The 144,179-nt window shown below is 38.1% G+C and overlaps 4 protein-coding genes across 4 annotated transcripts; 2 read left to right on the top strand and 2 right to left on the bottom strand.

Annotated features, from left to right (window-relative positions):
• The first annotated feature begins 26,820 nt into the window (after positions 1-26,820).
• Positions 26,821-60,613, top strand: LOC139147045 (uncharacterized). Its single transcript, XM_070717897.1, has 18 exons — positions 26,821-26,963; positions 28,820-28,930; positions 30,226-30,468; positions 32,497-32,635; positions 33,516-33,735; positions 36,773-36,974; positions 37,566-37,741; positions 40,770-41,015; positions 47,827-48,038; positions 48,357-48,477; positions 53,736-53,927; positions 56,269-56,430; positions 56,637-56,687; positions 57,359-57,626; positions 58,664-58,780; positions 58,936-59,168; positions 59,865-59,984; positions 60,449-60,613. The coding sequence occupies exons 3-18, from the start codon at positions 30,447-30,449 to the stop codon at positions 60,611-60,613; spliced, it is 2,646 nt and encodes an 881-aa protein (XP_070573998.1). The 5' UTR covers positions 26,821-26,963; positions 28,820-28,930; positions 30,226-30,446.
• Positions 60,614-61,454: 841 nt separating this feature from the next.
• Positions 61,455-64,371, top strand: LOC139148712 (tyrosine-protein kinase receptor Tie-1-like). The gene is made up of 3 exons (XM_070720188.1): positions 61,455-61,546; positions 62,016-62,115; positions 63,675-64,371. Exons 1-3 carry the CDS (start codon positions 61,470-61,472, stop codon positions 63,729-63,731), a joined length of 234 nt encoding a protein of 77 aa, XP_070576289.1. The 5' UTR covers positions 61,455-61,469; the 3' UTR covers positions 63,732-64,371.
• A 3,959-nt stretch (positions 64,372-68,330) lies between these two features.
• On the bottom strand, positions 68,331-96,265 carry LOC139147767 (hemocytin-like). The gene is made up of 31 exons (XM_070718961.1): positions 95,251-96,265; positions 93,960-94,844; positions 92,974-93,236; positions 91,941-92,400; positions 91,431-91,556; positions 90,701-91,041; positions 89,981-90,128; positions 89,526-89,639; positions 88,621-88,905; positions 87,619-88,173; positions 86,816-87,058; positions 85,601-86,090; positions 85,049-85,257; positions 84,446-84,628; positions 83,662-83,888; positions 83,276-83,474; positions 82,482-82,835; positions 81,814-81,990; positions 81,075-81,109; positions 80,709-80,874; positions 80,396-80,509; positions 79,931-80,035; positions 78,534-78,641; positions 77,962-78,002; positions 77,586-77,646; positions 77,088-77,146; positions 76,371-76,511; positions 75,913-75,999; positions 75,218-75,358; positions 70,944-70,992; positions 68,331-70,441 (listed from the first exon to the last, which is right to left on the bottom strand). Exons 1-31 carry the CDS (start codon positions 95,507-95,509, stop codon positions 70,161-70,163), a joined length of 6,906 nt encoding a protein of 2,301 aa, XP_070575062.1. The 5' UTR covers positions 95,510-96,265; the 3' UTR covers positions 68,331-70,160.
• LOC139147766 (mucin-5AC-like) lies at positions 96,262-130,609 on the bottom strand. Its single transcript, XM_070718960.1, has 37 exons — positions 130,290-130,609; positions 129,786-129,820; positions 129,458-129,529; positions 126,864-126,951; positions 125,752-125,876; positions 125,473-125,571; positions 124,360-124,444; positions 123,262-123,383; positions 122,884-122,965; positions 122,432-122,553; positions 121,573-121,668; positions 120,704-120,826; positions 119,529-119,714; positions 118,758-118,832; positions 118,020-118,374; positions 117,568-117,647; positions 116,418-116,981; positions 115,465-115,592; positions 114,644-114,800; positions 113,890-114,127; positions 112,782-112,828; positions 111,982-112,141; positions 110,753-110,900; positions 109,835-109,957; positions 109,518-109,701; positions 108,567-108,758; positions 107,899-108,136; positions 107,081-107,289; positions 106,222-106,315; positions 105,163-105,592; positions 104,100-104,493; positions 103,264-103,528; positions 102,120-102,775; positions 101,002-101,418; positions 98,552-99,019; positions 97,442-98,041; positions 96,262-96,941 (listed from the first exon to the last, which is right to left on the bottom strand). Exons 1-37 carry the CDS (start codon positions 130,388-130,390, stop codon positions 96,262-96,264), a joined length of 8,238 nt encoding a protein of 2,745 aa, XP_070575061.1. The 5' UTR covers positions 130,391-130,609.
• Between the last annotated feature and the right edge of the window lie 13,570 nt (positions 130,610-144,179).

The raw sequence follows: 144,179 nt of genomic DNA, 5'->3' as shown, positions 1-144,179 counted from the left end.
TTTTATTGCTACCCCCTATACAGTTACTAAAAAGCTATGCAATGTTGTAAATGTTCATGACTTCATATCTTAAATTTTTGTAACACGATTCATACGCCCCCTAAAAGAACACAAAACTACTACTTAGTAAAAATCTTTAAGGTAACATTGCTTTACTCTCTTGTTTGTTAGATTTAAGTTCAACTAAGATGTGGTAACATTTATGACTTTCTCTTCAGCTGGAGAGCTGCAGTCTGATTGGCGTACAGTGATGACATATTTTTCCCACCGTGATCACTTCGTGATATCTGGCTTACGTCTACAGTATGATTGGTTTAGAACGTTGCCGCTTTGAACACTTCTGCGTGGTTTTTACTCCACACACCTATGTTAATGACCTTTGACTGACAGAATACTTCATATAACTTTGGAATGATTTCAGTTTGATTTGATTGCATGTTTGTACAATAACACATTCATCTCTTTTGCCAAATATTTCTAGTTTTGGTAAAAAGGCGTTCTTGCCCGTAATAAAATCCCTGTGTACGATAATTTGCTCTTATCGGTTTAGCGAACAGTCGTTTTTAAAGTCAAACGTGAAGCCAACAGCTTTACGTCCCAGGAAAATTTTGTGCACACGAACGCAATTCCACTTTTCGAGGTTGCCAAGTAGAAAGCTTGCAATTGGCTAAACGACATGCAAGTCATCATCGTTTAGCAAAATTATTAGACTGCATAATGTTGATCGGCTAGAAACGTAGTGCAAAATGTCAGCAATATAACTATGATTGTCGCCTCTTCCGTATCCTCAGACAACACAATTTAAATGCTTTCCCGCGGCCCAAAGAAATACAAACTTCCAACAGCATCTAAGTCTAGCAGTGACGCAGACCGATGAGTAGTATGTGATCGAAAGTAGTAACGCTCACTGTAAACCTTTTTATTTATCCAGGTAAACTTGACCGTGGCCAAATCGTCTTAGTATAACATATTTAACAGCAGTTGATGGTGATATTTTGTTAGTATTGTTAAGTCAAGACACTCCAGATCCACAGTTTTGGCAATCAGTAAAGCAGTAAAGAAATTGCAAGTAGCTCTTCGCTTTTGGTAGCATTTTCATATGTCGGCAGAGAAGAAAACGTTTCTCACTCCCCTCCCAGAGTCGCATGGTTCTCTTCAGATTATGATCTTTTTTTGATATTTCCTTAACCTCATAAGAGCTCTTTTAGCAAACTTGCATTGGCAGAGTGTTAATAATAATTATAATTATTATTATTATCATAATAATAATAACAATAATAAGGCAGTATTGCTGAAGGCAATGAGTACTTGGGCCGTGATAGAGTAATTTTGAGGACAATATATACTACTATTCAAATATGGTCTTGGATTTCCTCCTGTCAATTAGGCATTTGATTAACTGGTTATTAAACGAAGCATGGCATGACAATGGCAAAATATGTCTAGCAACTTTTGTGGAGTTTGAGGCAGGGGTTCTTTATTTATAGTGAAATTGCTTAGACTCCTTAAATATTCAAATTACAGCAAATTTCTTTTGTTCTCGATGGTAGATGTCTAATATTTAGATGGGCATATTAGATTTCTACCCTATAGTTATCCCTTTATACAAAAATCGGACATCCAGCTCTATTGGCTTGCTCAGCATTAGATATGCGCATAATTAATGAGGTACAATATGTGGTGTCATGAGGTGTCCCATCATACCAAATATGAAGGGTGTAGCACTTATGGTTACTGAGTTGTGGACAAATATATACATTTGAGGTCAAAGGTCATTGAGGTCACGTCACATTTTGTCATAATAATTGTATTGCTAAGTTATTCCTATATACCAAAAATCAGACCTCTAGTTCTATTGGCTCGCTCAAAATAAGATATGCGCATAATTAATGAGGTACAATATATGGTGTCATAAGGTGTCCTATCATACCAAATATGAAGGGTGTAGCACTTGTGGTTACTGAGTTGTGGACAAATATGCATATTTGAGTTCAAAGGTCATTGAGGTCACGTGACGTTTTGTCAAACAAATTATATTGTTAACTTATCCCTTTATACCAAAAATCAGACCTCTAGCTCTATTGGCTCCCTCAAAATTAGATATGCGCATAATTAATGGAGTACAATATGTGATGTCATAAGGTGTCCAATCATACCAAATATGAAAGGTTTAGCACTTGTGGTTACTGAGTTATGGACAATAATGTATATTTGAGGTCAAAGGTCACCAAGGTCACATGATATTTTGTCAAAATGTCTGAGATATCTGCGTGAACCGATGGACTCACTGATGGACTCACGGACGGATATGACCCAATCTATAAGCCCCCTGGACTTTATCCGTGGGGACAAAAAACTGTGTCACTGCATCCTTTTATAGGCAATATGAATACGATGAGAAACTAAATTTTTATTTTTCTTGGCCTTATACATGGGAGCTCAGGATTATTTGTCGATCAAATTTCAGTAAATTTACCTTACCTAGATGAAATTTTGTCTATAGGCTGAAATTTCGCCGAAGTTTGACAAAATTGCATCGATTTTTCAGGTTCATATCCGACATTTTTGAGTTTTGAGTGCAGACAGAAATAAGTTTTGAGGCAACATGGCTGCGACCCCATGTTGACCCCTAGCCCTGCGTACGATGCTATGTGCTACAGCTAACACACAGCATCGTACGCAGGGCTAGCGAGAGAGTTGACGACATCGACGGTTATTTACGAGAAGCGAATAAAAGACTGTCATTTTTGGAAGCGATCGAGTAGCTGAGGTAGGCTGGGATACGACTTGGGCCCAAGAACGCTGAATTTCGGCAGTAATTTGGCTTTTTACGTCAAGTCCCAAAATGGATTTGAAGTCACCGACCCTACGCGTACGCGTACGGGTCTTTGCAGGGATGTGGTGAGCGGGGCGATTAGCTGTAGCGGAACACACAGCATCGTTCGCAGGGCTAGTTGACCCCAAGTGAAAATGTGTTCGCGATCAAATCTTCCTATATTTTCTTCAGAATTTTCGACAAAATCATTGCTTCTTAAATCTTTTGTAAATATAAAATACTAAAATAAAAATGCGATGTGCCATGTCTCCAGATTTCTAAAATATCGTTCGTTGACCGTTCGACGGAATACTCATTTCGCAAACTTGTGACGCAGTTGAAATTCAATACTGACCGTCAAATAATCTTAATGAGACGAGATCATTCTAGACATCCTCCAAATTATCCAACCATTCGCGTTAGAGTTCAGCTCGCTTAGAGTATCATAACATTCTTCGGCCTTCGTTTAGATCGACCCTAATCTCTCCCATTTAGGAAATAAATACACAAGCTACCTTGACAAAACTTCGTTCACCATCCAGGACCAAACGCACTACAAATCTGTCTTGACGTCATCATCTCCTTACATGGTAATCGGCATACCGCATTTTTTAGCAAAGCGGACACAATGCGTCGGAGTATTCAGTTTCAAAACGTATTACATTGTGTGATGTTGTCAAAAAAAGGTAATGATACTGCAGTGGTATAAATTACAAAACACAAAAGTTCAAACCAGTTTATTTTGGACTGGCTTTACCCAACATTTCATATTGTTTTCTATGCCAGATTTGACCACGTGCTTACTGGCGACCCCTTTACATGCAAATTTTGTGTCAAATGGTGTGTTCTCCTGGAAAAACAAACGTACGATTTCTAAATGAAGGAGGCGAAATTTGCCCTCAAAACTCGAAACCACCCTTTATGGGGTGTACCTAGCTATTTTGAACGAGCTTTCGAATCTGCAGCTCTATTTCGAAATGATGGTCTGGTTTTCTCAGCTCAAGGATAAGTGTTCTCCATCGCTGTGGGCATTACTATTCTCAACTGGGGGTACAGTTTCCAGTCGTAATGTTTTTCATTGTGTACGGGATATAAAACCTTTCCTTTTCACAATTTTACTTCGATTAACACTAGTCCACATCTTGTCAGCGATTAAACATGTTTCAAGTTTAAATGTTAAAGTCTGGTCTCGAGCCCTCCTGTTCGACCAAACTGAAATTACCCCTCCCACTTTGGCTCGTCCAGTGGGTGTAGCAAGGGTCGTGCCATCGTCTATGAAACGGAGGGTGCATTAATTGTTGCATTTCGATGCACATTTTGATTATATTCAGAAGATTTTGTGGCAAAAACTCAGATAGAGAAGCATTAATATTCACATCTCACTTATTCAAGACTGGCTGAGAGCAGCACTTCCATTCAGTTAACATTATTACGCCATTTATTATGCCAAGAAAGATGAAGCCAAGACATTTTGCCCTCCCTGGTCTCAGCCAGAAATGGTTATACCTTATAGTTTTTTTCCCACGGAATGAAAACAAATGTACTTGGGCTGAGGCCCAAGTACAATAATAAAAAGAATATTTATTTCTTTAAAAACGCCTACGATAAATGGAAAATCTCAAGGCGCCTCACAAAACACAATCAAAGAACGAAAATCACAAGAGTAAAAAAAAAATAACTGAAAATCACAATTAAATTAAATGTAAAGATAGTCACTGATTAAAAACTACAGAATGTCATTCTTAAAAAGATAGGTCTTGAGATTTGACTTAAAAACATTAAAATTAGGAGACGTTCTGACCCTAAAAGGCAGTTTGTTCCACAAACGTGGGGCACAGACAGCAAAAGATGGCTCACCATATTATACTGTGTTACAAATCGGTTGATTCAAAGTTATTACGCCCTCACTAGTTGAACGCAGCAAACGGCCAGGAGTGCGGACATTTAGTAAATCCGTTAAAGAGACAGGTGCCATACCATTAACAACTTTATATGTCAAACATAGAATTTTGAATTCTGTCCTCTTATATACAGGAAGCCAGTGCAAACTAGACAGTATTGGCGTAATGTGCTCTGTCTTTTTGGTTCTAGTGACAAGCTGTGCCGCAGAGTTCTGAATTAGTTGAAGTTTTTTCATTTGATGACAAGGGAGACCATACAATAAACTGTTACAATAGTCAATTCTCGATGTGATGAAAGCAAGTACCAATTTTTCAGTTAAACTCTTATCAAGAAAATTACGAATTTTACCAATTGTCCACCATGCAAATTATGCTGATTTGCAAAGACTGGTTACACGAAAAAATACAAACAAAACTACCATTTAGTAAAATTTGGAAGTAACATTGCTTATCTCGCCTGTTCGTCAGATTAAAGTTCAACTGAGACGTGGTAATATCTATGACTTTCCCTTCAGCGGGAGAGCAGCAGTCTGATTGGCGTAGAGTGATGACAATGTAAATACTTTTCTACCGTGATCAATTCGTGATATCTTCTTTATGGCTACAGTCTGATTGGTTAAGAACAATGAAGCTTTGAGCACTTCTGCGTGATCACTACATGATGTTTTGTGTTCACATAAATGTGAATTTCCTTGAACAGGTTTGCGTGAAAAAAAAAGAAACTTGTTTTCGTGACTTTCGTGAATGGTTTATGACTATGTCGTGATTAAAGTCACACTTAGAAATGACATGCTAAAGGATACTCACAAAAGAAAAATTTACCGCAATTCAATGAGGTGTGTGAAATTAGTTCACACTTCCCACTTCCCAGTTCCTTATGATCAAACATGAATAAGCAACTTGTCTGATAGCGTCCCTATTCTTGTGTGTTAAAGATACTTCTATTGTCGTCAACCGGGCCACTGTCAATATTGACTCTACATTGTAGCTATTGCGTGGACGCCATCTTTTGATGTCAAATCTATTGCAGAGCAGTATAATAACCCCTTCTTTAAAATTGCTAGCTCAAAAAGGAATGGCTGCTATTCATGTATGTAGCCTCATTACAATAGGAATTAAATTTCAAACGAAAAGGGCCAATGAAGAGCCGCTGTAGGAACAAACGTTAATACGCCTCGTGCCAAATATTGTGCACCAAAATCTCGTGTTTATCGCAGCATATAAATAAAATTAAACAAACACCCCCGCACCACTTCCGCTGCCATGACTCCATCAAATACCGATGACAAGCACCATGGATTTGTTCTAGCACCCAGGCTATTTACTAGCTAGAAGACTTCCGGCTGAGATATCACTCATATTTGTTTGCCATCGTCATTTTATTCAGAAGTTTTAACTGAATTTTGGCAGAGATCACCAATATTTTAAGCGACATAAGAGTAGGTCCAGGCTTCAATGAAGAGAGCCGCTGTAATATGAGCTGGGTGTTGTTCAAAGCTGTTCATTGTACAGTGTTGAATATCGTTAATATCGTGTTAGTTGTCTGCAATTTGACCTTAGACCCAGAGTAAGAAATACGGAAGTTCGGCACCATGCCGTATTCAAAGGGCGCAGAATGTCTTTTTGTGGTACTTTAGGTACGCAATTTTTCTAGGGGTAAGTTTGGAGACCTGGAGATCTGATATTTTATTAACCTGGCATTTGTCAATGCATTGGCCACAAATTGAATATACAATTTTGTACGATTATTTTGCTCATATTCAACATCTGAAGCATTGATGGAAGACATTTGGTTCGACTTTTAAATTGAAATCATCGATTTTCTTGTCCTTCTATGAGTAAGATTTTGTGGATTTTGCTTACTTGTTATAAGCTCGTTTGCGTATTTCACAATTTATTGTAATTTGGTCAAACTTCAATTTTGATGCAGAGAGTTTGATCGGACTTAGGTTTTCTTCTGCTATAGGTTAGATGAGCATAGCGTACAGATTACTACTTCATCTTCCTATCGAATGGTGTCTGCAATGACGCCATACATCACAACCTAATGTTCAAATTTTCATTGGACTTCTGACAGAGGTATATTGGTGAAAGTTAGATTTCATTATGCTGAAAGTAAGATGTACGTCAGATAATGATATTTAATTAATTTCTTTAATAAGGCAATAAATCTAAGTTGCGACACTGATTTGGATTGGACTTCTTAGGTAGATTGTACATACTTCGTTTCGGTTAACACAGATATGCACTGATCATTAGTGTATTTGCATATTCATGACTTTGTGTAATTAAGCCATGTACCAAAACTGAATTTTGATAGACTTCTGAGGCACATCGATGACAGTGAGATTTAGTTAAGCTGAAGGTTTAATGGCGTAACAGATTACGATTAGCTCATTTGCATATTTAATAGATTGATATGATGGGGCCATACTTCAAAGCTAAATAAACCGAATTCGATCGGATTGCTGGGGCACTTCGACTATACTGATTGTTAATTGTGTTGGAAAGTTAAATTATGCCAAATAGTAAAACTGTGTAAATAATATACGATTGAAATTTGTCATACATATTATAAGTTTTGAAGCCAAACAAGTATTGTTAGCTCTACCGTTATGATCCCGAATATAATGCTTTAAGGGTAGTTGACATACATATGTATGGCTGTCGATGTTCTTCTGGCACGTCAGTGCGTTACCTTCGAAGGAATGGAAAAAAATTCGTCTTGCGAGTGATGCTCTAAAAAGAATGCGCATTCAATCGCCTGCCTTTAAAAGACCATTTTGAAATCGAATCGGCATATAAAGTTAATTTTACCCTCTTCCCCTTGCTTCTCACCTAATAAAAGAAACAACGTTGTGTGACTTTATTAATACAGACAAGTAAAATTGCTTTGATCTGGCATCTAAGCTAGAGACCAGTTAATCATGCATACTTGCTTGCCACCGTCATTCTATTCAAGAAACGTTTCACTAACTTTGGAAAGGCATTGTACATAAACTTTGTCTGCTGTTGAAAAGTTTCGAGGCTTCAAGGAAGAGACTCTTGACTCAGTGTCAGAGAGGTATTATAATCCACTGATAAACATACGTGTCTATAGAAACGGTTCACCAGTACAATTAATAATGTTATGTTTGTGTTTTCATTGTTACTCGCTATTTTGATTTAGGCCAAGCATAAGAAAACACAATAGTTTGTTTGACACCATGCCATATCACAGGGTGTTGGCTGCTTTGTATTGTTGTAATTTTGGTATTAATTTTCTGAGGGTAATTTTGCAGAGCTACATCCGGAAATTTTACTTCCCTGGACACTCGGTGTACGTACATTAACCGCGCCTTCATTTTGTAAGCACTGTGGGCGTAGCCAACTAAACAAGTATGTGTCGTGACTACGTCTTTGTCCATGTGCAAGTGTATGTATGTATACTGTCTGGCTCCTTGCCTATAAGTTTTTAATCCACTCACAAAGCAAAGTTCACAACTTAGGGAATTTTATAGCTTTTATTTAATGGATCGATGTAGGGCTGATTAATTTCTTGAGACTACAACGTGTAAAAATAAGACAAAGTTGCATTAATCATGAGTTTTTGTTGCAATATCTGAAGAATAAGTGAAAGAAATTGAATATGATTTTCAAATTAAGTCAATGTCTTTTAATATGGTAAAATTATACGTCAGGTTTGATTGGCTCTGGTTTGTAGATATATAGGCTAACGTTCACTTTAACAAATCATTGGACTTTACACTTAAACTTAAATACTAGTATAAAACCAGATGTGAACTGAATGTGCTCACGTGGTAGTAGGCTTCACAGAACAATCAGATATCTCTCGAATCATATGTAGTAGGCTTCATCAACTTGAGCAAAGTACTCTCGGAGTTAAATCACCAATTACAAAACTTCATTAATATGCAAATGAGCTATTTAATAACTTGACACTGCCCAATGCTTCATTGGACAATAAGATATCTACCAGATCAACATCTGTACCACGTTTCATCAAATTTAATGATGTAATTTAGGAGTAATATCACGAACTACAAAGTTCATTAAATACACAAATGAACGCTTAATTAACTTGACATTCCTCAGTGCTTCATGCGACAACTAAGTATTTATCAGATCACTATCTGGAAAGCAGGTTTCAATAACTTTTGTGCCATAATTTCAGAGTTATATAACTAATTACAAAGTTCATTAAATATACAAATGAACCCTTAATTAATTTTACGCTACTAAATGCTTCACAACACAGTAAAATACCTGTCGGATCAGCGTCTGCAGAAGATTTCATCAAATTTGGTGCAGTTATTTCGATGTTACATGACTTATTACAAAACTTCATTAATATGCAAATTAGCTATGCATTAAGTTGACACTATCCAATGCCTCCAAGTACAATTGTCAGATCAACATTTGTTGCAGATATCATAAAATTTGGCGTGGGATATCAGAGTTATATCAACAATTACAAAAGTTCATTAAATATGCAAATGTGCAGATAATTGACATGAAACTAACATTATAATTTTAATGTTCTGAGATTGTCATGTGTAAAAAGTTTCATGAGATCTTGTGCAGTATTTCTTGATATATGTCGACACTGTTGTTACTGTCTCCATAGGAAACCATTATGAAAAATGATATTTCTTTATTTCATCAATATGCAAGCCAAACCGAACAAAATCTAAACAGTTCTTTCAATTAGTATATGGTACCTGTCTACCAAATCTGACTTGATTCCGTTCGGGCATTTTTGAGTTCTTGTGTAAACAGACAGACAGACAGACAGACAAAAAGACACACACAGACACACACAAACACACGGACAGAGAGAGATTCGCTATGACATTAGCTCACGTGTGTGAACACGTTAGCTAATGAGGCACTCTGGTTACATTAATGCTTCAAATTTGATGCGCCTGGAAATTGATTATTTGTAAATTTGACAATGATTTAAAATGAAGTTATATATCAATTTTGAGCACACCGATATTAGTGTGATAATTATACTATTTGCCACTTGTCTTACCTTGATTTGCGGTGGCCGAAGATAAATAATCAACTCCATTGCATTGCAGCAATACCAAATGAATTAGCAACTCTATGAGAAGGAATAAATGATATTTATATGTCACGTATTCTCGTCGGCAATATAAGTTTGCACCCCGGACAATCTTAATTGTTTTCGTTTTAAGGTAGTATGTAAGGTAGTATGCACCTCGAAAGTGCAAACTTCAACTTTGACTCCAACTTTCCTCACTGAAGATTTCAACAAATTTCTTTCCAAATCAACAATAAAAACCAACTCTGAACTTAAAATGCTCAGGTGCTTCAGTATATGTTGCAGTTGTCTGTAAATTAAAACTTTTGCGTCTTTGAGTAATACTTTATCATTTTATCTTCAATAAAAATTGCAATTTTCGTCAACTTTGATCAAAACTTTTTATCATTTATATCCCTAATCATGAAAGTTCATTAAATATGCAAAATAGTTATTAGTTAATCAAAAATGCTGACACAAATTTCATGAACGTTATATCTTAGCATCTCCAATGGAAACATCAACTTCCGTGACTTTTTATCAAGTACATCTAAATATATTACTTATTAGATAAATTCATTAAATAAGCAAACTAGTAATCAGTTGATTTAAAAATGCTTCATCACTTTCAAAAATGTTATATCAGATTATGTTCATCGTACTTAGCAAGATTTGTCAATTTTGATGCAGTCAATTCAAATATATCACTATTTAGAAAAGTTTGCTAAATATGCAAATTTGTGATCTGCTGATCTGTAAAAAATTAACAACTTTTATTATTGTCATACCATAGTATCTCTAATTTACAAGGAAAATTTCGTCAACTTTGATCAAGTAAATCCAGATACTTATCCCTAATCAGGAAACTTGTTGAATTATAAAAAATGGCCTAAGTACAAATCGGCCTCAGTAAAATACTTCATGACTTTCAATGTTATATCATAGTATCTTTTCATGTACATTGCAAGTTTCGTCACTTTTGGTCAAGTCAATCCAGATATAAAACCCAAATTAGGTAAGTTTATTAAATATGCAAATTAGAAATAGGCTGAAGTAAAATTGCGTTTGACTTTCAGTAATGTTAAATCCTGGTCTCTTCAATATACATACCAAGTTTCATCAATTTTGATCCAGTCGAATGAGAGATATTTCTCTTACTATGGAAGTTCATCAAATATGCTAACTTGCAATTAACTTTTATATCGCACCTTACGTTTCTTATGGCGGATAAATCCTCGTGCGATCAACGTTCATAGCAAATCTCGTCCAGCTTCGTGCAGCCGTTCTCATTGTATGTCTGCTTTTTCTAAAATCATGAAAAGTATGCAAATGAGCATGAAATATGCAAGCTACATTTACCTAAAACAAATTATCTCTTGCCAATGGGATATGGTACCTGTTTTTTAAATCAGACTTGAATCTGTTCAGGCGTTCTTGAAATATCGCGTAAACAGACAGATAGACTGACAGACAGACAGACAGACAGACGCTTGCATACACAGAGAGACAGACAGACATCGGTACGACATTAGTTCACGTGTGTGCACACGTAAGGTAATGCTCAATTTCTTTGACTGCGGTCATTGTATCACGATATAGCAAGTGTAATTGCCTTTTTTCAGGTCCTTCAAGATATATATACTAAACTTTGAAAGTTCCTTAGATATGCAAATTATAAATTAGCTGAGATTAAAATGAAAATATCTTACAATCAGGCATATAAGACTGGAAGGACTCTAAATAAGTAAATGAAATTTGATATGTATATCGATGAAATATGCAAATTAGTAACTCACTGATGTAAAAATGCTGAACAATTTCCATTAATATTTTATCATATTTCTTCAATATACACATAGGGTTTAATTGACTTTGATGAAGTCAATCAAGATATCCCTAACTAAAAAAGTCCGCAACATATGCAAATCAGTAATAGGATGTTTAACAAAATCAAAATTGATTTTTGATAATATTGAGTCATAGTATCTACTATATACCTATCAAGTTCCGTCAGTTTTGGTCAAGTCAATCCAGATATACATTCCTAATTAGGAAAGCTCATTGAAAACAAAAATTAGCCATTATCTAAAAACATGATTGGAACTAAATTGGGGTAATTAGGTAGTGCAGTAGTGTTGGTTTAATCCGCAAATGTAATCTCATCTTCTTTTCTTGTAAGACACATGTTTTTATGGGTAATGTAATATTGCAACTTTCAGCAATAGGGCACCTAACTCTTTTGATAAATTTTAGAAAGTAAAAGATTCAATTCTCCCAAATTATTTCCCATTGTGTTTAAAATAAATACGCTAAATGTCTTAAATTTGTTATATCATAGTATCTCATTCTACAAGCACGTTTTGTTAACTTTCATTAAGCCAATCCAGATATATATGTCTCGAATTCGATAAGTTCGTTGGATATGTAAATTAGTAATTATTTGTTCTTAATATCTATACCGACTTTTGGTCATTATAGTTTCTTGAATGTACAGAGCAAATTTTGTAAATTTTGATCAGATATACATATCCCTTGATTGGAATTGTTGGTAAACATGTGAATTGATAATGGCTAAAGTACCAATGCTGCATAACTTTCAGTAATGTTGTATCATAGTATCCGTAACGTATATAGCGAGTTTCGTCACTTTTGGTCACGTCAATCAAGATATGTAACCGTAATTAGGAAAATTTCATTAAATATGCAAATTAGGAACAGGCTGAAGTAAGAATGCTCAATGACTTTCAATAAAGTTGTATCATCGTATAATCTATGTACATAGCAAGTTTTGTCAATTTTGGTCAAGTCTATCCAAGTAAACATACCTAATTATGAAAGTTTGTTATGAAGGCAAATAAGTAATTAGCTAAACTAAAAATGCTAAATGACTTCAATATTGTTATATCGTGGTATTTTCAATGTAAATAGCAAGTTTTGTCGGCATTATCTCATTTCAATAGAATTCGTTTGAGAAAAACCTTATCCAATTTTCTATATTGCTTTACTATATTTTCACCTGTGATCATAACTCCCTCATGAGCTGCATTATTTTCCCATCTGTCACCAGCTTAATTTTTTTAGAAAGCCAATATGGAATATCCTTGACAGGAAATAAGAATTGTTTTCAGCATAACCCAAGCCTATGCTGGAAGGAGTATGACATTGAAAACATCACCACAAAACATATTTAAAAAAAATATTGAAGCTAAAATACCTTGAAAATGTGTTTTATTAATTTTAACTCACGTGTTCACACACGTGGGCTTATGTCGTAGCGATGTCTATTTGTCTGTGTATCTGTCTGTCTGTGTATCCATCCTTCTGACTGTGTGCTCGATATCTCAAAAATGGCTCATCAAATCTGAGTCAAATGTAATACATAGATTCAGTTTGCAAATGGCAAAAACTGCTTAGTTTTGGGTTGGTATGGCTTGCTTACTTTTGCTCATTTGCATAATTAATGATTTTAGAAAAAACGGATATACATTGTGAACGACTGCACACAATTTGATGAGATTTGCTACAGATGTTGGTTACACCATGATGAATCAGCCGTGAAAGATATTAAGAGGGTATAATGAAAGATAATTGCTAACTTTCATATTTAATGAACTTTCATAGTTAGGGATATATATCTGAATAGAGTCAATTAAAATTGACGAAACTTGGTATGTATAATGAAGATACTATGGTTTAACATTTTTGAAAGTCATTAAGTATTTTTCATTCAGCCAATTTATAATTTGCGTATTAAATAATCTTTCCTAATTGATATATATATATATATATATATATATATATATATATATATATATATATATATATATATATATATATATTGATCGATTGACTTCAAAGGAGACCATTGAGAAGGACCTAACAAGGCAGATTGCCAGAGTATCAACCATCAGTAATAAGGTGGAGATCCAGTGATTTAAACAGTAGGAGCGATTAACACAGGAAGTGTTCATAAACACTGCTAATGCCGTTACGATAACAACTTTTTAACAATGGTCCATAACACCCGCTAATGTATTTTGGGTTTCACTCATCTAGTTTTGCTAAGTCACCGCGGTCTAAATTCGATTAAAAGAGAAAAGGAATGAAGAATATATTGCAGCATGGGTATACGTATCAATAATATGCTGTTAAAACGTTATTTGACATAATTTTTTTTTTTTTTGTAATCAAACTTAATGTTAAATGACTCAGTGAAAAGTAAATTGGCGAAACCCAACATGCGCCGTGAGCGGATGTTCCATTCACTTCGATTGGTTGTAAAATACCTAATCAGGCATTTAATCTCCAGAATAAAACTGCGTTTCTTAAATAACGTGCAATAAGACCGCCTTTATTAGCGTTATAAACGAGAGTACTTAGTTTACTCCGCTCCAACTGAAATTAAGTATTAAATGTATTAATTTGTTTGATATACGTGTTAGGCACAGTGGTGAGGGACACTATGATGCAATATAAAAATTTTAAACAATTGATTTTTTTCCCATACTAGTAAGATTTTTTTCATAATCCTGAGATTGAGACACAGTTTTGCAGACTTCAGACTTCCACTTCTCCATATAGTTCATTTCATCTGATTTTCCATCTCGTTCGATTAGTTAGTCCCCACGGACACCGTCCGGGGGACTTATAGGTTTGGTCATGTCCGTGCGTCCGTCCATCCGTGCGTGCATCCGTCCGTTCACGCAGATATCTCAGAGATGCCTGGAGTGATTTCATTCAAACTTGATACAAGGATTACTTCATATGTCATACAGATGCACGTCGATTTGTTTTCCGATACGATCCTATATGGCCGCCAGGCGGCCATTTTATTACTCAAATGATGAGTGACAGCATACCAAATTTTGACTCACAAAAGTAATTTGGTGAAGTCACCAAATAACAATGGATTTGTCGCTTCGGGCCAATCTTGACGGGTGCGGCTAGCTGGCAGGGTACGCTTACCCATTGCGGACACCTGGTACCACCACTATTTTGTGGTTCAAGATGACCCCATTGCCTTTGTCATTTTCAATATGTTCCTTGGACCTGGTAACTTTCTTAGTTACCTTGAATGATAACGATTATTGGACCTGATTTGATGTCTATTTCATGTACAGAGCCATAACTCAGGCATGTTTCAACCGATTTTATTCACAGTTGGTACAAGGACATTGACCTATGTCATATTTATGCATGTTGATTTGTTTTGTGATATGATCCAATATGGCCGCCAGACGGCCATTTTGTAACGATTTTTTCATGTACAGAGCCATAACTCAGACATCCACAAGCAAATTTATTCAAAGTTGGTACAAGGACATTGACTTATAGTATACATATGTACGACGATTTGTTTCTCGATATGGTCTGATATGGCCACATGGTGGCAAATTTGTTATGGTTTTTTTCATGTCGAGAGCCATAACTCTGGCAAGTCTCAACTGATTTTATTCAAGTTCGTACAAGGACATTGACTTATAGTATACATATGTACGACGATTTGTTTCTCGATATGGTCTGATATGGCCACATGGTGGCAAATTGTTATGGTTTTTTTCATGTCGAGAGCCATAACTCTGGCAAGTCTCAACTGATTTTATTCAAAGTTTGTACCTGGACATTGACTTATGTCATACATATTCGTGTTGATTTTGTAAACAGTAAGATCAAATTGGAGGCATCATGGCATGTGGCAAGAGCAGTGGACTCACGATCACAGAATGGTGAGTTCGAGCCCCGGCATCGCTGTGGTGTTGTGTCCTTGGGCAAGGCACTTTATTCCTCACTGCTCCTCCCCACCCAGGAGTAATGGGTACCTGGTAGGACAGTGGTTGTAATGTGTGTGTTTAGCTCTGCTGCGCTTATTGGCTGCACATGTGAGCTGTAGTTTGCTCCCCAGGGAGTTGAGTGGTATCATATTAGGTCCAGTGACCAGGAGTAATAATAATTGTAAAAGCGCTTGAGCACATTGTTATGTAGGTCATTTACCCCACACTCATCATGACCTGAGTTCAATTAGTCTAGAACATTCTCAAGGTCACTGCCCTTAATGACCTCACAACCTTGAATTCAATTAGTCATGTTTGGAATGTTCTGGAAAGTTGATTAGTTGTGTAAGAGAGATAATTTTAGAACAGTAATTAGCATGTCAATAAAAGTTCTAGATTGTTCTTATATGCCTTTATAAAAGGGACGTGCACAGCTTCCAGTCAGACTTTTGGGATCGTGTCTCTTGTGTGTTACTAAACTCCAGCAGTAGTCATTCTCAAGACTTTTCAAGACCTTCACTGTCAACGCTGGATTTATACTGTGGACTTTGTGCAGCTTCAAGCCTGCAAGCCAAAGGACTGTTCATTCATCCGACTGACTGTTACAACTCTGAGACTGGAGCTTTGCCGTCCCAGCTGAGATAAGTAGTCTGTACACTTTTAAAGCTTGTACTCTATCCCTGACTTAGCATTAGTTTTATTTTTGTAATAAATTTTGTTTAAACGTTAACTGCTGAGTTCACCCTTTTGTTCGTTTTCTCTGCACGTAACAAATTGGGGGCTTGTCCGGGAAACGAATATTTTGAGCCGTTTGACAACATTCTGCCAGCCTTTTTAAAACTACTGTATACTGTGAACTCAGCGAAATTTAATCATGGCGGAATTTAAACCAGAGGAAATGGATGACCTTGATCAGGACACATTTGATTCCCTCAGAAAAGACGACCTCATAACACTGGCCAATTTCCTTAAAGTAGAAGTCAAAAGATCTATGCGCAAGAGGGAAATACAGTACCGTATTGCCAAACATCTAGTTGATTTAGGCCAATTTGAGGAATCCACCCTGAAAGATTATGAGCCCGAGTCTACCTCTGAACTCAGAAAATTAGAATTAGAAATGCAGACAAATTTGGAGATCAAGAAACTAGAATTACAAATAGAAAAAGAAAAAATACAAATGCAGTTAGAAATGGAAGAAAGACAGAGAGAGAAAGATAGGCAGGAAAGATTAGAAATGAAACGTTTAGAGCTTGGACAGTCAGGAAAATGCTTCCCTTCAGACAATTTTGACATCACTAAGCATTTCAGGTTAGTCCCCCTTTCAAGAAAAGGATGTTGATAAATATTTCCTTCATTTTGAGAAAATTGCTCAGAGTCTGAATTGGCCTAGGGAGTCCTGGTCTATGCTTTTGCAGAGTGCTTTGGTGGGTAAAGCCAGAGAAATTTATATTCAGTTGTCAGTAGAGCAGGCTTCAGATTATGATTCTGTGAAGGAATTAATACTCAAGGGCTATGAGTTGGTGCCTGAAGCTTACCGTCAGAAATTTAGAGATTGTGAGAAGGTGAAGGATCAAACTTATGTTGAATTTGCTCGAACAAAAGAACAACTGTTTGATCGTTGGTGTTCTTCTGAAAAGGTCAGTCAGAATTATGACAAATTACGACAACTTGTTTTGATTGAGGAATTTAAAAGGTGCATCCGGAGTGACATCAAGACGTTTATCAATGAACAAAAGGCAGATACATTGGAGGTTGCTGCACGTTTGGCCGATGATTATTCATTGACCCACAAATCTTCATTTCTCAGCAAACCATCCCAGTCCTTTTCATACAGAAACAATGCAGGTAAATTTAACTCCTCCTTTTCATCCAAGAATTTCTCAAAGGAGAGTAGGAAATCAAATGGTAACAGTTCACACAGTTCAAGTAACACTCCCACATCATCAGATCCCAAGTCTCAATCTCCTTCTGACAAACAGTTGGTACACTTTCTTGTAATTATTGTAAGAAAGACGGCATTTAATGTCAGATTGTTTCAAATTGAAAAGAAAACGTGAAGGTCAAAGTGGTCAAAGTGGATCTAAGCCCACCGGCTTATTTCTTCATCAACTCAATTAGAGTCTAATAATGTGTGCAACACATTTTCTGAGGTTAAACCCTCTTATCCCCAATTAATGAGGTCAAGGTCAATTCTTCTCAAGATAGCATTATGGGTATTTTCGAACCATTTATTCATGATGGTTTTATATCACTTTCTAGTGATTTCTCTTCCGCTACCCCTGTCAAAATTTTAAGAGATACCGGGGCTTCCCAGTCTCTTTGTTGGCAGATACCCTGCCGTTTTCTGAAAAGTCATTTTCAGGTTCTAAAGTTCTTATTAAGGGGGTAGATTGTAATGACTACATTCCTGTTCCTCTCCATAATGTCTATTTGTCTTCGGACTTTGTTTCTGGACCTGTGGCTTTAGGTATTAGGCCTTTTTTGCCTTTTGAAGGGATTCACCTTCTTCTTGGAACGACCTTGCTGGGGACAAGGTCATTACTAATCCACTTGTGACTGATAATCCTAGTTTAGATCAGGATCCAGAGCCAATTGAACAAGAGATACCCGATTTATTTCCTTCATGTGCCATTACTCGAGCCATGTCAAAGAAACTTCCGAGAATCAAAATACTCTCAAAAATAATGTCACAGATGTTGACTTAAATGACACCTTTCTCAGTCAGGTGTTTGACACGGATCATTCCGTTATCCCTCGTGGATTTGAAACTTCCAGTAAAACTTCTGCTGACCAAAGTCAGACATTTTCTAGATCAAATCTCATTGCAGAACAACACAAAGACCCAGATATTTTGTCTTTGTTTGACAGGGTAGATGATGAAGGTAAAACTTCAGATAGCTCTGTTTCCTATTATACAAAAGTCTGGTATTCTCATGCGTAAATGGAGACCTCCAGATGTTTTGGTTGATGACGATTGGGCTATAAAACATCAAATTGTGGTTCCAAAGCCCTACCGTGCTGAAATATTGCGCCTGGCCCATGAAACGCCCTGGGCTGTGGTCACTTAGGAGTCAGGAAAACTTATCATAAAATTCTCAGTCACTTTTATTGGCCTAATCTCAGGCAGGATGTAGCACATTTCTGTAAAACTTGTCACACATGTCAAATGGTAGGAAAGCCAAATCAGACCATTCCAAAGGCCCTTTACAGCCAATTCCTGCATTTCAAGAACCATTTAGTAGGATACTAATAGACTGTGTTGGGCCCTACCAAAAACAAGATCAGGAAATGAGTACATGTTGACAATTATGTGTACATCAACTCGGTTCCCCGAAGCCATACCACTGAGAAATATAAAGACAAAGACTATAGTGAGAGCTTTAGTCAAATTTTTCACTTTATTGGCCTCCCTAAATGTGTCCAGTCCGATCAAGGCTCCAACTTTATGTCTGGAATTTTTCAACAAGTAATGGATCAGCTAGGCATTAAACAGTATAGGTCATCCGCCTATCATCCAGAAAGTCAGGGTGCTCTTGAGCGATTTCATCAAACTTTGAAAAACATGATTAGGACCTACTGTTTTGACACAGAGAAGCAGTGGGATGAAGGAATTCATTTTCTGCTCTTTGCTGTTAGAGAGTCAATTCAGGAGTCTCTTGGTTTTAGCCCATTTGAGCTTGTATTTGGACATACAGTCCGTGGCCCACTTAAGCTCGTTAAAGAGAAATTCCTATCAGACGATGATGATTGTCTGAATATTTTGCAATATGTGTCAGATTTTCGTACGAAACTCTCTAAAGCATGTGAATTAGCCAGAGAAAATCTTGAGTCATCTCAGCAGTCAATGAAAACCAAATATGATAAAAGCACCTCAAAACGGAAGTTTGAACCAGGTCAAAAAGTTCTTGTTCTACTTCCAATTCCTGGCAAACCACTCCATGCTCGTTACTTTGGGCCATATCTAATCGATAAGAAATTGAGTGATTTAAATTACATCATAATAACACCTGACAGGCGAAAACAAAAACAGCTATGTCACATAAATATGCTTAAGCCATATTTGGATAGGGATAATCCTACTAAAACAAAGCCTGTCAGTACAGTCAGTTCTGGCCATTATGAAGATAGTGATACTGAAACTGACTTGAGTGAAAATACTCTAAACTCAAAGCTGGGCTCGGTCAAGCTTCAGAACTCAGAAATCCTGGAGAAGCTGGAGTCTACAAAGTTGGCACACCTCCAGCCAGAACAAACAACAACAGGTGAAAGAACTGCTCCATGAATATAAACACCTGTTTCAAGATGTTCCAACGAGGACAAACGTCATCTATCACGACGTTGATGTTGGGGACAGTAAGCCTGTAAAACAACATCCATACAGACTGAACCCAACAAAAGCGAAATATCTCCAGGAAGAAGTCAAATACCTGCTGGACAATGACTTTATTGAACCCAGTAAAAGTAACTGGAGTTCGCCGTGCATACTTGTTCCAAACAGATCACAGTTATCGTATGTGCACGGACTTTAGGAAGGTCAACACTTTAACAAAGACAGACACTTTCCCAATCCCGAGGATTGATGACTGCATCGACCGAGTGGGAAAAGCCAAATATGTGACGAAATTTGACCTACTGAAGGGATTTTGGCAAGTCCCTCTGACGGATCGTGCTCGTGAAATATCCGCCTTTGTTACACCAGACGGATTGTTCCAGTACAAGTGATGCCATTCGGAATGAAGAACTCTCCGGCAACGTTCCAACGGATGATCAACGACGTCATATCCGGGCTAGACGGATGTGCAGCTTACGTTGACGACGTCGTCCTGTATAGTGACACCTGGGAGGAACACATCAAGCTCATGCGGAAGTTCTTTGAGAGACTGAGCAAAGCAATGTTGACTGTCAACCTTGCCAAATCTGAGTTTGGTTGGGCTAGGGTAACTTACCTCGGACATACTGTAGGACAGGGTGAGGTAAAACCTGTTGATGCCAAAATCAGTGCCATTTCAAGTTTTCCATACCAAACTGCAAACGACAACTGATGCGCTTTCTCGGTATGGCTGGTTACTACAGAAAATTCTGTCCAAATTTCTCCACAATTACTGAGCCTTTGACTAACTTACTTAAAAAGAAAGTAAAGTTTGTCTGGTCAGAGCAATGCCAACAGGCATTTGATACACTTAAAGCCATACTGCAAAGTGCCCCAGTGTTGTCTGCACCAGATTTCACTTTGCCATTCAAATTAGCTGTAGATGCTAGTGATACAGCTGCTGGTGCTGTTTTATTGCAAGAGGATAGTCATGGTGTAGATCATCCTGTTTGCTATTTTTCACGCAAATTTAACAAATCCCAGAGAAACTACTCTACAATTGAAAAAGAGTGTTTATCTTTGATATTAGCTTTACAGCATTTTGAAGTTTATGTTACTTCTTCATATCAGCCAATAGTGGTTTATATTGATCACAACCCTCTTGTTTTTCTGCAGAAATTTAAAGGCAAAAATCAGAGATTGCTAAGATGGAGTTTAATGTTACAGGAGTTTAATCTTGATATTAGACATATCAAAGGCAGAGACAATTTAATTGCAGACTGTCTCTCTCGTATCTAGAGTTTATTGTTGTTCATTTTCAAGAAATTTTACTTTAGAAAAAAAAAAAAAATTTTGTACTTAAATCCTTTTCAAGATTACATTTGTAAAAGAAAGATTTTTCTTTGAAAAATTTTCTTTTTTTGAAGAGGGGGTGTGTTATGTAGGTCATTTACCCCACACTCATCATGCCTGAGTTCAATTAGTCTAGAACATTCTCAAGGTCACTGCCCTTAATGACCTCACAACCTTGAATTCAATTAGTCATGTTTGGAATGTTCTGGAAAGTTGATTAGTTGTGTAAGAGAGATAATTTTAGAACAGTAATTAGCATGTCAATAAAAGTTCTAGATTGTTCTTATATGCCTTTATAAAAGGGACGTGCACAGCTCCAGTCAGACTTTTGGGATCGTGTCTCTTGTGTGTTACTAAACTCCAGCAGTAGTCATTCTCAAGACTTTTCAAGACCTTCACTGTCAACGCTGGATTTATACTGTGGACTTTGTGCAGCTTCAAGCCTGCAAGCCAAAGGACTGTTCATTCATCCGACTGACTGTTACAACTCTGAGACTGGAGCTTTGCCGTCCAGCTGAGATAAGTAGTCTGTACACTTTTAAAGCTTGTACTCTATCCCTGACTTAGCAATTAGTTTTATTTTCGTAATAAATTTTGTTTAAACGTTAACTGCTGAGTTCACCCTTTTGTTCGTCTTCTCTGCACGTAACAACATGTACTTGTGGATATGTGCGCTATTTAAGAACCCAATATTTATTAAGAAGAACCCATATTATCAAATATCGCTATGTGGCGGCGATTTTGTTACGATTTTCTCATTTACTGAGCCATAACTCAGACATATTTCCACCAGTATCATTCAAAGTTGGTTCAAGGACATTGACCTATTTCATACATGCTCGTCAATTTGTTTCACGTCATGTAGCAGTATCATGTCAATTATTGAAGTTTCATAATTAGGCTGATATGTCAAATACTGCATCACATTTCATGAAACTTTGTACAGATGTTAAGCTCACATTGCTTTAACAGTAAAAAAGGCATTTATCAGTGCCATTTTAGTTAATTTGTAATTGCATATGTAATGAACTTTCCTAATTAGTGTGATATATCCACAAATACAACGTCAAATTTGACGATTAGATGTTGATCTCATTGGGTTGTAAATACTGCATTAAACTTTATGAAATATGGTACCGGTGATAATCTATTAGTGTTAGGATAGTATGAAAAAATGTTTTACAACATCCTGTCAACTAATTCCGAGTTGACTCATTTAGTGACCTTTAGGATAGTGGCCTAAATCGGTTTTATGTTTTCATCACCATGGAACTCATTCTTGGCCATTGAGTGCCATCTTTATCACAGTATTTTTATCACAGACCTAATAAAGAGGACTCTATCCTCTCTGAGGACTTGTAATCAAAGTACCCATTAACAAGTGGGGACTGTGTCATCAACGATGACTTGTTAATTCATAGGACACGGAATTTGTCGATTGAGTCATGAGTCATGGCTTGCTCTTTCAATGTCAGTTACTGCCTGATCATAGTGCTTCGGCCTTTTCGCTGATGATTTCAGGCCAAAGATGTTGCCAAGTGGATCTCCTATTTTGAGAAATTCTTTGGCAGATTGCCCATCTGATAAGACTTGAAATTATAAAGCTGTAATCTGCATGCGCATTGTGCAAGATCTAATTCGTTTTGTCGAACTTGCATTATTCCTTAATTTTTGTTTATGTTGAGATGAATGGCAAAGGATAAAATTTCGAAAACAACTGGAAGCAGATTAGGAGAAAGAAGATCCCCTGGTCTGTCAAATTGACAGCGTTATATATTCTTATATATCAAATACCTTATTACTTATGAAGACTCGAATTTCTATTAGGTTACAAGACGTAAGATATGATGCCGACAGGAAAGTGTCTTCAATTCATCTTGCTCAACATCATAGTTGCCGTGCACTGTGACTGGTAAGTTCACATCAGACACAGGCTTGTAATATTGCAAGAATAATTATTCAATATATGCAAATACGTTTTATTGCGAATGGGGTCAAAGAAGGAGATGAAAAGTTTACATGTAACAGGTAAAAAAGTTGAATAATCATCAGATGAGATCATACAGGAATAACCATTAAAATGGAAATGTGAGCCAAAAGGTAAGTCTAATGTGAGCCAAAAGGTAAGTCCGGACTTTATATCTCTTGAATTACAAATAAATCACTTATGGCGTACATGGAGTAAGACTAATAGAGAACGTCACATGTGGTTGGGCCACAAAGCAACATCGGAGCGACATCGGGAAATGACTATTTTCTTTTCTTCCTGTTCAGTCTGTAATATATCAAAAATAGACATGTAGGGTCCCAACTTAAACTCTCATTTGAATCCGTGATACTTGACCGTATGCTAGTATTTTCAATCCAAAAACAATGCGTAATGGCCTAAAGTGTCGACCTAATGAGGGATTAAATGTTAATATATATATATATATATATATATATATATATATATATATATATATATATTGTTAGTATCGGTCAACATCCCGCGATTTCACTTCATTCGTATATTTAAAAACCTTGACTGGTTATTTAATGTCATATATGATGGACACGTTGGGTCATACGGCAGTATGTTGTGGCTGATTATATTGTATGTGGTCAAGGATTGCAATTAAAGCGTTAATGAAAGTAAGAAGAGAAGTTTTCAGTAAATGAATACACAAAAACTGCGAATATCACTTATTGAAGAGCATGTTTATTTCCACTGTCATGCCTACGATTCCTGTCATTGAACTATAGTAGCAAGAACGAAATGAAGAATTGCATGCAATCATTTTCTATACAATAGACATAAATGCAGGTTAGTACTTATAAAATATCTGTAAATGAAAACATTTGTAAAAACCCTATTCAACGATACTAGTGTGAAAAGTTAACTAATGGCAGTTGCGAATCAAATTTGATCAGGTTCTTGGATACTTCAGAGAATGTATGAACAAATCTTGGTAAATTTTTGATCATACGTTGATTTTTGTTTATTTCTTTGTTTGTTGGTTGTTTGTTTGTTCATCAATACAATCATCACACAGTACATTTTGCTAATTGCATATGTGTTGATCAGATCTATGACACTGTTTGCTAGCAGATTGCCGAATTTCTGATCGAGAATTAAAATTATCCTTGAAACGAATCTTCGAGCGTGTAAAAACTAAAGGAGAAGCTCTCAACTGTGTTTACTTTATCTTGATAATAAAATAATAGACGTAGAAGCTGATATCAGTGACCTTCCAGTTTGTGCTCTCTACGATGTACTTGCATTTCCACTTGTTTTCATATTCAGGCCAAACAGTTGCACCTTTCGGCGCCAGGTGACACAACGGGTAACCGCTTACATACAAGTATCATATAAACACCGCACATTATCATGCTGCGCACCTTTTTGTTTGATCAAATGTTCGTCTACCAGGTAATAACTCATTCTAAACTAGTAACATAATACTGCCATCAGCATTTAATATAGTCGAAGGCATCATAAGATATGTTCGAATGTCTAAGTGACTAATATATTTTCGGATATTAAAGACGACAACCTATTTAAAACGAAGTGTAATTTTTGAACCATGTTTCTTACTTGACTCAGATGCTAAAATTTTCTGATCGCTTATATCAGTTCTGTGGATGACGGGATCTGCTAGAGCCACTGATATACTTTATCAAATTTGACCAGAGATAAAATATTTAAGTGGCATTTGAGTACTTGGACTGACATATTTTTCGTCGATTATGGCTAATGTTTTGACAAATTATAATAAATGTGACTTCTCAAACAGAGTTCAAGTGGATCAAACTGTAAAATTTCCACGAACTTTAATCCCATTGGCAATAATAAACACCTATTACCTGATCACGAAAGCAATAGCAATCGCTTATTACCCCGAGAGGTCGTGCGATGTGTTTCTGGTAACGCAAGGCAACAAGGGGAAATAAAAAGGTTGTTATCGCCTGAATACCCCTGTATGTTATTTTCAAATGTTTTTTGATGTATAGGTACTGAAACAGTACACAAAGAGAAGTTCACTTGGCTGATTCTCCAAAGAGGAACAGTAGTCAACTGTGCCAATTTCTTTACGAAAAGCAGCAAAAATGTTCCTAGTATACCGTGTGACGTCCTTCGTTGCACTTGAATCTTTTTTGTCAATGAGCGTCCAAGTTCCAACGCTGTTGAAATAGAAAATCTTGCTGTTTAAGTCGCAGACTCTTCGCTCATCCCGGGCACTCATCATACTCTAATCACTCGTCATTGTTTCAAAGATGCAGACGACACTACTAGGCGTATGGTCACGTGACCGGTCAATTTTCCAAAAAACTATTGATGTAAATAGTGATTGGAAAAATACTCTCTGACGTCGTTTTTTCGATTCATCAGGGACGAGTCGTATGTATGTTCTCGTCACGTGACGTTTTCTGACAAATTGCAACACGGAATATTGAGCATGTGGCGTACTAATATGTTCGCTATACTAGTAGTACAAGTGAGAGACTTGCAGCCCAGTAAAAACTTTCCTAAATTACGTTAGCCTTTTTGTTCGGAAAAAGTTGTCAAGAGTGTGACATTTAAATGTCCACTAATTTCCTTCTGTTCTGTAGTTTCAAATGTTGTTATAGAGCAAAATCTTATCACTTCAATGACGGTAACTTTTGGCAATTTTTTCAGTATCTGTGTTCCACCCAACGAGTATATTGCATTTGTTTTTGCAATACTTGTACTCATGTATAAGATGCATTGTTATTGGCGACAACTTAATCCAAGTCACGACAGAAACTCAAATGTCAGCAGGTAACGGTGCACCAAACAAAACTTCAATCATTATTAATAGAGGGAATACTCAAGCTCGGTTTTCTTCGAGGCCTCATATTATGCTTCAGTGAGTACAGAAAAGAAATGGCATAAAATCATGATAAACAGATTTAGAGTTACATCTGCCAAAGACATATGTTTTTCGGAAGATTTATATGATTAATGTAACTCCAGTGATGTTTGACTTTTTCAGTTTCAACATTTCAATGTTTCTTATTCAGAACGCGATATCGACAACAAGTAGTTTACCGTACAGGATATAGATACGAACCCTACAGTGGACTGTGCCATGGATATTGTTTCTCCTATCAATGCAGAGGTAACATACGTACATAATCCACTTAAACATATCACTTTTCATGATGGCATCGACTTAGCCGAGTTGTAAAACCTGAAGCTTATACTTTTTGTAGAAACACTGTTTGTAATAGCCAGGAAAGTCAGAGCAAATTTTTTATCCGCCCTATGGCAACATATAATTCAACATCTACACGGCACGTTAGATTGGAGCATCAGCTACAAAATGAGAACCAATTTGCAGTATTCACATCTGTAATGCTATACTAATTGCCATATAAAATTTCTCTCTTTCTACACCTAAGTCTATAGAATACATGACAATAATACAACCTCGTGGACATTAAAGTATCCATCGGAAATGCTTTTAATGCGACATTATTTATTTATTAATCCATTGATGTATTTATCTATTTTTATTTATTTATTTAGTTATTTATTTATTTAATTCTTATTTATTTATTTAATTATTATTTATTTATTTATTTTCTTTTATTCATTCATTTATCAACCATGTAGTGTGTGCTTCAATTCCTAACTGTGATAATATAAGATGTTCAAGTTCAACGAACCAACAGTGCTACAAATGTGAATATGACAGAGGTGGAGAAATACAAGCATATTCGCTTGTTGACAGAAATGGTATTGTAAATAGGGCCTGTGAACGTAAGTCCTTATAATATTCTAATTTTTACACTTGAAAGTTTTCATCAATGTAACTGGAAAAAAAGCCTTCGTACATATGGTTTGTAAGATATTCACTATGTCACTTTCATCAACTGTTGCTATGTTGTGGCGATAATGATGATAATGATGATGATTATTATTATAAGTGGGCTATTCTCGGAGATTGCATTTGAGGTTTTTAAGCCGAATATACTCTTTTTGTTGATTTTTGGGGCAATAAAAGCTGTTTCTGGCGCGGTCAGGAAAAATAATATCTATAGCCACAAAATAGTTGCCATGGAAACTTGTTGGACATAAAGATCAACTTTTTTATTCATTTAGGTCCATCATACTCCTATTGTGATTTATTTCAGCATTATAAGCCATTTCCATTGGCACTTGATATTTCCAGCCACAAGGTTGCCATGGAAACACTAAGAATCCAAGCGGATATCACATTTGTTCTTTTAGACCAAAAATAGCCATAATATACTGAAATTTTCGTGAAAATCAGGTCTATTATTTTTCGGATTATGAACATATAATTCTTTATTGTTACATATTTTACAAAATAACAAAAACATGTACAATTCAATCCACACATTTGATTTTGTTCGTGAAAATCAGGTCTATTATTTTTCGGATTATGAACATATAATTCTTTATTGTTACATATTTTACAAAAGAACAAAAACATGTACAATTCAATCCACACATTTGATTTTTCAACGTTGTACACAACCATCCCACATAACAAACTAAAAGACAGGCTATCATCTCTCGAGAAGAAAGCGTTCTTTTACAAGAATGGTAGTCGCAGGTATGAATACATTGCCATCAAGCGCAACTTGGGCTTTTTCACCAACAACAGCGATGCCAAACTCAAATACAGTGATGTTGAGGTGATTCAAATGCTATATTTCCTAATTGACAACATATTTATCAAGTTTGCTGGCATGACATTCAGGCAAACCATAGGCATTCCCATGGGCACAAACTGCGCCCCACTTCTTGCAGATCTATTTTTGTATTCGTATGAAGCAGAGTTCATAGAATCACTTCAGAAATCTGTGTGTAAAAGGATTGTTTAGCGATTTAACACCACCCACAGATATATCGATGATCTCATCAGTTTAAACAATCCTTGTATATCCAATTTTCTACACCACATCTACCCAGATGATTTAGAAATAAAAGAAACAACTGAAAGTGTGGACTCGGCTTCATACCTAGACGTATTGTTTGAAATTAGACAAAATACACAATATACTAAGCTGTATGACAAAAGAGACGATTTTAATTTTGAAATCATAAACTTTCCCTTTTTGTCGAACAATATACCATCATCTCCAGCTTATCGTGTGTATATTTCACAACTTCTTAGATAGAGTAGAGCATGCAATTCATATGAAGACTTTCGAGTTAGGCACAGCCTATTAGCTCAAAAGTTAGTGAGGCAAGGATTCTCAGAAAGTAGATTAGTGAAATCATTTAAGAAGTTCTAAGGTAGATATGGAGATGTGGTATCAAAATATGACCTGTCTGTTACTCAAATGATGAGTGACAGCATACCAAATTTTGACTCACAAAAGTAATTTGGTGAATTCACCAAATAACAATGGATTTGTCGCTTTGGGTCAATCTTGACGGGTGCGGCTAGCTGGCAGGGTACGCTTACCCATTCCGGACACCTGGTACCACCACTATTTTGTGGTTCAAGATGACCCCATTGGCTTTATCGTTTTCAATATGTTCCTTGGACCTTTTAAATTTCTTAGTTACCTTGAATGATAACGATTATTGGACCTGATTTGATATCTATTTATTCAATTATTTAAAATATTTTCCTTGCAAAGAACGCTGTTCCTGGAGACCTGACAGCAAGTTTTGTTATCCAGGATACTGTCCAACCACGCCGTCATCCTGCTCCTGTGCTAATGGATTTGCTGGACCGAATTGCTTGGAAAGTATGTATGCATAACTATACGGACCTTACAACAGCAACTCAAAAGGACAACAAAATTAGTACCTAGGTTATGGGTAGCTCAAAACATAAGTATCTCAGTATCCCAATCATTTAGAAGTAAATTGCAATGGGATTGTTCAAACCCATACAGATTTATCAGATATTGTAGAGGATTTCAACAATTGTTTTGTTGCAACTGTCAAAAATCTGGCCAAAGATCTCCCAAACTCTGTTCACTCTAGTTTTCATGATTTTCTAGGCAATAAAGCCAAACATTCTTTTTTACTCAGACTAGTCACAGAGTTTGAAATTGAACTAATAATCAGTAAGATTGACGTGTCAAAAGCTGCTGGGTGGGATACTGTTCCTCCTAAATTTATTTATGATGCCAGGGCTGAAATATCTTACCCTCTTAGTTATCTTATCAATCTGTCTTTTCGTGTTGGATGCTCCCCAAAGACCTAAAAATAGCAAGAGTCCTGCCTTTGCATAAAAAGGGCGACATAAATGCTTTAAGGAACTTAAGATCGATTTATATTCTCCCTGTTATTAGTAAAGCTTTTGAAAGAGTTGTAAATAATAGTTTGATTGATTACTTGGAAATAAATGTTGTTGTTTTTTACAAAAGTCAGTATAGATTAAAAAAAATGTAGTTGTAAAGTGTAGATTATCAGCTTGATCCAATCTTTGTTGGAAGAGATAGACAAAGGGGAATAAATTATTGGTTAAGTTATTGATTTCTCAAAAGCGTTTGATAGAGTGAATCATGACATTCTTAATTCAAAACTAGAACATTGTGGGGTATGGGGCTTTCCACTTAAATGGTTTACTAGTTATCTTCAATCAGACAATATGTCAGTATAGCTAATGTACATTCTAAGAAGGCAAACATTACATGTGGTTTTCCACAAGGCTCAATATTAGGTCCAACGTTATTCCTAATTTACATAAATGACATCCCAAATTCTTCAGATGCCCTAAGTTTTAGACTTTAAGATGACTCAGCTTTTGTTGACGTTAGTTATTGTGCCTCGATGTTGTCTCCCTTCTTTGTGCTTTTTTGTTTTCTATGTTAATGTAGATTTACAATCATATTGTAATGAAATAATATTGTAAAGGAAGGCTGTGTTTGGCCTTTTAATTTGGTAATAAAATTTACATTAAAAAAAAGATGACTCAAATGTAATCACCCTTGTCGCACTTCATCTCTTAGCACTGTCAACAGAATTTCAGAAAGTTTGCTATTGGTGTGATGTCAATATATATTTTTTCATTTTGCTGCGATGTTCTCCACAGTTACAGATGAGCCGACATTTGAAGAATGTAGTGCTACGTTTCTAGCAGCAACTGAGGGTGTAGCATGTGAACTCGACTGCAGTGGTGACAACTTTGTATATTGTGGCGTTAACACAAACTCCTTTACAGTTGACTGGGCAGTGAGCTACGTTCCATCTGTTGAAGACATAAACCGACCATATTACGTGAACGAAACAGGGTTTGGCATTGTAGCGGCAGTAATGCGTTGGCAATTGATGCGAGGTAATGAAATTCATCGCTCCCATTTTCCACAGTTCATCTCCAAATATATTTATATTGCTGCACTCAATGAAGGGATCTATTCACACAGTTTGAATTTCATACTGCCCTGCCGATAAAAATGGACATACAAACGTTACAATTCTGCACTGCCAATAACTTGGTCAAATTCATTTTAAAAGACTGAGAGAAACTCACGTTTTCCCTCAACGACTTAAAAAGACTATTTCCAGAAAAAAAGCCGGTAAATGCAGAACGGAGGGCATTTGAAAATGTCAAACCGGTAAATTTGATGTAATATTCATCAGGGTCCAAATTTTTTCGCTGCGACTCCTAATATATACCATATTTTACGAACGACAACTGTCTAGCATTTCGTGTTGAAACGTGAAAATATGTAGACTTGGGCTCCGGGGAGTGTTGGTGAAAGCAAAAGTTTAAAACTCCCCAAGGGATAGCCTATATCTTAAAGTACTATTACTACTCAGATTTGGAAAGGAGGGAAATTCTAATTTTTTTCTCGGGGATACTAGTTTGACCAAGGGCACTCTGTTGTTCTGAATTGATAGTCTGAATAAACTAAGCAGCTTATATGTAAATACGAACTTTGATGATAACTTTGATGATAACTGTGTATGAAATTTATAACAGAATGTCGTTCAGATTGAAATGCCTACTTAGCTACAATACTAGATCAAGGTCGGACCGTGTCTACGTGAACGTCACAAGCGACCACATCGCTCCGAATTCTTTCGATGCTAAACGCCGCGGCGGATATATACGCGTACGTACGCTCGCACGACCTGCGCTGTGTCGTTTCACATAATGATATAATAAGGGGTTTATAAATCATTTCTGGACGATATTATTTACCGATGAAGTGAGTCAAATTCCGTTGCGAAAACGACGTATGAAATTTGAAATGGCATCTTAGCACATATCAAGTCATGAAAATGATAGAGATGTAGTAGATATTCGAAATGTGACCGAGAATAAATGCGTCGCTAATCCTGACTGTGTGCGTTACAAATTGCCGTTGTGCGGTAGCGACTTTGGATGTTGGAACGTCGCAAGATACGCTAATATAGCAAATGCCATTCTATGGTTTCGTCGTGCGCAGAAGAAAGGACATATTTTTTTAAAGTTTTATTTCTCTTCGTAGAAAAAACCTTCCAATATATTATTCCAAATAAGAACATTTAAGTTTTTTTCAGTTTTAGTGAAAGCCTTTCAATAGAACCCGTATCTGTAATGTATATTCTGTTGTATGAATATATACTTCAAACCACTCCTTTGGTGTATCGCCAACAATACAGCCTCTTCCATATCTTTGCGCGTCTCCTTATAAAGACGAGAGAGAGCACGCTGGCTGTAGAGCTAGCGATATTGAAAAGGGTATTTTAACGATACACCAAAGGAGTGGTTTGAAGTATATATTCATACAAGAGAATATACATTACAGATAAATGAGTTAATCCAATCATGAATATGAATGCTGCAGCTCCAGAAATAATCATACAAGCTATAATTTACATGTTACATATAGTTACAAAGCCATCAACGTGAGATGTGAGATTCTCATGTTCAAAAGGTGTATACTACCTTCATGTTTGTCAGTAAAACTTAAAATATATATTTTTTTCCGCTTTCAAGCTCGTAAAACACAGTCACATATAGCGTCATGAATTATGGGTGTCGCCGCTAATTAGGTGTGTGTCTGCTTTGTATGCAAATCAACTTACAGCTAAGATCCTGTAACGTTGTTTTGATTGATGAAGTTGCAGTTGCTGTTGTGTGAATGGTAGCTCTTCTTGTTAGATTTTTCGAAAACCTTGAAGGAATTAGCTACGTAACAATACCATCATTAGAATCGATACTGGAAATTTGCATTCACACAGTGAAATATTCAGTAGATCATAGTTTGAGAAATAGAAACTTACTTCCTGAGGGCATTGGGCGCATATGACTGTAATATACTTGTAGGAAATTGTACCCGTTTTTATCACCCGGAGTACATCACTGTCTACACAGATCAAACTGAAGCAGAAAGTGGTGAGGGTATTTGCTTGGGAGAAGAGTCACATATTTTGAACATACCACGTGGAGAATTGCCTAGGAGGATTTGCCGTCACTCCGTCGATATATCTACTAAGTTCAAACACAATGACAAGTAAGCAATACAATGCTAAGCTAACGATGGGCCATTTCCAGAACTATCTCGTTTTATTGAGACACAAGCTGTGAGAATTCCAGTGGATTTGGGTGAATCTGATGGGGCGTAGTTTCAGGGTTATTTTTCGGTCAGTGTAGAAAATAAAAAGTACAAAGGTATCCTCGGTCAGTACCGATACAATTTGAATTTCCTTTCGAATGGCAAGACTGTAAAGGTAGTATGAGCCTCGAAATCGAAAGAATTGACACTTGGAAAACTTTCCTCCGGAGGACTTATAGACATACCCTTCCGAAATCACGAATAAAGATTTAGAGGTCATCGTGCAAAATTTGGTACCATAGTAACAACTTGCCAAATTCTTCATGTTATAGACGCTTCGGAAATTTAAAATGGCCGCCACCACTGTGGGGAAAAGTAGCATTTTCGAATTTTACAAACTAAACTGACGAAAACTTGATTTGCTCCTGGAGCTTCAAAATGAACTCCCTCGAGTGGTAGATCAAAACAGTTGTGTAAAAGTTTGAGGGTCCGAACATTAGTCCCCGAGGCGCATTCTACATTAACCTAAATTGATTGTACTTTATTTCTGTGTGCCGTGCTTAGAGTCATGTTAGATATTACAACAAATCAAACAAGGAGAGACGTTAAATGCATGGCCACACCTGATATGGATACCAAGATCCAGTTGACTGTTTTCGGTTCTGAATTTCCAAATAAACGGGTTTTCGTGGTGGCAATGAAAGGACAAACTAAACAACAACTACATCTTTTAAATTATCATTGAATTCTTAAGCATTTATTGCTTAACTTTTACATCTCAGATCATTTCAATTTATTTCGATACTAGAATATGTCTCTCTTATTTTGTGTCTGGAAGGGTATCTCTGACATTCACAGCAAAGAATGGCGGGTACATAAAGATAAACAACTATGATTTGCCGAATGTCACGGTCGACGACGCACAATTTTACGGCGAAGTGGTAACTGAAAGGACGGTAGCGGTTTTGTTTGATTTCGTGCCACCACAACACTGTTCTGTTACGTCATCCGATTGCAAGGCGAGAATCTTGGACGTCGGAAACCCTTACAAAAGACAGGTGAGTACAAAAATTAAACAGTTTATGAAAAATTCTCAATTTTTTTGTATCAGATGTAGGTTTTGATCCAGGTTTTGCAATCTCCAGCAGGAATAAGGAGAATTTATCGATCTTAAACACGACAACTTTGAGAATTAACAAACAAAACGTAAGTCTTGCACATCTCTTGGAGTATTGGCTGCGAACTTGGTTTCAAAGTTTGAAGGCAATCGTCATTTCCGGCTGACGTGTTAACTCACGGAAGCTAATATAGTACTGCTGCCTGTTTGTGAACATGATTTCTCAAAAACTGCAAAAAAAACTGGAAAAAAAACCTGAAATTTTGTTGACGGGTGCATTGTTACTATGAGATCGACCCTTTCATGGGTCATTGTTTACCAACATGCCTTGGAGGTTACATTTTACATTTGCTAAAATTTTGCTAATGTTAAGATAAACACATCAAATCCTAAATTACTGTCAACTGAACTTTTGATCTCAAAAAAATAGATTTTAGTCACTGAAATAGGGACACCTTAGAGGTCTTAACACATGGGACATCAAAATCGGGTCATAGACTTTTGGTAATTTATACCTTCCACTGTCTCTATTAAGAGATGGCTGGTTAACATCGCCTCCTTGACAACCTTTTCGCGGTATCGGGGATCCCTATCAAGAATTTGTCAATTTTCCATGTCCACAAAGTGGTCCAGTGATTCAATATGGATACGTTGGGAAACCACAGATGTCGTTGAACTGGGAGGTCGGTGTTCAAGAAAGCTATTTTGTAGAGAGATCTCCGTTTCACCGATATAAAATTCTGTGCATGGGCCCTTGTCGGTCTGACCCTGACACGGAATCGTGTAAACAGGACCAGTGATGTCTTTCTTGGCAGTTTTGTGTTTGAGTGGGTTTTTAAAAAAACATTCTGCCGCAGGAGTTGATTGTCCGTTTCGGGGCCTCAGAAATGCCCTCCATCATCGTCCGCTCGCACGGGTCCGTTACTTCACGCTAACTACCCCATACGGCAGAACTATCTACCTATCTTTGTGAACAAAGTCTTTGCGTGTTCTTGAAATGGTCGCTTTTGGTTTACTGACCCGATTGAACGTCCATGATGGATAATCACATTTCTCGAGAGCCTGCGCGATGTGTTGCTTTTCTTTTACACAATCAGTCACATCGGTAATAACGGACTCGGCCCAATTAAAGTGGCTTTGTAACACTCCATGTTTATGTTGTAACGGGTGATCTGTATGAGTAGGTTTGCACTAGATTTTTTCCACAATGGGGACGAGGTTCAGTAGCGATACTACATGTATCTAGTCCAGATGTTCCATATACAAATTGCAAACATAGGCGACACAGGTGAATCCACTGCTGCTCCATGACTTTGTAAGTTATATACTCCGTTTTATACAAAACGGCAAAATGTTGAGAGTTGGCAAATTAATGTTCTATTTGTCCGACTAAGGGAGATAAAACGTCCGCTACAAGTTTGGCACAGTTGTGTGTTATGGTACCAACACTGCTCAAAATTAGCCGAAGTGGAGTATTTTGTTTACTCACCTTAGGCAAACCATAGAATTCTGGTGGGGTCACAGTGGTGGGGTATAATTTCCTGAATTCTTCTCTGTTAATCCCTCCTTCTTTTTCTACCTCCTGTAGAGGAGGTAGAAAAAGTTCTATCTTGTATTTAGATGTAGGGTCTTTGGTACTTAGGGTCTTTGGTGCTTAGTTTTCTGTAAGTATCTGTGTCACTGAGCAACTGTTCGCATTTCTGCCGTGTGTAACACAACAACCATTCACCCTTTATCCGCCGGTAAAATGCGAATGTTCAAAGGGAGGGGGCTGACTTCTATTATTTATATTGTTGTAGGTAAGTTTGTTCAATAATGTTAGTTTCACTGTCAAATTGTTTACACGTTGTCTTGCCCTTGAATGGTTGCTAAACTATGAAAATCAAGTGAAGTATTAAGGGAGCTTTCAGTAATTACAGGGGGTGGGCCGGGGGAATTTTGCGCACACCTGTGCCGTAAAATGTGACCCTCCCCTAACCTCCTGTCTTAAATGTGACCCTTCCCCCTGTCCGACATTCTAAAACTTGACCCCCCCCCCCCAAACCACTGCGGTATTCTCCCCAGGAATAACTGAAACAGTATCACCTAATTTACATAACAATTGGTTCAATTGCTATGTTAAGGACAAATTACAGAGGGGACGGCTGGTGTTTTTGGAGGGACAGTTGCAATTTATCATGCAAGAATTTTTGAAGAAATATGGTATTTCATACATTTGAGGGGGGGGGTCACCATATTTTGTGCAACTATAAGAAGGCAAGATGTGGCTGATTTAGTGCTTCATCCGAAAATATCAAATCATAATACATGGAGTCTATCAGGCAAATTATTGACAATTTTCCCCCACAAAACATGCTATATCTGTATATTTTATATGTTTGATAATTTATTTAAATGTACTTTGCTTGAATTGGGAAGTAAAATGTGCATTCGTGTAGAAGAAATTGATTTCTGAATTTCATCTAAAAAGTTGGTTTACTGTCCATGGTGTCTATGATGAAACTATGAATAGATTTTTCCAACACAAAAACAGGTAAATATTTGCTTTGTGTACTCCTGACTATTGATATTAATGTTCTTGATTAGACTAGAGTGGTTACAAGTCTATGGTTGTGTAAGAAATTTGATTTTAGAATTTCACCAAAATGTCAATTCACTATGCATGGGGGTCTATGATGAAACTATGAATAATTTTTTTAGTGCAAAATTAGATAAATCTATGCATTTATGTATGCTGGATTATTTACATTACTGTTCTTGATCAGACAAGAGTGGTTACAAGTCTATGGTTGTGCAAGAAATTTGATTTTGGAATTTCACCGAAATGTTGATTCACTGTGCATTGGGGTCTATGATGAAACTAAGAATATTTTTTTCAGTATATAATTAGATAAATCTGTGCATTTGTGTAATTTGACCCAGAGGTCGACTCACCTCGTGTCGATGTCGCCTCGACTGTATAATTTTTCTTATCAAAGCGTGACGTCACCGTCACTTGGGAACCGTCTGACTGGACTGATGTCCCTGCTGGTGTTCATCACTATGATTGTGAAGCATTTCGACTGAGTGCTGATCAAACTGGACAAAGTCTCCTCGGCATCAGAACAACTACCTCTCACGCCGCGGAGCGAAATATCAACGCTTCTGTCTCCAGTGTAGAGCTTAGATTGACTGATACAGGTATACGTTTTATCGTATGTACTTGGGAATCACACCAATGCCAACTCTCAAGCCGTTAGCATTACAATATACTCATATCGTAAACTCACACAGGCCAATCGACAAAACATGCAAGCTTCACTTGATCATATGAAAGGAACAAAGTGTAGTCCATAAAAAGAGATCTGTGTTTACTCGAGGTAAAACTACGCAGCGTGGATCTCACTCCGAAGGTTATAATAAAACCAAAAGAAAGAAAGCTTGCAGGTGTTGCTAGACAATATCTGGCATATTCGATTCCCATGTGATGTTAGTACTGACTTAGAGAGATATGTCATGGTCCACGTTCACTACAAATGGAAATCTTTACACTCTGGAATGATCTCGTCTCCGATAGGGCATGATTTTCCCTCAGGACAATACACCACGTTTTACAAATCCAACATGTGTGATGAAAGGTTCGCCAGAAATGAAGAGATTATATTGAATTTGTTCATCTACCGTAGTTTGCCATAATGTTCACAATGACTGACCTCTGGGGTAAACGATTGTACATTCTGAATGGGTAAAATAGTGCATTACCTTACTAAAAAGATTTCTATTCCGTTACAGGCGTCTTCGCTATCATTTTGAGTGTGCACGATGCTGTTGGTAACGTTGCCAGAGCGAGACGATTTCTCATATTTGACGAAAGCAGCGTCATCCAAGTGGATGAAAACAATCCCATAGCAGCACTGGAGGCACATCAACACTCTGGTATTGTTTGGCTGAATAAATCAAAAGGCAAGGTATGGAAGTAAAGAGAAGTTTTACAGTGCATGTCACACCGGTGCCACAACTGCATATGAGATGGACTCGTGGCATGTACAAAACACGGTTAGCTTGGGTATTACGACACATTGGGGCAGCGGATAATTATACGTAAAGCAACCAATTGCGTTGCCCCCCCCCCCCCCAACCGAAAGTTTGGAAGTGCGAAAAATCAAACCAAGCCTCATTCTGTATCAGCATACCTCACGCATACGCTCCCACCAACCACCCCCGGCATAAAGGACTAATATCCCTTTTAAATCAGTATTTTTGTTCACCGCCAACTGGACAATAGTCCGGGTCATTTCCAAAATTTGCGACGCTATACGCGCTATACCATAATATTTTTTCCTATCATTAGCTAATCAGCGGCCAGCCCACCATCAGTAAAATTGTATTTCCTCGCAACCTCCACATGCGTACATAGTTAGGGACGGACCATTAGATCTTGGGAGGGGGTGGTCAAAAACAGAAAAAAAAATTTCAGAGCAGAAAGTTAGGAAAAAAAAATCTTCAACCTAGTTTGCAAAATAAAAAAAAACATAAATAAGAAGACAAAGGCGTTAAAAAAAATTTGCAAAAGTTTTTAAAATTTTGAATTTTTTTTAGATTTTACCGACAGAAAGCAACTTTCTGTATTTTTTAGTACATCCTCCAGGCACATTTTTATTTTAATTTATACATTTAGAGTGACTGTATCCCTTATACTGGAAGTTGTGATTATCTTATCTTTTCAGGACTTTTGTATTGTGATCACTTGGAAATTATGAAATTATAGAGCCTGTTTTCTACTTGTTTCCTGCGTACAAACCAAGCAGGTACACTAGGTAAAACATTGAAACTATGGTATGGTTGTCAAGACAGAAAGTTGTATTTGCCTTTTGAGATCAAGGTAAACAGATGCAGGCCACATCAGTTTCATTTTTTTCACAGCATTTTATTGCAATGATGAATGCAAGAATGGGTGAACAAGTAGAAACACGTCAATAGTGATAAAACAACATATTAAGTCATTATGTATTATTTGCTTTTAAAAAGACATTTTCAATTCTTTTTTCTCAAAAAAACAGCCTCAAAAAACAACAGCAACACATGTTTTAACATTCAACAATACACTACGTAGAATGCCATCTATTCCAACAAATCCCAACACAAAAACACACAAAAGGGTTGAACTTTGAAAGTTTCTCGATAGCAAATACTGAATAAATCTGCATGAACAATCGTTTTTGTGTAGCAAATTTCAAAGAAATTGGACAAGCCCTTTCAGAGAATACAGATTTTTTGACCATGAATGGCATAAATTGCCCTAAAAAGACAAATATTGAAATTTCAACACATCTATACACATCCAATCAATTTAGACATGCTGCTACAGAGAAATAGATGTTTTGATCAAAAAAGGGCAACAATCGCTCTAAAAACAGAAATATGCAAATTTAACTATATTATTTAGCTTATTTTAGCTTCTCAGCTTGTCAAAATCAATTGTAAATCATGAGATATGCATGATGTTTGGTGGGGTGAATGTAGGCATTTCACCACACAGTAGAAAGGGAAGCCAGGAAACCTAAATAGTCAAATTTCAAAACTATAGGAAGCTACTGAGGAGCAAGAAGACCATGTTTCAGAGGAAGATGTGTAATCCAAAAAAAATGCTCCCCAAGTGCCACCAAATAACACCATTTTTATCTCTATTTTTCAAAAGCTCCAACAGCAGGAGGGGGAAACCCCCTCCTGACCACCCCCCTCCCCCCGCAAAAATTCAGACAGCGACGAACTAAAAAAGATTATAAATCTGAAAATTTACTCTGAAAAAAATATTTGCACAGCTAATCTCAATTGGAAAAAAAAAATTTCAGAAATTTACAATAGTAAAAAAAAATATTTTCACAATTTCATTGTGACCACCCCCCCCCTCCCAAGGTGTAATGGTCCTACTGTGTTGAACTCTATTTTGCTATATGCTCCCCTGCTGCACCATTCACATAACTGTTTCGTGCATTATCGTAGATCCGTGTTGTGAAAGAGGGGTTTTGCAAAAACACTTTGCGTTGCACATTTCATGTATATGGATGTCGTTTGTGAAATAACAATTAATTGCGCCGTATGATGTCGAACGGTTGTGTGGCCATATTTAGTCAGGCTCAGACAACCAAACCCCACTGTATATTGCTGTGATCCCCGGACTCTGGCCTAACGTCTTGCGAAATACCTGTACGGTAATCGAAGTACAGCCAACCCCAAACCCCCCGCGGAAGTTGTATTTGCCGTTCGGGTGTTTTAATTATCCACGCCCCCATTACAAATTTAAAGTAATGGCGACTCATTGATTTATTACAGTAAACCAACATGGAACCGCTTTGTCTGGACTGAGAAATGAACGGTTGATACATTTGATCTACAATGTAACTGTTTTTTTACAATTTCAGCTGGGAGTTGAAAAGCTAAAGATGTTTTCTCAGCTGAAACCAAGTAAAAAGACATATTTTCTTTTTTAGCTTTCAACTGAAACTGTGAATACAGCTACATTGTAGATAAAGTGTTATCAACTAATCAGCTACTTGCCCAGAAACAGAGCTGTCCTATGTGTATAATCAATGAGTCGGGGACTTTGGAATGTGTCATGAAATGTGTCATGATACCCAAGCTTCTGTGTTGGTGCAATGTGTTCGGCTCATACGCTGAGTTGTGGGACCGATGTGAAACGCACTGTATCTTTCAGAAATGCAGAATACAATTTCGTCCAGAAAGAGGAAAATTATCCTGTATGTACTCTATATGTGTTAGAACTTTTACTCCATAACAGTACAGTTTAGTTTTAATACACAGGGCTGCTCATTGAATTCAAATCGATTCGAAACATGTGAAAAGGCGTTCATATTTTGCCTTTAATACCTTTAGTGGCTCGATCGCATATGTTCCTCAACTCCCAAAGTTTTATCACACTGGAAACATAGGAAACATGCGCTTTCGTATAATATATAATAACGTTTCCTTTATCAGATGACAGTGTTGTGGGAAGGGCACTTTTACAACTCATTTTATCGCGATGGGCAATTCTTGAACGGCATCGAAGAAGGCCAGCCTTCCCGTTGGCTCTACGACGAAGAAACGGGGCAACCACCATCGTCGCGGTCACGTGAACCAATACGGAATGACAACGGCGTCATACGGTACAAGCTTGGCTTTGTTGAGTCTACCTCCGGAAGTACTGACCCCGAAGACTGGACTGATCTCGGACAGGCAAGTGTAGGTATCACAATGAATTATAATATGCTGAAATCACTGACGTGTTCAAAACGTCAAAACCAAAGGCCTTGCAGCTAATAGTACTAGGCGTCAAATTAAAAAAAAAATTAACACAATCACACTTTTTAAGAGATAAAAAAGATGGAAAACATACATTGAAAATTCCTCTCTGTATACATTTTCCATCTTTTCTATCTCTTAAATAAGTGTGAATGTGTAAATTATTTTACATTTGGCGCCTCGTACATTGGACTTACCGCGAAGTTATCCCTATGCCCTAGTTGTCACTCAACTTGTCAAGTGAAAACATCAAACCGCCACACTGAAAATATCGTGGCGCGAAATAGAAAAATTCGCCAGCCAAAGCGAAACTGTGTTCAACTGCGCCTCCATCAGTTAAACCGTTCCTCCAATTTAAACCTTATATTTCACTACCAACGTGCCTCCTTAACGCTAGATATGAAATTTCGCGAACAACCATTTTCTCAGACGTTGCTCAGATATTCAATCCTGTCGAACGGTGGCCAATTGTACCGTCCACCTTTGTAAAATTGTGAAATAATGAACAGGATTTATGTACAATCGCTTATGGTTCTATATACATGGCGAAGGCTGCAGTACCTCAGTTAGGCCTACTGGTTGGCTGCAATTCCGCTCTGCGCCTACGCGACCCATAAACGTGTGACTCTGGGGCATTCGCTTTTTGTAGGAGAGGGGATCAGTGGAATCGGGGGATTGACTTTTACGAAACCGTTTTTAGGGGGTGTCAAGTTTTACAATCAATGATTGGAAGGGGGTCAAATTTTACAAAGGATTGTATGGTGTTATGGAAAAAATTTGACATTGGAATTTCACCGAAATATTGCTTGAGCCTCTCCATACATAATCTATGAGTAATTTCTTTTAAATACAAAACTAGCTAAATCTGTGTCTTTATAGACTCTTGATCATTGATATAAATGTACTTGATCATACTAGGGTAGTTACCGGTGCATGTGTGAACAAGAAATTTAATTTTGGAATTTCACCAAAATGTTGATTCACTATCTTGTCTATGAGGAAACTATGAATGATTATTTTACAATAAAAAACTAGCTAAATCTGTGTATGTATGTACGCTTGATCATTGATATTAGTGTACTTGATTAGACTAGGGTGGTTACAAGTGGATGTTTGTGCAAGAAATTGTATTTTCACCGAGATGTTGATTCACTGTACATGTTGGTCTATGAGGAAACTATGAATGATTTTTTCCAAATACAAAACTAGGTAAATCTGTGTATTTATGTACTCTTGATTATTAGTGTACTTGATTAGACTAGGGTGATTACAAGTTCATGTGTGTGCAAGAAATATGATTTTGGAATTTCACCAAAAATGTTGATTTTCTCTCTTTACATAGTGGTCTTTGAGGAAACGTTGAATATTTTTACAACACAAAACTAGCTATTAAAATCTGTACTTTAAACAGTTTGACAATTTATAGAAATGTACGTGACGAGATTATTATATTTAAAAGAGCAGATTTGAAAAAAAAAATAATGTGATATTGGAATTTCACCCAGTGATTATTTGTAAAGTTAAAAAGGATTCTTTGAAAGTTCAAAGGTCAAATGGGAAATTATTAGTCAATTAAAATATTATTGATACGGATTGTGACATCTGAGAGAGGGTCGCTGTTTTTTGTGCATGAAAATTGGGTTGAGTAGGCCCTAATTCTTTTTCTTGTAAACACTTTCGAAGGGCCTAATTTTTCAGCCTAGGGCCATAGGGTGCGAAGGGTTAATGAATCAAATCTGATGATTTTTTTTTCGGGGAGGGGTCACATTTTACAATTGATGATTTTTGGGGAGGGTCAAATTTTAGAAATTTGATTTGGAGGCGGGTCGCTTTTTACATTTCATTTGTCGCTCAAGTTCCACCGACCCCCTCCCCGTAAAAAACGAATGCTCCCTAATATACGTCTATTTGTTTGACGTGCATTTATTTGAGTGCAAATTAGTGCATTGATTGGAATAGGAAGATCAGGGGAGTTAACGGGCCGTGTGAAACGATATACTGACCGGTTTCCATAGTTACACGGTCTGGTGAAGCCTTCGACGTTTTCGACTTAAAAGTAGACCGCTTAACACTAGGTATGAAATATCAATGCGCGCACTACTATATTGACTTTCGTTAAAATCTGAGTCTTTGATGCTGGTCGATAATGCTAGTATTATTTAAGAATTCCCTACATTTAACTAAATGTCATATAACCTTAACTGTGAAGAGGCATGGAATAAATTCTTCACATTCTAATAAGGTTCTGTTTTATTGCTTTCGATGTGGTACAGTGTATGCACTGCAAAAATACAGGCATCAACCGGGTTCTCCCTAACTGCCATGGGAATGCCAACATTTTCACAAAAGGATCGAAAACGGCCATAGCATTCCGTTGCATTTGAATCTCTTTGTGGTTGAATTCTTCTTGTTCCCGCGCTGTTAGAACACCCTTTTGTCAGAGACTTATTGCTCATTGCACTGGCCATCGTTCCTGAGCTGCAAACAAAACTCCGCGATGATCGCGGGACTGGGCACTGGTTACTTCCCTCTGGAAATATACTTCATTTTAACCCTCTGACATTATTTTTCCAAGCTAGTGGGCACTAGCCTTACTTATTTTCTCGTCATGTGACCTCTTCTGGCGAATCATCACGCACAGTGGATATGAGTCGTGTTGTAATACTAGAATACGCATATTGACTGACAATTAGAGTAACAGCATTTATTTTCCTGGTGACCTTTGAGTCGCCTCAGTGGAGAATCCGGTTACATTAATCATGAGGGGAACGCTCCATTAACTTGGACGTACCCGAGTAACCCGAGTTGGTTATCAGAGGATTAATCTCTATGTCAACAGATGCGAACAGATTATCTTTAGTGTAAACAAAACATTAGCACTGCCGGAACTACTTTTAGCATGGCCAATACCAGTCGGCGCCTGACTTGATGATGGCCCCCTGTCCGGCACTCAGGATTTCCAACCAGCGTTAAAAGTGCCGTCCAGCACTTGCTGTTACTCTGAGGTCATCATTTAGTTCATAAACTTGCATGAAGAGTTTACAAAAACGAGTGTACTATAGAATCCCTTTCAAATAAAATGATGTTTAAAACAATACTAGCAGTTAATTAACGTACGCTGATTTTGCATACGAAAAGCTATTTTTGTATGAATGTTTATACCCCTATAAAAGAAAGTTAGTACGGTAGCGAAAATCAGCTCAAGAAAACAGGACTTCAGCACAACAAAACAGGACTTTTACTAAAGCGTACTCTTTCAATTTCAGTTCAGACTCACATTGCGGAAAGGTGCATGCAATGCAATGAAAGTCACGAGCAAACTTTGGTGTCAACGGATCCAGTCTTTGAATTATCAATGAACACTCACTTATTTTTCTGGTCAAAAGCCAAAGGCTACTTGTCCATCGCAACAAGCCTCTCTGTTTGAATCCGCTTGTTCATTTTTAGCCGGATGCCGGCCAAATGACCGGCTACTTCCGTATTTTGGCCGGCTACTTTTCAGCAAGGTTTCGCTCTCTAGCCCGAAATTCTGGTTTGATAATAATATTTTGATATTTGTTGTCTTGCAAGCCGGAGATAACATTTCAGAAGTGCCTATGTGGCTATATGTAATCTAGCAATTTACGCGGTGAACTATCTACTACCAGCCTGTAGTACCGCGATCTGCGAACGTGTACTGTACTGGGAATCGCTCTCGAGGTCATCTTTGCTTTCCCGACTACAGCCCGAATTATTCCGACGTTCACATCGGGTGCAGCTTACGATTGGACTGACTTACGCCCACCAATAGCCGGCCATTTTCGAATAAAGCCGACGTTTGTTTCTCTCGAACGCGAAAGAGAAGAAAGTCTCAAACGCGGAAGAGAAAGTCGACGCTTCAGAGCTTTTGTTTTCTGCGTAAGAGTTGGGCCTTGTCTGATGGGTAGGTTTTTGATCAAATGTAAAGCAACCAAAAGTTACTGAGTCTCATTTTTCATAGTTTTGAAACGCCACGTCAATCCATCCATAGTCGATCATAGATCTACATCGCGTTTTGTGGAGGGGCCGTGGTTTAAGCGGAAGGGAAAGTCTACGCGGGAGTCTACGCTTGAAAACGTTGATTTTCTGCGTAAGAGTAGGACTGTTGGTTGCCGGAGGTTTTAGATCAACATCTAAATAAACAAACAATTACTTGGTCTCATTTCTCGTCCTTTTGAAACGCTACGTCGATCACAGCGTCAAATTTCAGGTCGACCACAGTTGAATCTATCCACGGTCTGGAAACGCCTATTGTAAAAGGTGTCAATCACCTGGACCGCACAGCCAAACCGCGATACGAGGGGCAGTCACGTGATAATGCGTAGCTTGGGTTTGTCCTGCATGCCACAGTCCCCGATTGTGTGTACGCTTTTCTCGAATTTTCGCTGTTTTTGGCTCTATTAAGTGTTCTCTCCGTCTATCTACGACACGAAGACAGAAATCATCATATCGTGAAACCGGTGTTTGTTTTCGTGATCCTTCTCCCATCGTAAATGATGATAGTGTGCGATAATTTCTGGGGTTGATCGCTGCAAGTGTGTGACGTAGCACAAGCAACGGCTGGGATCGAACCGGAAAATTTGTCGTCGCTTTCTCTTGCAATGCTTTTATTCAGTGCCTCCAAATATGATAAAACATGTTTTCTGTGTAATATTCTGTGAAATCATGTCTGTTAACTGAGCAGAATAGGAAAGACAACTGCAGAAATGCATGGATAGAGGGACTGTGGGTCGACCGATATTGCATTATGTGTAAGCTTTACTGTGTCACAATCGACTAATCGACTGCAGGTGTGTTGTACACATACGGTGTCGTACAGGTTGACGTTGGGTGTCGTCAATTTGGAATTTTATCAAACATGAACACTGGAATTTAGTTCTCTTTTCAATTATATTCAACATCACCAAAAATCAATGGTAAGCTCGCGAATTCGTTTATTGTGAAATTAATACCGTGAATTAAATCACTGAAAATTGTGCGCCCCGCAGACCGGCCTCGTTAACTGCCTCTACTATTTCTCCTTTCTATAATATGTACGAATGGCCATACTGTTTATAGACGGATACGGCTAGCAATTCATTGACTTAAATTCGCTCTATAGGAGATGTAATGTCACAGGATACGCGAAGCTCTTGGAGTCCTTACTCACTCGTTACATTGTTTGCAAGTGCAAGAAAAATCTCGCCACGTGGAAAGAACGTTCCATACTGTTCTGATCACATTTGCACATATGATCAATGCGCGTTACTGAAGTGAAGCGTCCGAAAATAGGAAACTTGAATGAAATGAACGAAGAACGATATTTTGTTTCACCATATTTCTAAAACTTAGTTTAGAGCCTAAATTAAAGAATAAGCTAGATTACTTGCATTGAAAAAAGGGCAGGTCACTTTTTCTTGTCAACATAGTTCCATGTGCAAGCATATGTGTGTGCCGTGGTATTGAGTGAGTCGTTACAGCCCTGACGTTCCTATCATAGCACCAGCTCGATAAGATAATCGCAACAATGGAAAATTAACACCTTGGGGATTAAAAGTCTTCTGTTTGTCACCCGAGTTGGCAGGCAGCAACTCGGGTTTCAGGTACCATCAAAGTTAATGGAGCCTTCCCCTAATGATCACTGGGCAGAGCGTAGTCTAGAAAGATATGCGAAAACTAAACACCTGTCTATTTTCGTTCCACTGAAAATTGTTAAGATTCGCGAGATGCTGCCTGTTGTTCAACTATTATTATTTTACTCATGTAAAAATCCTAACACTATTGGAACTAACTTGGGATAATTGGATGGTGGAGTTATGTCGGTTTAATCTGCAAATGTAAGCTCATCTGTATTTCTTTCTAAGTTACACACTTCTTTTATGAGTAATTTTATTATTGCAACATTCAGTTACAGGGCACCTAATACTTTTGAGAAATTTGAACAACATGAAGATCCAATTCTCCCAAATTAGTTCCAATCGTATTACCTTTTGTTTGAAAATCTGTGAAAGGAAGAAATACAGTTGCATCAGCTAGCAGTGAGAATGAAAAATATCTTGTCATTTTTCTCTTTCTGATTTAAAATATGTCACTGCATCAATGTACTGTGAAATAGTACTGTGAAACATTAGTGTATGTTGCTTGCTTACACTGGGTCTCTCATAGAGCAACAGAAAAGGATCAGGATTTTGTCATGCTTTTCATATGAACTGCTGATTTCAGAATTATCTGTACACTTTGCAAAACATACTTCATAATTCGCAAACATCCAGATGTCTCTGATATATTAAAGTTATGCGCCCGAAGGGCACGCAGAAAAATGCAACTAAATGATGCAATGTGTGGCTGGTAAGTTGTATTTTAGGCAAGTATGAGTGATTCAAAAACACATTAACACCTCCTCTATTGAGCATTTAAAAAACATAGTGATCCTCATCATCAACGTCAAAAGCAGGGTGACCCTGATGGATCCACCCCCTCCCCCCGCGACTGAAGAAACTAACCAGTCTCTAATATAGAAGAGAAAAACAACGAGTTGATTCAGACGAATACCCGCGTAAGGATAAGTTCTACTTTACCATTTCATGTCTCGTTTAGCAATGAAGAAAACATTACATTTGCCTAACATTGGCTCTTCATTCTGCCATACATTGCGTCAAATTATTTTACCTATACGAGGGTTTTATAAAGCCCTAGATGTATACTCGTAGTTTATGTCAGTGATGTAAAATTCTACTTCTCTTTGCATCCTCAGACAAGTCACGTAATCACGATATCTGATGATAATAACAAATTCATCACCGTGTGGTTGAAAGCCTTTGATGTGATGAATAACACCATAGAGGACAAAGCAACGTTCTACATTGACAAAACACAGCCAACTATCAGTAGTATGACAGTTGTTGACGACTCAAGCACCAGAAACACGACATCGCGAAGAAAGAAGATGGCGCCTTCTGGATCAGGGTGAGTTTGTCTGTCTCATCAGAAAATGTTAAATTGACTCTGTTGTATATGAGTATAAATTTTGAGCCTGTAAAACACACTACAACTTCCGTACACTTGTGGTTCATTTTGATGTTATCAGTTTCACACTTAGAGATTGACTCTTCGCTAATTGAAAAGTACGAACAATCATGGCCTTTAATTGCGAGGAATTTTGTATTTACAAAAATCTATAAACCTATTCTGATAATTAGAGAGACACAATCCTTCTGATAATTACACAAAGGAGTTATGTAACAGAGGGAGAAGTTACTGTACTTGACACTATTCGTTTTCTAGGGTGTTAGTGAAGACACATGATGATGACAGTGGTATCCTTGAAGTCAAATGGCAGATATTTGACAAAATTGAAACAACTCGTCTGTACGGTCAAGGAAAGATAGGAGAGACAACACCCATAGTGAGTTGATATCCCTCTGGCTTCTAGTAATTACCTGGCAAATAATATATATATATATATATATATATATATATATATATATATATATATATATATATATATATATATATATATATATTAGCACAAAATTACTTCAAGTACAAAGTAATGATATCTGTTACTTACGTTTCATGCATTCTGCAATCTTCAGACAGAACTAAAATCTAAAATATCCTTAGCCAAACACTCTCTTTTATATGGTTGGGACCGACCATTGTATTGTGTTTCTAGGTCATGTTGAAATTTGATGAATAAGATTTGTTTTGGTGGCGACATTTTGAAACTAACTCAGGGCGTTTGTTTAAAGGGAACATTATCGCTATCTTTTGACCCTTTTTCACCAAAATTGTTGTTTGTGTAGAAAAACCTGTCTAGCAAATCCTCGGGTCAGGGGTTTTAGGTTGTCTACCTTAAACCCCTGACCCAAGGTTTTTATGCACAGTGTAGGCAAGATGGGATGGAAGTTATCTATGGTCGACCATTTCATAGGCATCTTTCAATAAGTCGAACAACATCAGCAACTGCTCATTTGCAACAATATTGGTGAAAAAGTCAAAAGACAGCGATAGTGTAGATTTGTCGGCACTGATAATGTGTAGCTTTTCTGATATACAAACATTACATCGTTTGCTTATGTTAGAGTAACTCGGTGCTTTATCAATAATTCACCATGATACATCAAAGACCTGGTCCTTGTTCTAAGTTAAAAGACCAAATAAACGTTGATAGTTTAGTGCTGCTCTCATACTTTTTGTTATGGAACGATTGCATGTGATTAGCGAAGCGTGTCTTGAAGGTGTTTTCAGTGAGACTGATATAAACCTCGTAGATTTAAAGAGAAAGTATGTCGCAATGGGGAGCTTCGACGGTGCAGATATATGCGATTTGATGGGTCTGTAAATCCTGAGCACACTTGCCAAGAAATATGATAGAGAGATCAAATCTGATTATACCGGGATGACGGGCTTGGTATACTTAGGAATACCGCCGGCATCAACGACAGATTAGACGAAAAAACAACTCACAATGTATTCCGTGACATTGCTCTCAAGATCACAATTGAGACGAACCAGAAAACAAACTTCTTGGATGAGACATTTGATCTGGATGTCGGCAAGTTCTACCCGTATCGTAAACCAAACGATCAGCAGTCTAATCACCCACCAACTATAGTTAATCATATACCTGGCGCAAAGCAAACACACCTCAACAATATCCAGTGATCCAGGGCCCAACAATCTATGTGCAATGTGTCACCAGTGCAAAAAATATCGTTTCCGTAACATGTCCGTCAGCAATAGGGTAGGTAGGAATGGGAATTTTTTGCCCATTTTTGAAATTGGAAAATGAGATATTTTCAACTTTTCTCATGATTTTGAGCTAACTCCCCCTTATTTCTCGGGATTTTCTTTCAAGTGCGGTAATAATTTGTGGTTTATGGTCAGGGTGAACTCGGGTAGGTCGAGATACTTGAAACAACCTTTTTAGGTCTCGGTGTAACTATGAAACAAAGTCATTACTTTCACAACCGCTACATGCCCTTAAATCCTAGAATTTTCATTTTCAATCAAACTATGTGAATCTACGTGTGATTTAGTAGTTTTGGAAGTTCAGTTATCTGTAGCGGGTGAGACTACGGACGTCTCTGCGGGTCATTAAACGGTCAACCCGTCACAACCTTTTGATGACCTGCATAGACGAAGCCTATCCTATGCTCTTTCGCAGTCACCTATTTTAAAGCAAAGCCATCAAAACTCAATTAAATATTGTACAAAACTGCCGCTTCAAGGTAAATATTACAAAGTCTTAAAGCAAGTGTCCAACCATCACTTTCCCCCGAAACAATAAAAAGACAGACTGAGTGGAGCGTACTCACCCGATTCCGTGCGGACTCCAAACGGAGACGCGTCGCGCCTTTTCTCAACATAAATTCTAAAAGTCAGGAATCTCAGGGGAAAGACTTTGACATGCAACATGCAGCATTAGACCTACCATGCAGGCTAAAAAAACAGAAGTTGCCGAAGGAAGTGCTTCAGATCTCGTAGTCGTGATCGCATAAACCATTCAATTTGAAGAACTTCAAAATTAAGAACAAATTAAAGCTTGTCGGCAACACGCCGTTTCAAAACAATGGAGACATTTTATTGCAACCATGTAGGTTACCTCTATAGAGTAAGTTTAGGGACTTGACAAAAATTACAGAGGGGCCGTGTTTTTCAAAATGATGCTGCGCGAAAAATAGTGACCCTTCAAAAGTTTTTGCAGGAAAAAAGAGTGACCCTTCCTAAGTTTCATGAGCGAAAAACAGTAATTCTCCCCCTGCGTGTCACACATTGACATATAATTTCTCACTTGACCTGTGAACTAATCACTTTTATGCGAGATTTCAATTAATTCAATGAAATATATATCACAAATCACAATAAATAATTTTGAAAACTACAATTGGCTAAATGAACAAAAGCTGTAATGTTTACCTTCATTTATAGTTTGGCTTGTAATTGTACAAAGAGCACTATTATTGTTTGTCAAGAAACTTATTACCGCCAAAACATCAATATTTGACAACATATACAGGTAAATTCACATATATAGTAAGTTTCATAGAGGGAAAATATTTAAGTTACCTCTAGACTACATGCATGAGAATTAAGTTAATTAATATTTTTGGGTGAAATTCTAATATATTTGTAGTTCAAAGTTGCTCTTAGACTTTCAAACATCCTGTTTTTATCACGTACATTTATATCAATTGTCGAACATTTATAAATACACAGATTAAGCTAGTTTTGTATTAGAAAAAATATTAACCTTTACGGCCCTGATACGGCTTTTGCGGCCCGAGATCGTACGGCGGAAGGGCCCATACGCCGTACGACCAAGGGCCGCAAAAGCCGTATCAGGCCGTAAGGTTTTATCATATACTTTATGGAATGATAAATATGTAGTTTACATAATATTCATTATGTCTAGTAGATAAAAATGCGTGCGATATCAAAATTCATCGCCATTTGTGTCAGTTTTTCAGAAATACGATGGCCGCTTCCCGTCGCGGATTGACATACATAATGACGTCATTTGTTTACCTGCAGAATTCTAGAACGCGCAAAGCAACATCCGTACTATAACGTGACCAACGGAGATCAAGGTTGAAATCGAGGTGTAAGAGGGACAAAAGCGTGATGTCAGTTTTCTTGTAATTTACACTGAACAGGCACGAACTTAGTATACACAGGATTTCACCAGAATTTAGATATAAAAGCCGATGTTACCGGCGCGCCTCCACTGTCGCCACGCGCAACTACGATCTGAGCGAGCAGACGTTTTCCCAATCTCGCGCTGGCTTTGTGTACGAATGGAACGTTTGCCGATAGCAACGTGTGTAGTAACCAGAATAGAGGTAGTTCAGAAATGCACACGATTGCTCATATTTGGGCACCGGGCCAAGGCGTGATACGTAAAAAAAATGCACGGATCTGAGGGCGCTTTCTCCCATAGCTTTACACAGGCACGTGAATGTAGGTATATGATAATCATAGTTTCCTCATACACTCCAATGTATAGTAAAATCAACATTTCGTTGAAATTTCAAAATCAAATTTCTTGCACATACATGCACTTGTAACCATCCTAGTCTAATCAAGTACATTAATATCTAGTATCAAGCATCTGTAAATATTACACAGATTTAGCTAATTTTGTATTGGGAAATATTATTCATAGTTTCCTGGTAGACTCCTATGTATAGTGAATCAACATTTCTTGATGGAATCAAAACACAAATTTCTTATACACGTACTTTTTTCCTCCCATTTCAAGCAAAGTACATTTACATAAATTATCAAACATAAGCTTATATAAACGTACAGATATATTTTGTAATGTAGGGTGAATTGTTAATAGTTTGCCCAATCAGATTCCAGTGTATTATGATTTGATGTGGTTGGGTGAAGCAATATATCGGTCACATCTTGCCTTCTTACAGTTGCGAGAGTTGCGCAAAAAATGATGACCCTCCTCGAAGGCATGCGTGTAATTTCATGACCCATCAAAAAAGCTTGAGTGAAAAATGGCGACCAACCCCCAAAAAACACTGCTCTATTCCCTTGCAATTTCTGTCCAGTCCCTTGCGTTCGAAATCTTTCAGAATTTCCTCTAATTGTGTCTAATGATCAAAGGTCAGTACATACACATTCAATGTAGAGTGATTATTATTTGAGCTTCCCTGTCGTGAGACAGTACGAGTCAGAGCGAAGTCCGATAATTCTTCTTGGCGGCGGCTCGCTGTCACGTAGGGTCTATGTCACATCTTCCGAAGACAGGTTTGAAGTCTGTTAGTACAGTCGCCCGTCTTCTTCAATTCCGCTCTGCGCCTACGCGCCCAATAGACGTCTGTACGGCACCTATCTGACAAAACGTGCTTATCTGACAAAAATACCGATTACTGCTTGAAGCCCTACTCATTTTGAAGCCCTACCACACAACACTGCGCCTGTCAAAACACACAAATAATAAATCAAACATCCTAACTAACAAGTGTTCGCCTCAGAGGAGAACCCACGAATGCGAGAACCAGGGATTGAAAATTGCCCTTTTAAACAAACGCTCTGCGTTGGTTTCAAATGTCGCCACTAACACAAATATTAGTTATCAAATTTCAACGCTAAAACAATACAATGGTACATCCAAACCATATAAAAGATAGTGTTGGACTAAGGACGATGTTTTAGTTCTGTCTGAAGATTGCAGGATGCATGAAACTTGAGTAGCAGATTACTTAGCACTTGAAGTAATTGGTGTTTCTATATATATATATATATATATATATATATATATATATATATATATATATATATACATACATATATATACATACATACGATTGGAACTATTTTTGGATAATTAGATGGTAAAGTAATGTCTGTTTGATCTGCAAACCTCAGCTCATCTGCTTTTCTTTTTAAGTTACACAATTGTTTTTTATGAGTTATTTGTACTATTGCAATAATCAGCTAAAGAACACCTAACAGTTTTGAGAAATTCTAAAAATATGAAAATCCAATTATCCCAAATTAGTTCAAATCGTGTTATATGTATGATTGTAGCTTAAGTTCCATTATCAGGTTTAGACATCTAACAAAAATCAACTTTCACATGATCAAATTACATAATCCGCAAGTACCTCTTACGAGCATAACCTTAATATTTTATGGTTTTAGGGTAACCCGAACAAACCGTGCACCGCTTTGACCTGTACGTGCCTGCCGGAGATAGACGTTTGCTTCTATCTCGATTATCTGATCGAAATCGATTCGAGGGACCTTCCTGACTTGCCCACGGGGGACACTGAGTGCATCGTCAAAGTAACAGCAGTAAATAACGCAATGCTTGAAACGACCGATCAAGTTGAGGTTTGTTCTCGCATTTCTTCCCTGGTACCTTTAAAACGACTTTAAAATATACGTCATCAGAAAATATAGGGATTAGAGGCAAGATATATTTTCCTGCGTGACTAAATTTGTTTCAGTTATGTAGTGCATCAAGTTATCCCCATGTCCTGATATTTAAACAAGTAGTACGGAAACAGTCATAAGAAAGTTTAACATAAAACGTTTTGTTAGGTTCAATGCACTAAGTTGCACATTTAGTACAGTCTTAAGATGTTTAATTTTTAGTCCCCACGGACACCGTCCGGGGGGACTTATAGGTTTGGTCATGTCCGTGCGTGCGTGCGTTCGTGCGTGCGTGCGTGCGTCTGTCCGTTCGTGAACGCAGATATCTCAGAGACGCGTTCAAACTTGGTACAAGGATAGTTCCCTACCTCATACAGATGCACGTCGATTTGTTTCACAATGCGATCAAATTTGGCCGTGTTAGAGGACTTTTTAGTTTTCACCTCCATAGACTCCCATGTATAAGGCAGTCCATAGACTCCCATGTATAAGGCAGTCCATAGACTCCCATGTATAAGGCCAAGAAAAATAAACATTTAGTTTCTCATCTTATTCATATTGCAAAAAGGATGCAGTGACACAGTTTTTAGTCCCCACAGATAAAGTCCAGGGGGCTTATAGATTGGGTCATGTCCGTCCGTGAGTCCATCCGTGAGTCCATCCGTTCACGCAGATATGTCAGACGCTTTGACAAAATGTCACGTGACCTTGGTGACCTTTAACTTCGAATATACATAATTGTCCATAACTCAGTAACCACAAGTGCTAAACCTTTCATATATGGTATGATGGGACACCCCATGACGCCACATATTTTACCTCATTAATTATGCACATATCTAATTTTTAGCGAGCCAATAGAGCTAGAGGTCTGATTTTTGGTATATATGGATAACTTAGCAATGCAATTTTTTTGACAAAATGTCACGTGACCTTGGTGACCTTTGACCTCAAATATACATATTTGTCCATAACTCAGTAACCAAAAGTGCTACACCCTTCATATTTGGTATGATGGGACACCTTATGACGCCACATATTGTACCTCATTAATTATGCGCATATCTAATTTTGAGCGAGCCAATAGAGCCAGAGGTCGATTTTTGGTATGTAGGGATAACTTAGCAATACAATTTTTTTGACAAAATGTCACGTGACCTCAATGTCCTTTGACCTCAAATATACACATTTGTTCATAACTCAGTAACCAAAAGTGCTACACCCTTAATATTTGGTATGACAGGACACCTTATGACGCCACATATTGTACCTCATTAATTATGCGCATATCTAATTTTGAGCGAGCCAATAGAGCAAGAGGTCTGATTTTTGGTATATAGGGATAACTTATCAAGACAATTTTTTTGACAAAATGTCACGTGACCTCGGTGACCTTTGCCCTCAAATTTACATATTTGTCCATAACTCAGGAACCACAAGTGCTACACCCTTCATATTTTGTATGAATGGACACCTTATGACGCCACATATTGTAGATCATTAATTATGCGCATATCTAATTTTGAGCGAGCCAGTAGAGCTAGATGTATGATTTTTTAGTATAGGGATAGACTATAGGATAGAAAATTTTTGACAAAATGTTGTGTGACCTCGATAACCTTTTACCTAAAATACACGATTATGTCAATAAATAAGTAACCATAAGTGCTATGTCCTTTATGTTTAGTAGGATTGGAGACCTTATGATAACACATGCTTTACCTCGTTAATTATGCCCATATCTAATTCTTGGCAAGCCAATAGAGCTGGAGGTCTGAATTTTGGCATATAGGGATTAATTAGCAATACAATTTTTTTTTCAAAATGTCAAGTTACCTTGGTGACCTTTGACCTTGATTATACATATATATGCATAACTCAGTAACCACAAGTTCTATACGCTTCAATTTTGATAGGATATTAGACCTTAAGATGTCACATCTTGTACCTCAAATATTATGCACATATGTATTTCTTGGCTGGCCAATACAGCTAGAGGTCTGATCTTTTTTCCCGATTTAGAACCATAACTTAGACATGCCTCTCGTTTCAAATTGGGAGCAATGACATTGACCTATGTGTCCATAGATCTGAACATATACACTCCAGTGATACTTCTTAATGACCACATTTCCCTGCCCCATCAAGACTAATACTCCTATTACAAGTGGGGACTATGTCATTGTCAATGACTTGTTCATACTTGCTTTATGTAATGTGCTTCTGTAAACATATGTTTTCTTTGCATTTTTGAATAGTATTTATCCTTAAAACTTGCAAAATTGTAATGTTTTCGCAGATTTTATTAAAATCAACAGCGGCACCCAAAGTGCAGGCTGGGGCATCTACTGGATCGAATGTTGGAGGTATAGCAGGAGGGTCTTCTGTTGTAATTGTCATCATCGTCGTTGTAGTTGTACTGATTGTGATCGTTGTCTTGAGAAGAAGAAAGCGCAGAGAGGTAAGATAACATTTTCATCATGTGCTTTGAGGTTTTTAAAAACGTTTAGGACTGTCAGGAATACCTTTTCACCCACATGTCTTGATGCTGCGAGCGAACATGTGACGGTAGAATGTGAGACCACATCAAATGTCATAATATTTACTGATACACGCAACTTTCATATGTATATTCAAGATAAACTGACATAGGAAGCTCTCTTACAGCTCTCCAACGCTGCAAGCGACAGACCAATCACCTTTACGGGTGTAGCTAAGGTAGGTTAGATACTTTACATGTAACACATAACTGTGACTTCAAACTTTGCCGAGAATGGTAGCCGCTACGAAACACCTTTCACAGCAGGGCTCATATTCTGGTATTAAATGCGATTTATATGTAATCGAACTTTTTGAATGAGCACTCGATCTTATATCTTTATTCTGATGTTGGAGTATACGAGAGTAAAATTTGTCCAGTTAGCATACGGTACAATATATGTGCGGCCTACTTTGGAGATTTTTATGGCGGCTACCAGTCTGCTGATTGTTGCGACTTCAAGTGAACTTCCAACAATTGCAAGTAAATTTCAAGACATCCCGCCCGTCCAGTCTAAAGGGCAGGTTGCTATGAATGTTGAGATTAGCGGATCTGAGCCTTTTTGGTTTGTTTTGTCTAATGCTGTATGAATACTGGATTTTCGAACTTTTTGATATTAAATTTACGGAAACAATTTGGCCGAATATTCTCAAACCTTCTATTTCGATGAACACGTGCTTGTAATTAGATCTTGTAAAAGCAACAAAGCCAATATTAAATATGACTTCTTCTCAAAAACTAATCGGCCATACGTAACAGATCTCTTGCACGCCGCTCTGTCTTCTTAGAAGTCTTTCATTCTTCCACATTTTGTCGATGACAATGATATTTTCCATAATTTTGCCGTTAGGAACTGGGCGAAGAGAACCCAAGCTTTGAAAGTCAAATGGAGGCAGGAAAAGGTAAAAACAACTACAGCCAACACGGCAAGATCCTGAACACAGCGAAAGCAGCTTCAACGAAGGCCGATGATTCGGCTCTGTCAAGAGAGGAAATGGAATTTTCCTCGACAAGATTGGTGTTGAGGGAGAAGCTACAGCCCGGGATACACAGAGCAACTGCTACGAGTATAGGCGGAAAAACAGGCGATACTATCGTGGCAGTCAAAGCTATGAAAGGTTGGTGTTCGCTTCAATTTGAAAACCGGTTGAGTTATTCGGGGGAAATCTACAATCACAAATGTTGCGTAGTACCTTTTTATATTCGGCATCTTCATGATCCTTGTACAGCCATTACAGGATGGCTTATCCACATACTATGGATGTACTGTATTGTCGTCTTGTGCGCTTAGGATTCTTGTCGTGACAATCGCGACTTATTTTGAAAAAAATGAAATAAGTTCAAAATGTTGGTTTGCTGAGTGACGAGTGTTATCACAAAGATTTTACTCAAAATCTAGAATTTCATCAAATATTATGAAATAGTTTTTCAAGGAGACATCCAATATCATAAATCCTTTCGATGAAATCATCAGCGTGTAATTTGTTGACGTCAAAATGAATTCAAACACAGTCTGAAGTGGATTATATCATGCCAGTATATTGATTGCGCAAATGTAGCGATCTGATTGGTCTAGACGTGAAAAGAACGGTGGTATGCGCGATACACGGTTGGCACACACGCGAGCTTTCGGCAAGAGTAAAAATCGTTTTTCGACTTTCAATGCCAGAATTTTAATATATTTTTATGATATAATAGCAATAAATTATACCCAGCGACAGTATACCACGAGATTTTGACCAGTTCACGACATATATGCACTCTCTATCGCTCGTGCATATATGTCGTGAACTGGTCAAAATCTCGTGGTATACCGTCACTGGGTGTGCTTTATTGCTTAAAACATTAGAGTGAATAACAGTGATAAACAGTGCCTAAGCTTATTTTTTTGATCCATCGCCTTTCAAATTTTCTTTTCACAGTTATCTTAGACGCCCCAGTCGCCTGGTTTTTCTAGTCAGCTGAGTTACTAACAGGCCAAGCAGGCGTTCACCCCACTATCTACGCAACAGCATACCACTAGCGCGTCGGCCTGCTGATGTTCAGTCCTTCAATTTACTATATATTTTGATACTTAAATGCCAACAGACTTCGGGCAAGTCTACAGTTACTTATGCGTTTGATTGATGCGGTTTTTAAATTGTCTCCTCCTCAGATGCGTCAAACAGGACACAGCGTGAACACCTAATGAACGAACTTGACATCATGTTGGCGATTATACCACATGAGAACATCATCCGATTACTGGGATGCATTACCCAGACTGGATCACGTGAGTATAGATATTTAAATCAAAGAATATATATGTCCATGAATATCAAAGGCCTCATTCAGATTGGAGAACTATGTAAGTGCCCTGTCTACTTTGTCGTCGCAGATATTTCAAACTAATGCGCACGTCTGAAAGACTATAATTTCTTCCAATAGCGAAACCAAGCATCATCATGGAGTTCGCCCCCTACGGCAACTTGGGTGTCGTACTGAAGCGAAGCACCAGAGAGAGCCAAATCTTTGCCGAGGGCGGTTCCGGCAATGATGATGGAGAGGACATTTACGCGTACAATGATGCATTCGAAATCAAGAACCCAGTGAAGTCTGAAAACTTGATGTTGTTTGCTGAGCAGATTGCCACTGGCATGGAACATCTGTCAAGCCTCAAGGTTAGCCCGCTGTACGATATTTTATTTCAATAATGTTCCTTCAAAGTGAATGAGACATAAGCCATGGAAGCTTGCACAGTACGTTGAGGAGACCGTTATTTTTATATGGTAATGAACTGTTCCCCATCTTAAGTACTTCATACGGTTTGGCGGTAATGGTTAATTTTTATACACAAATTAATTCGTTGTATAATGTTACGGCGAGACATATCTTAATCTCTTGATGAAGGGATTTTAAAAGGTTGTCTTAACGCAAATGCACTTACATGTTACGGAGTAGGATCCCCTTTCTCCAATGGTGATCGTGTCCCTGTAATGTAAATATGCCCATATATGGTCAAAGGGGCGTTCCTTGGTATTCAAAATGCCCATGTGAGGGCGCTGTTTTTAAAAAAAAGCGGCCGCTCGCTCAAAATCTGTGATTGGTTAGATTTTCTGTTTCCATAATAACTGTGGCAAACGTGGAACAGGTGACAGTATACCTTTAATATGGATATGCCGTAGAACACAATAGACATGCACAAAATTTTCGTGTGTGAATGGTTAACCTTTTTTACGTTTTGGAATATATGTCAATAAAGTATCTATACTACAGTCACCAGGTTTATCTGGCTTCAACTGATCAAATGATTTTTTAATGTTTAACCGCAAAGAAAAATGAGTCACAGAATAACACTCCGTCCTTTCATTGGACAGATCATACATCGTAAACTTGGAGTCAGGAACGTCATGGTCGGTGACGGGAAGATATGTAAGATCGCGTCCTTCTCCCATGCCATCCGAACTGATCAGCAATCCGTCGTTGATAAAGTTGGGGTGAGTAATTTCATTCTAGGAACTCAAGTTTTGTCATTGTATAGTTGTTGGATTACCAAACAAAACAGATCTTGACCATATTGCAGTTTTTCTTGATTTACAAGATCAGCTCGAACACAGTGATGTCAAGTTCGAAGAACATCGTCACAGCGTGCGATTGGCCTAGGGTCATTGCATCTTGCCATTTCGATCAATATGTGTATAAATTTGTGAGATTACAAACGTGTGCAACCTCTGCTCATCGTTGACTGATGAAGTGACTCTTGTTAAGAACAAAAGATCCTTATAGAAACATCTATCCCCAAGGTTTACTATCATCGGAATATACAAACCTACTGTCGCATTAGATTTCCACCTCCTATAAAGGTTACAGATATGTAATTTAATGTGATGTACCAACGGAGTCTCCCCAAGAATTTTACATTCATGGGTTAAAAAGATTTTTCCCTTGTGTTGGTTCAAAGGGTCGCATCCCCATACGTTGGATGGCCCCAGAGTCTCTGACTGGCAATGAGTTCTCATTCAAATCTGATGTGTGGACGTATGGCATCGTTATGTGGGAGATCGTAACACTGGGTAAGTCAATTGGACTGATTCCTTATGACGTCAGTTCTGTCATTGATATGTAAAACATTGATATTGTCCAATTTTGAAATGGCATCTCTGGAATTGCGTCCCGTCAGTTTGAGCGAAGTGGTAATTTGTTACAAACGGTACTTTTATTTTAATAAAAAAGATATCAACGTGGATTATTAAGATCAACAGAAACAATTACAGCGGCATAACAAAGTTTATGTCGGCAAACAGCCGCTGCCGCAAATGAGATTTTATCTCGAGAATGAAATTTAAGATTGCGATCTGTGAAATGTTCACTAAGTGCTGTATATTTGATGACATCTGTCTAGGTTGATAAGAGTCGAAGCTTTAGACTTTCCATTCTTTTAGTTGCTTAAATCTCTAGATCATGAAATAAACCTCGTGATAAAAACAATAGGAAAGCTTTTTAAGGTAGAGTTCGTCTTTGGGACAGGTATTCCGAATATCAAATCTTTACAGTACTTCTTGGTCTAACACTTGTGAGCGCTCATTTTTAACTCGTAAAGTATAGCTAAGGTTAATTTTCACTGATTTATTTTCGGGAAATTCGAAAATTCAATTTTCCTCATAGAGTTAAACAAAGGGATGGCGGCCATTTGTAATTCAAATATCGGTAAAATAGTAGGTAATTTGTTTCACTATAGCCAAAATTTGCACGGCGATTTTTGTTTTTGATTTGTTAAGGGAATTGTTGAAAGCTTCGTATAAATCTTTCGATGAGTATGGTACCTAAAGATGAACACTCGGAGGTTTTACAGGAAGGGGACATACGAGGAAAGACGTACCTTTGAGTCACTGTTTTATTGTATTGTTGTAAAGCACAAATAGCATGGACAAAATTTAACTTTGTGTTCGTTTACACTCACAGGTGCGTTGCCTTACTCAGGAATGGCTAACAAGGAAATCGCTGAACACATCAAATGCGGCCAACGCATGGAAAAGCCAACCCACTGCACCGACGAAATGTAAGCCAGGACAACAACAAAGCTAACCTTTTCAAGAAAACTACAAATTATGTACTTTCGTAATCAAAATCAGAGTCACCGTTCAAGCTTTTCAACTAAAGAAGAAAATTGATTGAAGTCCACGAATGTTTGAAATTCAAAATGGCCGCCATTCTTTGAGTTAAGATCTAAATCTTTTGAAAACGAAAGTTCTCGAATATCACAGAACAAAATGGTGAGAAGTTCACGTGAATGCCTTCTGCAAGTTTGAAAATGGGTATAACTACTTCTAGAGTACCAAAGCAATTTAATATTTTTGAGAGTGTAATTTTTTTTTTGCTACGAATAGAGATCTTTCTACATCAAGGGTGCACATTTTCTAAACTTTATCTGAACATTTACTGTTATTTATATCCCCGTTCGAACACGTTACTCTATATCAATGCATCATGAAAAAGTGTTATCATATTTTGCTCACATTCTCCTGTAGATATTCATTGATGTTACGTTGTTGGACCCAGAGCCCCGGAAACCGACCTACCTTCCCGGAGATCCTCTCAGAAATACGGCGAATCACCAAGAATGAGCAGGTGAGCGATGTCTCTCAGTCCACGCGGTTTGTAACCTGTGATACTACTAAAACTTCCGTCTGTAGCAGGCTTTGGTTAAGTCACTGGTTGGCGCGCGGATAGTGAGACAACAATCGACACACTGCTCGTTCCGCTAGTTTTATATGTGACTTGAATTTCATGTATATTGAACGATGTTTTATTTATTCTACGTTACGCGCGGTGAATGCATCCTTTCATCCCCGGGCTTTTATTACATGCCTCGATGTGAGTGCAAATCAGTGCGTCTATCTGAATAGGAACATCCGGGGAGTTGGCCGTCCATGTGAACGATGTACGGACCGGTTTCCATAGTTACCGCTCCGGTGAAGCAGCGCAGACGCTTAATGCTTGATGTAAAATATCCATGCGCGCACTGCTATCTTGACTTTCGTGAAAATCTGTTTGATGTTGGTCAATAATGATAAATTTTTTGCAGTTTGAGAATGCCCTGCATGTAACTATATGTCATATAGCGTTAACTGTGCAGAGAGGCATGTAATAAAAATATTATTGCCCTAATGCGTGGGTTTATGTGCCCTCGCAGCAGGAGATAATGTGCTTTCCTGTCGTCTGGCAAATTGTCACCTGCTCTCAGGGCACATAAACCAATGTATTCAGGCAATAATGTATATTTAAACAAATCTTAAGGGACTTATGTAGCAAATTTCAAAGAAATTGGACAAGCCCTTTCAGAGAATACAGATTTTTTGACCATGAATGGCATAAATTGCCCTAAAAAGACAAATATTGAAATTTCACCACATCTATACACATCCAATCAATTTGGACATGCTGCTACAGAGAAAAAGATGTTTTGATCAAAAAAGGGCAACAATTGCTCTAAAAACACAAATATGCAAATTTCTCTATATTTTGCAAACAGCTTCTCAGTTTGTCAAAATAAATTGTAAATTATGAGATATGCATGTTTGGTGGAGTGAATGTAGGCATTTCACCACGCAGTAGAAAGGGAAGCCAGGAAACCCAAATAGTCAATTTTCAAAACTATGGGAAGCTACTGAGGAGCAAGAAGACAATGTTTCAGAGGAAGATGTGTAATCTGAAAAAAATGCTCCCCAAGTGCCACCAAATAAGACCATTTTAATCTCTACTTTTCAAAAGCTCCAACGGCAGGAGGGGGGACACCCCCCTCCTGACCTCCCCCCCCCAAAAAAAAATACTCCTCAAGTGCCACCAAATAACACCATTTTTAATCTCTACTTTTCAAAAGCTCCAACGGCACGAGGGGGACACCAGGTCCCTCCTGACTTCCCCTGTAACCGCTTGCGCGGTCGCTTGTGGTGCTTCGCACCACATCTCTGCCCTCTTTATCCTCAGACAGTGACAAACTAAAAAAAATTATAAATCTGAAAATTTACTCTGAAAAAACATTTGCACAGCTAATCTCATTGGAAAAAATTTTTTAGAAATTTACAATAGTAAAAAAAAATTTCACAATTTCATTGTGACTACCCCCCCCCCCCTCCCAAGATCTAATGGTCCATCCATAAGTGTGTCCATTGTGCTTTTATTTGCAGGTTGTCAACCTTGATGAATATGACAGTGAGTTGTACGGTACCGTGGACGATTTCTAATTCTCATCTGTGGAAGATGCAGAGATCTCTCAAGAAATCGCATATGCCGTTTGGCGTCTAATTCAAATCATGACAAAGGAGATATATTGGATTATATAGCAACAATCGTTATTTACCACCCTATCTTTATCTTCCAAATTCACTATACCGCAGTATGTAATCATTGGAGTGAAAAGTCTGATATTTTGTAATCTGACCATTGAAAGTAATTGGGATCACAACAAACGTATTTGGATTTTATACCCTTGTCAAAACAGCGGACATTTTTCATAACTATTTTGTACTATCAGGAAAAAGGTATGGAACAGTCTAATCAAGAATGTAACTTCCTTCAATGGCGAGAAGTCACTTAACCCATTTAATTGTATGATAATCAGCAATTTTTATTACTGCAGCTCATTACACGAAATTTACAGGCGATATTACAGTGATTCGTGAGTGGTGATGATTTACTACCACAAATACCACATATTTTATGTGTTTTACCTTAAAGGTATCTCGCTTCCTAAAATGTATTTACCGAGAAGTTACCCTTGACTGAAAAAAGGCGAGTTTGGCAATATGCACAAACGAGTAAAATTAATTCATGACATAAGCAAGGAAACATTATTTAGTTATTCCTAACCATGGACACTATATATGTCTTAAAGTATCTCTGTATTCGACATCTTAACCGCTAACGATCACTTACTACAAGATTACTATTTTGGATATGTTACCACAAAGATATTCTTAAATGTCAAAATATACCTCCACAAGATGTCTCTCTTTACTGTTTGCATCAGACATTACAAAATGAATATTTCAAATCCGTCTGTGTCGCATATATTAGTTATTCTGTGTTGCAAAGGGACAGCCTTTTCGCACATACATACATACATACATACATACATACATACATACATACATACTAAAGGAACAATCTCAAAATACTCATCATGGAGGTCAAAGTTAGATAAACACGATTGGAACTAATTTGGGATAATTGGATGGTGAAGTAATGTCTGTTTGATCTGCAAATGTAAGCTCATCTACTTTTATTTTTAAGTTACATACTTGTTATTATGAGTAATTTGTAATATCGATCGCAACATTCAGCTAAAGGCACCTAACAATTTTAAGAAATATGAAAATTATGAAAATCCAATAATCCCGAGTTAGTTCCAATCGTGTTGATATTAATGGATAATTTTGGGAAAGCTGAAAGATGGCTTTCTTGTGGAGGTCGACTGAATTTTAATCGGACCCTGTGATGTAACTTTTCTGGCTTTATAACAAGATGTATCTTTTATTTCACATTCGGTAAAGAAAATGAAAAAAACGGACGACCTGGAATTAAAATATAAATTTGCATGCATGTAACTACTATTAGGTCATAGAAAAAGCAGTGATGGAAAGCAGAATAATGTCTGTACAGCTGTGGAAATTGTAATTATATCAACATTACACTTTAAAAAAAATGAAATTCTGACGACCTGGGTTGTTGTATTGATCTCTCAATAGGGCTGTTTGCAAATGACCTCATTGTGAATTCTTGAAAATTTCGCATCCAAGGGCGACGAAAATACAATCTTATTGGCGACAGCAGATGTAAAGAAATATTAACGGCTCAGACTATGAACTGCAACAAGTCGTGTATGCAACAAAATTTTCCAAATTTCTTGCAATATTGAGTTACAAACCCACAACAGCGAACAGTCCTATTTACCTAGGGGTCAGGTTTCGGGAGAGGAAACGTGATTGAATTAACTTTTTTTTTTATATCTTGAGGATTTCAATAACAGTAAACGGAATAAAAATGCTAATTAAACAGATTTTTGGCGTAATCTCTAGAGTGTGCTCTGTTATGAAAGGAATGGAACTTTTGTGGAATGACTGCATCTGCATTTGGTAAGGAGAAAAAAAGTAGGCGTACTGCTTTCTTTCACCTTCATCGCCATGCAACTGACCCAAAGTTTCAGTTGTGTGTTGTAGCTGCGGTCACTAGGTTGGTTAAAGGCATACTGTCACCTGCTCGAATTTGCCACAGTTACCATGGAAAGAGAAAATCTAACAATCACAGATTTAAAAGGGTGGCCGCTTTTTAAAAACAGCGCCCTAACATGGGTATTTTGAATACCAAGGAACGCCCCTTTGACCATATACGGGCATATTTAGATTACAGGTGACTGTATACCTTTAATGAATAAGATTTTATCCTACCATCAGCCATGTAGAAAAAACCCACAGATTTGCAACAAACACCGTATTTATTAGAATATTGTGGCTCACAGGTGAGTGGAAAAGCACCTTTTGTGGACTCTGTCAACTTATAAAGACACGACAGTCTCAATATTTGCATCGGTACATTAAACTTGAATGATTTTATTCCATGTTGCACTAATACAAATATCTGTATGTGTATCTGCATAGTAATAACCTTTCAAAAGCAATGTGTTGCATAGTGTAGCCCTATTGTATACTTTACTTTCATGTAAATCTGGATATATCCCCTCGGTTAAGTATCACTCAAGCTGGATGATGAACTTGCCCTTCTGTAATAAACCAATAAGCTTTAATGGCAAGAAACAGCTTATATCGTGAAATAGAATGATGTTAATTAGAACCAGTGAAAGAAAAATTGGATGATATCTTTAGAAATAAAAGCACAAAGTAAGATTTTTATGGCCTGGTATCATATGGCTGCAATAATGTACAATGAATACGATGTAATCGAAAAACATTGTTTCTACAACGAAACCAATCCATCACACCAAAAAAATCAAATATGGAAATAGCTTTTTTTTAATAAGACAGTATTGTGCAAATTTCATCATTTGCACAATACACAAAGCCGATATGCCTAGGAACCTAAAACTAACTTGGAAAGCTGTTGGATTAGGATTTTAGGTAATGAATTATGTTCTGACAAAAGAAATTTGCATGTGCAAACGTCATAATTTTCCCAAAGTCACAATCACTCTTAGGAGCCTGCCAGTACCTTTGAAAGCTATTCAAGTTACCCAAAAAGTTCTGAAAAATATGACATTTTTAACAAAAAATATCAAAATTAGACCAAATTTTTACCTATTTAATCATTTTGATATGTGTTGATTGGGTCATCCTAAAATCCAATTAAGACCTACTAGACAAGTCATTCCTAGAGAGAAAACTTTTGACAAAAATGTCCAAAATATTCTCAAAAATACATATATGCGAATTTCATGCTAATCTGAATGAATGGTTCCTATCAACATATATACCAATTATCAGAGAAACAACTGTCATAAAGGGGAATTTTTTGAAATTTATGAAAAACCATAGTTATGTACTGCCGCATCATGATCTATCAGATTTCAATAGTTCTAGATAAACGGGGAAAGAAACCTCTTATTAACGCTGGTCATATTTGGTGCAATAATTTTTGAGTTATCAGCTCCACAAATTTGGTCTACAGACAGACGCACAGAAGATAGAAACTGACACACAAACATACACACAGAATAATGACATTGGCCCCCTTAGTGTGCCTCTGGCACACGGGGCCCAAAATGTGTGAAAACACAGCCTCTGGCAGATGGGGGCTGAAATGTGTGAAAACACAGCCACTAGTGTGCCTGATGCCTGGTACATGTGTGATACTGATTCAACCACTATTTTCTGTTGTCTGTGTTTCTTTCCTAGCAATTTTCAATGTCAAAGTTACAGCAAGACTAATGAAGACTGTACTCCACTAAACAACTACACAAATCAACATAATCCTAGGGGGTCCAGTCATTCCAAAAAATATATTAAAGTTCCATTAGCTGTATCTTCTGGCGATTTTTCCGTTAGTTTTGATTGAAATGATCACTGGCTCATGTTGCATAGCCTGTCAAATAACAGAGAATCGCATAATATTCGGAAACATTACGTGCCCTACAACTAAGTAACATGTGATTTTACAACGAAAATTTCAATTTTTGTCCGGACAGAAATACAAACTCTGTTGACACGCGGATTGCAACGTAGGCATTCTTCTGCACCTGCGCGAGCCATTTACAGCAATTTCAAAATAAATATTCATTACTTATGCCCGGCACTTACGTCGTAGTCCATTGTCCGAGCACCTTGCGTAGCCAGATGTCTGGCAATCCACGACGCAATGTTGTTTTGATCCCGCAATAAACGTGAACTTGTACATCTCGCATGATCGCGGCGTCACCATATCTGCGTTCTCCCCAGCACGCTGAGCATACCAGACATCAACAAACGAGCTCGGAAGGGCAACACGTTTGAACAAAAATTTGCAGTTTTATGTGGCTATAACATCACTAATCATGTTTGTTTCTTCGTAAAACAACATTTTGCAACAAATATGAGCCTCCAACATGGAATTTTCCGAGGTAAAAAATGGTCAAAAGTTACAAATAATGGCCCTTTAAGGACGACCCCCTACAGAAAAGAAAATTGTTATCATCAAAGAGTCTGGGTCCAGTGTCCTTCAGGGATGTATGGTCATAGGGTGAATTATTGTTTCACGTCATCATATGATTCTGTACATCACCCACTCTACTGTCATGTTGCTCGGAGGAATGCATGGTACTTCCCGACACCCACAACAACGGCACTACAACAACGTTTCAATGAAAGAAATCTTTATTAAAATGCAATGCAATTGCAACAGTTTCAAACAAAACCTGATAAAGGTTCAAAATATAACACACAATCTGAATTTTTTTCACTTCCAAAACTGTTTAAAGCCAAGAAAAATCACATTCTAACTGAAAATGAAATATCAAAAAAACACTGAAAATACAATCTTACTGATAGATACACTTGTAGGTTGTTTTTTCAAGGCTCTCTCTTTCATCTTGCTTATATCGTAATTTTGCTGGTTTGTTTCGGGGAAAGAAATATGAGACAATTTATACTCCGAAAGAGTTCTGAATGACACAAACACACAGAAATTGCTGTTTATGTGAATTTGTGTACCACTCTAAGGTACTATTGTTGCTACTACTAACTACTACAGCGGCAAATTTTACTGCTGTACCTCGGACTCGGCGTTGCAGTTACTCTGCTTGCAGGAAAAGCTTGTAAAAAGACGCAGTCTCCAGTACTGAATCTGAGCCTGGCAACGTCGGTTCAACTTGCGTAAATTTTCTTTTCTGGTTAAAATATTGCAACTCATGTATATCAGTGAAAAGTTTTGAATCTGTGAAAATTTTTGCAGAACACACTGCATGGTACTGCAAGGACACGAAAAATTTTATCCCAAACAATGGCAAGAAACGCAATAAGAAGTTAATTTTTGTACTTTCTTTGCAAAGTGAAGATTTTTACAGGAAACAGATACTTCATGGCAGAGAATTCTTGCAACTCTTATAAAGTAACAGATTATCACTTTTAGTGACTTCATTTTGTACAACATTGTCAATGAATGAAAATACGTAAAATTCAGTTCATCACATAATGTAACAAAAATTATTTATATTAATTACAAGATTTCCTTCTTTCCTTTCCATTTTGTTTTATTGGACTGTTCTTTTTCTTTTGGCGGGCGACAATGCAAATGTAGTTGAATAACCCCAAAAAAAAAATGTCTTCAATTCTATACAACTGGAGGGACGTATCGATGGAGTCGGTCACTTTGGTGACATAAACGTAAATCACAGTGGCAGATCTGAGTTTGGATTCAAAAGAACAAATCATCATGTCCATCAAAAACTAACTTATTTATCATCATACTTTTAAATAGCACTGACAATATACAACCTTAAAGGTCACATCATACTCTCAAAAAAGAGTTAACAAATATTTTGTGTTGCATAACCAACTTTTTGACTGTCTATTTCAAAAAACTTTATAACAAAAACTTTTGTTTATCAATATATATAACAAACCTCGGTACACATTTTGGATTGGGATATTTGGGCTAGACATCTCAAAATGTATTCATAAAGGCCATAAAAAAAAGCTGACAGAGCGAAAAGCAAATGATACCATTAACAAATGCCATGATATGGTGTGATAGTGTTTACCTGGCTGGTTAAAAAAAAGAAAGTACAGCAATCGGAAATGAAATCAAAAATTCACAATATGGTAGAGATAGTTTGGAAGATTGATGCTTAAGAAGAAACAAGTATCTGATATGTAAAATCATCGACTGTACTCAATCTATCAATAGTTAAGATTAATATCGTTGTTCTAAAAGTATCTGCTTTTCAAAATAACAGAAATATAGCATTCTGAATATATTACTCTGAGAAAAAAGTCTGGAGTAAATAGAAACTGATTCAATCCAGTCAATGCTTATCCATCATGGCGGATAGCCTCATATACAATTCACATAAAAAATAATATATGTCCATTTAGCTTGCTCTATCTGGTATCACTATCTACGGTACTTTGCTTGTAGCCTTTCATGTGATGTTGGTCTATTTATGCAAACTTTCTTAGCAAAATTGTTTAATGTTGACAGCCAAGACAGTTGCAACTTTTGATGTAGTCATACTGATATTCCATAGTTGAGTTGTTACCGCAGCTCAGGGTGATTTCTCTCTTCTCCGACTCCGCTGGCTGGCAGCAATTGCAGTCGACGTCGATGCTGTGTAACTCCGTAGAATAGATGGAGGAAGACGCACATCTGCCCTCACAGTACGGTACTTCAACACGTTGGCTGCTGGCACACTCATCCACTTCGAGAATCACTTGGGTCTGCACCAGAGCACATTTGCCTGCTGGTGATGCTGTTGAACAGAGAAACAGGAATGTTTCAGGCATTTTCGGTTGATGCCAGGAATGAGGGGTCATTCTAACATGTAGAATATGGAGTACAAAGATGTCGTTTTGGAAGTGAATTTGAAGATTAATACCACACACATACACACACACACACACACACACACTCTCTCTCTCTCTCTCTCCTCTCTCTCTCTCTCTCTCTCTCTCTCTCATATAAACCCTTTGAGTGCAAAAGTCAATTTTGGATGACTGCATAAAATTTAAACCAGAAAATTTTCTTTTGAAATCCTGATAATTTTTTAATTTTTTCCCAAATTTTTGTTCAAAAATTGTGGTCAATTAAGAGTAATGACAATTTAGTCCAAAATTATCAAAAAAGTACAGAAAAAATCATGAAAACAGGTAAAATGATGCACTTGCAATTTGTGGGAAAATTACAGCACTGAAAATCTCAGGATCCTTGTATTATCTCTGCATCAAAGTCTATTATGGAATGCATGTACTTACCTGCACAATACTGGCAGCAACCACTACTGTCATTCCTAAGCTGATACTCCTGTAATGAGATTGGAAATCACATTTAAAATTGCCAGGATTAACATAATTTTTTTTTGAAACAAGTCATTGACAATGACATAGTCCCCACTTGTAAAAGGAGTATTAGTCTTGATGGGGCAGGGAAATGTGGTCATTAAGAAGTATCACTGGAGTGTATAAGTTCACATCTATGGGCACATGGGTTTATGTCATTTTTCCCAATTTATAACAAGAGGCATGTCTAAGTTATGGTTCTAAATCGGGAAAAAAGATCAGACCTCTAGCTGTGTTGGCCAGCCAAGAAATACATATGTGCATAATAATGAGGTATGAGATGTGAAATCTTAAGGTCTAATATCCTATCAAAATTGAAGCGTATAGAACTTGTGGTTACTGAGTTATGCATATATATGTATAATCAAGGTCTAAGGTCATCAAGGTCACGTGACATTTTGAAAAAAAAATTGTATTGCTAAGTTATCCCTATATACCAAAAATCAGACCTCTAGCTCTATTGGCTCGCTCAAAATTAGATATGCACATAATTGATGAGGTACAGTATGTGGCGTCATAAGGTGTCCAATCATACCATATATGAAAGGTGTAGCACTTGTGGTTACTGAGTTATGGACAAATATGTATATTTGAGGTCAAAGGTCATTGAGGTCATGTGATATTTTATCAAAGAAGTGTATTGCTAAGTTATCCGTATATACCAAAAATTAGACCTCTAGCTCTATTGGCTCGCTCAAAATTAGATATGCGCATAATTGATGAGGTACAGTATGTGGCGTCATAAGGTGTCCAATCATACCATATATGAAAGGTGTAGCACTTGTGGTTACTGAGTTATGGACAAATATGTATATTTGAGGTCAAAGGTCATTGAGGTCATGTGACATTTTATCAAAAAGTGTATTGCTAAGTTATCCCTATATACCAAAAATCAGACCTCTAGCTCTATTGGCTCGCTAAAAATTAGATATGCACATAATGAATGAGGTACAATATGTAACGTCATAAGGTGTCCCATCATACCAAATATGAAGGGTGTAGCACTTGTGGTTCCTGAGTTATGGACAAATATGTATATTTGAGGTCAAAGGTCATTGAGATCATGTGACATTTTGTCAAAAAACTTGTATAGCTAAGTTATCCCTATATACCAAAAATCAGACCTCTAGCTCTATTGGCTCGCTCAAAATTAGATATGTGCATAATTAATGAGGTACAATATGTGGCGTCAAAAGGTGTCCCATCATACCATATATGAAAGGTTTGGCACTTGTGGTTACTGAGTTGTGGACAAATATGTATATTTGAGGTCAAAGGTCACATGACATTTTGTCAAAAAAATTGTATTGCTAAGTTATCCCTATATACCAAAAATCAGACCTCTAGCTCTATTGGTTCGCTCAAAATTAGATATGCACATAATTAATGAGGTACAATATGTGGCGTCATAAAGTGTCCCATCATACCATACATGAAGGGTGTAGCACTTGTGGTTACTGAATTATGGACAAATATGTATATTTGAGGTCAAAGGTCACCGAGGTCATGTGACATTTTGTCAAAAAATTGTATTGCTAAGTTATCCCTATATACCAAAAATCAGACCTCTAGCTCGATTGGCTTGCTCAAAATTAGATATGCACATAATTAATGAGGTACAATATGTGGCGTCATAAGCTGTCCCATCATACCATACATGAAGGGTGTAGCACTTGTGGTTACTGAGTTATGGACAAATATGTATATTTGAGGTCAAAGGTCACCGAGGTCACGTGACATTTTGTCAAAAAAATTGTATTGCTAAGTTATCCCTATATACCAAAAATCAGACCTCTAGCTCGATTGGCTTGCTCAAAATTAGATATGCACATAAGTGGCGTCATAAGCTGTCCCATCATACCATATATGAAGGGTGTAGCACTTGTGGTTACTGAGTTATGGACAAATATATATACATTTGAGGTCAAAGGTCACCAAGGTCACATGACATTTTGTCAAAATATCTGAGATATCTGCGTGAACGGATGGCCTCACGGATGGACTCATGGACGGACATGACCCAATCTATAAGCCCCCTGGACTTCATCCATGGGGACTAAAAACTGTGTCACTGCATCCTTTTTGCAATATGAATACGATGAGAAACTAAATTTTTATTTTTCTTGGCCTTATACATGGGAGTCTATGGACTGCCTTATACATGGGAGTCTATGGACTGCCTTATACATGGGAGTCTATGGAGACTGCCTTATACATGGGAGTCTATGGAGGTGAAAACTAAAAAGTCCTCTAACACGGCCAAATTTGATCGCATTGTGAAACAAATCGACGTGCATCTGTATGGGGTAGGGTACTATCCTTGTGCAAAGTTTGAAAGATATTGACCTGGGCATGTCTGAGATATCTGCGTGAACGGACGGATGCACAGACGGACGCACGCACGCACACACGGACGGACATGACCAAACCTATAAGTCGCCCCGGACGGTGTCCGTGGGGACTAAAAAGGCACAAAAATCATCCCAGCATGACTGATAACACCATTGCAGTAAACATTAGGTAATTAGGGACGACTGCATGAACTTGCATGGTACCTGAAACCCGAGTCCTTGCCTGAGCAACTGGGGTGACAAAACAGAAGACTTTTAATCCCCAAGGTGTGAATGTTCCTTTGTTATGTTTATCTAATCCAGCTGGTGCTATTGTAGTGCCTTTGTAGGAAAGGCAGGTCTGTGAAATTGATCCTCTAAGTTAATGGAGCCTTCCCGTAATGAATGCCTTAGACAGTGCATACACTATACTTAACTGACAGTGTAGAAGAATAGCTCCAATTAGCTCCTAGACATACAGCACATGGGGAAGTTGTAAATGTTGGTACTGACATGGTAATCATAAAATTTTATACAAGTTATTGATTCAGTGATTGCATGTTTAAAATATCAGCTTGATGCTTTAGTCAATTTTTCTGACAAGACTCTTTTTTTTAAAAATAATAAACAGAATATGATGACACTGCACAATTTGTATTATATTACCATGCCCAGCCTGTCGCATTTGATTGGTCGAGCTGAACCACGTGACTGACCACAAATACACAGTAATGGTCTGTTTACATGCCCGTGAATATGAATAATAAAATTAACAACTCAAAGTATCGTATCTTTACAGCTCAACGTAAATCTTAATCAATCACAAAATAAAATGGATAACTTGTGGGCCAAGTTGAGATACTTTTTTCTGAAAATATCTCCGGATTGGCCAATATTTTACAGCGCGCGTGACAGTGCGTCGCGTATTGCTCAGTTCTGGGGCCCAGTTGTCGTTCGCGGTCCGAAAATTTCGCAAATTTTGACGGTTTTCTCCGGTTGGATGATAATATAATGGAAATAACAGACTCCGCTCTGACCATTAACGTTTATTTGTGGGCGCGGGCTCGAGGAAAGCCAAAATTAAAGGGCTCGGAAGCCTCGCCCGTTAATTTTTGGCTTTCCTCTCGCCCTTGCCCACAAATAAACGTTAATGGTCAGCGCGTCACCCGTTATTTCTATATTAGTACTCGCAAGTTCATTATCAATAGCACTGTTTGCGGTTACAAGTTTGTTGCTAAATAAAGCTGCAAGTATGTGACATTGGACACGGCTGCTTAAAATGCGGACAAACTTTGTCAGTCTTGCATGCATGGCTGTTGTTTCTGATTGTAGTCTGAGCAGTTAGTATGTCCTTTAGCATTCATTGTAACACTAGCGGTCGCCTACTAAGTTGTATTTTGATCATTCTTGCATGCGCAATTTCCAAAAGTGTGATCTAAAACTCCTGACAAATATTTATTTTTGCATATTAATGAGAGAACAATGCTATCATTTGCATACAGCCCTATTGAGCTGCATCCGACTGAAGCAACATTATCTACTTGTTTGACACAGTCATAACGACTGATTTGCAAAACAAAACTGATGGGAGTCCAGTGCATCTTAAGATTCAAATCAACGCTTGATTATTCTCTTTTTGCAGAGTATGCAACTGCTACTGTTGTCAAGTCACATAGCTAACATATCAGGACTTACATGTACAGTTATATACATGTATATTGTACATGTATGTATCCAGTATATGTCTCATTTTTATTTTACCCACAAAAACTTTGGTGCAAGAATAAATTTGCTCACGAGTGACAATGTCACCCAGCAGACTGAAGCTCTGTAATGAAATACCAAATTGAATGTACTTACAGGTGAGGGACATCCTGGTGGGTCTATGGGTGGACAAGATGTGTAGTACGGATAGATTCTTGGTATTCCGTTACCATCCAGTTTGCACTCAATATAATCACATGGGTTTTGAGGATCTGTGGGCACCCATCTGTCACCAGCCTGCAGGAATGTAGTCGATGGTACATGTATCATTAGAAGAAGAAAGCCACAACAAATTTTGATTTTACACAAAAATAAATAAACCCATACAAAAAAGCCAAGGTGTAGATAGGGCAAGATACAATGTAAGCAATACTGAATACATTAATCACATAAAAAAATGTTCATCACTTAATCAGGTAGAAAGAAGCACTCTATTTGTGGCAGAGAATTTTGTGGATATGCATCTTTAACTAGGCTTCTCAAAGTAGCATGAGGTATTGGAATGTGAACAAAACTTGCTTTTGACCGAAACTTTGCCATATATCTGAACACACGTCATTTAGTGGGAGCAATGCTTCGGTTCAAATCAGTCAGTTTGAAGAATCTTAGGGAATACAGTAGAACTCGAAATCCGGAGATGCTGGTAATAGAAATCAGGGCCGTCGTAGACCACCCACTGCCAGTCAGTGTCAACACAGATTTAGATGTACCATGTAAAGGTCAACTGAATTCCCCGGTATCAAAATAGAAACAAAATTGTGCAAGGATACACTCACAGATATTTCACTCACCTCATGCCTTCCTTGCTCATCAACGCACCACCTCTTTTCACAGTTGCCACAGCACTCATCAGAGTCAGGGTTGACGTACTCTGAATCCTACAAAAAGAATCAGGAAAACTTCAGTGAGTCACTGAGCCAGTTACTGTTACTCCATATGGGTTTATCATAAAATAGCATTGCTTTTCGTTTTCTCTGAAAATAATTTTAATCCTTGTAACTAAGTTTGGAGGGAGCCTTGAGATCTGGACAAAGCTAGACAAGATTACACAGTAACTAGAGAACATACATTGACATAAGAAACATTTCACTTCATGTTTTTCTTGCATGTTTCAAATATCATTACCGATTCAAAAAAATGTTTTGCAGACACTGTAGACAGACCAGTGTCCGTCAAATGTAAAAGAGTTGCTTACTGGCTGCAAAACCTTACCAGCGCAATTATGGGCCATGAAATACAGTTGACTCACCTCTGGACAGTCTTGTGGGGAATTCACAGGGCATGTCTCGACTTGGCATTCCATTTTGTAGAACTCACTGCCTAGGTCTATTTGCTCTGTACAATAGCATGTTTTACATGGATCACTACCTTGTACGTTATCTGTACCAGGCTGTGGTAGGGATGAAAGAAATGGTACTATGGTTAGATGAAATCAGTAACAAAACTCATTTCTGTTATTTGATTTTGTTCTTTATACTCAAATGACAATTAAGGTGGTATGCACCTCGAAAGTGAGACTGAACTTTTGCTCAAACTTTCCCGAATGAAACTTAACTTTTAACCACTCTCTTGCCAAATCAAAAATCAAAATCAGGTGTCACCGTACAAAGTTTGGTACTAGAGAACAAGTTACCTAACATTTCCTGAAATTTCAAATTCAAAATAGCCGCCTTTCCTGTGTTAACGCTAAGGGGAAAAATGAAATTTTCGATTTTTGAAAAATTAGGACGATAAAGATTTTTCTTACTCCATGAGCTTTAAAATGAGCCCCCATGAGTGGAAGACCAGAATCATATTAAAAAATTGAGAGTCCGAATATCTGTCCCCGAGGCGCATTCTACCTTAAGTCAGGCTGCATTCACAATATGGTCTACACGCTCCAAGAAATGGCCATACATATAGTGGCAATGTATAGGCATTCTGTACATTCAGTCTGGTTATCAAACCAATAAATTTAGTCACATACCTGTATTTCTTCAATTTGGTTAGTCAGTGTGTTGTTCCAAAGGCACACTTCCTTGGGAACTGAAATACAACATTACAAAAAGGATAAGTGCTTGCATATTTCCTTGTAATGTCGTGGCGGCTCTGGTGATTTGACACGACAAATGAACATTCATTTACATGAGAATTTGCATGTTGAAAGGCGCTCTCTTGTACTGAAGCATATCAAGCATAAAGCCTTGTTTTTTTTTATTCTTCATGTCAACATTTCGCTGTCCTTTTCTGAAATGACTTGAGTTTCCTATTGAACACTGTCTCATTCTTTTCAATATGTTTGTCTGAAACAATGAACCATATGTATATAGTCATTCCCATTTTCTCATATCTGGACAGACTTAACAGTACTGGTACATACATGTATATGTAATGACTGAACATGAGAAAGCACTTCTATGCTCATTTAAAATGATCAAAAGCAACAGATTTCAGTAAAAGATACAAAAAAATATACTATACTTACCACATTTGATTTCTGAGCATTCACATTCATCAGCTGATTTCACTCTTTCCTTCTCGTAACCCTGGCAACAGAGCAGACATTTTGATAAGAATAGCAAAATTGGTAAGTTTTTCTCCATATGTGTGAAAGCTATATTTGTAAGGAATTTAGCATGCTGCAAATTTAAAACTCTTTCAACTGTGAAAATTGAAAGCAGCTGCTACAATAGTGATGATACAAGATAACGCAATACCATTTCAAAAACATTTGGCTAGTTTGTGATTTTTCTTTCTTATAAGAGAGCATAAAATGAAGTTGGAATTGATTTTAACTCAAAAAAGTTAGAGTAGAAATGTTTGGCAAAGAATAGAAAACAAATGATGTCATAACAACTTACAATTGGGCAGTCGATGTCTTGGACAGCTGGGCACTCACATACTGAAAGAAAATAAAATTATCAGTTGAAGGAAGAACAAACCTCATGGAATGATATTACTGGGACTCTCAAACTTTTACAATTCTTTTCTGCTATACCACTTATATGGGGGTTCATTCATTTTAAAGCTCTTGGTGTCAGAAAACTTTTCACCAGCCTAGTTTTTCGAAATCCAAAATATTATTTTTCTTCATAGAGTTCACACAGGGGTGGCGGCCATTGTGAATTTTACATATCAGTAAATCTTGGGTTATTTGATTCTCTAATACCAAAATTTTGCACGGTGACCCCCAATTTTTTATTCTTGATTTTGAAAGAGAATGGTTGAAAGATTCCTTAAGGAAAGTTTGAGCAAAAGTCCAAGTCTTTTGCTTTCAAGGTGCATACTACCTTAATGGTAGGAACTGATCAACCAAGCTTGTCATAGCATTTCTCTATTGCCTCAGGGATAAACAAATGGAATTTGAATGTACAAAACCATGCCAACTTTGGTTTTAATCTATTTGTGCTATTTTTCATCACTTTTTACTCACCACATTCAAACTCAGAACAGCAGGCACTGAGGCTCTCTGGAGTCTGTTGTTTTATCATATTTGTTGGACAGATGAGATTATCCACAGGACAATTTGCCACATTGCATTCTGAAAATGAAAAAATAATACAAGTAAGTAATACAAAACTCATCTTTGAGTGTCATTCTATAGGTCTACAAGTAAAGTGTTTCTCAACTCTGCTATCTGAATTGCATCACACAGTGACTGCAATTTCTATGCATGTGTTAAAAATATCCAATTACAGCAAAAAACAGGATGGTTGGACAGTATCATATACATTACGTTTACTTTTTTTGTAAGTGGCACACAAGTTTTGTAGATAACATTGTAGATAAGGAGAACCGACTCATTTGAGGTCTGGATAGAATACACATGGGAATTGCTAAATTAGTAAAGCTACTGCAGTGAACTGCAATAAAACTGCTCACACTAATTAGTTTCAGCTGTAGCCAGCTGGCAAAGTAGACAACATTGTATGTACCAAGCAGACAGTTTGTCTGGGGAAGTTGAAATAAACAAGATTTGTACATGGACAAGTGCATGGTAATGTTACATTGTACACAGGGTGCCAATCGTAACTTATTTAAGCTTACAACCCCAGACAGAGCTAGTTTTTTGCCTTTGACAAGCATAATTTTTGTCTGTATCAAGTAACCTCGGTCAACTCTAAAGTGGCCACGGTGAAACAGAAACTGCCCAGTTATAACACACTACACGCTAATCTGCCAGCTGGCTACAGCTGAAACAATTAGTTGTAAGCAGTTTTATTGCAGTTCACTGCAGTAGCTTAGTAATTTAGCAATTCCCTTGTGTGTTCTATCCAGACACTCAAATGAGTCGGTTCTTTTTATCTACAATGTTATCTACAAAACTTGTGTGCCACGTACAAAAAAGTAAACGTAATGTATATGAGACTGTCCAACCATCCTGTTTTTTGCTGTAAAGGTATACAGTCACAAGTAATCTAAATATGCCCATATATGGTCAAAGGGGCGTTCCTTGGTATTCAAAATGCCCATGTGAGGGCGCTGTTTTTAAAAAGCGGTCACATGCTTAAAATCTGTGATTGGTTAGATTTTCTCTTTCCATGGTAACTGTGGCAATATTGGAACAGGTGACAGTATACCTTTAAGCTCCATGTGGCATTAAATTTGGAGCCCTGTTATTTGGCAGTTTGTGTCATTTTTTGACAACAAAACACTACAGGCAAATAAAGAGCAAATACATGCATCCATCACCAGCATAAGTGTAAACATATTTCATCATGTGTACAAACTTGGTGCTCCTTCGCCAAAATAAATATCTCTTGCATAGAATGAACACTTATTGTATTCTAAAGGCACTGAGTAAACTAGTTAGAATTTTTTCTGACTTACCACATTTGAACTTTTCACAACAATCATCTGGATTTTCCTTGTACTGTTCGACTGTCTCAAATGGTTGACAAGACGGCGCTGGTTCAACTTGACACAGTTTACAGACTGCATAATAAGACGACAGTTTAGATACATTATTTGACCATATCTGTCAAACTCCTTTGCAGGACTAAATCAACATCAGTTGTTTTGTGAGTGAAGCTGCTTGCAAACATGCACAATTTCGACTTGAAGAAAACGCAATAGGGCTCATTTGTGAAGACACCAGAGTTCAATCATTAGAATACACAAGAAAACATTTGTCCAAAACTTTGTGAACGATTCTTTGAATTTACTCCTACTGGAATAGGTGAATTATTTTGCACTTTGTTATCACCTACTGAACTTGTATGTTCTGATTTGAAACTGAAAAAATCACGTGTACATGTAGAAGGATATGACCAAAGCCACTGCTCCGATACTTACCGCATTCTTGAACTGTGCAGCACTCATTAATGCTTTGGTTTACCATTGTTTGATCTTCATTGCAAACTGGGGAGGAGTCCGCTGATTCATCAGGACAGCTTGTCATGTTACACACTGTTTAAGCAGAAAGATCAAAACCCTATCATAAACATTTATTCACTGTATTAGGTGTCATAAAAGCGTGAAATTTGGATAAAAGAGAAGGAAACATTCCTGTTTTATCCGAAATACTTGACAGCATTAACTTTGCATGCTGACTGATGTTTCTGTGAGAAAGAATTACCGGTGATACGCTACATGTAGCTAGGCTTACCACATTCATGGGTAGGGCAGCAGACACCTTCCTCATGATGAGTCTGCAGGATCTTGGGATAGGTGCACTGGGGATGCGGTGGACAGTCTGTGATGGTAGTACTGATGATTCCGCCAGGAGTACAAGTATGCCGGATACACGGTCCATCATTCCATTCCTCACCAACCTGCGGAAAAAAATCAAAAGCTTTCGAGATTTGGGTTTGTTTGAAGTCCAAGTTTACGCAGCAATGTCAGTGTTATCTAGTGTACTTGAGTTACTTTCAAATCATGTCGTATGTGCTTTCTTCAGAAATATGGCCGAACATTTTTTTTTTTTGCATTCAACTGGTAATTTTGAAAAAGATTGATGAAAGTCACTGCCTACCTGGTGAACAGCTCCGCTGTCTTCGATACAACGGTCTGAAAATGGAAAGGGGAAAAATAAACCATTTGGCAAGAGATTTAAGACAGGTGAATAAGTATTGTTTTGTGTCCTGCTCAGCTCAGCTTCAGCAAGTGCTGACAGAAGCCTGATTGTGTACAAAAATGCAGCATGTAAGTCACTTGTAATGTTACAGAGGTATTTGACGACTAAAAGTGCTTTCTCATTTCATCTATTTTAGACTTTGCATTGAAAATATAAAGTTTTATTATTGAACATATATCAATAATTTTGTCTCTTTCTTAGACAAAACCCAGAGTTTGAAAATAACCACAGGTACTTTGATAGGGTCAAGGTAGAAAGCACCTTGGGGAAAGATATTTGGACTCTCAAATTTTTTCTATTCTTTTCTGATCTACCACTTATGGGGGCTTGTTTAAAAGCTTTTTGGGTAAGAAAAAATTTCACGATCTCTTTAGAAAATTGCAAATTTTAAATTTCCCATAGAGTTAACACAGAGATGGCGGCCATTTTGAATTTCAAGTATCGGTAAATACTAAGTAACTTGATTCTCTGTTACCAAACTTTCAACGGTGACCTCTGATTTTTATTCTTGATTTGGTCAGAGAATGGTTTAAAGTTTCATTCAGGAAAGTCCAAGCAAAAGTTTAAGCCTTTCACTTTCGAGGCACGTACATACCACCTTAACAATTAAGTGATTAAGCAAAGACGCAACTCTTACCGCAGGATGGGACACAGTGTCCAGTCTCATTTTCCATCATACCAGGTGGACAGAAACAGCCTTCAACCTGTGGCATGTCACAGTCCATGGTGTCATAAATGTCATGGTTGTCGCAGTTGTCAGTGCAACCGCGGTGGCATGATTCAAATATCTTGTTGTCAGGGCAAACAGGAGGATCTATAGGTGAAAAAAAAACACACCATTAATTTTCACCTTCCTATGCATATTTCAGAAACGATATGTTGCATAGAACACTGCTAAAGAGTTTGAGAGAATTTTGCATGCTGTCAGAATGCAGACTATATTCAAATCATCTGTATTCCACGTCATCATGAAAAAAATTGTACCATTATGCTTTGCAGGAAAAGTGGTGTTCCTAATATGCCCACAGGCTGACAATGTCTGATTACGATAAATGGTTCCTGGACGTCTGGAGTTTGATTTCCACTATAACACATAAACTGAAGGTTCATTGTTGTTACACTGCATCAAGTAAATTTCGTGGACGTGGTCATGTGGCATTACACGGGTAATTCCTACCGGTATGTACTGTACGTCCAAGATTACTGATTGGGAATTGGACAGTGCAAATTTCATTTTAACACAGGCACATCCAGCACCTAGCATCCTAGAGTTATGACACACACCAAACATGACGTTGTACTTACCACATGATAGCTCATCTCGCCATTGGACACAGACACCCTGTCTGGAGCACTCCTTAGCGTAGGAGGCCAGCACATCGCAGGCATTGCTCTTACAAGACATATCCAGCAGACAAGATCTGTAGAAGGGATCTGGATCCACATGCATGTTGCACTGCTTGAAGACGCCCTCATATATGGCATCATGGCAAGTGGCCCTGGCATGATTGATGTTCTGGGCAGCACAGGGGGGCGACACAGCCTGGCAAGTCTGGTTGTCTTTCGGGACCAGCCAGCTGAATGCAAAGTCATCGGTGTCGTCCGTGATTCTGCCGTCTTCTTTCGTCAAGTCGTCATCGGGATTGAAGTTACATGGACCTGCGGGAATGGATATGACAAAAATTTGGAAAATTTAGAGATTATACATTACTGAATCCAGGGAACAAGCAAATTACACCCAAGCACCAAATAAATTCAGTGACTTAGCAATCTGTCACACATTTTCGAAAAACATTTTTTATTTTCGTCGTTCTTACGGAAAATGCTGATAAATAACCTATTTATTTTTGCAAATTAACGAAAGCAGTCATTTGCGAACAGCACTATTACATTTTTTTAATAATACCTATTACTATTAAAACATATCAATTTTTAACCTAATCACAAAAGAATTATCATCAGGATGTGTTGAAATTTTGTTCAAGATGTAGTAAACTTGTAGAAAGAGTCTCAACAAATGCAGCGGCAAAGTGTTTTCATTGTCATAATCTAACGTACAACTTGAGTTTGGGCCGATTCACCGATTTCATTACACTCACCACAGAGTCCTTCTGTCTTGTTGCGATACTTATTGCTTGGTACGGAGATACTAAAGCCGTCATTGAAGTCGTCAAAGGTTACGATCAAGTTGATTTCAGGGACTGTTAGATAGAGAATCCAGCTACCGAAAAGTTCGACATGAATTCCACCGACGCTGACACTAGGGGGCAGCTTGTATACAACACCATTGGCTGAAACCTGCGAGAAAAACAGGGAGTACAATGCACCTTTGAAAAATTGTGGTACAATAAGGTAGATTAAAAAGAAATATCTGATCAGAAAGCTTTGTTTTTGAGAACCAGAAATGTACACAGAAATATGTCATAGCAAAAATTTAAAAGCTGTGTGTACACGAAAATCGTAAATTCAAACAACAAAGGGATACCTTTTGTCCTCTATGAAGGATCACTTCATTACCACCATAACGGACGGTCACAGATGCAGTACACGTGGTTGGGGGCGCCCACACACACTCCTCATTGTGCACCAACACTTCAAAGTCTTGCCTGGGAGACGTGTCCCTTGCAGCAACATAGGTACAGTTTCCTTGGAAGGGGTAGTATGATCCGTCAAATGTCACATAGTGGGGATCACCATAGCCATAGCAGTAACCTGAAAAATTTTTTTGACAAAAAGCAGAAATTACAGAATTTGAAACTTTGCATGTCAATAATTGTGCATGTATCATTTCTAACATAATGTTAATGACTGACCAGAAGATGTGGTATACATAGAGAAATATACTGGTCCATGGCCTCATGAATAATAATGATATAGCATTATGTCACACACTGTATCCTTGTCAATCCATGCATATGTGATCAGAAGGATATGTACATATCATACAAGTATATCAATGGTGCAAATACATCGATTTGATTGGTCAAGACATGAAAATAATGATATATTTGCGAAACAGCATGGTTGGAACATGTGCGAGCTCTCAGTTAGTGAAAAATTCGTATTTTGACATATCCTGATAGAATTTCTATACACTGTTAAGACAGAGAATCAATAAACCGCCTAAGCAAGGGGTTTACCACTCGGTTTTGACCAGTACACTCAACATATGCACTCGCTATTGCTAACGCATAAATCATGGACTGGTCAAAATGGTATACCATCACTCACGGGGTGTGGTTTACAGCTCAAAGTAAAACAACACTTACATTCTTGGCAGTCATCAATCTCTACACACATGTCACCTTTCTTGACCATGTTAGGTGGGCAGGTACATCCAGATGTGCACTGAGTGTCACATTCAGACACAGGTAATCCCTCCGTTGAGCATGTCCACTCACAGCTGCTGGCACAGTCATGCCATACCATTGGGGGCTCACAGCGTGGCGGTGCTATATCAGGAGAAATATCAAATATATACTCAAAGTCATGTTTATGGATTTTTTTAGTGTACTGTCACCTCAATGCAACTACAGAGAATATCATATGAACTCTAGGTTGAACTACAATTCTCTGCAATCAAAAATACTGTGAATGCATCTGTTGAAAGCAAACACCAAAACAGGTACTTGTCCTTTGGATGCAGAGGACGTGATGCGGTGGTCTACCACCATACAGTAGGTAAGGAGTTATCTGATTCATTTGCATATATGGATAGGATTCATGAATACACTTTGTATAAATAAATACCATTAAGGTAGGCTTCCAGCATTAAATGTCTTATGGTCAAACTTGAATCAGACGGAAGACAACTTCAGGGCAGAGACTTTCAGAGCCAAGTATGACACTACTAAAGATCTCCATATACTCACGACAAAATTCTGGAGTTCTCCACTCCAGCATGACGTTGGCTTCGCTGTTAGCACACTCTTTGGTGTAGAGAGCCAAGGCATCGCACACACACTCATCCAAGACATCTCCGTCGACACTGCTGAGTTTGCAGTCACAGACATGGTTCTGACACAGACTGACGTAGTACTCAACATCAACGTGGCCGTGACAGGCAGCAAATTTTTGTGATCTGAAAAGAGAATGTGTAATCTAGCGCAGTGAGTGAATGCTGTGGTACATCTCAGTATTTCAGACTCATATTTGATATGCATTACTGAGACACAACTTGTTGCATGACCTAGCAAAATTGCAAAGGTTACAAAATAAAAGCTCTGGAAATATATGTTTAATGGTCTCTTAGAAAGGCAGGACATGATATAGAATTGGCAAAACTTTTAATGCTGTATACAAATTAATCTACTGGTATTTCTTCCAAATTCACTTCCAAACACTGATGTCCCCCTGAAAGATATCATATTTTGAACATTATAATGTAACTCAAAAAGATCACAAACGCTTGCTTTGTAACTCACCGTAAAATTTCACATTGTTCTTTGGCCGATTGTGCAAGATCTGGGTATTTGGCAAGACAAGTCTCTTTCTGTTCGCACTCTTCCTGGCTTCCCCAGCTGTCGCCAAAATCTTCTCCGTCCACAGCCATCGAACCGTTGGGTTTCCTGAAATCATCCTCCGTTTTGTTGTTGGGAACTCCGCACATGCCTTGCACCATGTCCATCAGCTGGCTGCCGACCTGGATGCGACCTTCAGCCATGTCTGACCAGTAGATGAAGAGACTGAAGTTTGTGCGAATGATGATTTCGGAGCCGGTCTGAGAAATTCCAATGCCAGTGTTGGCCCAGAGTATCCCACTGACCTGGGATAGTTGGCTGGGGAGGACCTTTTGACCATTGATGTGAATGTTGGCATTCTTCCTCAGAACGATCTTGACATTGCCCATGGTGAATTGTAAATATTTGTCACAGATTCTCTCTGAGCTCTCGCCAATCGAACAGTTCTTCTTAACTGTTTGATGAAGAATATGAGAGTACGATGAGTCAACAAAGGTTTAAAGGGACAAAGTCGGCCATTTTTCATGAATTTTGATTGATGTAAGATACATGTACTACTTATATTGTTTGACATGTTGAAAGATACTGAATGAATGGGTGACCATGCATATATTTGACCCCGGTTTTAGACACATTAAATGAAACCATTGTGAAATGAATTAATGGTCATGATCATTAATTCATTTTTGCGATGGTTTCATGTCTAAAACCAGGGTCGAATATATGCATGGTCACCCATTCATTCAGTATCTTTCAACATGTCAAAACATAAGTAGTATCTCGTATAAAACAAAATTCATGAAAAATGGCCGACTTTGTCCCTTTAAATTACCTAAAAGATTCCTTCCATGAATGAATGAATATAATTGCATGGCTAAAATATCAGTGTCATTTAGGTTTTGGTGCCCTTTAAATGGATTAGAAATAATCTTTAGATTTTGAAGTCGTAGATGGTTTACTTGGCAAAAAATTAATACATGGTAGATTTTATATTAAAGGTACATGTATCATAAAACGTTGCTCCTGAAATCATTGCAATAATGTCAATCATTAATTTGATAAAACCAACATTATTCGGGCAAAAATTTAATAACTAAAATATTATAGAAAAATTTTAACTGTTGAAACTCTGCATCGAATATAAACATTATAATAAAATCACAAGAATGGGCTGTTTACCTCTGACTTCAAAGTCCTGGTTGAAATCTGGCATATTCATCGCTAGAACGTGGTCACATATCTCGTAGGCGTACTCCTGTTTGTCAAAGGTCTGGAAGGTGTCATAGTAAACCTTGCATGTCTTGTAGCATGTCGATGCATCACACTTCAATACGCCATCCACGTCACAGGTGCAGATCCTGCAACCGTTCTCTGTGAAGCTTTCTCCGACTGCAATAATTTCACCATGAGCGCCCTCACAGTCTGGAACAGAAAGAACATGAAAATGTTGCTTTAGTAAACATTGCACACAACAGGAAAATCAGCAAATGTCTATGCAAGAAAATGCTGTTGGGAACTTTTTTCTTTACATGTTTGGTAGCAAAAATACCATGCTTATAATTGAAAATATATTAATATTAATTATTGTTATCTGTATGTGTTACATCTGATCACATCATTAATCATACACGAAGGATTTACTAAGTTTTTGGAAATATAAATTTAAAATCAGCAAATTAAAAACCCACACAGGCAGACGAAAATTCAGCAATGCCTATTTGGAGAAACGTGATATTCCTCAAATTGATGGCTAGCCCATTTGTACTTGAGTGACCCCTCCTACCACATTTTAGTGTAAAAGATTAGCCATCTTTACCATACAGTTAAAGAGAAAAAAAAAACAAAGTTGTAAAGGGTATGGTGTGGGACAGTATCTTTCAGGAACGGTGAAATCTGCCAATTTAAGTACGAGATTATAAACATATTTAGAGATCATCAAAGACAGCTGAAGCACATGACAACGTGTTAATTAAAACACTCACATTGTGGTTGGCTTGTTGTTGATATGGTAGGCTGGCTCATTGTTGTTGATATGGTAGGCTGGCTTCTTGTTGTTGTTGTGATGTTACAATCCGTCTCATCTTCTGCATTGGGACAGTCGGGAAAACCATCACACCGGAAATCTGGCAACAGACACTGCTCATCACAGCTTGAATTCCTGGAACCGTAACAATGGAACATTTCTGGCTGGCAGCGGCATTCGCAGCGGCAGCACTCGCCGTCGGGATGAACGAGCTGCTCACCGGACGGGCATCCTTGGATTGGGCAGTGTTTCTGACAGCTCACAGCCCCGTTGAAGCAGGTGCACGATTCACAGTGGTCACTGACGAAGTGGGAGGAATAGAGCTTGCCCTCGTACAGACAAGGACAGTCAGATGGGTCAACACACTTCTCACCGTCGCAAAATTTACCAGGTGGGCAAAAATTAGGACATCTTGTGATGTCCACCACGTCTTTGCATACTTTCAACTCTGGTGGTGCTGTTGTTGTTGCGGCAGACGCTGGTTGAGTTGGCAGTGCAGTAGTTGGTGGAAGAGCTGAAACAGGTGGGATACCCATAAAATGTAAATAATCTTCATACTGTGTAGCTAGATTACACATAAAAAGAAACTGACAATTTTCTTTTCATATTACAAAAATGGCAAGAAAATTTTGAACTCACTACTGGGGGAAAATTGGAAAACCTAAACTTATCTATACTTTGCCAAACTAATTATTTTGCTTTAGAGAAGTACAAAGATAAACTATAAGCAAAGATTTGTATGCTTTAAGTGTCTGTCCAACTTACATAATAAAAATATAAAGTAGGCAAAGATAAGTATGGTCAAAACTTACTAATCAAAAATATAAATCTCTACGAAATTTGAATGATCAAACCTCTACATAGAAATGAGCAAGATACAGCTCATCTTTATCATGTCCTTTTATGAATCAATCTAATCTGACAATCACCAAAATTTCAGAGCAAAAACTGATATACTCACTGCAGGAGGGCATGTCAGTCCGGATACACTTGACACGAATTTCATAATCGTAGCAGGCTGGTCTGTTATCAGAGTTGTTGCACTTCAGACCGTACCAGGTATCACAGGTTAGCCTCTGATTGGTTTGTGTGTAGTCTAAACCTTGGTGAACGGTGCGACACTCAATTTCGCTCGGCGATTCACAGAAGTCATAGATTTCCCGTAAAGTGTCAATGGGCTCGTAGTCGCCCCCTGTCATTGGTGTGGGGATGTTGTCACTCATCCATTCTGTCCAGTAGAAACATTCTGGAAATCGGAAAATAGAATAATGGTGATATCAGAAGGAAAGCACACTCATTCTTGTTCACATGAACAAATAAAGGTTTCTTGTTCCTACACACATAAACTCAGCGGTAATGTGAAAGTGTATTTGCATGATAAAAGGGTCAACAGCTGTCATCAATGGAACGCTGATGACTTCATTTTAATGTTTCTGGATACTTTTGAAGTAATTTTGCATGCATTTTTAAAATTTTCAACATGACAAAAGGCAAGGTCACATGTTTCCACTGCTAATTATAAGCAATTTCATTAATGCGTGTCACTGGTGAAAACTGATCACTTGATTTGTAAAATGGACAGATTCTTTACCAAATGGGGTCAAAGTCATGGATCTTTCTACCTTGCAAAGGCCTTTATGGTAAACGGTTAAACCTGGAATTTGTATGGACCACGGTACAAATAAACCCACGTGTCCAAACAAGCATGTATTTCCATACGCACTTGTACACATGGTTTTGTTTATACCACCATCACATGATCTTTTGGGCATACTGAGTCTGTAGAACAACGCGCAAACTTTTTATTCCAGGATATATAACCACTGCTCAAATATTTTGTCAGGGAGAAGGGGCCAGGGCTTTTACCTGGTGTTGTTACAAGGGTTGTTGCTGGTTTGCTCGTAGCAGTTGTCCGGCTTGTGATTGGCTGGGTTGTTGCATATGCTGTGGTACCATTGGTTGAGGCAGTAGTTGTTGTTACTGTGCAACAAAGACAAAAATACACACGGTAATTTCAACTTGAAAAATACATTTATTAGTAATGATAGAGTATACCGTACATATGCCCCGATAATTACGCAGTTCTCGTAATAAATAACAACTTTACTGTGATTGTGCATCTTAGAATTATCACTGTCATTTGAAAATGGTCTAAAGGTGTATTCAAAAGGTTTCTGGTTTTGTTGAATTTTGTTAACATTTGCCACAGATACCTGTACACATGAATGTCCATGTTTAAGTTTAGATAATTGGATGCCTCCTTTGCTGCTCTGTCATGAGTTTAAAAAATTACAACACAATCGACCGGCCATGATACCAACCTGGATAGAAACAGCCTAGTACTTCAAATCTTAAACCAATGGATGTAGACTGCCATGTCCATGGTACAAGTCTTACAATACGAGTCTGGACACGATGTGGAAGTAGATTGCGGACAACTGTATCTGAATCGTTATTGGCAGGGAACACCTATGAAAGTGAATGTAACAGCGAAAGTTTGTTGAATCAATAATGTTCCAGAGGGTACCATCTGCAAACCTTTTGGCATTAAGGTATAACACGCCTCAAGGACAGATATTTGGACTTTTTACAATTCTTCTTTAAATTACCACTTGTTGGGCTTCATTTTACAGCTCTTGGTGTAAGAAATATTTTCACCATCTTGGTTTTTCAAAAATCGAAAAAAAGAGTTCAAGTAACACAGGGATGGAGGCCATTTTGATTTTCAAATATCAAGTAAATATTGGGTATTTTGATTCTCAAGTATCAAAATTTGCACGGTGACCAATGATTTTCGTTCTTGATTTTGAAAGAGAATGATTGAAAGATTCCTTGAGAAAACTGAGTTTGAGTAAAAGTTTCAGTCTTTCATTTTCAAGGCGCATACTACCTTCACAGAATAAAAGATAATATGTCATTGATTCTGGCTTTCTTATTCTTTTTATGAATAACCACTTCACTTAAATTTTCATCGTGTAACTAGTAGGTATTGAAAGTCTCAATAAAGGCCCATTCAAAGTGATAGACGCTACACAACTGACCTTGATTTGACCATCTTGATCCACTATCTCCTCGAAGGTGCTTCCATCCTGGCTTATTTCAACAATGTAGCTGGTGACCCACAGTTCCTGTTGGTCAACCCCCTGGGTCAGAATACCAGTCACTGTCACCACTTCACGGAAATCCACCTGTATGTGAGCACCGATGAGATCATCATCGGGGGCTATCCAGCCGCCAGCCTTGCCAGGTTCAGAGACAGTGTTCAGACGGGCTCTGTCGGGGCCGCTGTCAAGCAAAGAACTGTCTTGTAAAGACGCTGTGATCTGGTCATCCTGGACTATGCCCGATTCAAGACCCATGGGTTCTGTGCAGTCTTCAAAGCCTTTCCAAGGATAAAAATAGACATTTTACTTTTGTTTTGCAATGTTCACACACACATACACAGTAAAATACAAACACTGTATTTTTTATCTGTTACTCTTTACATAATAACACAATTCTGATGGTATTTTTTCTTTCAGATTCAAACTCCAAACTTAGAGTAACCACATACCCAGCAAAGAAAATGGTGCCAAAGAGCATGCACTCAGCCACATCTCCCATTTTACATTATATGCATTCTAACTATCAAATCTGCATTTAAAAATAAAATTGACTTCAACTCACAAAAAAAAAAACTTGCTGAAAAATGATTAACTGATAATGAGAAAAACTTCAGCACTTCAAAAGTATTTTGAAAGTCATTCAGTGTTTCAAAGAGTACCGGTATACCTGTTGTTGCAGTTGTAGTTTGCATGGTGCCAACAGGCAACATTGTTGTCTGGTTTTTCTCTTTAACTTGTTCAGTTGATGAAATCGTTGTGGTAAGGACTGGAGTCACTGAAATGGTAGGCATACCTGCAAAATATGGGGTAAATCACCATTTCAAGAGTACATCACTGTGGATTTAAGCTTTCTGCCCAGTTAGGATATGAATTTGAAAGTATGCATTTTGCATGATATAGTAAGTGAGACAATAAAAACCACAAAAATACACAAATGTGACTTATACAAAAAATAGAATTGCCAGTTAAATTAAACTATTACAACCAAAAAATTATCACCGAAAGTTTGAATATTTTACGTCGATTAGTAAAACAAAGATCTCACTTGAGTAAAATGGCTGCATATGCTTTTGGTTAGTCTTGCTCTTTCTGTTTCACTAAATACACATATATACTAGCCATATCAGTGAAAACTGATCAATATCCTATATAAAAAGCAAACTTTACATGCACTTACCACAGAGACAGTAAAATCTAACTTCATAGTCGTGACAAACTCCTATGGACTGATTATTGTTGTAACACAGGAGACCACTCGAAATATCACATATAACATTTTCATTATCAGCAACATCTTGGGAGGATATGTGTCCATCTACCGTACGACACTCAATTCCTGCCAACATGTTGTCTGGGCAGAAATGGACAGCACTGCGTAACACCTCAACAGTTTCAAAGTCTCCTTGGTCGTTGACATCACTATCTGGGGAATCCATGTTGAACCATTCCGTCCAGTAGTTGGTGTTGTTATCACAGACAGGGGTGACCACATGTGGTGTGGTACCCTCCGGGGGATGTGTAGTTGGAAGCGTTGTCGATGTGGGCTGGCATTCATCTGTCGTCTTGTTGAAACACAGAATGGTGTCACTGAAACACAGGCACGACTGGCATGGTCCCTCTTCCCATCTTGATCCAGGCTAAAAAATGTACAAGTAGCAGAAACATTCAGGATTTCTCATTTTTCAACTGATGAAAAATGTGAATGACCGAAGATTGTCATGGCTACCCTCTGATACAATTTGAACACAGAAGTTAAAAAAGTACTACCTCAAAGGGAACACATTCCTATGAATACAATGCAACTTTTAACAGGATTACTTCAACTTAGTCTAAATGAATTAGATTTCAATGGAAATGCACATTCAAACTTGAAAAACATTTCCATACCATACTGGTCTGATAAGTTTATTCCTAAAATTCAATGGAATATGAAGTGAACAAAATATAATAGAAGCAAAGATGCATGTACATTGAATCATATCAGTTGATATAGAAATGGCTTGATTTATCAGCAGACAGCATGGCACAATATGTACATTATTGATAATTCTGTTTGACATCAATTTAGTTGCATGTTTCCTTGCTGTTTTTTTTTTGCAAAAAACAAACCAACCAATTTTTACTGATCATCACTTGGGACTATGACAATTCAGAAGCAAAACAGAAGTACTGCAATTGAATGAATGGAAAGGGGAAGAAATTTCACTTACGGCGACAATCTGTCGTGTGTCTTCCCTCAAACACGGACAGTCGGTTGGCCCGCCACATTTCCAGTGGCCATTGACTTGCCAGATTCTGGTGTTATTGCCCGAGCAGAAGCCGCCTGGCCTGTGCGTCGGGCCCAGTGGAAGACAGGCACTGATCATTGTGTCGTTTCCATCTTGACATTCTGGCAAGGTCTTCTGCATGAACCCACACAGCTGTCCACAGCTAAAAGCATTGGGTGCATACCTCTGACCTGGGGCACATATGGCTGTCAGGAGAAAACATTCCATGTTTAGGTGCATGTTAAAATTATTTACTTTTTAACCTGAAGGTACCTTTTAAAAAGATTAAGGTAGTTCGCGCCTTGAAATGAAAGACTTAAATTTTTGCTCAATACTTGCCCAAGCAAACTTTCAACAAATCTCTTTGAAAATAAAGAATAGAAATTGGGGTCACTATGCAAAATTTGGCATGAGAGAAAAAATTAACCTAACATATTTGAAATTCAAAATGGCCTCCATCCAAGTCTTAGTGGTAGGCCAAAAGAATATTGTAAATGTTTCAGAGTCTAATATCTGTCTCCTCCTCCCTTATCTCTTCGATACAGCTACGGAATTTCTGAAAAATTTCTTTGAATAAAATTTACCTAACACATTTGAAATTCAAAATGGCCACCATCCCAGTCTTAGTGGTAGGCCAAAAGAATATTGTAAACGTTACATACGGTAGTCTGATAATCTGTCTCCCTCCCCCCCCCCCCCCCCCCCCCCACTTTATCACTTCGATCCAGCTACGGAATTTCTGAAAAATTTCTTTGAATCAACTCTTCCTTGAATCAAATTGCGAGTCAGTAAGCCACTGTCTCGAATTAAGGTATGACTTTCAAAGTTTTGTGTTTACATTACCGGTACTGCTCAGTAATCATGAGTTTTACATGATACAACTTTTAGATGTGATGCCATTAATCAGTATACAGGACCATTGTACTTACGCGTCATCGTGGTGGTTTCAACTCTTGGTGTGGTTGGTGCCATTGATGTAACTTTTGTTGTAGGTGGTGAAGAGGTTGACACAGCACATGCACAGAGGAACTGGACTTCATAGTTGTAACATCCATTTCCATTCTGGCTGTTGACACACTTTAGACCACTGGGACTACACGGTACTTCAAAGTTTTGATTGGTCAGTGAGGCATCGGTGAAAGGAACGCTATCGACTCTACACTTGAAGTCAACAATCTCTTCTGAAGCACAGAAGCTGTATTTTTTACGAAGTTGGTACAGCAGCTCATTGTCGCCATTTCCTGTCAAAGGTGAATCTGAGTTCATCCAGTCAGTCCAGCCATTGGTACACTGTATAGGCTCAGTGGGGGTGTAGCCTGAAGATGTAACTGTAGTACTGGGTGCAGCTGTTGACTGTAGAGTTGTTACTCCCTGTGGAGTTGTCGTCTTTACAGTAGTTGTTCCAAGTGGATGTGTCACAGTTTCTGTGATGTTGCCCTCTGGAGTTGTGGTGACTATAGTCACAGTACCTTCTGGTGTGATGGTCTTGACTGTTTTAAAGCCTTCAGTTGTTGCTGTTTTCTCCGTGGTGGTACCTTCAAATGTTGTTGTACGGGATAAGGTGGTGATGCCAGTGGGGGATGTCATTCTCGTGAAGATTGTTCCAGTTGGGCTGTGACTTTCCGTAACAGTAGTTCCTTCAGGGGTTACGGTTCGGGTGGTTGTTCGACCTGAAGATGATGTCGTTGATACTGTTGTTGTTTCCAGTTCTGCTGTCACAGAGCTGGTTGGTGCTGGAGTGCTTTGAGGAGCAGTGGTGAACACTGACGATGTTTGCCCCTTTGTTGTTGAGGGAGCTGATGTACTTGTCCTTGCTACAATGAACAAAAATAAAACACAAAAATAGAAATTTTTCATTCATTTCAAATACTTGGCCCCATTTCTTCAAAAAGAACTGTTTCAGCATATCGAACTGGAAGAACTGAAACAGAGTAGGAGAATCGCACAACACTGAGACATGCCAAGGTATGCATATTTACAAATGAATGTTGACTCAGTTGATCTAAACTCTTCATCCAGCAACAGATTAAGATATTTCCCCCAAGTTTCCTTGACAAACAATAAAATATGACCTGAGCATCTTAAAACTTAACCACAAAGAAAGTGCGATATCGTGACATGTTAATTTTAACAGAGTTCATTTTACTTGTATTTTTTGTATTTTTTTCCCAAATTTCCAATGATCAAAATTGGACAAAAATTGCAGAATGAGTAGCTTACCACACAGACAGAACACACTGATTTCATAATCCAAGCACATTTGCCCAATTCCTTGTCTGTTATTGTCACAAATAAATCCATCAAAGACATTACAGATGACATCTTGCTGGGAGGCGGAGCTGTCAATTCCTGTTTCCTTCACTCTGCACGAGATGTTCTTGATCTCGTTCTCTCTGCAGAACTGGTAGCCTTTCCTAAGTGATGCAAAATCTTCAATGTCTCCATTATCGCTGCCCTCTGATGGGGTGTCAACGCTCATCCAATCTGACCATCCGTCATGTTCACATACAGGAAGGTATGGTGTTGTTTCAGGTAGGCCAGTTGGGAATGCAGTTGTGTAGTTTTCTTGTTTTTGCCTGGTTGTCACTTCAGGCACAGTGACTGTTGTTTGTACCTTACCAGTTGGCAGCACAGTTGTGTAGTTCACTTCTTTTTGTCCAGTTGTCACTTCAGGCACAGTGACTGTTGTTTGTGCCTTACCAGTTGGCAGCACAGTTGTGTAGTTCACTTCTTTTTGTCCAGTTGTCACTTCAGGCACAGAGACTGTTGTTTGTAAGTTACCAGTTGGCAGTGCAGTTGTGTAGTTCTCTTCTTTTTGTCCAGTTGTCACTTCAGGCACACTGACTGTTGTTTGTGCCTTACCAGTTGGCAGTGCAGTTGTGTAGTTCACTTCTTTTTGTCCAGTTGTCACTTCAGGCACACTGACTGTTGTTTGTGCCTTACCAGTTGGCAGCACAGTTGTGTAGTTCCCTTCTTTTTGTCCAGTTGTCACTTCAGGCACAGTGACTGTTGTTTGTACCTTACCAGTTGGCAGTGCAGTTGTGTAGTTCACTTCTTTCTGTCCAGTTGTCACTTCAGGCACACTGACTGTTGTTTGTACCTTACCAGTTGGCAGTGCAGTTGTGTAGTTCCCTTCTTTTTGTCCAGTTGTCACTTCAGGCACACTGACTGTTGTTTGTGCCTTACCAGTTGGCAGTGCAGTTGTGTAGTTCACTTCTTTTTGTCCAGTTGTCACTTCAGGCACACTGACCGTTGGTGTGTCCTACCAGTTGGCAGCACAGTTGTGTAGTTCACTTCTTTTTGTCCAGTTGTCACTTCAGGCACACTGACTGTTGTTTGTACCTTACCAGTTGGCAGCACAGTTGTGTAGTTCACTTCTTTTTGTCCAGTTGTCACTTCAGGCACAGAGACTGTTGTTTGTGCCTTACCAGTTGGCAGTGCAGTTGTGTAGTTCACTTCTTTTTGTCCAGTTGTCACTTCAGGCACAGAGACTGTTGTTTGTACCTTACCAGTTGGCAGTGCAGTTGTGTAGTTCACTTCTTTTTGTCCAGTTGTCACTTCAGGCACACTGACTGTTGTTTGTACCTTACCAGTTGGCAGTGCAGTTGTGTAGTTCACTTCTTTTTGTCCAGTTGTCACTTCAGGCACACTGACTGTTGTTTGTACCTTACCAGTTGGCAGTGCAGTTGTGTAGTTCACTTCTTTTTGTCCAGTTGTCACTTCAGGCACAGAGACTGTTGTTTGTGCCTTACCAGTTGGCAGCACAGTTGTGTAGTTCCCTTCTTTCTGTCCAGTTGTCACTTCAGGAGTTGTAAAAGCTTTTGTCGTTCCAGGCGCTGTGGTTTTCATTTTTGTCACAGTTGTTGTAGCTGTAACGGTTGTGGTAGTTATCACAGTCTCTGTTGTAATGACTGAAAGGAAAGAAGAATTTCAACACTTTTGATATACTTTGGTCGGATACCTGTACTGGTATCTTTACAATGCTTTTGTCAGGATTTTACGTGTTCTTAAAATTGGGCACTCATTGCCGAAGATTATTGGGTTAGATCGTTACTTATGGCTTTTTTCAGTTTATGCATGTTAACTGGATACTTCAAAACTTATTTCACATCAAGAGATCATATGATTGCCCAATAGGGCTTTGTTACCTTGAATTCTTCTTGCTAATGTGTCATAACACAAGTTTGATTGTGTTAATTACGAATGCAACTTTCAGTTATCATGTCAATATGTACTAATAAATTAATGATGATTTCAGGCAAAAGAATAATAGACCCTATGAAATCTGCCATTTCAAATAAAAAGCAAAAGCATTTTTTCCTTTTGTTCAATTCCTGGCCAGTCATATGGTTCACAAGACATTGTAATTGTGACTACTTGGCACTTGAAGGAACTTTGTAATATATCTCACCTGGTGGAGTCGGTGTCTCACAGATACAGTACACACGTACTTCATAGTTGTAACACCGAGGTATTTGTGGTGGTCTTTGGTCCCTGTGGAGGCATAGCAAACCGTGGTTAACATCACACGTCACGCCCCGTTGACCGGCTTGATCGTAGAGCCTGTCGCTGTTGACAACACGGCACTGAATGTCAACTGGCTGCTCACAGAACACATAATACTTTCTCAGGTTTGGGAAGGTTTCATACTCTCCGTCCCCTTGCATGCTTGGGTATGAGACATCCATCCACTGTCCCCATCCATGGAAGCTGCACTCAGGTGCCAGAGTGCCAAGTGTTGTGGGTTGAGTAGTGGTTATCACAGGTTTTGTGCTGATTGGTTGGGTTGTTGGAGGTCTCTCTGTGCTGACAGGCGCAGCAGTTGATGAGGTGACCACTGTTGATTGGCTAGCTGGTGGTGTGGTGGCAGGTGGCGCGGAGGTCTGTTTTGTCGTTTCTTCAGGTGTTGTTGTTCCTTCAGGGGTTGTGACCGTTTCCTGAGTGGTTGTCACTGAGTAAGATGTCGTTTCAGTCACTATTTGAGTTCCAGAAGTTGGTGGCAGTGAAGTTGCTGTGAAAAAGAATTTAGAAGAAGCGACTTTGAAGTTTAGCTGATATCATTGAAAGAGTGATCAATAGATTTTGTCAGACCAGATACAGAGAATCTGAATAGTGACAGGTTCATTTTCATGCCATTATGCAAATATTTCTTGATTACGGTCCTCCTCTAACCAGCTCACTTGACCACTGGGAAAATCCCAGCAAAACAAATACCTGCTATTGTGATAATATTTTGTTTACTTCCTGCATAGACTGGACAAAAATCTACAGTGCTGCGTCTCTCTCGTATTAACAGTGTTGATAGAGCTTTGTTATGATAAAACTAGACATGAACTAAATGTAAGTGAAAGAACAACTGCTGAATGGGTCAGATGACAAAAGTTTGCTTTTGAGAAACAAAAATTTAAAGCTAAGGTAATAAACATTAATGTAGTGTTTCTAAAAACATTTGAATAATCTAAAGCAACAAAGCACAAATGCATTATTGTAATTAAATAAAATTGTGAAAATGCAAACAAACCTCCACAGTACCCACAGTCAAACCTGACCATGTAATCTTCACACATGTTATCATCCTGCAGTACATCCAAACATATCAGACCTTCTTGTAGATTACAGACTACGGACTCTCCAGTCTCTGTGTATGGAAGCCCGGAATACAAAGTCCGGCATTCGATGGCTTCTGGAAATCTGCAGAAGCTGTAGAACTTCCGCAGTCCTTCCAGGGTCTCAACATCATCGCCGTCATCTGGTGTGTCGATGTTGAACCAGTCAGTGAACCCTGGGCTGCAGAGTGTTGGAGGTACTGACGGTGTGGCAGCAGTTGTTGCTGTGACAACTGTTGTGTTTGCCGCTTCCTCTGAGGTTGTGAAATATACCTGCTCAGTGGAGGGTTCCACAGTACCAGGAGTGGGAGTGAAGCTCACAGCTGGCATGGTGACTTCAGGAGTGCTTGTACTCGTCGAGGGTAGTGTTGTTATTTCAACTTCTAAAACAACCAATAAGAGTAAATATGATGTATTTTTTATACATATACCATCCAGAACCATACATGTAGTTTCTATATTTTGCTAAAAAAAGCCATCCAGAAAACAGGTTCTTTAAAATTGACTGTCTCAAGGTGCTGTAAGTGCAAACAGTCAATAAGGCCTCTACGCTTTCACCTTTTTTATTTATCAAAGGACCAACTGAATGATTTTCAGAATGTGTCTTGCACTGCATACCGGTACATGTATGTGCACAGGTTATCAAAAGCACATCTAGGATATCACTCCATGCTTGCACTATAAATAAGAGCTTCTGACATTGCATGAAATGAGACACTATTCATTTCATTTGACATCCCAGGTGTGAGTGTAAGATGTGTATTATAATAATGAGGTTATTATGAATGTACAGCAAACGACAGACTCAGATATTTAGTATTGCGCATCACCCTCCCCTTCACGTTGGGCAATACATTGCGCTTATGTCCTGGTGCACCCCTTTGTGGGATTGTTGAAAAACCTTGTATTATTCAGGGATCCACTTTGGGGCGCGATAACGCGATATTTACGCTCAAAATCAGACAAAATCGCATTCAGAAAAAATCAATTGGCAAAAAAGTCGCGCCGATAATTCAAATGGCGCGTACGTGATACCTTTACGCGATCTAAATTCATCGGTAACATTTGGCCGGTTTTCAGTACAGAACCACTCATTGTGTCGCCGTAGAGAGCGCTATAATTACGCTAGAAAAAAGCTGTTGCAGAGTTACCCGTTTCAACAGCGTTTGTGATTGGTTGCTAACAGGAAGTTTTGCGTTCATTGACAAATCATTGGAGTCGATACAGCAAGTGTTCATTGCTGATGTACAGTGTATGTCGTAGCTCAAAATGGCGCTTTCGAAGGAATATTCGTGTCCAGTACGAGTGGTAGTGCGAAGAAAAAACGAAAATGCACTATTCTGGACTACTGTACTTCCGTACTCTCCCGCACTGGAAAGTATGGATTCGACCGCCTCCGATTACAATTACACTCAGAATGACAGTTTTCGGACAGGGTAGTGAATTTCGCCCAAAGCCGTTTCATAAATGACGAGCACAACGAAATCTTATTACCATACCCTTCGAAACTTTATTGTGTTTATCCTCAAACTGTTAACACCGACAGAAGTGGCATTTAGGGGGGTCAAAGTTGCCAAATTTTTGCCCCATGTTGAGCGCGTGTAATCGGACTGCTATCGCAGTAATCGGACGTCGTATTTTGAATGTGATAAGGGGCTAAATATTGATATTTTGAAACTTCGAACCCCGATTTTCAATTTCGATGTGTTTAGAAAACTATGTGGAAATATTTCGTGATAATTAGTTACGTTTAATCCATGGACGACGCAACTATATTTCAACGTGTATAGCGCTTCTAGATATCGGACACGGGCTGTCCCTGTGTGTTGCGTTCTACACCTCGTATTGTACGGTGTGGCTAACTTCACCAAGTTTGTAGCGCCCGAAATAGCTTTTAACCCCAAAAAAAATCCAAACGGGACGGCAGCGTCACCTGACTTAATATGCTGTAGCATGACTTGTAAAACGCTATCAAAACGGAGCGAAGGGCGTATAACGAACAGCATGTCATTAAATGTCTGAAAACTGAGGTCGTCCGAAAACTGTCTCACTGAGTGTATTGTTATGCAATATGCAGAAAATCAGGGAAAGTTAGGTCCGGTTCCCACAGACTTTGAAATTCTCCCACTGGTTTTTTTCATGTGCGATTTTATCTCATGCCGTTCTTGAGCCAGGGTAATCCCTGTTTTTACTAAGTGAAGAACATGGAAGTCACCTGACATTTGGTGTAAATTGAACACTTGTTTGTCACAGTTTTCTGTTTTGACCTGAATGTGAAACTGGGCCTAGCATTCAAATGTATGGTAAAATTGTGTCTTTCTCACAGTTAAGTAATGTTTTGATGTCCTCTGTACAATTATCTTACCGCAACGACAGAAGAATCTGACTTCATAATCAGCACAGATGTGGTTCTCAGGTTGAAGGCTGTTTTGACACTGAAGTCCATACATGGGCACACACTGGACATGATTTTGGTTGAGTTCTTCATAAGAGAGACCGGTGGTCCTGTCCCGACACTGGATTGCTTCCGGATGCCTGCAGAAACTGAAGTGCCTCCTAAGTGTGGTCATGATCTCATGGTCCCCATCATCTCTTGTAAAACCCGGGGAGTCGACGTTCATCCAGCTCGTCCACCCAGTCTTGTTGCAGCTGGCTGGCAGCAATGCAGGTGTGGTCATGACAGTTGGGGGAGTGGTAGTGCCCTCTGTAGTCTGCACTGTTGATGGGGTGGTGACCTCGGTGCTAGCAGTTGTTTGAGGTGGAGTAGCAGTGGTAGCCAACCCTGTGTTGTAGGAACATATAATCAATTATATGACCTTTTCACAGAATTTTTCCAAGAAAATAGCAAGAAACAGACACACTCTCAATTTTTTTTATAGGTGTGTGAGAATTAAATTTCGGCGTGCTTACCCTGCAAGAATATTGTTTTCTTGCAGTCAGTCAGCAAGAAAGATTTCTCATTCTACAGTATTACATCTACAAGAAATTGTATGCTCACAGTCAATTGGGAATACCATATGGAGGGAGAAAACCAATTTCTAACCAATTTGTCACAGACATTGAATGAGAAAAGTAATTTCTCAATGAATACCTATAAATATTCTCACAGATCAAGTGCAAAAATATTAACATTCGCACATTACTGGCTAAAAGTGAGAAAGCCTGTTTTTCCATCATTTTCTTGCATTATTAAACATGTATGTATGATGAAAGAAAATATTTTTTGTTGTTTGGAATCAATACTTAAATGAACAATGCAACATCTATTTATTGTCAATATTAATTAAAGTATTTATATATAAGGACTTTTGGACTCTCATCATTTGGAATTTATCTAGAATATGATCATTTAAGAAACCCATCAATACTATCCTAATCAGTTAGTCTTAAAGCGTATCGTGTTAATGAAATTCAGATTTCCCATTTTTAGGTGAATACAACTATATCTACCAATCTGACTTGTACCAATGTGTATATACTCACCACAAGGGCAGAAGAAACTGACTTCATAGTCAAAACAAAGTCCAGATATCTGATCATTATTGCTGCAAGTAAGACCAGTAGACAGATCACACGTGATGTTTTGATCGTGTTGATTTGGCCTGAAATGTGTGTTGACAGTACGGCATTTAATGGCACTAGGAGATGCACACAACGAGAACGTGTATCTCACGTTCTCTAGAATCTCCAGTTCCTTCTGGGCCGACAGCGTTGGTGTGTGCGAATTCAACCATGGCGTCCAGCTGTCACAGGGGACACTGACGGTCGTCGGAAGTTGTGTGGTTGCACCTTCTGTCACGCCTGTAGACGGTGACACTGTAGTCTCCTGTTCGGTGGTATGCACTTCAGTGGGTTCTGTGGGCGTTCCTCTTGTTGAACTTGGCATGCCGGTCGTTGACCTCACAATCTCCCTGGTGGTCCTAACTTCCGTGGTTGGTCTTTGAGTGATTGCGGCGGTGGTCGAAGCACCTGATGTTGTTATTGATGTTGTTGCCGGTGACGTCGTCCATCCATATGTCGTCGTCAAAGGTGTTGATGCCACCGTAGTCATCAGTGTTGGCACAGTAGTGGGTGAGAATGGAGTTGAATATGGTGTGCATGGTTGGCCAAGACAATGAATTGTATGGTTGGAACAGTAGCTGTTGAGAAGATTGAATGGGACTTCTGATCAGTGATAATCCTTAGCAATAATATCTTTTTATGGAGTTTCTGTCTATTATCCACCATAGTACATGTACATGTATATTCTAGTGACCAATTTATCAAGTACATTCAAGAATAAGAAATAGTTAATGAGACTGAAAGTCTGCTGTCCTTAAACAATCATGTATTAGTTGCATGTCATACATGTATATAACAGGCTACGTTGTAAGGCACAGCTGATGTCTTCTTGCTATTTATATATATTTGTACTGTAATCAAAAAGGCAATTCTTGGTACAAGTTTTGAAATACATTTTCATGTGATAAATGATATCAGTCATGTATTCAGATTTGTGTATGAACCTCAGCAAATCAAATCTGCTGTGGAGTTGATCAAGATCATCAAACAAACCAAAACCATGAGGAATGCAGTCAATAATTTCTAAAAGGTCACTGACAGGACAAGTCAGGACATCAAAACCTACCAAGTCTGGCAGCCATCTGAATAGCTAGGTATGATCTGCCCGTCAGAGTATTTCACACCATTGACCATGACACAGTAGCATTCAGATGGGGAAATACAGCGGTTGGTGCTTGCATCGTAGACTTCATCAGATGGGCACTCACAGCCTTCTACGCAGGTCTGGTCACACTGGTCAACAACACTATCATAGTTGAAGTAATTGTCACAGGTTCTTGGGCAGGCTGCTGTACATGCTTCATAGTGGCCACACCCTTCACACTGCACAGCTGAGACCCAAAAAAACATGGAAGCACTTAGAAAGCCATATATAAGGAAAACAATGTATCATACGGTATGTCTCTATTTTATGATATCTCTTACACAGGTGAAATTGTCAAGCAACAGTGTGAGTGAACCAAAATTGAGTTGAGGAAAAGCGTACAATTACACTTTATGATTTAAGGTAGAATGCGCCTCAGGGACAAATATTCAGACTCTCAAATTTCTTTTCTGATCTACCACTTGTGGGGGCTCATTTTAAAGCTTTTGGAGAAAGAAAAACTTTCACCGGATTAGTTTTTTCGAAAATCCAAAATTTAATTTTTCCCCCATAGAGTTAACACCGGAATGGTGGCCATTTTGAATTTCAAATATCGCAAAATGTTGGGAAATTTGTTTCGTTAGTTCTAAAGCTTGCACGGTGACCCATATTTTTATTGTTGATTTGGTAAATAAGAGGTTGAAAGTTTCATTCGGGAAAGTTTGAGCAAAAGTTTAAGTCTTTCCCTTTCGAGGTGTGAACTACCTTAACTTTGAAACAAAGTAGAAGCAGAATTATTTCCATTATATCATACTTACGACAAAGCTCCTGTGATCTCCATCGAACTGGAACACCATTCCTGTTGCATTTCTGTGCATATGCAGCGATAGCCGTACAGAGACACTCACAGTCGCCACCCATGTCACAGCCGCAGGAATCAAAGACGCACCTTTCAAAATATGGTTCAAACGGAACTTCACTGTGACATCTCTGGAACACCTCCGACTTGAGAATACTGCACATCCTTGTGGCCCAGGCTTTGCGATGGGGAGCAAACATACAGGTGTCGTTGATGTAAGCAGAATCTGGGCAATAATCGTGTACTTTCCAGCTGTCTCCAAACTGAAGGGGCGTTACAGCCGGTGGACCTCCAGCCGGAGTCGTGAAGTCATCCATCTGGTCACCATTGAAGTTGCCACACAAGCCTTCCACCTGAAAAAGAGACACGGTGCACAAATTTTTATGCTTACATGTATCTGAACAAATCTGATTTAGGCACCTTACGGATCATATACATGTATGAACTGAATGTCAAAGCGATATCAACCAGTAGTGGGTGAGTATTTGTTTTTTTCTCATTAGTTTGATATTTTCAATGCACTATGTACATGTAATTCAAAAAGTAGCACCTTCATTTGAACAAAATCCCATCCCCAATGCATAATGCAGCTTCATAGCAAACACCGACGTGATATAGACAGCAAACCTTAAGTTCATGCAATGGATCAACTGACATACATGTACATATAGAAATACATACATGTACATATAGAAATACTGTACATATACATTGTACATGTACATACATCGTCACAATGGTATACAGAAGACAGATGCTGTCTGGTCCCAAAGCTACATGTATGTACATACAGCGCAAATGGAAGCTAAAAATTACTGCTCACAAATAGTTACATATGGGAATGTTCTGAGATTCCAGGAAAGTTGAACATTGCAAGAAATTTTCCCTTGAGAATCACAATATATTAATTTCCTTAACCACTATTGATGAAGTTTGAATTGAACAATTTACATTGTACTTGAGGAAAAAATGTGACAAAACTTCTGAATCTAAGCAAGACCACGGACATCTTCACTCTTTACCTTTCCTCTATGAATTGCATCTAACTTCAATGACACAGTAGTTCCTTTGTCCCACTGAAGGGTCACTCCTTTCCCAATGTGGAGGAAAACAAAGAGTCCGGCTTCCCAGATCTGGAATGGCGATCCGTATGGAACCGAAATGGGAGAACCTCTGACAAGATGCACTTTGTGTTGCTTGCCGTCACTCTGAACACCGACGACCACAGACTTGGTGCACGTCACATCGCTGGTTCCACAAGGAATATTCTCGACAGCGATGGAATATTCGAGGTGTGGGTTATCCGGAGAGCTTTGAGACAGGACGTAGCTGCATTGCCCTTGGAATTCATAGATTTTTCCATCAAATGTTTCATGATGTGATTCTCCCCACACTGAGCAGACACTTGGGCACTGGTTGTCTTCACATACCCAGTGTTGGCCATTGCAGAGACTGTGAACAGATTAAAAATAATAATGTAAACTTCAGCAGTGCTAGCTGTTCCTAAATTGAACTACATTCAATGCTATCTTGGGTAGATACTGTATACGTCCTCATTTTGTGACCTTTCTGACATTATTTGGCGGATCAAAACCGCTAGCTTGACCAATATATTATAACTCTAATGAGACAAACAGCTAAATTTTCAGGGATATTCATTGCTTGGGTTTAAAAGGTTACTGGTCGAGAGGTCAATGACATTGCATCCTTAAAATACAGCAAAATATACAAATTTATACTAATGTTGATCAACTAGCTACTGTAATATTCATGCATGAAATAGCATCGATCCCGATTTCAGGTCTGTTAAATATAGCTGCACGCGCATGACATCGGAAAACCCTGCCTAAAATTGGGACAAATTTTGTTAATTGCTGTATGTGCGGCTGTAAATTGTTGCAGCTCGTAGTCTGAGCCATAAATTCATATTAATTAGTAAGACTTTTAATAGGCATTGTAACATTAACAGGTTTTACTTTCGTCGCTTATGCAGAACATGCTGACAACAAATTTATTTATGCATATTAAGGAGAGAAGAAATGACGTTATTTGCAATCAGCGCTATTATCCGACATCCTCACCATGTGTTGCAATCGACACTGATTGTCTGTCCTGTACTGTAGCTTTTGCCGCCATGGTGACAGGGGCATTCTACTGGACTCACACATTTATCACCTGTTAAAAGAAGACATCACAAAAAATAGTTTGTTTAAATTTACTACCCGTGAGATTTGATTATAAAATCACGTCCACACTATATGCTTTACATTTTTGCATAATACAATGGTTCCCTTGTACCCTTATCCTGCTTAAGAAGTTTCTTTTTCACCAAAAGGTCAAGTTTATTCAAACAATGAAGCACAATATGTCCCATATGTTGCAGTTTTTTTGAAAATTTGAAGGCCCCTGAAAACATACAGGTAGATACCGTAGGCATGATTTTACAGACTAAAGCTGCTTTAACAGATCACGCCAAGCGAGTGAAAGTACATGCGGTAAATTGGCTCAATACTGACTTGGCAGATGGGGAAGTGATACTGTCTGGTAGGTAAAGGGCTAAAAATGACTGCCTTCCTTGTGTTATCCTAACCATTACATAAATCAAAGTATCACTTTGTTCATCTTTTTTGGAGTACTTGCGCACATCAAGATGTTACAACACTACATAATAAGTGCAAGATCAGGAGAGAGTCAGGGTACATGTGACATTAAAATGTGAATGTACATTGTTCGAGTTAGCTTTGAACTTGAATTCATGAGACATATAGGTTCTCATCATTTGAAAACAAATGTATTAATAAAGTGTCTAATCTTTTTTGTATGGCATAATTTCTGATTTGATCGTGGCTTTTCAGACGTCAAAATAAAGAAGGCTGCAAAAAGTAGCAAAAAATGACAACATCCAACTCACAATAACTGCAAGTGAAAAATATTACCTACCATCCAAGACATATCCTTGCTTGCACTGGCAGCCTGACACACATTCAAAAGCATTTGAAGTGCATCTACCGGTAGTTCTCAAATGCATGTTGGCACACGTCTCTGGACAGATATCTTTACACTCTGCAAATTCCATATTGTCACCACATTGAACAGCTGTTGGTTCACAATCTCTCTCTTCACAGTGCCAAGCACCTCTGACGCACGAACTGCAAAATGACAGGACTCTGTCAATATGTTTAAACCTTTCGAGCCGTCTGCTCCGGCAAGAACCAAGTATTTCTTGTGTTAGTCCACAGGAGTATATTCAAAAGATTGCTCAAATCATGTTATTGTCATTTCAGAGATGTTCTTGTTGGATGTCTTACATCTTTATAATTGTAAACATTGTACACACTCTAAAAGATGCCAGTCATACAGGCATGTACTGTGAGGAAAAATGAAGGTATATTGTCATTCTGGTGATCATACAGTATACCAAGTAATTAGAAGAGTATATGCTAGTCTAGTATCAGTTGGGTTTGGTTTAACTAGTATTATAATGTATTGCCTTTAATTATGTGAATAATTATTCATTTTGAATGTATGAATTCAAAATGATTCATGATGTAAATAATTATATGAATTTTGGCTGACATTAAGTTGTTGACTAAAAATTCAAAAACAAGGACAATGCAACGCTCAATTAAATAAAACAATCAATTTTCACGCGTGGTCAATATAAAAAGAGTGATCACTGTGTACTTTGTGGTTTTCAGTTTGCAATGATAAGAGAAATATCAGTAAATTTGTTAGCTCATGGTTGACTGTCGACTCACCATGCCTTACAATCCTGTTGTGTGACATCACCAGACAAGTAAACTCTACCATTGTATTTGCATACACAGTCTTCCACTGGGATGCAGTTGCCATGGTAATCCTCCACCATTCCCGGAGGACAGCTGCATCCTGGGTTGCACTCCTCCTCACAGTGTAGTCTGGCAGCCATGGCGGCGCATGATGTCTGACACGATGAACCGCATTCCTGGTACACTTTGCCTTTGTCACACTGTACAGCTGGAAATGTAAAGTACCAAATTGAAATTGGCAATGTCTCTTCGTCTTTTTTAGATTTTGTCATCAACATATTTTGCAACAGCCTACATATAAATCAACATTGCAGTGATATTTCCTGAGACTTGGCACTCAGTTGTAAACATGTACATGTTTCAAACAGTATATGCAAGGACAACAAATGATTCATTTTTTGTAATTCATCAATTTGAAATTACCGGCAACTTTTGTGACAAAAGCCTTTATGAGAGTTAATAGATACATGTAGATAAATTGCAAAATATTGCAAATTATCTTCTCTCCTATAAATATCAGCCAATATTACTGTATTTCATTGTCCTACAGAATTTTTCGATAGCAACTAAACCGTTGCAATGTTCACAAACCAATTAAACATAAAATCATGCAATCATTGGAAATGTTATCAACTTACGACATATGGGTGTGTTGTCAACGATGACTGCATCTCTCCATGCCAGAATATGGCCTTTGTTGGCGCATTCTAAGGCATAGCTGGCTAAGAAATCACACAAGATTTCTTCAACTGACTCAGTTCCTTCACTGCTACACATATCGTACATACACTCAGCGTATGTATAATCCACATTGACCAAGTTGTGGCAATCTGAGGAAGAAATCAAAACGCTAGTCTCAACTCTTGTATCTCCCAAATTATTATCCTCTATTTATCAATCAGTGTTATGTGATTAATAATTTGTCTAGTATGTCGTATAAACGTAGATTGCGCCTCGGGGGCAGACATTCAGGTTCTCAATTTTGTACTGTATTTTTCTGCTATTACCTCTTGTGGGGCTCATTGTACAGCTCTTGGTGTCAGATAAAAATTTACAGTCTCAGTTTTTCAAAAATCGAAAATTTAATTTGTCCCCATAGAGGTATTAACACAGGAATGGTGTCCATATTGACTTTCAAATATCCGTATATGATAGGTAATTTGTTTCTCTGGGAGTTTTGCACAGTTCCCCCTGATTTTCAGATTTTTATTTTTCATGTTGTAAGGGAATACAGTAGTTGAAAGTCTCATTGAGGAAAATTTGAGCAAATTTCTAAACCTTTCACTTTTGAGACACATACTACCTTTAAGTATAAGTATATGTATGATTAAAGGGATAAAATACCAGTAACATTTAATAATATTTTAATTTTTTTGGTTCCATCATAATAGTTTTTATTCGTCTTTCTAAAGGATGTTCAAATACACAGAAGTATGTGCAACTTTGCCAACTCAACTGATTTATGTATCATATGCACACAGATCAACATTACAATAATTGTACATAAAATATTGTATGACAACCTGAATATCACCATAAATTAATTGAGGTTTTCTGATCAAAATACCTTTAATATGCAAAGGGTTTACCTGTGAAAGGTGCCTGTTTGAGGGCGCTGCACATTCTCTCAGCTTGCTGTTTTTTCTGAGTGAACACATCACAGGGATCAGTTGGAGGTGTCACAGCTGGGAGACAGTTACTGTCCACAGACCACTTGTCACCGAAGGCGGATGGCTGTCTTTCAATGTCGCCCTCTAGAGTCCAAAAGTCGTTCTGTGTGAAGAGGGAGAGGGCATTACAGCTGCTACTGTTGATGTGTTCTCACTTACCGTGTGTCTGCTTCGAAGCAGATTTCAGGACAAAACGTCACAAAATATGCACATCAGAAAACACAGTATTCTCTTACCTCTTGGTTTCTGTCAAATGTTCCACAGAGACCACAAGTCTTGTTGTAGAAATCGGCTTTCACTTTGATGTACACTTTCGTCTTACCGTCCCACCTCAGTTGAACGCCGTTATCAAGAACAACCTACATAGAAACCATAGAATGACACAATGAATTTCACTGCAAAGTCATTGCACAATTTTCAGCGAGTGTGTATTGCACAAAGATGCTCCTACATATACTGGGGGTGATTTCAATACAGCATTCAAATAGCTACAATGAAATCATACATGTATTAAACAACCACTGATGATTATAAAAAGTATTTTGAACAAGATAATCAATTGTGGCCAGGTCCTTTTGTTCAATATTCATATGCCTTTGAAAGCATCAGAGACACCAAGTAAGATCATAATAATCAACATGCAATGTGTCAATTATTAAGTTCAATTTTAAAGTTGACAGATATGACAGTAAAATGCTCTAAAATTTAAATCTGACACCTATTTTATGAGCTACAAAATGCAAGTATAGAAAGCAGCTGTTGATAAGACAAGCACACAGTATTAAGGGAATAGATAATATGGACAATACGGTAAATTGTATTACATGTAATGTTCTGAATTTGCAATCTTATTATCAAAATAGCTCCCTCGAAAAATTATGATCACAGTAATTTCACAACTTTGGAATTTAAAGTCATTTTCTTTTGTCTTGGAATGTCAAGGGACTTGACAGATATATCCCAAAAAAACACAAAACACAAAGTAGAGATTATATGTATGATAGCTAAGCAATTGCTCCTAATGCCATATTTTTATTTGACATGGGGTGTGGGGGCATGGCGTAGGAGGGCATTTTTGCTTTCAAAGTAAAGTGGTAACTGCTCTAAACTGCTGCACATTTTATGTATGAATATTGGTGCATGACTATTCATACCTGTTGAAATTGATCGGATAATTGCTCGATGAAAACACCTGGCATCTTGTGTGGGAGGTCAGACATCTCCAGGTCGTTGCCGTTGACGATGAGATGGTGGTGTCTCTTCAGTCTTAAGAAAGTGTCACCAACTGTGATCATAACAGATCTGTTGTGGAACAGTCACATAATAGATACACAAAGAAATTAATAATAGAATAGACTTAGTTTTGAAGCGTCATCAGTAGTAAACTTTGACGAATTATACAATATATTTGTTCTGTTTGTACAATACAGTTTCAACTTTTTCAGTACAACTTATGTCAACAACCGTGTCAATGGCACTGTTTGTACCGGTAGTTACATGTTTGTTACTAAATATAGATGCTTGCGCACAACATTAGACGCTCCTACATGAAATGTGGACAAATTTTGTCAATGTTGCATGTGTGGTTGATGTTGCAGCTTGTACCGGTAGTGTGAGCTGTTAATATGTCTTTCTAGTATTCATTTTTATGTTGGCAGTCGCCTATAAAGTTGTATTTTTGTCATTCTTGCATACGTAATTTCCGAAAGTGTAATCTTAATTTGCGGACAAATGTTTGTTTGAAATGAGAGAACACTGACACCATTTGCACAGCGCTGTTGTTATTGTTGACATTACTGATTCAAGTTTGCACAGGAATTCACTTGTAGTACTACCTGCACAAAATAAGCTACATTGGTGAGACTTACACTTTCTATTTAAGTATGCATAAGAGATAGTGAGATGGTAGTGTACATGTTTTTTGGAACAAAAATTATGATGAAAACACAAAAGCTCAGAAGCTATTGTCCCATAAAAAAATTCTAACCAAATCAAACTTTGAAAATATCATCAGCCTTAACCTGAGTATATGCAAATAAAAAAAAATTTTCATCTCAAGATATTGAAATGTTCGTGTTTCCTATCGAGGTCTTACAGATAACAGTACTTTGTATATCAGTAACCTCCGGCACTTGTATTTCTTATTGCGTGCAGTGATCTGGCTGGGGTGAACAAAATATTTTGTGCTTTCAAGCCTTGACTTTGTTTGAGCTGTAACTGCTAAGTCTACAAAGACTAAAATTTAAAGTTAGCACTACAAAATCGTCCCGTCAAAAAATTGCTGAAACCACAGAAGGTTAAATTTTAGAATTGGTTAAATATTGTTTTTCCATGAAGCAGATTGATAGCTTTGAACCTGTTTCCTAAATATTTGAGAACCTACTTGGTACAGGTTGCCTTCCTTCCACAGTGGACGTTCTCGGCCACAATGCTGTAGTCAGAGTCCAGACTCTTCAGAAGCACATAGCTGCATTCCCCCATGAAGCTGTATCGGCGGCCATCAAAGGTCCTATAGTGGGGATCACCACGGGCTACACAGGTCGCTGTCAAGCACAGAATCAAAAGGCAAAGTTGAGACTCTGATCAACTCTGAATACGAGTTTGTAAAGTAGAACGTTCCTCGGGGACAGATATTCGGGCTTTCAAATTTTATCAATTCTCTTCTGATCTACCACTTGTGGGGGCTCATTTAAAGCTCTTGATGAAAGAAGAGTTTTTACCGTCTCGGTATTTTGAAAATCGAGAAGTTTGTTTGTCCTATAGAATTAAAAACAGGGATATAGCGGCCATTTTGAATTTAAAATATCGGAAAATCTTAGGTAATTTCTCTCTCTAGTACATAATTTTGCACGGTGACCCCTGACTTTTATTATTGCTTCGGCCAGAGAATGTTCGAAAGTTTCATTGAGGAAAGTTTGAGCATAAGTTTAAGTCTTTCACTTTCAAAACACATATTACCTTAAAACATAATATTTTATATGGTTATATGGTTTAGGAGCCCCCGGGCACACTCAGTGTAACCAAATGCAGACTGCTATGGCGCCATCTAATCTAACAGAACTTTTACTAACATCTACATTAATTTCACTACTGTTCTGATCAGCACTATTTGCACTATTTAGATGACAAGGGTTTTTAAATGTCTGAAAGCTGAAATGCCAGAAGCATGCTGCATAGACTCACCTCCACACTGTATCTGAGTACAAGTCCACTCTCCACCTCCACAGGTACTGAACAAAGACAAAATAAATCCATTACTACGTACAGAAATTAATTTTTACCTAATCATTGCATCAGACTCCAACAGATACAGATAGAAGAATCCGATATCCTTGACTGATAATAATGACTGCGTTCGGTTTACCAATGCTGCATGCAGAGACCTTCAGAACTTTTATGTCTGGTAAAAGATACCTTGTGGCGAAGGCCGTTTTGGATACATTATCTAGCATGCAGTATCCCGCTATAAGACAACAAATATACATGTAGAAGCAGCTCTACAAACCTGAAGTAAAAATTTTCAAGCGACTTGAAATTAACCCTTTTGGCGCTGTAATTTTTCCCACCAAAATTTTAGTGCAACATTTTACCAATTTTGATGAATTTTTCTGTATTTGTTTTGATAATATTGGAGCAAATAGAAATCACGTTTCAATTGCTATCATTTTTTTATCAAAATTTTGGCAAATGTCTGAAAAAAATTGACTAGGGTATATATTTTGTAAAGGCGACAAAAATTGATTTTAGCGCTCAAAGGGTTAAAGGTAGAATGCACCACACAGGGATAGATATTTGGATTCTCAGACTTCCACTCTACACTTTTTGGTCTACCACTTGTGGAGGCTCATTTTGAAGTTCATGGAGCTTTCAGTGGCTCATTTTTATGAAAATTGAAATTTAGTTCTTATTACCCATAGAGTTAACACAGGGATGACGGCCATTTTGAATTTCAAGCGTTGGTAAGTATTCGGTACTTCCTTTCTCTCGTACCAAATTGTGCATGGTGACCGCAGATTTCTTTTCTTGATTTTGAAAGGGAATAATTTGAGATTTCCTTGTGGAAAGTTTGTGCAAAAGTTTGTGTTTCAATTTTGGGGTGTGTAGTACTGTAATCACTAAAATACATGTAGTCTTATTCAGGTATGGGATGCAAAGACAGACACAAGCACTCAGAAAGAGTCTGACTCTAGGACGACATCAAAGAATGTCAAACTAATGTATTATCTATGTACATTAAGCTGGGACTACAAACATTAAATTGTTGATGTCAAACAAATTCTTTAGTCCTCACCAAACATTGCATCCATCATCATGCGGAATTTCTGATCCGGTAGAGTACTCCCTTCCTCCATGGATGCAGGGACACTCCTCCTGCCGGATGCAGACACCCTCGTGTAAGACAGTGCCCTGGGGACAGTGACATCCGTCGATGCATTGGTCATTTATGCAATGATAGGCTGTCTTCTTGCATGTCTTGGGACAGGATGACCCACACTGGTCATACACCATACCGCCTTGACATGCAAATGCTGATGGTGGAAAAATTAATATACTGATGTAAGTATATCTTGATGGTGATAATAAGAGGACAATCATGAAATAATTCGTCTTCATTTTGAGGTGTAATATTTTCCTATTCTTCCAGTTGATGATGTACTAGATGATGATTTAGGTTTTTACGGTGATTTAAACATGATATCGATGGCTGTTCAAACTTCAGGCAGAAAGAGGTGTTACATTGTGGATATATATGATTTAAAAGATTTCTTTGATTTCGATTTGATATATTTACCCTGATGTCTTCAATATTTTCCGTGTGAAAGGAAACTTTCAAATACTGATACATTTCTGAGAGTGATTGATCCCTCTCATTTCATAATTTAATGTCAAATTTATTAGAAAGAGAAGAAATTAATAATTACATGTTATAAGTTCCAATGTATCAAGGAAATCAAGACAGATATGTCTTATGCATTGATATTACCATGGTTGTTAAAGCAAGACTGAGTAACTAAGGGCTGTTTTATCAGAACTGCTCAACTTACGACATCTGTTTTCATTTCTCCATTGGATGGTGACGCCATGGCGATTACACTCCTTTGCATACGCCTCGTAGCTGTTACACTGGCAGTCACCGCCATTGCCTTGGCAACCACAGACGTCTTCCTTGCAAGCTTGGTAGTAGGCATCAGGACTGACGATCTAATGGGAGAATTTTGTTCCAATTCTGTTTCAATAGTGAGATCTTAAATCCAATGTGGAGTTAGGTAGAATGCACCTCGGAGACAGATATTTTCACTTTCAAACTTTTACAATTCTGTCTTGGTCTACAACTTATGGGGTTTATTTTGAAGCTCTTGGAGTAAGTAAGTTTCCACCACCTTAGTTTTGTGAAAATTAGGAATATCATTTTCCCAATTGAGATAACACAGGGATGGCAGCCATTTTGATTTTCAAATTCTCTAGTTCCAAAATTTGGATGGTAACCTCTGATTTTTATTCTTGATTTTGAAAGAGAATGGTTGAAATTTAGATTGAGAAAAATTTGAGGAAAGTTTACTCATACACATACCTCACTCGTAAAACATGTAGACGTTACAATGTAAGTATTTGTATGACAGTCACACTGCCTGTGATTTGACTGTCAAAAGGCAACAGCGCAAACAAACAAACATTGACACACCATCAATAATACAGTTGTGGTGAATTTCATAGCGGACCAAAAGTAACCTCCAATATTTTAATAGCTCTTGACTTTCAACTTCTATTCCTAAAAAGCCTGTGCGTTAACTTGACTTGAACTATTCTGCTAAGCACTGAGAATAACTCTGCACAAAACAAAAGTTGAAATGGTTTTGTCACTTACATCATGGCATGCAGCGAAATCCATACTCTTCAATCCAATACACAGCGACTCTGCAAGCTGGGCCTGGTAAATATTTTCTTGGTTGCTATAGTGACAGGAAGGCTGCTGATTTCCATCTGGACACTCATCTGAATTAAATGTGCAAAAAAAGAAAATTTTAATTAGCTATTTTCTTTTCTTTTCTTTTATTTTTAGCATTGGCATATAGAACACTCTGAATATCAAAGGGCCAGTAGCTGAAACTTTCAATTATTTTTTATACCATGTGTTGTTCTACTCCCCAAAGCATATTCAAACCATATCTACTATTTAGTTTGTCAACACAGGACAGAATCTATACATGTATGTGTAACACGCATTAGCTGATATCATCTACTTTTGAATTCTGTCCAGATAGGAATTCAAATGTAAACACTAAAAATGCAGTCTACACATGTACAGGCTGAGTTCACAAGTTGCATACTGAGTATCTCAACCTGCTTAGGGGAGTATAGTAGAACAAGAAACTGTAGAAACTGTTGACATTAAAGACATATTAAATAATCAAAAATGTTACAGATAATGGCCATAGGTTGAAAAATGAAATGCAGTATCAACGATTATATGTAAATGTATTTATACAGTGTCTTATGCATGACAGTGTAGTATGCATGCAAGTATGTGCACAGCATATATAGAAATACCGGTTAACCCTTTCACAACCATGGTTGGGTTGAGTGTCTGGTGGGTACACTCTGGTGGGTACACTCTGGCGGGTACACTCTGGTGGAGCCTATCAGGTGGGTATGCTCAGGAGGTTACTTTCCTTAAACCTGAATGCAGCCTGTGGTATATGTATTTGTCAGTTCACTTATGGCCAATGAAATGTTGTCATAGAAATTTCACTTTGTCATATTACATATACGAATTACTCCACATCGACTGTTAACAAAATAACAGACAATGTTACCTACCATCTGCTAGGTCATCCATTTTGTAACTGATAGCAAATTCTGTGACAGAGGTAACGATATCGCCATTGATGTCGGTCAAATCATCGCTGTAGTCTTCGCTGTATTTGCCACACAGACCACAAGTCTTGCCGGCCAGTCCCTCGTCCGTTGTTACGGACACTCCTTCTCTGCCGTCCCATCTCAGGGTGAATCCCAGACCACTGTGTACCACCAGATACTGACCAATTCTTTCAAACAGCAAGCCACTGTCACTCACAGGGACATGCAGCTCAGTGCTGCCTTTGCTAATGCCAAAACCATCCTCCCTCATTTCAAGAGAAAACTCCAAGTCGCCGATAAAGACGCTCAGCGAACGTTGGCAGTGCTCAGGTTCGGCACACTGCTGCTGGTTGTGAACGTGAATTTTAAAGCTGTTGTCGAAGCAATCACCGGCCAGCAGATAACTGCAGGATCCCCGGAAGAAGTAGACACGGCCATCAAATGTACGGTAGTGGCTCTGGCCCCAGGTGTAACAGTACCCACCTGGTTGGGGGTCTGGATTTGGCATAACAGGAACTGGATTTTCTGAAGACAAAGAAAAAAGAAATAAAAAAATTCAATTTTTCCAATCACTCTATCAAACAACTTATCAGCTATGATCTCAGACATACACAAAGAAACGTTTATATTTCATCTGATTTCCCTTGAAAATCCACAGCTTTTTCCTGCCATACTGTGTGCTTAATTCTGGCTGTTAATTTGGAAATTTTACCATTACTAGTGTGTGATTTTGACAGCAAAATACAACTGACAATATCGTGTACATGTAAAACTATTTTCAGTAGTTAAGGCTCAGAGGAAACACATACCCACTACTTCACAATTTTGATACATTTCACAACACTCACATTTTGATACAGTCACACTGTTATATTTCAAAAACAACTGTGATAACATTCTCTGACAAGCTCTACATGTCCATGATTGTGAACAATCAATTTTGACCTTGTATTTACAAAACACATGTATGTAACTTAATGGAAGCGACACACAAACAGCTAAAAATCTGAAAAACTGTAGAAAACATAAATTATTCTTTTCCGGGAATTCTGACCGTTTGAGGTCAATGCCACCATGATGGCCATTTCAGAATCCTGACACCTTCACTCACCAATTTGACAGATGAACGGTTTTTCCTTGTCGCAGCATTCATCATCAATTTCAAATAGTGGATTTCGGCGCGGTTTTTCCCTGGCATGGATGAAAAGACATAATGATGTTAAATTATTAGCACAGGTAAATCGCAGTAAGTAAACTACCAAGTACTCAACTTACACATTCTGTACATATGTACCTGTACATGTCCCTCACAAGAACTTTCGTACAATTTTGGCATCATACAAAGTGTCAAATTATGAATTTATAAGGATACATCTTGACCCTGACCAATGATAAGCAGTCAAACTACACAGAGTATGTTGTACATAGAACATTATGCTTTCAAAAATGTGACAAACATACCATGTGGTCTGGCGCATAGAATCACGAGAAACATTTTGCAATCTGCTTGCTCTTTGTTTTCATTTCACCCTAGTTGTCACGGAAATCATTGGTTAGACTCACCATAATTGACAGCAGTCTTGGTCCCCATCTGATTCTTTGCATGTGTTGTTATTGGGCTGATCAGGTGACCAGGCCTCGGGTGAAATACTCGAGCCGTTCAGCCATAGAAACTGACCCTCGGTGGTCTGGTCGTTACAACCCACCCAGTAACCACGGGAGTCAGGGTGGGCAAGGGCCGGGTCAGCGTTTAGGTAATCCCTGACTGTTGCACGTGCTTCTTCGGATGCAAGGATTGCCAAGTGGGCAGTGACACCCTCATCTCCATAGACGTCCCGGCAGTATTTATTGGCGTCACTCCAACGCATCATTGGGGAAGCTACGACTTTGAACACGCTGTTGCTGATAGCAACTTGGTCTGAAAGGAGAGAAACCCGATGCATGGCACAGTTTACTTAATCATGCTTAAATATTACCCGGTTTAAATAATGATACATTAAAAATTATTACATTTCAATAGATGTTTTCCTCTTGTGAAAAAAGACAAGGACTATAAGAATCATTAGTCTGGTGGCAGAATTTTAAATTTCTGGGAATGTTTGCAGAAAGCCTTCCTTCCTAAATTACAGTACATTCAATCAACTTACAGACGCTGTAGTGTAATCACACAAACAAAGTCAATAATATTTTTAATCAAAGTGACAAAAGGGTCCTAATTGTCTCGCTGACATCTACAACGTACTACAAAACTGAATAGGAGAAACATTTAGGGCATAGTTTTACAAACAGTCTTTCTCATACCTGGTTGATCTGATCCGACAGGATCGACTGTTGGATATCCTGTTGGAATCATTGCATCTGTTGGTTCTGCAATGGCTGAAAGTGAAATTATATGAGTTTTAATTTTGCTGAGCTGGCAATGTGGCTACTTGCTCTAATAATCTGTTGTGATCACTTATTTATTTCTAACCCTGTAATCGTTTTTTTCCATATTTCTTACAAGACTATTCAATCAGCCCTGTTATTGTATCTCCTTATTAAACTGCAGTACCAGGAAATGACGAACATGAAAAAAGCTATCAAACAGCTCGAAAGCCAAGCAGAAAAGATCTAACAATCACTCTTGACTGGTTTAAATGACTTTGGAGATATAAATCTTGCAAAAATGTTATCTTTCTAACAAACTGAAAAAGGAACATACAATTTCATGTTTAAAGAGAGAAATACTGGTAAAGGTTATTGAAATTTCTGAAGTATAATTTCTTTAATAACCTCAACACAATAAAAATGCAAATTTTCACAAAGCATACCCACATTACATTAACTCTTTTGAAATTCAAATGAAGGCTGTAAAATGAGCCGTATTGACTATACAATGATTTATATAAACTTTCAAATTTTACTTTCTCATCAACTGTAGTATTTTACTGTTCATAGTGAACTCAGTACATAGCATATCAAAGGGAACAAGCAGACAGTGGGCTCCTCTCACCAAAATACATGGCAGTTAATAGGAATTTTACTGACAAGAGTGGTCTGCAAAACAAAAATTTTTAGAGAAAAGTAACTCACACAGGCATTGCACATCTGGTAACTCAGGCACCCACACGTCTACATCAAAATCACACTGGTAGGAAGGTGCCACTTGGACAGAAGGCTGGTGGTCAGGGAGGCACTGCAACTGACATGTCTTCACATTGCCCAATAACATACAGCTGTACGCTCCCGCTGGTGGTGCTCTGGGAGTTTCACAGATAGCTGCAGTAAAAAAAGACAAACAGTCAGTGCATTAAATCAGGAGACAATGATAATGATCATCATCATCATTACCATTATCAAGACAACCAGGGCAGTAATTATGACAAGTTTGATGAGGAAGAGAAGAATGTTGATTAGTAAAGTGGAACACAGCGGTAATGTGAAGATAATAATACGGTAGTGATAGTGATGACGATGGTGATTTGTGGTGATGATGATGATGATGATGATGATAATAAACGATGATGATGGTGATTGTGATTATAACGATAATGATGTAACAATTATAATGATGGTCACTTGTGGTTGTGATGATGATGATGATGATGATGGTGGTGGTGGTGGTGGTGGTGGTGAAATATTAAATTTGTCAGTGATATATGTGATGATGATGATAATGACAACCTTATATCTCATTTTCATCGAAATTCCTGGAAATCACATAAATTTTTGGTAGAATTGAGACAAAACTGCCCCGTTTGACAAATTTAAACGATTAAATTTCTACTTTGCTACATGCCACTGGTAATAATTTTTTTTTTCAAATATTTCATGTTTTGTTTCTCATGACAAGGTATGAGCTAAAAACACCTATAAAAAACAAAAGAATCAAGATTGTTCAGGATTTGTTTTAAGTTTTAAGGGAATACATGATGGGTTCAGTGCGTTTGCTGTTAGACGACTGGTTGTTTGGTGATTTTGCCCTGCCATTTGTCCTAAAATTGTCTCATCCAAAAATTTGACGCATCTTTTGTAAACTTTTCTACTCCCTTGCCTTCTGTCATTCGCATTTCGCCACCAATTTGAAAAAAACAACATATTTAAAGGCATTACAGGTCAAATTAGAAAACTGGCAGGATTTGCAGAATCTATCTGGAATTTCTAAAAACGATTGGCAAAATATATACAGATTAATTTGCAGCGATTTATTAAAAAATTTAAAATTAGGTTGCGGGGAAAAAAAAAGAAGATACATAACCAAATCTTACCATGTTCACAGTAGAAGCCATTGAAACCGTTTGGACACAGACATTGGTAGTTCTGTGATTGCACGTTGCTGACACAGGTAGAACCATGTTGGCAGAGGTTGTTTTCACAGTAATCTTGGGGACCTTTTAATCAGACAAGATTTAAATATTGCAAATTGACTCTATGCCCTGTTGCAATATGTAAACTGGAATATGTCTCACTGACGTACAGCTGTATGTCAGTGAGACATATTGCAATCAAACATTTGGATATCTCGTGGCAAGAAATTAAGAAGTGAATTTTGAATGCTGAATTCACATTCATCAGCACACAAATTCAATGTCAAAGCAACATATTGTAATCAAATGTTTAGAAATCTAGCAGGAAATAAAGGAGTGAATTTTGTAAGCTGAACTATGATATACATAAATATTTTTTCCCTTAAAGGCACTGTTCGTGATCACTGGGATCATCTTTGTTCTAGTCTGTAAGAGGAGGATTATGGAGGTGTGATAGCCTTTTGTTTTCCATTGATATTGTAATATGGTGGGTAAATTTTCTGATAAGACAATCTGGTGCCAACACAGGCCTTTAAGAAATATAATTGCAAATTACAGTGAGAGAGTCAATCCTTGCCAATACAGAATATAGTTACTCTTACTCTTGAAGGGAACAATCTATTTAGATATTTCAAGTCAAAGTATAATTGCACATTTGTCAATAATTGAAAACATAAAAATTGGTTGATTATCTGAAAACCAATGATTGCTTTTCTTGCTGTGTCAATATTCACACAAATGTATACTTCTGGATCAAAATAACAAGAAAGCCATCCGGCGTTCTTCACGACAGATAAAAGCGACAGAACTACAGATAGTACATCACTCACCAATTTCACAGTAGTCTCCCTGGAAGCCATGCACACACAAACATTCTCCTGGTGCTTGGCAGATACCATTGTTTTGGCAGGGTGGGTCACAGATGGCTGAAAGTGTGAGGGGAAAGGAGAATAATGAATAGTTCCAAAGGTAATTATGAATAACAGATAACATTACAGACTTCAGTAAAAAATTCTGAAAATTACAGTACAATCAGGGGACTGTAGTAATTATTAACCCTTGAGTGCTGTAATTTTTCCCAACAAAATTTTGATGTAACAGTTTTCCAGTTTTTATTTATTTTTCTGTCATATTTTCAATAATTTTAGACCAAGTAGACATCACATTTCACTGGCTACAATTTTTTATCAAAATTTTGGCAAAAATCGGCAAAAAATTGTCTGTGGTATACTTTAGGCAACAAAAATTGACTTTGGCACTCGAAGGGTTAAATATTCTAATTGCACTGAAACAGGATACAAAAAGTAAAAGACATTTTGATTTTAAAATCAGAGAATTGTATCACAGTGATGCAAATTGAATTGTTTACAGCTAGTGAATTAGCAGAATTTACATTATTAGAAAAGTACTTAAAATCAGTCAAGAACAAAACTATTTCTGTTTTTATATATTTTGTAATCTGATGCAAAATTGATTCCTAGAAATTAAAAAAATCAGAAAAGCTGTGACTCAGGCAAATAACAGTCTACTTCAACATGAGAAACAAAAAATTTCGCAACTGACATATCCAACATATAAATTTTTGTGACTATATTCACACTCGACGACATAATAATCGTAGGATATGGCAGGTGCATGGGTGAACAATAGTGGTCATTTTCTAATCACAAGCCTCACTGTGCGACTCACCATGGCAACTGGGGAATGCTGTGGACGGACTCCATTGCTGGGTCACATGATCACAGGTGTAGGATATGGTGGTTTCGCCATTCTCCATGACAAAGCCGTCATCGCATGTACTTGCACAGATGCTGTAAAACGGAAACAGATGTGCATGTAGATACATTACCTCATCCTGTGCACAAAGTTAACAAGTTATCATGGATTATATACACAACTGATCATGGATTCTCTCTCTTTAAAAGTATACAGTCATCCGTAATCTAAATATGCCCATATATGGTCAAAGGGGTGTTCCTTGGTATTCGAAATGCCCATGTGAGGGCACAGTTTTTAAAAAGTGGCCACCCGCTTAAAATCTCTGATCTGTCAGATTTTCTCTTTCCATGGTAACTGTGGCTAAATTGGAACAGGTGACAGTATACCTTTAAGGTAGAATAAGACAGATATTCGATACTCACGTTTCTCTTGCTTGGCGTTGACAGCTAACCCTGCCATTGTAGGGTGCAGTAGGGGATGTACAGACATCACTATCAAAGTCAGCTGAAAGAGAGAAACAACTTCTTTAAATTACCAACAGACCTGATCTTGTAAACTGAAACTTTAAAAGTTGCCATATTCTTTTAATACTCCTGAATATCATTTAATAGTTTTTGATCAAATTTGTCTTTGGTATAACCCCCTCTTCCATAATGTAAAGTCTACCATAATATCAAGATATAATTTGTTCATTTTTGTTTGTAAAGAAAGGTTTCTTTTTATTTATTTTGCCTTGAAAATGATCGTTGATGAAGGAGTAATTGGGTAATTCATAGAAAAAAAAGAAAGGACCAACTTACAAATGCAGTCTGGAAAACTGCTGCTTGGTACCCAGATTTTCATTTGGTTGTTGCAAATGTACGTCAGTTTGGTGGCTCCACCCTCAAAGTGGAAATCTTGTAAGCAGGTTGCCTCGCATGTACTGTGTAGGATAATAAAACAAAATACATACATTTCACAAAACAAAATTGAAAGGTTTAAAGAAGCAGTGATGCTAATTTCAGGTTTATTTCTTTGTGTAGGATCTACTGCCGATTGAAATTTGTGAATAAAATTTTGTCTTTTTTGCAAATGTGGATACTGCTGCAGTTTGATATTATGATTCAATCATCATGAGAATTTTGACTGAAAGATCCGTCGCTTGAGGGCGCTCTCTATGAGGCGCAGAGAGCACCCCCAAACAACGGATCTTCCAGTCTACATGTCAATTGTAACCATGTAAAATTTCACCATTCCTATGAAATACTAGTTTCTTAAAGTCTCTTTAAAAAACTGAGACATCTGTTCTCAAGTAGGAATGATTGAACTATGTTGTGATCACGAATCAGCCCTATTTTAAGGTGGTATATGCCTCGGCAGATATTCAGATTCCAATTTTACAATTCTTTTCAAATTGGCCTTTCACTTGTAGAGGCTCATATTGAAGCTTATAGAGTGAAAAATGGTTTCACTCAATTAGTTTTGTGAAAATCAGTTGTTTTATTTTCCTCTACAGAGATAACACAGGCATGACAGCCATTTTAAACTTCAAACATCCATAAATGTTGGGCAATTTGTTTTTCTAGTACCAAAATTTGCACGGTAACCCCCGATTTTTATTCTGTTCTTGAAAGAGAATGGTCCGCAGTCTGTTTGATGAAAGTTGGAGTTCAAGTTTTAAGTCTTTCATTTTCAAGGAGCGCATTACCTTAAAGCTAGATCTTAACAGCACGCTATTTCATGAAGAAAATATGGATTTATATCACAGAGAGATATGTAACTGTTTGGCTATTACATTACAACATGGTATCAGTATTTACAGATCTTGCAATGGTCATTGTGTGAGCTTTTTTGTTCATGAGGACTGACAATACACATACCTACACGGCTACAGGATAATAGGATGCATAAAAACTTACGTTTGAAAAGTTGAAAGTGAACACTGGACAGCTCCATTGGAAGGCGAGGGCAAAATATCACAGTACGCTGACGATGATGATGAATCTGTGAAGGGGTCAGGGGTTATAGGTCAATAGGTGTTTATCAAAAAGAATGGATGGATAGAAGTAATGTCGGGACATAGCATTTTCAAAATCATCAACATCACAAACATCATGATACAGTAAAATATATTTGTACATATTAAAATGTAGTTCAAATTAAACTACTTTCTATGGCCTTGATGTGATTTCAAATTAATTTTGTGATGGATATTAAAATGGGTGTTATTTTGAGGTAAATGGCCCCGATTTCTCTTGAAAAATTATCCACTCAGAGCTCAACAAGCATTTTGTATGTTTTCCATAAATTTAATTCTGTCTGTAAAACACAGTCTGTTGCTCTCTTCCCAGAACCGTGTCAAAATACCTGTCGTTCAACTTGGTCGACAACAAAGCCTGTATCCCTGCTCTATTCCTGGTCATGACTAGACTTCATTAGTCAACACCGATTTCGGTGATGTATTACATCTTATTTTCAGGAGGCGTGAGAAATATAATTCCTTGATGATGCACAGAATTTAGAGCTTTGATTATTTGTAATTATTTTTTGTCAATCATACACAATATTGCACGTTGCACATTATGCATTGCGTTGGCATGCCTAAGGTACATGCATTATATCACTATACTTTGGGGAGAAAAATGCCAAAATGCATAAAATTAATGTATTTTGTAGGACAAAAATACTGTAAATGTTACCAGCATTGCAATTACAGTTGTTCTTTCAATGCATGCAGATACTTTGCTCAATGAATTGTAATTCATTCAATCATTTATTAATTAATTCAATGTAGGGTTTGTTGATTGATCATTGATTGATTGATTAATTAATTAATTGATTAATCAATCTAAATTTTACCTATCCATCAAGTTGTGACATCTATCTATTCTCATTCATTCAATTATCATAAATGATTTGTTGATTTCTTTCTTTGTTTGTTTGTTTGACTGATTGATTGACTGATTGATTGATTAATCGATCAATTAATCTAAATATTTATGTATCTCTCCATCGATCTTATCTCATCTTACCTTGATTTTCACACCTATCCCCTGAGAAACCACTTGGGCAGCTACAACTGTCTGGAGCAAAGCAAGAACCACCGGACAAACACGGAGGGTCGCAGACAGCTGTGTTGAGAAGCAAATGTACAGAGAAATATGAGAAAGTTCGGACTTACTGGCTGACATCCATTGAAGAAATGTAGCTCAGATGTTCTGATGGTACGGCATAAATGGTGGGTACAACAAACAAAGCGTTCTTGCGATGATTAAAACGGCAAAACTGTCTCGTATTATGAAGATACTTACGAAGACACTCAGGAAACTGTCCCTGCTGTATAAACCACACACCGTCATCGTTGTTGCAATAGAACTGTGTTGTCCTCGGATTTGTGGCCCACGTGAAACCGTCCAAGCACGATATTTCCAACTCACTGTAGGGAGATTAGGAATAGAGAGTTATTGACAGTGGGGATACCGCCAAGTTGCGCTCCGAACTGACACTGTGAGTACAGACAGCAAAATAATAGACCGGGAAGGCGGTGCATGCAACCAACATTGCGGTCAAGTTTCGAATTTCAAACTTTATGAATTGCGCCCTCACTTGGTTCCTGTTTCTGCTCACGTTCGCAAGATACGACTGGAAAGCGAGTATACTCCCCGTGGACATCGGGGAACTACTAATTAGAGGTGGGTGAAATACAACCAATACAAATGTTTTGCCCAGAAATGTGTTAATTTAGACTTTAAAAAATGGTCTGATTATATTTCTATTACTTGAAATCTCCCAATGTCAGTTTTCAATGGTACCCATTTACGACTGCATATAAGGCCTACAGCAAAGGCCTTATCTATTTCGCTGAGAACTGGAAAACGTACACCGGCCAGGCTGCTTATAGTTAGTCCTAATAACTATCCCCTGTAGAGATCTAGCAGATTTAAAGTTTGATTTACTGTAACTATTATTAGGTACAGATTATCTTCCGTATTAATCACCCCTGGCGACATTTATGGTTTTGTTAAAATTTGGGTTTTTTATCTGAGTCGCAGAACGTAAAACAACCACCTGTGTGGCGAATGAATGTTAGCTTTTGTTCAACAGACAGAGTGACACAATGCTTCTTGTTCATTTAGATTTCTCCTATGGCCATATACGGACAGAAAAAAAAACCGCATACCATGCAGACCCGGGGGGGCACCCATCCCCAATAACGTGTACCCTTGACAGTTCAAATTACAATTCAGAAGGATAAAATCTCGCAATTTTCCGTCACACATGTTGTTATAAATGTCTACATTTTATGACCAAGTACAAGGTCGAAACTCAACATTTCCTGCAAGGTGATTGGTCAAAACTCGATTAACCGTCGTGCTGGAGTTGAAACCAGGGGTCAAAGGTGACGATCACGATGGTAGCTTACCTGCTGGTGGCAGTGAACGAGCGGACTTCTATTTGGCCGTTCACCGGGGGAGTCGGTGTGTTTAGATTACAAAGATTAATTCTCCCATCTGTTTTGGAAAAGACAAATGTTTATACTTTAGTGAGTGAGTATTCTGTGCACAAAAACTACACAATTCTTCAGACTTGGCGTGGTGGGCATGCTGGAATTAACAGTGTCAAGTTCTGAAATCCGAAATATGATTATTTTCAAACTGTCTCGTTTTTCATTCGTGTTACAAGCCATCATTATCCTGGCCAGTAAGTTTTTGTAATTTACGACCAATAGTGGTGTTTGATCAGTTGAAGCTAACATCGTTCACCTTGTAAATTATTTTAAAGGGGAGCACATTTTCTCGATTCCATATGTTGTGATTCAGTGTCGAGGTGCGAAGATTGAATTTAAGCATCCTTTTTAATCTTGGGAAGCATTTGCCTATTAAAGGTATCATATATTATATATATATATATATATATATATATATATATATATATATATATATATAATATATATATAATTACACTTCATGAAAAGAGCAATTGAAGAAAAGTTTCAGATTTTACTTGGCAGTAGGATAATATACCAATCGACGCTCACAGAATGGATTCGTGAAAACGATAGGCAGCGACTTCTTGCTCGCCTTGCTATAGGAGGAAAGCGACGACTCTGGCGAGATTCCGTCGATGAGTACGGTGCCGTCTAGCCAGTCTGTCCTTGGCGGCATACCTAATAAATAGGAAGCCACGCCAAGCTAAATGGCTCAGCAAACTATATTCATATCTTATCTCAATCAGATTGCATTTTACCGGTCGAACCTGTAGTTTAACGTATGAAGAGCAGACGCATCGTTTCCTTAGAAGACGGATGGTCTTATCAATGTCTGGTATTTACGCCGCGACCGTGACACCAGATATGAATCATATCATTGATAATTTGTCAGTGTCCATGGAAACGAATCACAAGCGACGTAAACATGGTAAAGAATTGTTTGATAGATTCGATTACTGTGTATAAGGTTCGTCTATCTAGTACATTTCAGACTAAACAAAGGGGCCCATATATAGGAAAAGGTGTGCTACTTCAAACAGCCATGCGTTTTCGCTTGCGTCAATAATTTCATCCACTAACAAATATTCCATTTTCATCCAACTTTCTTTGTCATCCGAGTGGAATTTTGCTATCCAGTGATCGGTGTGTGTTTTTTGTTGCTGTTAGATTTAGTTCAAGTCGAGCGCGATCGGCAGCCTGTAACTTTTTATTCTTCTGGAATCCAGCAATATCTTCACTACGTCGCGTCGCATTTATCAAATCATTGATTTATTCACAAACTTGGACCAAGTATATGTTACTTTGTGCATTTGCAGTAACAGAGTTCGAACGCTAGCTTTTAAACTTAGCTTGATGTACTCATTGGTAGAGTTATTGACTCAAGGATTTCACATTTTAGTTTTAATTTACGTTTTCTGACGACATGTACAGTTATTCAGCATATTCAGCTATTAAAGTAAATTAATACAGTGATCAAAGTGCAGTGATCTCGGTAAAAGTTGTTTAAATGCACAGTCCCTCAACACACTGTGTAGAGGGGCTGTGTCAATGCCAGAAAATGAGTCGTGGGGCACGCACGTTCACAATGTCTCAGGTCTGGACGCCAAAGGACACTTCCGTGTGTGCGTAATACCAGATAAAATTTCGGCTAGAACAGGTGCTCAATCGTCTGAAAGTGGTTTGATGACCTGTGATCTCGGAGGAATTTGTGACAGGCACTTTTAAAAGCTTTCAAGAGACTCCACGACTCAAAACGTACTGCCGGTAACTTTACCTAACGAGGTAAAACAGCCGACACTCGACCGCGGCTCACTTTTCTCACTGCGGACTGTATCAAATCACCCTCTAGCACGGACCGTGATCAAATCAACACGCAGGCGTCGAGTCGATAGCACCCTCTGCAAATGAGACGCCGTGCCCTTTCCGCAACCGACGTGATTCAATACTGTTTACGAACAAAACAAACATTTAAATTCAAATGGGAAAACTTGTTTGCAAACACAATTGTTTGATATCAATTATCGTCAGATCGATTTCGCAGTGGCAATGATAACGTCAATGATAATTGTCATACCCCCCCCCCCTCCCCGGCCATATGAGTTTCAGATTTACTCAATGTGAATCAAACATTTTTCCATGATCGATTTTAAACTAACATTTGAAATGTCCTATATTTCTGTATAGGATTCTGTTATTCTCATAATTACTGACGCATAAACGTGTCGGCAAACTTTTTTTTGCCGTAAGCGCATGCGCAGCAGCTACTCACACCACAAGACAGCCAATCGGGAGAGAGGTACCGGGAATACTGATGACGTAGATCATAGTCACTCCATCACACCGCCGGCTTCCCGTAAATAGTTACGCATGTCTACGGAATCGAAATCAAGGTCACTACTAAACTCGTCTATCATGTTTTTTTTTCCATAATTACCTCGAAATTGCAGAAACTGAGTACAGAATAAAAAAAATCAAAAAGATATCGCCGAAGAGTTACTCTAATAGTTCTATGACAACTTCTCACTTACTTGATGCTTCGGTCGGTTCGACATCTTCCAAATTAGGTTCAACGCTTGTCAAAACTGCGGACGGAATACGCACTGAAATATAAGTGGATAGGTTGCATCAGGCTAAGGGAGCTGTTAAACTGGAAGATTCGTCGCTTGCAAGAGGAAGAGGAGGGAGCCGCTCTCCTCCTCTTGCAAGCGACGAATCTTCCAGTAGGGTAGGGAGCGTACTCGAGCGACGGATCTTTCAGTGTAGAGAGCAGTTAGCTTGTCAGCACCCGAGGGGAACGACAATGAAAATGCACTGGAACAAGTGTGGTAAAGCGTCGTTGATTGAGTCAATACTTACGAATTGGCAAAGCTCTCCGATCTCGTTGAAGAATTCTGAAACATCGAGAAAATTGAGTTTAATAGTAAAATTTGTCATAAAAATCTCGCAAGAGAAGAATTATATTTTGATCAAAATTTGGAGGACCAGCAGCAGCGAAGAGAGAAAGGAGAGAGAGAGAGAGTGCCTGAAAGAGAGTCAGAGAGAGAGAGAGAGAGAGAGAGAGAGAGAGAGAGAGAGAGAGGGGGAGGGTGAGAAAAATCTTTCAATTCACCAGTTGGACAAGAATGAATCTGAATTCTGATACTCATGATGGATGGCTCCTATGTGAGAATCAAAATTACCCACAGCATCGATATTTCACAAATTCGTCAATAGTTTTTTTTCTTCTGTTATAAAATACAGCAAAACACAGAAAATCGGATCTTTAACTTGGACTACGGCTATGAGGACAGCTTCAAGGCTAAGGAAATTCGCTTTTATAGAAAGGAAAGAAAATATATTATGACGAAAAGAAAGACTTACTTTTCGTTTTCCGGCGACGTTGAAACATTTGCAACGAGTAGGTGCAGTAGAAGCCACAGGCTGCAGCCTCTGCGAAGAGTTGAGACACTTTTCAGTGCCATATAGAAGAGAAATTGATAAAAATGATGAAATACTCTGGATTCAGTCGTATTTCTATGATAATCGAGCGTCCAAAACTTGCATTTGAGAGTAAAAAAAATATGAATTAAACGAGGAAAATTTCTGTGCTCGTAATCATACAACTGAAGTGAAGTTTTCTTCTTTAGATCAGTGGCTTGCCAGGGAATGGCTGAAGTTTTATGTGAAGACAAAGGGTTTATATACCAACAACTTGAAAGATAAACCCAGATAAAAGGAAACTTACCTGAACAATTCGACCAATCAGCGAGTTGTATTTAAGTGTCGCCTTGGCGACCGCTTTGCATTTGAATATGTATATATGGAGAAAGTATAAGGACTTTAGAAGAAAATGACAAACTCTTGTTCCGAGAAACTTACCGACCGGAACTGGGTGCAATCTGACAATCATATAATCCTTCAAATACTCGTTGAATGACCTAAAAGGTTTTCATTAAATATTCACCGAAAATATCCGTCGAAGATATTATAACTTCCTTTGTATCGGTATTTTCGTCCATCGCACTGCAACGACGATGCATTTTTGCAAAGCGTCATCTGCTAATGGGATATTTCAGAGATACAAATTATCAGAGGACCAAATCAAAAGACTTCTTCAGATATATTTTGAGTATTAAGGTTGCGATTTATGAATTTAAATCGTGAATTCGTGTATTAGGCGTTGCACCATACTGGTTGGCTTCATGTTCACGTAAATGAACTGAGAGCAAAATTGAGCGTCGTCCATTGACTTGTACCACGGGTCGACTTCCTAACTTGTTTACCAGTGTATAATTTTCACGCACTGTATAACCGTTTCAGCTTCTGAAATTTCAAGACCTCCAGGCATGCACGGCGGCAGCTCCACTTCTTGTAAAATCTTTGCAAGTGTGTACGTTTGCCCATTACAAACACTTGAGTCACGATCTCCCTGGGTTTTCCCAGTATCTGAAGGTTCAAGAGCAGAGTCGTATATCGGAGAATAGTTGTGCTGTGACTGATAAAACTTTATTGTGTTTGCATTAAGTTCTGTTTAATTCTAAAAAGTGCATCAAGGACATGCGAGCTTTTATTCAAATGAGAAAAGTTAGATATGAAATGTCAGTGTGTTGCGCTTGTAACAGTCCTCCTTCAACATAACGTTGTCCTTTCCTCGGATTTGAAGCTGATGTTTTTACGTCATTGTACTTGACTCTTTGACCATTGTTACAACACCGTTCATAGGCCCATCCCTGGTTATTCAACACATTTGTGAATTTTCAAGCAAATGGAACAAAGGGACATTCTCTATTCAAACTGACGGAAACAGGCATGGCGATGCGAGGAGGAAGTCTTTATCTATTGCCGTGTCGGCATGGGCGTTCCAGATCCAGTGTATCTCAACTCATTTTCTATTTATAGCACATATTCGAGGTTCTTGACCGAGAACATGGTTTTTGAACTCGTTATTTGAACTTCAAATAAAGAACATTTGTTTTGTATCTTATAGTTTTGATGAAAATATTTTGCGTCCAGCACTTCTGTTTCAAGGAGAAATTACCCATGTTCTTTCCTGTAGTCCTGGTTACTCGACAAATTGCCAAAAGATGAAGTATCAGCCATGGTACCCTGCCACGATTACCGTTCGAAAATCCTCCTCTCCGTTATCCGAATTGGAATCCTTTTTGCCCCTTGGTTATCCGTTGCGAAGCGTTGAGGTGTTTGGTTTGCTTGTTGGTTTAATGTTTAGTTATTCACACATGTATGCATTTTTCCGAATACTCAGCTTGTCAGAGGCTGAGCTATGACACACAGTGATTTCGCGTGCGACAAGCAAAGATGCTTAGGCCCCTTATTGTTGTCAGGCTAGAAATGATAATCATCGTCATGAGTTTCGTCTACGCCTGACCACTTTAAGGTAGAATGCGCCCCGGGGACATGTTTTCGGACTCTCAAATTTTTACAACTCTGCACTGATCTACCACTTGTAGCTCTTGGAGTAAGACTTTGAAGCTCTTGGAGTAAGAAATATTTGAACCATCTTCATTTTTCGAGAATCGAAAATCGAAAATTTTACTTTGCCCCGTAGAGTTAACTCCAAAATGGCGGTCATTTTGAATTTCAAATATCGGTAAACGGTAGGTAATTTGTTTCGCTAGTCCCGGACTTTGCACGGTGTTCACTGATTTTTATTCTCGATTTGGTAAGAGAATGGTTGAAAGTTTCATTGAGGAAAGTTTGAGCAAAACTTTCACTTTCTAGGTGCATACTACCTTAAATAAATGAAGTCTTTCGAACGTCTATGGCGTTGATAATTTGAAAGTTAGATCGCAGTTAAAATGTCAATATATAGGCGGATGTATCGAGCCAATAACGGAGATGCGAGACAACCTTACAACTTCGCTAACTGACTGACCGCCCAAGATGAAGCATCTGACTGACTGGTTCCCGGGCTGCCACGTCGGGTCAGTGGTATGTAGCCTTGACGGGACCACTGTGGTTAAGCCTGTGAAGGACCGCTTAACTGTACACTAGACCCACACGTGGACTGACTCACCGATAAACTGACAGCAACGACTTTGATCGATCGATTTCGAGTAAATAAAACGACTTCCGACAGACCTGGGGAACACCTCAGGTATCGCGAAAGAGGAACTGCTTCGTTCAAAGAGGAGAGGTTAAAGCGACACAATTGAGTGCAATATACTGTATAGAAGATGGGAAATTTTGTTCAATTCTGTTTTTCTTTTCTGTATATTTGTGTTGTTCTCATAACAATGTGAATAGAGAATATACAACTTTGCTGCAGCGGTGAGTAAACATATTCCACCGCGCCGATTGCTAGTCTGTAGGTAGTTTCAGGTGGTTTGGTCTGAACAGTCATTTCCGACCATATTCCTCTCCAAAGCACACCCAACATATACCGTTTGAGAATGAGGACGTCGAGCTGTTTTCTCAGCATGCAGAGTAAGTTGCTAAAAGGACATTGCCCGCCGCGGGATAAACGCCAGCAGACGCGTCTCAAATCATAAATATTTGATTTCACTCCGCCTTGTAATTAATTACATGAAAGCTATTATGTAAGAAAATAGTTTTTATGTTCTGTAGGTAAGTGCTTGTTGTTTCGTGCATTTATCAGTCAAACTCTTTAATATCAAATATACTCTCTGTCTGGTATGAATACTTCGTGCATTTAAACTTTCGTTTGGGTGGGGGGGGGGAAGGGGGAGATTGAGATCTGAACTGACCGTTTTGCATTTAACTGGAATGTTCCGGCACTTGCCTTTAAGATTCATTCTGATTCCATAGATTGCACGACTCATTAAAGCTCCGACCGACTTGCAGACAGACAAGTATAGCTAGCGAATCATATCAGAGAAACTGCACTTTTTTGCCTCATGTCCAATGTATCTAGAACAAGGACAGAAAAAATCCAAGATATTCACTGTATTCACTGAGAAGGACACAAAAGTATTGAACCCGGAAATATAGACACTGGTCAGGTAGCAGACACTTCGAAGTCGGATACCCATGTCATTGACCTTTATTGTGTACCGAGCAGAAAAGCACGACAGAATGACTCTTGGATAATGACGCTGACTATAGAAATCGTGATTCTAATCATAGCGTTCACAAATGGGATTTCGTAACGGGTTACTGAGGTACTACGAGGATACGCATCGATCGCTGCGATCGTTTTTTAACGGTGAACATACATTTGCGGTACTCATTTCACCGTAATGAAACACTCTGTGATGGGTCGGCGGCAATCGCATTCATGTCTTGGCATCGATGCCCGGTCATCGATGCCGCACGGAGGTGCACATCGTAGGCTGCGAGCACACGACCGTCTCCCCTTTCTCAACGAAAGTCTCGCACCGTCCACCAAAATCAATTCTACACCCTGGCGTCGTTAAACTTCTAAGAATCGATGAAAGCAAATAACAGGATCCAGTCACAGTTTGGCACCCCTGTTTACCCAATTCGGTTTGAGAGTGGTTTCTTAGCCGGGAAGTGGTGCTGAGCCGTCACGAAGCACCTGATTATAAAGGATGTCATGAAATTGAGTTGAAAATACTTTCACCCGCTAGGTAATCCAATCCAAAGGAAATCGGAGTAAAATCAGTCGATTGAATTGTCCGGACGCCTCTGCATGTTCGAATTGTGCCTTTAATCGTGAAGAAAAAGAACTGCAACATTTTCTCCTTTGCCATTTTCATCAACTTATAATCTCATATTCTGACTTATAGAGGTTGAAAAACATGTTAGATTTTTACAAATTTTGACGCCTATCAAATCTGAACAAAAAATCTGAGCAAAAATAGAGAAAAAAGTGCTTACTAAAGTGGGTCAATCTGTACGTGACATGAATTTAAGGTGTGTTGAAAGGACTATAGAGGGATGGCGATCCGATAAGTGCATAATTAATTGACTGCGGCATCAAAACGCAATAATACAGATAAATTCACACTAATGAGTTGCCTGTAATACACGTGAATTCACATAAATCCACATGAATACAGGCTTGCTGAATACAAGCAATGGATTATTGACTGTATTCATCTGTATATGCACTCTTCAGCTAAAATACAGGCAATAATCAATGAAAATACAGTACGCATTATTGGGTTTTCATGCGAAGATGACATAAAACTCGATAATATATATATTGAATTCAAGCCAAAGGCAAGCGCTAGAAGAGTTGCATATTTTGTTAAGGAGCCGTCATTATTTACGGGCTGGGGGTCTGAGGAATGTGAGGGGTCATTTAAAATATTGAAAACTTCGAGGGGGTTGCTCAAAATGTGGAGAGGAAGAAAGGGAGTTACCCAATTTTTATGCGAAATAAATTGAAACACCTCTCAGACTGCACACATCAATTTTTCAAAATTTTCGATGCTAGAGGGGGGACACCACCCTCGTGGTCTCCCCCTTGGGGTGTTCTAACAGTTTTACTTGTAACAGACAAATTGAAAACATCTCTCAGATTGCACTAGACTGCATCATAACACACATCAATTTCTCAAATTGTTTACAGGATCTATGACAAAACTGGATTGTTGTGAATTTATTCTTTATTATCACAGAAACATATATATGAATAGACTTAAGTTCAATAACCATTTTGGGAATTTTGACCATACCGTATTCAGGCTTTTCATTTGAAGCCGGCAGCTGGAGAAATGACACAATAAGGTCACATATTTTTCATTCCTGTATATTCTTGAGTCTTCAATCTCTGGCAAACTGAGAACTGTTTTTCACAAAATGTATTGTCATTGTTTGGTTGTTGAATATTGTGACTCAAACACAGTCATGCAAAAAATGTAATAAAAATATCAGTGTTCAATGTCATTTCAAACAGTTTCACCGAGTGCAAAACAAATTGAAACACCTTTCAGATTGCACCATTACACACATCAATTTCTCAAAATTTCCTGGGGGAATCCCCTCTCGTGCTCTCCTCCTTGGGGTGTTCTAACAGTTTTACTTAGTAAAAAAAATTGAAAACACCTCTGAGATTGCACCAGACTGCACCATTGCACACATCAATTTCTCAAATTTTCCATGCAAGGTAGGGGACATCCCCCTCTAGAAACTTCCCCCTCAGCCTTTCGCGTGTTCTCCCCCAGTACTTTCAAATTCTGCCCAGTCAGATATCCTAGTAAACATCATGTCATGATACCCATCCAAATTAAACAATACTATATGGTTGGATACTAGTTATAGTGTTAGCTGTTATATCTGTATTTTGTTGTCACTTTGAATTTTATTTTTGTTGGTTTCACCTTTTTCAACCGTCATGAGATAACCGATGATAATCCAGCAGGGTACATCACGATTTGAAAGGTCTTTACTATTGCTGTATTTTTGTAAATTTTACAAATACATGTATTGGTATTTAATTTTTCTAAGTGGAGGGGGGTCAGTCAAAATTTCTGAGTTATCGAAGGGAGTTTCTCAGATTCATCATGGTTGACAGGGGGTGGGTTACTCGAAATTTCGGATTTTCTGATGAAATTCCTCCGACCCCCCAGGTAGTAAATAATGACGGCTCCCTTACTGTGTGGTTATCTGCCGTATTACGAATGCAGATCTATACGATGACATGGGTGAGATGTGAATTCAAAATCTACAAAGCGAAACAACTTTGCGGGTGGCGAACTTCTTAATTTCCCAAGATGCTTTGCTATCGCTGCGATTTCCTAATATACTCGAGTGATTAATTATTGTGGAGTCGTCAAGTTCGCAGATCTTCGGAAAATCGGACTTTTCCTCATACACTGAAATTGATTAATTAATTTCTGAAGAAAGCAATATTTTCATGTTCACAAATTCGTCTACAGCTACACAGGAAACGTTCCCGCTGTGACATAGACAGGTCAATGATTCCCACACAGGTCTCCACTTAATATTGACTCAACACTTCCCAAGCATTCATTGCAGTCCATACTATATGTAATTTTATCTCCTTATCACTCTCTTTGGCTGCAACTTTGTACTTCGAGTATAGAAACATTCAGATCTTTTAACTACCGACAAATTTTCTCTTCTCATACTGTAACCAGACCAGCGTCTCCCTTCTATGCCTGTATTCGACAACTATCTCCCCCGGTGTTGTCCTTATAATAGCACCCGGATCGCCCCGGGAATGCTGTTTGAGTTTGTGAATGTGGTGAGTGGGAAAACCCGAGGAAGTACAAGGACAGCTTATTCATACAGTTAGTAAAGTTTGCTGAATTGCCGTATGTTTTGTTTGCCGTATAAGCTTATAAAGCGAATATCTGAGATCAAACAAGCAGTCATATGTTTTTGACCATGAAGCATGCTAAGTGCGGTTGCACAATTCCGTGTTCCGTCTAGAAACGATATGGGCATGACTAAAGTATGTATATGTGTGTGTATATATATATATATATATATATATATATATATATATATATATATATATATATATATATATATACATATATATATATAAAGGGGTAGGGACAAGGGGGAACAGGTACGACCTTGTAACATTGTTTTAACTACACCGGAATAGGTAATTTCGAATAGTTATAGTCGACTTGCCGCAACGAGCGTAATTTAGCAGTACTGATGCGATCAATGGACAATCTCCACCGCGCGGGGGCGTTTTCCTCACTCCCTTCTAGGTAAAGCGGATGCTGAAATCGAACATCGCTCCACGGTGTACATGCCCTTCATTCACCGAAAACAATAACCCCAAATAAGATAGAAACTCAATATACCAATTCCCTCAATCTTTTAAATAATGTTTACATTCAATCTAGACTTTCTTTGTATTTTGTTACCGTTTGCGGAGTTGCAGTTTGTTTAGGGCTGACCTCACGTGAAATCTGATATTAAAATTTTTCACGAGTGCAAGCGGACGACGAACGGTCTACACGCAAAGTTTAGGTCAACAGGTTAACTATAGTCTCACAAGGGACTTCATTGAATCTTCACGTCCGGCTACTGAGTTTATTCGCGGAAAAATAGTGTACACGCTGTTACTTGAGCTACTGATCAAAACGTGCCGGGACTGTCGGTATTCGAGTCGTGAATGAAGTATCCATCGAAACTGACCAACGCAACGCCGAGATTGAAGAAATAGTCTGAGAAAACTTGAAATGTATGATGTTTCGATTATATTTGGACGTGATTTGAGTGTTCTAAACTTTAGACATTGAAAGGCCGAGTGACAAGAACTCTATAACAAATTCACGATTGGAATTTTGGGGATAATTGACGATGTTCGAAAGCAATAACTTTGTAACTTTTTCTGATTATTCTAAAAGATAAGTTTTTATTTTAGTCGTCCCACTACATTGGGTCGGAATACAAATATAAAGGCTTGGCCTTGCTCACGCCAGAGCGTGTGAACATTTTGCGATATCGTCGTTGAAAAACGAATTCAAGTCTGGACGAGAATTCAGTCATCAACGATAACATCTACAGAGGCTGTGTTCACAAGCTGAACTCTCATTTCACAATGAGTAGAACAAGAAAGTGTGGTTTACACAGAGAACGAAAATGATGAGAAATATTTCTTTTCGATTCTAGACGGAAATATGTAAGCTTCTAAAGAAGCGGTCAGGCTTTTGATACGATGAAAGTGGTCACGTGAGGAAATGTATGTACGTCATAGGGAGGCGTTACCTGTAGCGTTTGATAATTATGGATATTTTGTTTTATCAGCTAGTTTCCTCCTCCAATCCTAAGAGGATGTGGGACCGCTAAGAACTAGTAATCCCCACGCTGCTTACGTCAGCTTTTAAATGAAAACGGTCAATTTTATTACTATATTATTGATATTTATTGTTGGCCACACATTATTTTTTGCCAAAACTGTATAGTGCAATGACTTCACATGGCTGATTCGAATCTATTGAAATATATCTTGTCGATGCAATTGCCCTCTTCATCGAAGTCAAACCCGTCGAAGTCAGGTATCTGTAGATCTATCTATCCATCCATCTATCTATCCATCCATCTCTCTCTCTCACACACACACACAGACACAGACACGACACACAGACACACACACACACACACTCTCTCTCTCTCTCTCTCTCTCTCTCTCTCTCTCTCTCTCTCTCTCTCTCTCTCTCTCTCTCTCTCTCTCTCTCGACCTATTTATTTATTTCTTTAATTATTGTCAACATACATTTACATTTTTGTAATATCCTGTACATATAGAGGTCCAGCACTGTTCATTTCAAGGAGGAAAGGGTGATGAGATACAAATTGTCAGTTCAAATACCAAAAGGTGGAGGGTCACCTCACAGTGGATGAAAAAGGCCTGTCAGCGGCGTCTTTTGAAGCACATTTCATGATTTCAATATCTGAAGTTGGACTCACATCATACAAGTATCCCGTTGCCACGGCATCACATATGTAGAAGATATGTATGGAGAAACGTTTGGTGACTTTACGCTAGTATGCCAAGGTTGTAGCCCGAAGAAAACGCATAGCCGTCAATTTACTGGAAAGACATCTTGGTGTCAGTGCTCAATGGATGAAAAACATGTACAAAAGTATTATGAAAAGCCTATATTGGCTGACCGTTCTGTATCTATCAACAACATATGCATATCAGGACCATTTTCATGGATTTTCGAAACTAACGCAAAGGTGTATTGTTTTACTGAGATGTGCCAGCTTTATGTGAAGGCATTGTGTGATGTATGGCTAACTTGAAATGTACAAATTATAATATATTGAGGTTCACCCGTTTTTTGGCCGCCGATGTACATCTTCACATAAAATATAGAAATTACATTCCTACTTAGTGAATGACACCGAAGCTGCATGTTAAACTACACCTACACTGGTGGCGGCCGCTGCTCGCCCATCGGTAACGGATTCAGATTTACATAGGTATGTCTTGAAGTCTTCAAAATATTAATATTGGAAACCTGTGCGTTGATCAGTTTCTAATGAAGTATTCATACATTTGGCGCCAGTAAAACTATCGCTCACTCCCCCACCTGCATCGTTACAGTTTCACCACTCGTGATATTCTGATTCTGTCGAGGGACCATCTCTTGTCGGACATCAGCCTTCGAACTTTTGCACCATCTTTTCTGGGAATACGCACGTCTAGCTAAGTCGTTCCCCTTCATAGGAAAACTCTAGGTGTGGTGAACTTTGCCAGGGGTGTTTTAGCGGTTTTAACTAGCTCGCTTTCTATTACATGCGTGTTATAATTGAACACTTATAGTAATATTCACTAATGGTACTGAAACATGTTTCTCAAAATATCTTGTGAAATTTGGGCTGAAAGCTTAAAAAGCATCCTAGTGAACAGACCATGACACGTTCCTTATACCAATGTTTTTAATTTCTTCCCAAAATTTGTTGAGAATTCCACATGTCGCCGGACATGGGTGCAGCTTTCATTGTCGTTGTTCAGATCATTCCCTTTTATTTCCCACATTCATCATCACATCACCGCCAAAATGGTGCAAAGAGATTACTTTTTTAGCGTTTTTTTTCATAATTTATGGCTGTTCCCTGATTAAATATTCATCCAAGATGTCGCTGCACGCAGGTATAAGCCGACATTAATCCACGGCTTTGTAATCCCAGACAGTGCACAGGAAAGAAATGTTTAATTAAAGTATTCGTGAAACTGTTACAAAATATCTCCAGGACAAAACATTATCTGTGTGCAATTAAGCCACCTGTATTCTGTCTCACTGCGCGTGGGTTATATCAGGCTAATCACAGGGAAGAGCACGAAAATTAAAACATCTTTTTGATGGTAACTTTATAACATTTCAAATGACATTTCCAATAAACAAGTGTAGTTGTCAGTCACAGTCCCTACATCAGTGTGTTTCTATCTAGACAGTAGAAGCGATCTAGACAGTAGAAGCGAGACGCTTCTACCGTCTATGCTTTGCTTAACACTTTGAGGTAGAACGCGCCTCGGGGACAGATATTCGTACTATCAGACTTTTACAATTCTTTTCCGACTTGTGGGGGTTAATTTTAAAGGTCTTGGTGTAGGAAAACTTTATACCGGCTTAATTTTTCGAAATTCGAAAATGATATTTTTCTTATAGAGTTAACACAGGAATGGCGGGCATTTTGAATTTCACTTATCTGTAAATCTTGGGTTATTTGTTTCTCTGTTACCAAAATTTGCAAGGTAATCCCCGATTTTTATTCTTGGTTTTGAAAGAGAACGGTTGAAAGATTCCTTGAGGAAAGTTTAAGCAAAAGTTTAAGTCTTTCACTTTCGAGGCGCATGCTACTTTTATTGCAAACTCATAGTGAGTGGAGGCGAGACCACTCACCAAATATTACTGTTCGTCCATAACATTACTTAAGCTCCAACCAGGGGATTAAATCGGTCGGTCAACATCTCGCGATATACTAGGCGTGAAATGAAAGTAAAATTGAGTAACAAGGTTGCAATTTAAATGTGATATAAATATAAATGCGTTTATCGGAAGTGTCACGGAAAATCATAGATATGTCATCAAAAATATGTACGGACTTCGTGCATCTCCCTGTGGTTCTACTACTACTACTCGACCGTTCGACTGGGCAACACAACTTGAATGCGTTCAATGACCAACATCACTGTTGATGGACAAATTTGGATTCATTCAAGAATCCCTTTTTAAACAAAAACCATATTGTACACAAAGCATTGCTACGTTGGCAAGGACGTTGCTGGGCATATCAGCATACTAGAGGCCTAGGGAGATTGATAAAACAGTAATCTTGTTTTACAGAACAAAGACAGTGAAATATTAAAACAAGATTAGAGCGATTGACCCATCATGGCATGTCTTTTCACAAGAAACCATCGAATCAGAACTGAGACAAGGTGATGCTGGCTTATCTGAATATGATCGAAATGTGAAAATGCACGTGATTGGAAACACAAAACACGATCGGCACATATTTGTTTGTTTCGTAAAAGATTCCCTGTGTACGGAAATGAAAATTGTTAAGTGAGTCTGTCATATTTTGTCATTTTCTGTCTCAAGTAACTCATATTGAAAGTTTCACATCGTCCTGAAATGGTATCGATCGTGTTATAACGAATGCTGACATAATGCATTTGCCAGAAGTACTGTAAACTTGCAGATGCAGACGATGGCATGCAGCCAGATTTTGCCCCGGTTACAATTCTGTAATCAAAAATCTCTACCAGTGAAGTAGCTACTCAGTAAGAAGAGAAATTACTTTTCTGATATTTGATGCCTTTTGTAAGGCAAAACCAGAAGGCCGGTTATATTTATAAATCACTGACTTACCGGGCAGGCGGTTGACCCGGTGAGAAATAATGGTTAAAAAATGAGCCTAGATGTTTTCATCGGAAATGCGCAACTACGTTGAAGACACAACAGATTTAAAAGTTAAACTTAGGAAATTTTGTCTTTTGGACGCGCTAGTTATTCTTCTGTGATGTTCACATTGGAAACAATTTAGAGTAAATCCCTGTTTTGTATTTAATTATTAATTCTACTAGTTGCTTTTTTGTTTTAATTCTCTATATTTTTATTGTAGGTATTATCGTTTTAATGACTGCGTTGTTCACTTAAGCGAGGTTTATTATATTTGGTGGGTAGTGTCAATGTTAAAGCGTTAAGTTTTAATTCTCGGGGACAGATATTTGGGCTCTCAATTTCTACAATTCTTTTCTTATCTACCACTTGTGGGTGCTTGTTTTAAAGCTCTAAACTTTCATCGCCGTTTTATTTTTTCGAAAATCCAATATATAATTGTTCCCCATAGAGTTAACACAGGGATGGCGGCCATTTTTAATGTCAAATATCGCAAAATGTTGGGCAATTTGTTTCGCTAGTTCCAAACTTTGCACGGTGACCCTCCCCCCCCCCGATTTTTATTGTTGATTTGATGAGAGAATGGTTGAAAGTTTCATTTTGGAAAGTTTGAGCACAAGTTTCAGGTCTTTCCCTTTTGAGGCGCGTAGAACCTTAGGTATTTCGAAAAAAAAAATTTACCGATGATCCACTTTAATTATCAATGTCAATAAAAGCATTCTCAGGAACATAGTTGTTGTGGCAGATGTAGTTGTGGAATGAAAAGCAACGTTGCCAATACCAGTCTCCCTGTTTCACTGTTTTATTACGTAACTTTGTCACTATCTCTGTCAGTCAGTGTCTCTCCGTCTGTCTCTGTCTCTCTGTCTCTGTTCCCATTCACGCACCCATCTTCACACAACAACAATGATAATTCCCAACTTGACAGACGGTTCTATCATACAGTATCTAGCGTGTTCTCTTTTTTAAAATAGCAACCTATTGAAGTGACCCATTTTCTCCACGGGGGTACATACACAATGGTTGGAACATGACCAGAAAAGCGAGAAAGCTGTGTACAGTGAGTTTCATACCAGAACTGGAACGCGTGATTTGGCGGACCTCTCACCTTGAATAGGGGCCAGTGAATAGCGCTCCCGGCTGCAAACATAATATATTATCAATTTATAATTATATCTGCTCCAGTAAACTATGACAATACATGCATATTCACGTGTCTGACAAATTACCCATTTGTCCAACTGTGGTTGCCAAAACACGCAAATTTGCTACCTGTTGGTGAGGTAGGCTGTACGGAAAGTCACTCATGGGATTTGACCCAGTACGTGATATGCCTGTCTCAATTATTTTTCAGACAATGTTAGGGGTAGACCATTTGATTGTAGGGGTGCTTGGCAAATTGATGGGACCATTTCCTCTACTTGCAGCGTTTAATGGGGATAGACCATTTCATAGTAGGGGTTTTGGAAAATTTGGATGGGAACTTGTCTTCTACTTGCTTCACTACAATGGCAAATGTTGGCAAAACTAGATTCGTAATCAAATTGTGTTGCCCGCATGGGATTTCTGCAGCTTCATGTAATAAGGCGTGGATATAAAGAAAGTTGAACTGCTTTAGTTGCTTACAAACATCGAAATTTAAGATGGTTTACTTGATAGGTTGATCCGTCCAGTAGATATGCCCTGTCTCGGTTTCATATCAGCGAAACATATTTTCTGCAGACAGACTTTACACTTTACTTTCCTGTAAAACCGGCATTGGACTTGTAAAGCCTTAAATGGACTTTGCTCCCCCGAACTTGGTTTTTTATGAAAAAGAGCGACTATTAGTAAATTCAAATCTTCCAAAGTGACAAAATTATTTCTTCTCTATTAATACACAATCGACGTCACTACGAAATCTCTTCACAAAATAAGTTAATAAGGTCCTCCTCTGAACTTAGACCAATCCATAACAAACATAAAGTCCACGGGAAACGTTAAT

Source organism: Ptychodera flava, chromosome 13 (assembly GCF_041260155.1).
Source record: "Ptychodera flava strain L36383 chromosome 13, AS_Pfla_20210202, whole genome shotgun sequence".
Lineage (NCBI taxonomy): Eukaryota > Metazoa > Hemichordata > Enteropneusta > Ptychoderidae > Ptychodera > Ptychodera flava.
This window is presented reverse-complemented; position numbering and strand designations above follow the sequence as displayed.

Bases quoted from the DNA above. Each gene is read 5' to 3' on its own strand.
- LOC139148712 (XM_070720188.1), top strand. From the start codon at position 61,470: ATGGCTAACAAGGAAATCGCTGAACACATCAAATGCGGCCAACGCATG. The intron at 61,547-62,015 runs GTAAGCCAGGAC...ATTCTCCTGTAG, and splicing joins ACCCACTGCACCGACGAAAT to ATATTCATTGATGTTACGTT. The intron at 62,116-63,674 runs GTGAGCGATGTC...TTTTATTTGCAG, and splicing joins GAATCACCAAGAATGAGCAG to GTTGTCAACCTTGATGAATA.
- LOC139147045 (XM_070717897.1), top strand. From the start codon at position 30,447: ATGCGTTGGCAATTGATGCGAG. The intron at 57,627-58,663 runs GTTGGTGTTCGC...TCTCCTCCTCAG, and splicing joins GGCAGTCAAAGCTATGAAAG to ATGCGTCAAACAGGACACAG. The intron at 58,781-58,935 runs GTGAGTATAGAT...TTCTTCCAATAG, and splicing joins CATTACCCAGACTGGATCAC to CGAAACCAAGCATCATCATG.
- LOC139147767 (XM_070718961.1), bottom strand. From the start codon at position 95,509: ATGAGCGTTGACACCCCATCAGAGGGCAGCGATAATGGAGACATTGAA. The intron at 93,237-93,959 runs GTAAGTACAATG...TTCTCCTGACAG, and splicing joins TGAAACCACCACGATGACGC to CCATATGTGCCCCAGGTCAG. The intron at 91,557-91,940 runs GTAAGTGCATGT...CATATTTTGCAG, and splicing joins TAGATTTTACTGTCTCTGTG to GTATGCCTACCATTTCAGTG.
- LOC139147766 (XM_070718960.1), bottom strand. From the start codon at position 130,390: ATGGCACTGAAAAGTGTCTCAACTCTTCGCAGAGGCTGCAGCCTGTGG. The intron at 129,821-130,289 runs GTAAGTCTTTCT...TCGATGTTTCAG, and splicing joins ACGTCGCCGGAAAACGAAAA to AATTCTTCAACGAGATCGGA. The intron at 110,901-111,981 runs GTAGGTTCTCAA...GTTCCACAACAG, and splicing joins AGGAAGGCAACCTGTACCAA to ATCTGTTATGATCACAGTTG.